The following is a 141,321-nucleotide window of genomic DNA, read 5'->3' as shown; positions in this document are numbered from 1 at the left end:
GTGTGCTCCTGCCTTTATGACTGACTTAGTGGCTCCATGTTTGGTTTTCTTTCAGCCAGTGTTTCACCTTTCTATTAAATGTTTTCAGTTCGGTTTGTGTTTTTATTTCAGTTGGTAAATGATTCCATAAATGGGTCCCTATCACTGAAAAACATGATTGGTCGGAAGTGTTTTTGCGCACCTCTACTATGCAGTTGCCACCCACTGCCCCCCTAGTGGCCACTCTTCTTGTATTTGTTTTTGTCACAAAAGGACAGAGTACGGCTGGAGCTAAATTATTGGAACATTTAAAGTCAGTTTAAGAAAAGCGAACTTCATAAAACTATCAAAATTAAAAAGCTTGTATTTCTGCAAGCTTTTTAATTTTCTTAAAGGTTCTTAGAGTGTATTGGGCTAAATATCACAGGTATGTTTATCGCCCACACCTGGTTATCTGTGGAAAAGTAAAATCTGAAATGCCTCAGTTTTTTTTTATTGAATCTGTTGTGATAATGCATGAAAGATTGTTATTGCTCACTCTGCCTGGAGCCGGGCAAATCGCTTGCGTGGTGCATTGTGGGTAGCGACTAAAGAATATATTGTGCTTATAAAAGTTCTGTCTTATGATCTGAGAAGTGTGCTCAGGCTTGGGCATGGTATCTCGCACAGGGTGTGGGAAGCAGGCCGTTCTTTGTGTCTCTATCTCTTCATTTTCAGAAACAACCTTGAAACCGGCACCCGAGCAGGTGGGACGCGTAGGCAAGAACAACTCCCTGATGCACGAGAGAACAAGCTCAACCCTCTTTTCATCTTTCTGTTTTAATTGCACTGTATAAATATATGCTGGGGAGGGACAGATAGCCAGTTGGACTTCGTGAACCAACCCAAACTCTGTTGCGGGTAGGGAAACGTAGACAACCCCAAAGCTCTGGACGTGTTGATTTCTAACTGCTGCATTAAAGCTGATATTATGGGACCTCTGTGACTCCAGACCACTCTTTCTCGAACACAGACTTGTGTCATTGAATACCATCATTACATATTGGAATAGACACAAAGAATTAAGTTCTTTAAATGGTGACCCCGACGCTGAAAAGAGGGAGTCCAGAGGGTTCCGGCCCGACCGACAGATCGGGAGAGAGACCCATACACCGGTACGAGGAGGCAGACGTAATCGTCGGGCGCGCCTCAATATAAAAAAGGTAAGCAGACACCTGTTTAAAAAGTACTGCTATTTGGAACTGAGAACCAAATTTAGACGATTACTATGTTTCATCGTACCTAGTCAAATCAACAGTAGTGGGAAATCAAACGTTTTTATGATTCAAAATAGTTAAAGTCCCTGAGGTTAAGTGTCCTCAAAGAGGTTAAGTGTCCTCAAAAGGGTTAAAGTCCCTGAGGTTAAGTGTCCTCAAAATAGTTAGTCCCTAAACAAGTAACATTTGTGTGGAGTCAGATTGTGTTGAATAAAAATAGAGAGGAGTGTGGTGTCTTTTCTTTTCTTTGTCCTCTCCGGTACAAGAGGGTTACAGTCCCTGAACGAGTCATATTTGTGTGGAGTCAGATTGTGTTTAATAAAAATAGAGAGGAGTGTGTTGTGGTTTTTTTCTTTGACCAAGAAGTTGGGAGTCAGGTGGCTGAGCGGTTAGGGAGTCGGGCTAGTAATCTGAAGGTTGCCAGTTTGATTCCCGGCCATGCAAAATGAAGTTGTGTCCTTGGGCAAGGCACTTCACCCTACTTGCCTCGGGGAGAATGTCCCTGTACTTACTGTAAGTCGCTCTGGATAAGAGCGTCTGCTAAATGACTAAATGTAAATGTAAGTTACAGAAATCCCGAGGAGAGATGGAGAAAGGTGGGGGCTAAAACAGTCACGTTACGTTGAGATCTTACAAAGGTTATCCCAGAGGGTATACTATATAAATTATATTATATATTTATAAATTGGTTCTAATACAATTGGAAGAGTTATACTAGAGCAAAATTAAGTGAATAGACGGTAAACGCTAACCAGCTGTGTTGGTCAAAGAATGGTTTGAGGAAATGTATGTGAAAAATTAGGATGCGATTAGAAAGTTACATAAAAGATTGGTTTAGAGAGGATCATGGAAGGTTATGAAATGAAACAAGAGAACGTTTTGTGGATGTGAAGAGGTGATTGGTTTAAACACTGATGTTTTGAAGAGGAAACTATGAATGTACTTTGAAAGTACATGGGATAACATTTTAAGTCAAAATAGTAAAATCTACAGTTTTTAAGAGTTTTGATAAAGGTATTAGATGTAATTTGGCTAAAAATGAGCAAGAGAAAAAACTACATGTATTTTTATTTGGAGTTTAATTGTAATTTGGTTTTAAGTTTTATTTGAGAGTTTTATCAGAGCCTGGCATACTGTTTGGGATAAACAGTTAGGCTGTGATAATGTTGTATTAATAAATGGTATTAGTGCATGAAGAGGGTTATTATAACATTCAGTTCTGAAATAATTTGGGAAGACTCATCAAGTCTGATAAATTGTGGTTATGGTGGTTTGAGCTAATTGGCTCATTTTGAACTGCAGCAAAACGAGTTATGAAGTTCTACCTATCTGACCTTTATAGAAAATATATTTGGGAAAAATGTTTGGTTAATAGCTACATTAAGAACATTATTTGGTCTATATTTCAGTTATGAAGCATACGGATTCTGGTTTGTCATAATGAAAATTGCTTTTATCATATCTTTGATAAAAAGACGTGTGATTTAGTAAAATAGAGAATCTAAAACAATATAGGTCTTAAACTTAACTGTTTTAAAAGACAGAAAAGGTTTTTTGGAGTGAAAGAAATTAGACTAACAGTTGATTTTCTAAAGAAGGGAACAAAGAAACAGATTGTCATTTCTAGGCATGACTAATAGGAGCTGAATATCAAATTATGATGTATTGTCTTATTAGATGCTGTTACATGTGTTTGCTCAACAATAAGAAAACTGAAGGATCAATACTGCCTGGTAACTATAGATATGTTTACAGTGGATTGAAGTCTTTCCCAGTCCTGTACCAGATGCAGTAACAACATTTTAATTGAATTATGGAAGATCATAATTCCACAACTTAAACCTAATGCTCACTAGAAAAGAGGTGTCTTCTGCTAAATTCTGTTCCAGGTGAAGCAGTAAACCAAAGAGTGGAGGAGTCAAACGAGGAGATTGGGTATTGATTAAAGTTATCAATGAAAGGAGGGATCTTATGACAACTTTAAAATATCCTGTCTAATTTCTGGTTTTTCTATTTGTTTCGAATTTATTTTATTTTATTACAATTCTAAAAGCTTGGCTAAAGTTGTATGTAAGTGGTGAAGGGGGCCTGTGAGCATGTCCAGGTCTGCCGTGGATACATGGATGTCGAATGTCCACTCTGTGGAGTGACGGTGGGTTTTCCCCTATAACATCATTAGGGTTTTCCCACTGTGTCCAGTGTGTCCTCACCACTAGGCCATAACGCTGCATAGTCTCATCATTATTGTTGATTTGTATGTCAACATTGTGTAATCAGTAATGGGATATTTTTTAATTTGTGTTTGTTGTCACACCCTAAAAGGGTGTGAAAGGAGGGATTTATTTGAACTTTAAAAATATCCACTTTAAATCCTCAAATGGGTTCTTGATTTCAATATCTGTGTTTAATCATTGGTGTTCGACTGTTCGCATCTCATTTGACTCAGTTACTGCTTGATCATGGATCATGGGAGATAAGGTGATGCTGGGACTGTAACTCTTTTCTGCTTCAGGACGAGTCAGACCGGCGGGTCTGACTACCTTTGGATATACAACCCCTGTTCTAAGGCCCCATTCCCCTGGAGACCCTGTCCCCCCCCTTTCTCACTGGATGATCTACCCTTTCCCCTTGGAGACCCTGCCCCACCTGCCCCAATACATCATCAGATGTTCGGGGAAGCCTGTTGTACATTTATGGATAGGACCATTCAAGGTAATCGAGATAACCTTGCATGCCCTAAGGGTGCTGGAGAAAGGAAGTACGTGGTACCACTGGAGCATGAGTTGTGCTGCTCCAGAATCCAGTCATACGTTGAAGAAGTTGGTGGAGAAGGGCCAGGAGGGCCAGTGAACCGTTTGCTATTGCTACGAATGTGAGAGTCCAGAAAAGAGGGTTACGACTAGGTCAAGAGTGATACTGCTTGACCACACTAGAATTGTACTGGACATTACATATTGGAATAGACACAAAGAATTTAAGTCCTTCACTTTGTTAGATGATGCAGTTCATCTAACAGCTTCCACATTGCCTCTTTTGTGTGACTCACAAATTTTTGAAATTCATTTCAGTTTTCAGTTTGGGGGTATTTTCTCATTTCTATAGCCTATTTTCAGCAATTTAAAAACGAATAATTCATCTTTCAGCATTCCAACGCATTTTCTGCAGGAAATGCATGTTCTAGTTTGAAAAAGTTAAGCACATTTTGTTGTAACGAGACTAACAGCTAGCCTACTCAACCAGCACAAGCTCAAGTGTCACTTGAAGTGCCTCCCCCTCTGTCTTAACCTGAAGATTCACCTCAAAACGCATCGAAAATGCAAACACAAGCTTTTTGTGGAACTTGGGGAATAAAGACTAACAAGATATAACAACTTTGAACACTACACAAACAGTAATTTATTTTTTCATTTCGGCAAATCATTTTCCATAGTGACAAAGGTGCCGTATCCAATAAAAAAGGTTCCGGAATAGCACGTTGAGGACAGTAGCCTACTGCGATTCGTGCTTTCATGTCAGTCTCTGAAACACCAGCAAGTCCCCAACAACATAAAAGTCGAGGAGGGTTTGGAAAGATCGCCAGATATAGCGATAAAAGGCGCTAAATTGGCAACAAGTTCGGTTGTGTAAAAAAAAAAAAAAGGTTTTCCGTAGATCCGAAAAAACTCGGCTTACATGTAAAACTGAACGGTTCGGGTTTTGCACCCCTACGGTCTACGCTTAACAACCGACTCTGTCCGAATCCAGATACATATATATGTCCAGTCCAGACACTTGACACTATGTGTAGGAGCCAAATTATAGGAAAATTCTTTATTAATATTTTGCATTCTTGCGCCTCATTCTTTTGGTCAATGTCTCTGTACAAATAGAGACTTATCATACAGGACTGGATATGCAGCCACACAAGCGATTAGTTTCTCCTCCATCTTGAAACTGAAAGCTCGAAATGTTTACCATGGTCGCTACATTACGAGAAACAAGAAAACAATCCGATTGGCCATCGCTAGTGAAAATCGCTCCTCATTTGCATAAAGTTTAGAAAATCTCAACTCGAATACCCACAATGCACCACGCAAGCGATTCGCCTGGCTCCATTGAAAATGAATAGAAAACATGTTGTCGCTCGCATTGCGTTGCTGCAGTGGACACGCACCGTTATGTGCCACATGATCCAATGTGTCAGCAGCCTCTGAACACTCAAAGCTGCTGGTAACAATAGCATGTACAGTACCTGCAGAGCCGGAGAGCCCGGAGAGCCGGAGAGCTGCAGTTTCAGGACCGCAGTTCTAGGACCCTCGCTTCATCTGACAGCGCCACCTAAAGAATTGGATTACCATGGACCACAACAAGATAATCAATATTTTCCTGCAGTAGCCTAGTAAATGTAGGTTACGGCTCAACATTAAATTATAACAAGAAGAAGAAGTGATGTAGCTTGTTTCATAAAAAGATGGACGAGAATCAGAGTGTAAGTAGCTAATTTGAATCACGTGTGGTTATTTATAAAACAATTCTGGTGTCTTGAATTGGACAATAAAGTTAACGTTAGCAAGCAAACTTCAACTTTGCTGTCAAAATCATTTCACGACACTGGAGTGGTTTTAACCACACGTGATTCACATTAGCTACTTTTACCTATGAGCTACACTGCCAAACATACAACTATGGAGTTAGATAAGTTTCATAATTCAAACAAACAAACGTAACACGATTCACACATGTATTTCATGATTCACAAATAAATGTAACGCGATTCACAAATAAATGACCCCATTACATTTGTTTGCAACCTGACGAACACGAGTTACAAATCGGAGAACACGAGTTACAAATCGGAGAACACGAGTTACAAATCCCTGCATTTGTATGTGTGGATTTTTGGAACTTTCCTGACGCGCTTAAATTCACAAATGCATTTTTTCTAAAAGATAAATATGGCTGATAGGATCTGCAGCCTATCAGATGTCTCCAATTTTAGCCAATCACATGTGGACTACAACAACCTTACCCGCCATAGTAACAGACTTGAGATCACGAACAATGGTGTCTGGTGGTAGCCGCCCACCAAATGTAAGTGAAATATAGCTTGTTAATCTTATTAAACCGATTATCATACGTGATTGAATATTCTTGAGAATGGCAGGATCCATGTTTAGTCATTTTAAGTGTTTCTTAGGCTAACGTTTAGCAAGTTAGCTAGTCAATGTCTAACTTGGCCTTGCTAGCTAACGTCATGGATACAGTACGCTTGCTGCATTTGTTTGTGGTCTAGCCAGGTAACATCTTACATGGGACTTTAGTGAACAGATCCTTTTTCATCAAATAGTGCTACATTATATAGTGTAGCATTTTCATGTCATTGTTAGAAAGGTAAACTTTGTTGATGAAGTCATAAGCAAGTTAAGACAGATCCTGAGCATTAAAGGTAGAATATAGTAGTCAAACACATCAATATAATAAATTGTTAAGTTAGAAATTGGTTATTAGAAAGTCATGCTGATTAACTGCAACTTCCATGAAGACATAATAACATAAAACACCCTGTAGACTGTGATCAAGAACATTTGCTGGCCAAAACCGAAATCTGACAGTGATGAGGATGAGGAAGACTTTGTCCCATTTGAGACAGTTACTCTCATAACTGAGTTTTTACAAAAATTCATTGTGGAAGGTAATACTAATTTCCTCTATTGGATTTTGAAGCAGTTGCTCCCTGCTAATAAAGGGATAAAGTCTAGTGGAACTACGTATGTTATGATAACATTGAGGAAATTCTGCAGTATATCACGCAAATCACATTAGGTGTGCATATAAAGGGATTATCCTACACTGTGTGATGCTGTGCTAACTGAGTAGTAGTAAACCACACTAATACAGAGTTTGAGCCACACCAGGTCATCATCAGAGGCTAACGCATTAATTGATATGGATATGGGGTGGATACCTGAAGAAAACTATGAGCCATGTAATCTGAAAACCAGTCTAAAACTAAATGTGTAATCATTCTAACAATGTACTAATATGTCTTCACCCAGATTGTTCTGAAGATGGCAGGAGAAATGTTTGAGGTGGAACTACCTGATGGTCATGAGATTCAGTTCCCCAACCATGAGAGCCTGGATATCTGCTACGTTCGGATCAAAGGGGACTTTCAGCCCAAGTCCTGCCAGATCTGCTAGGAGAAGCTACAGAGCTCTGCTATGGAATACAACCATTTGTTTGTGTTGATCCAGTAAGGTAGAATGAGACTACATTGTTAGAACTGGATCAGATCAGTGCAAGTGCCATTTTTGGTTATTATAATGTTCCTATTGTCATAAATAAAAAAAAATTATTTATTGGGTTCAAAGAAGAATGAGTTTATTCAAATAGTTCAGGGTTTCTAACAATTTCGTCAAGACGAACCACATCATGAATCAATTCACATGAAATATTTAGAGACATGTTATTTTAACAATTTCAATAAAACAAAAGTCAATAACAACCGATTTTCATTGCAATGTTGTATTTTCCCCTAGATATTAACAAAGGTAAAAATTCACATATATTATCCACATAACCTTCCTTTCATTCTGGACTTTATTACCCAATGATGCAGGTGAGGACTCTCATTGCAACACAAACAGGACCAAAAGAGGAAATTACATAACATTCTTTATGTAAATATAAATAGTATTTCTACTTTTCAGAACAGAAGTTCAGATATATCAGCGGTGATGCTCCACTCAGCATACGTTGGAGTTCCTTGGTTTCCAAGGAACACTCATTTGTCAATTTTGAAAAGATTAGCCTTATCATAAATCAATTCACATGAAATATTTAGATCATTGCTCACCACGTTTAAAGAATAATGTTACATTGCTTATTTGATCATACAGTCACTCTATATTACACAATGGGGAGTCAGCATTGGACCAGCAGTTCTATAGTCTTTCCATGGAATACTTCATAAACAAATTCACATAAAATATTTAGAAACATGCTATTGCAGACATTTCTATTAAACAAATGGTATAACAACATATATTGCATTGTAATGGTATTTTTTCACCAAACATCCATACTGTTTATATACATTTTTACTTAATGGATTTTGTTACCCTGCAGTCTGTGACTTGTGTATGCAACACAAAAAAAATGTAAAGAGAGAAAATATATATATAATTTGTATTTAAATAGAAAGGGAGTTTCTATGTGGAGTGGGGGAGTCAGTTGGCTGAGCGGTGAGGGAGTCGGGCTAGTAATCCGAAGGTTGCCGGTTCGATTCCCGGTCATTCAAACTGACGTTGTGTCCTTGGGCAAGGCACTTCACCCTACTTGCCTCGGGGGAATGTCCCTGTACTTACTGTAAGTCGCTCTGGATAAGAGCGTCTGCTAAATGACTAAATGTAAATGTATCATCCCTGATTAAGTTGGTTGTTCATATTAACATTGAGTTTTTCTTTAATACATGTTGGGGTGTCAGTCTCAACACAGTTTAAATATGTGTTTAGATTTTCTTCAAGCTTTCAATAGCTTGGGCTTTAGTGTACGTCCTCCATTCACTAGGAATTTGACCTCTTCCCTGAAATTTTTTCCCATAGTAGTTTTCCAGGTCTTTTTTAAATCGACACACAAACCACTTCCAGTATGGCAGTTCAGAGAGGTCAGGGGTGATGCTCCAGTCAGCGTACTCTGGACCACCAGTTCTATACTGTTTCCAAGGAATTGACTTATCTGAGTCATGGTTTGGTAGAAAATGACCATCACTTGCAACTGAAGATGTGCAGAAACTGGTACAAAGTTGTACTGTGCCTTTGAAGTGCCATCCAGTGAGTCCATAGGGCCGATGGAAAGAGACACTGTGATCTACCCCCCGATGCTCACTCATGGTGTTGGTGCAGATGGCCTTGCAGAAGGGACACTGTACCCTGCAGCAGTCACAGAAGTGCTTGATCAGAATATCATCTGGCCTCACCCGGAAGTTATCCATTTTGAGTAGAGACACGTCACTGAGGCTTTCGATTATCTCCTTGACTTTGGTTTTAAGACCTTGCCTTACCACCTCTTCAAGAAATTCAAATGTAGTAATGGCACCAATATTTTTATATCTGTTGTTCTCAAATTTCAGCTCGTCTTTCAGGTAATTGGAAAATAATTTCAGCCACATTATGGTGTCACCTTGATTAGTTTTGACAGTTTCAGTTGCTCTGTGCAGAGCATGGCTTACACACTGTTCTTTGCATTTTATATTACCTTTGATAATGCTGAGAGTTTTGACATCATTTTCTGAGAATATGTATTTGTTTACAGTCTCTCTTATAAAGGACTCAAAGTGTGTCTTTGGCCTCTTAGCGTAGGTGATGTAACTGTCAAAGTTTTCTTTCTCCGCTAGCGACTTCAGGATGTGTTTCTCTAAGTTAGACCTGTTCCCACTGAATGGTGAGTAACTGCTTTGCATCTCGTCAGCCAAATCAATTGCTGTTTTGTCATAGATGGCTTGAATCATGGACACTTTCAATTGATTGCAAATCACTTCACCAAGGACAGTCACAGATGATGCACCTTCATAAAATCTTTTGAAAATCATGTAGTACTGTGGTTTTTGTCTGTCCAAGTAAGTAAGTGCATCATTATTGTTTTTGAATTCCCTGTAGGACTTTGACAGAAAATGTTCTGCATGTTCGCATGCATGGAGTGACAGATCCACAATGAATGTCTTTTTGAGAGCATAGTTATTTTTTGTTGATTCAAAATCCTTCACTCTGGTTTGGACATGAACAGCTATGTTCTGCAAATAACTGTCATTGTAGCCTCTCGTGGCTGTGGGCGCCTCCTTGATCATGTTTTTTGTTTCTTTGACAACGCTATTGATAAAGGTGTCTAGCTGCTGTTCTTCTGAATATGTCAGATGGTTCACAAAGTCATCATTTTTCACTGTCTTATTTCCTGAAAAATCAATTCCCAGGAATTGTTTGAAAGTACCCCAAAGACTGGTTTTGTGGGATAGCCTGTGTTCATCTTGTGTATTCATTTCATCTTGAAGGCATTTATTTAAATCTGAGTGCTTACTTAAGATTGTGTATTGAGAATAATTTCCCAAATTACATATGTTTGAGTACAATTTGCTTGTTCTACACTCATGTACAAGAGCAGGTTCATTACCAATCTCTACAAGAACATGAATTATTCTTTCAGCTATGTCAATGTCCTTGATGGCAGGGGTGTCATTAGTTAATTCAACCACCCACTCTTCCCAAACACTGCTGAACTCCTTATGAAGTTGATCTTCATCCATTGCCTTGTCTTTCAGTTTCAATGCAACCTCTTTGCTCTTTTGAAAGAGCTTGTCTTCATACAGTTTATTTTTTTCATCCAGCTTGTGGCGGGCCTCCCTCTGTTGAATAACCTCCTCCAACTTCTTTTTGGACCCCCTCACAAGTTCTTCATGAAGCTCACCTATTTTGCATTCAAATCTACCTTTCCACTGAACCAGTATGTCTTTATCTCTCTCCTCCTCAAAGTGCTTTTTCATGGCTTCTTGCACTTTGTCACAAGTCTTCCTCATTTCTGCTACAAGGTAAGATTGGTCAACTTTGTGGAGTTTTTCATTTTCAATTCTGTTGTAAAGTTGGTTTTCAATGGTTAGCATTGCACTCCTCAATGTCCAAGTCCATTTTCCATACTGAACCTCAAGTTTTCGGTACACTGCGATTTCAAGTGTGTTTTTGAAACTAAAAACAAAATTTTCATTCAGCAGTGCATTCCAAAGATCTTCAACTCGGGTTTGGAATGCTGATAGCTTCATGGCAGTTGACTTTGAAGTTTTGGACAGAATCATGTTCTTCAACTCCTGTACATTTTCACTGTAACGTGGATTGGGTGGAGCCATCGGTGGGCTGCCCTCCCATAGCTGAGAAAAGTATTTTACATCTTCTTTTATGTCAAAGGAAATGACATCACTGAAGCACTCTGCTTCACACCCCTCCTCTTTGGCTGCCAGCTGAGTCATCTCATCCAGTTTCTCCTGTAGGCGCCTTTTGCCCTCCATGTTTTTCTCTCCAGCAGTGATGTCTCCAACGTTCTGATGCACAAACACACAGCTTGGAGAGAGTCTGACCTTCTTCATCCTCATGAAGGCCTGGACAGCAATCTGAAGGATGTCCTGCATCTCTGCTGGGTTCTCTCCAAAGATGTTAATCAAGGTCATGTTTCCAAGGCCAATCACAAATGTTGCCAGCTCGTTGTCATGGTGAATGGTTGCCTTTCCTGCAAGTTCTAGAGCCCTGAGTCCCTCAGTGTCAATAACAAGAACATAATCAAATGGAAAGTCTTTTTTCATCTCTTTTGTTAACCTCACAAGCTGCATGAAAGCACCTCTGGTGCACCTTCCAGCACTAACGGCAAATTGCAGTCCGAACATGGCATTCAGCATTGTCGATTTCCCAGTGCTTTGGATTCCTAAGATAGACAGAACAAAGACTCTGGGATCATTTAATTTCTTGATGACCTCATCCAAAACACTCTTGATCCATGTCAAAGGCACATGACCTGCATCACCATCCATCAGCTCCATTGGATGTCCAGATATCATAAGATCTGCAGCCATCTCAGGAAGGTAAGATAAGTTTATCTCAGCTATTCGCCCTCTTGGAACAGACACATGTGCTTCGTAAATTTGTCCCACTTCCCGCCAGATATGCTCACAGCCAACTGTTGCTGATTGCAGCTTCTCGGATATTTCTTCCAATTCCAATTGCTTTTTTTTGAGTTGTACTGATTTGTCATGTTTCTTTTTTAAGGCCAATACCCCGGACCACTTTTCATCATATTTATGATGAAGCTCTGAGACCTCGTTCGTGGAGAGATCGTCCAACAAGATCACTATCCATTTGAGGAAATACTTTCTCTCTTCTGATCCCAGAGAGCGCAAGCTTGTGAGAAACAACTTAATCAGTTCACTGAAAGATACGTCTTGTTGTTGGTATCGAATTTTCTTCAGTTCATGCTGTTTTTTGCTTTTTTCCATCTCAACGTTTCCCTGAAGACGATAAAGGTCTTTGTTCTTTCGACACCAGTCATGCCACAATTTACCTTGACATGGAAGGAATGTGTCTTTAATTTCAGAGAGTGCCTTAACCTTAAGCAGATCCTTAATCTCCAAAGCTGCATTTTTTCCTGTTTGGCAAACTTTATCATTTTCATCTAGCCTAAATCCTGACTGTTTTGCCACCTTTTCAAGATTGAAGGATAAACACTGTGGGGACAGCATCTTGCGGATAATATCCGTCAGTTCTTTAGATACCTCTGACTGATTTCTGTCTCTCAAACCAATTCTGTACTTCCCAGGTTTGAACTCAGAAGCAACAAAGTCATCATCAGTGAGGAGACAGATGAGAGGTTTAGGAGACATGACAAGATCTTGCACAATGGCTACCCTTTTGTCATCTTTACCAAGACTTGGTAAAAGAACAACATTGACTGAGGAGAATTCAGTCAAAAAGTCCCGTTGCTTTTCATGGACAACAGCATTGCCACGGAGATTACAGAATGCAACACAGTCAGTGAACGCATCATCGGTCTTTCCAGCAGGACAGTACCAACCGATTTCTGCCACACCGTCCATTAGAATGCGGGTTTTGGTGCTGCCGGGGCAGTCTCTATGGAAGAATGTGCTGTGACGCTGGTTTATCAAGTTGTTCATCAGCTGAGACTTTGATGAAGACACAGATCCAAATCGAAAGAATGCGATCATTGGGGTCTGTGCTTTATAAATGGGCATACTTTTGCTAGTGATCCCATTTAATTTGCTTGTTGATTTCCAGCTTTTTCCAATCTGCCTGAATGTCCAAAGGGGAAACTCAATCTCCTGTGTGAATAGGTCAGGAACAAGCAAAGGCAAGGCATACTGACATGCTGAGAGTTTAGTGACCATGTATTGTCTAAGGAAACTGTCAGAACAGTGAAATACAGCCATCTGAACATCCATTGGGTGAACATGGGAGTGTTTGTCTGTAGAGTCACTTTGTTCTCTCTCACTGAAAAGAGCATCATAAACATTTTTATCTCTATCAGCAGTTAAAGTATGATTTATGGACTTCATCTCACTTTTGTCTTTTTTAACAGGAATGTATCTGGCTCTGTAGTCTAACAGAAACAACTTCTGCAGGAAGGTATGCGCTAACTCCTTCTCTGACCTGGGCTCATGTTGGTGTTTTGAGGATGGTCCAATGTTGAGGAAGTCAGCTGTTGTCAACTTATATTCATGTTTGTGTTGTAGTTGAAGTCTGTCCATCAGCATCTCTATGTTGGCCAGTAGTTTTGAGTCGACCATGTCACCTGAAGTGTCCTCCATTTGTGGTGTTTCTTTTCCCTTGGAATACAATAAAATACATGTTCACATTTAAGTCATAATATTACAGAAATGTCACTGGAAATACATACTGTATATGGAGAAAAAAAACTATTGCCATAACTTTATTTTACCAAGTTATTTTTTCCTTTTTTTTTACCTTGTCACTGATGTCAACAGCCTCTTTATTCATGTCACCTGATAGATTTGACAAGGGACAGAGACAAGAGTGGAAAAAGATGATTGAATGTAGATTCAATGTAACAGCTTATTTAACTACAACAATATGGTTTAAATTGATTATGAAGGCATACCGGATTCATCTCTCTCTTCTTGTTCCGTTGTCGGCCTGCTCACTTCATCAAACATTTCTCCACTGTAGCAGCCGGGGGGGGTTTCAGAGACCATAAGGTTTATTTTGTCTAGCAATGACAACATCTCTAAGGGATCATCCATGCCCCGTTTGCAGGTGTGATATCTATCTCTGCATGTGTCTATCAGATGCTTTAGGTCACTGTGGGCTCTCAATTCACGTAACACATTACTGTAGTCTTGCTGATTATCACAGGTAAAAACAGGAATGACAAAGGCAAGAGATTTTTCTCCCAGCTTTCTTTGGAGCCACTGTGCTTCTCTCCTGAGAGAATCAATATGCTGACCCAGCGTTGAGAGTAAAAGGAAGGCGTGGATTCCCTGCTCATGAGCGACCTGACCAAGGTAATGCTCTAATGACACCTGGTCAACCTGTTCTGTGGTCTGTAAGCCCAGCATATTGATAATAGAGACATGACGGCCACACAAATCATACAGTCGCAGTGCGATCTGTGAGCACCCAGCTGCTGCCATAAGAGATAACTGTCTGTCATGTGTGAGAAGTAGATTCTGAGAGTCCATCTCTACAGAGTCAGTGTCGCCAATTAATACAACTGTTAATTTAGGTGTCCCTGGAAAAAAAACACATTATATTTACTTATTCGTATGACTTAACTGTCTTATCTGTCTGTAAATTGTTTCATGATGAAAAGGATGAAGAGAACAAGTCATCATACCTGTTTGACTAGCTTGTGGGGAACAAAGATGTTGATAGTCACAGCCAATGACAGTCAATTCAGTGATTTCAATAGCCCCGTAATCAACCTGAAAAAAGAATAGACATGAATTTCATGCATGGTCTCATGTTTAGACGTAATGCTAAATTCAAGATTGTGTTACTTGTGTTATTTTACAACCCATTTGGCTTCTCTACATAGCATTCTTACCTCTTCTTTGCTGTCAGTGCCAACATCATCCATGGTTCCTTTTTCCTCAAAGATTTGAGGACGAGGGTCTGTGAGCTGTGGCTCCAGGAAATCATGCTCTTGTTGATTGATAGTGACACCAGGTGTCTTCGTTGAGCTCTCATGTTTTAAATCCTCCATGTTTCCTGGATCATCTTTGTGACAAAGAGAAACTGATAAAAACCATGTATATTTGGGATCTCTCTTATCTGTTTCCATTGGTGCTGTCAAACGATTAAAATATTTAATCGCAATTAATCACATTAATGTCATAGTTAACTCGCAATTAATCGCACAACAACTTTTTAAAAGTAAACTTTCCATTCAGAATCTTATTGGCATCCATTTCGGCGTCTCGCGCTCGCCATCCACTCAAAACGTAACGTCAGCCTACTACTCTTTAGCCGCTGAGCCACCTGACCTGGAGTATAAACCAGCATTCATCACTGAACTATTGATTTATGCAAAAAAAACTATCTAAATATCCACTAAATGAAACCCAAAAATTCATGCCATAAATGAGTATGGCATAAATGTTGGTCTAGCCAGCTACTTTAATAATTGAAAAACACAATTTTGTGCAAATTTTTTCACCATACATAACGCTAGCCGAAATGCAAATTTTCACTGTTAAACACTATTGATTTATGCTAACGCCGAAGTTCAACATAGTCTAAATTATTGATATCAATAGGCCTACAAGACCTCCTCCGACCAGCGGGGGCGATAACACCTGCGTGAGAGAGGCCTAAGGAGAGAGCTCTGGGGCTTGAGGAGAGAGGTCTGCAGTTGGACCGTATTGGACCGTGCTGCTATCAACTACCAAATGAACGTGAATACTGTTGATACAGTGAGGGACATTTTTTTTTATCCCCTGCTGATTTTGTATGATTGCCCACTGACAAAGAAATGATCAGTCTGTAATTTTTATGGTAGGTTTATTTGAACAGTGAGAGACAGAATAACAACAAAATAATCCAGAAAAACGCATGTCAAAATTTTTATAAATTGATTTGAATTTTAATTAGTGAAATAAGTATTTGACCTGCTCTCAATCAGAAAGATTTCTGGCTCCCAGGTGTCTTTTACACAGGTAATGAGCTGAGATTAGGAGCACAATCTTAAAGGGAGTGCTCCTAATCTCAGTTTCTACCTGTATAAAAAACACCTGTCCACAGAAGCAATCAATCAATCAGATTCCAAACTCTCCACTATGGCCAAGACCAAAGAGCTGTCCAAGGATGTCAGGGACAAGATTGCAGACCTACACAAGGCTGGAATGGTCTGTCAATCTCCCTCGGTCTGGGGCTCCATGCAAGATCTCACCTTGTGGAGTTGCAATAATCAAGAGAACGGTGAGGAATCAGCCCAGAACTACACGGGATGGTCTTGTCAATGATCTCAAGGCAGCTGGGACCATGGTCACCAAGAAAACAATTGGTAAAACACTACGCCGTGAAGGACTGAAAACCTGCAGCGCTTGCAAGGTCCCCCTGCTCAAGAAAGCACATGTACAGGCCCATCGGAAGTTTGCCAATGAATGACAACTTCACCGCATCAAAGGGACGATGGACGGGGCCATGTACCGTAAAATCTTGGGTGAGAACCTCCTTCCCTCAGCCAGGGCATTGGGTATTCCAGCATGACAATGACCCAAAACCCACAGCCAAGGCAACAAAGGAATGGCTCAAGAAGAAGCACATTAAGGATGGAGGAATGAAGGAGGGAGCTGAAGGTTTGAGTTGCCAAACGTCAGCCTCGAAACCTTAACGACTTACCCTGCGAGTCCACTACAGAGACGCAATGCGAGCAATACGCGATGCCTTCCATTAATTTTCAATGGAGCCAGGCAAATCGCTTCCGTGGGGCCAGCGATTCGAGTTGAGATTTTCTCAACTTTATGCAAATGAGGAGCTATTTTCGCTAGCGATGGCCAATCGGATTGTTTCTTGTTTCTCGTAACGTAGCAACCATGGTAAATATTTCTAGTTTTCAGTTTCAAGATGGAGAACAAACTAATCGTCTGTATGGCTGCATACCCAGTCCTGTTCGATACGTCTCTGTATTTGTACAGGGATGCTAACAAAACAAATTATGCATGTTGCAGGGTCGCCGACGTTGTTGGTGCTTTCAGTTAGGGGTCGACCGATATGAAATTATTATTATTTTAAATCCTGAGAATACAGAAATGTGAAAATACCTGCAAGCTGAAAGCTGAAATGAATTTTAAAAATGTGTGAGTCACACAAGAGAGGCAGTGTGGAAACTGAACTGCATCATCTAACAAAGCTAAGAGCTTAAATACAATGTGGGAGAAGCTGAAAGCTGAACTGTTAAACTGTAGAAGTAGTATATTAGTTTTAGTAGCTGAAATTATAGTTGGGATAGTAATAGCAGTAGCAGACACAGTAGTATTAGTGGTGTAGTAGAATAAAATAGTTCCATTAGCAATAGTAGTAAATGAGGTATTAGCAGCATCTGCAGAATTAGAAGTTGTAGTGGCATAAAATATAGCAGCAGGTCATGGGCGGATCTACAGGGGGGCAAGCGGGGGCAGCTGCCCCCCCACTCTAGAGCCTTGCCCCCCCAGCTGCCCCCCTAACTTTGGTGATCCAAAAACTGTACTTGTAAAAAAAAAACGCCACTATGTCCACAAGCTTCTCAAAACATTGAACTGAACAATACATTTACCGAAAGTGAACAATATTTTATTTTATTTTTTATGTATTCTTAGCCCCCTGCCCCTCAAATAGCTACGTCCTTGCATCAAACGTGCAGAGCGACGTTCACACAGTCTGGCTCGCACACAGCGAGTCTGCTGCGGTGCGGTGGCACTGCATCCCGGCAAAGACTGGAGCGACTGAGCTGCCCCTCCGAGCCTCTGAAGGTGAAGTCAGTTTCCCCAAGTGAAGTTTAAATGCACATGTTTAACTTAAAGTTACATTGGTAATGAATGTAATGTATGCTAAAGACGATTCAGTATCAGCAAAAACAGCGAGTCTATTACGTTAGCCAGTCAAATCGCTTCATTTGTAACAGCACTTTGATTAGTTTTGATTTTAGTAAAGACAAGAACAGCTTAATATATAATATAAACTCTTGTTTGTATCCATAACGTTTACTGATGGTCGCTGTTTCGCCGACCTTACGTTACAACACACAATAATACAGTGCCAGTTAGGGCTGGGCGGTATGACGGTATATATATAAGGTAGTCAGGTGGCTGAGCGGTTAGGAAGTTGGGCTAGTAATCTGAAGGTTACCGGTTCGATTCCCAGCTCTGCAAAATGACGTTGTGTGTCCTTGGGCAAGGCACTTCACCCTACTTGCCTCGGGGGGAATGTCCCTGTACTTACTGTAAGTCGCTCTGGATAAGAGCGTCTGCTAAATGTAAATACCGTGCAACGGTAGAAATGTGTATACCGGGAGAGATTTGGCTATACCGTTTCAACCGCGGTATACTTTTATACTATATTTTTGTATTACACATGTCAATTAAATGTCTGGTTCTTGTATTGTATATTAGCCATCATATAAATCCCATTCTTGCGATATTTAGAATTGTAGTTTAACTTTTATTTGATTTGCTATTTTCGTTTGACCTTGAAGCACATTTGCGTTGGTCTGACGGAACGGAGTGTATTTTGTCGAAGCGGACCACATTCATGCCGATGCTAATTAATTATATATTTAATGACCCATTCTGCAGGTAACCAATTCGATTTGTTGTTCAAGTTTTATGTCTCGTGCTGTAAAATTATTGTTGTAAAATTACACTGGTGGCGTTGCTAGCATTCTTGATCTAGGATGACTAGTGAAGGCTAACTACTTACTAACTAAGAGTGAGGTCATGTCGGGAAATATCAAACTGAGGCTTTAACATATCGACCGAGCTTTAACGAGGTTGATATGCCAAAACCGAAGTTAGATATGGATAGTAAAACTCAGACTGATTGCTTTCGCTCATTTTTAAATTTTCGTCGGAGGGCATTACGGATCCGTATTGAGCTGTGAGTAGGTCACCACGCGGATGGCATGACTGCGCATCAGCCAATCGGAACGCTCGTACTCGTAACTTTTTGGAGTCTTTTGTTTTTAACTCAAGTGTTGTCTCATGTGAGGCAGTTGTATTTGTTTGTAATAAATAATCGAGTGTGATGATGAAGTATGGTATGGTTATTTTGTACCATTTCTTAATTGAATTTACAGAACAATTACTATACCGTGATATATACCGTAACCGTGATATAAAATGACTCATACCGTGATAGAAGATTTTGGCCATATCGCCCACCCCTAGTGCCAGTTGGGAGATCGATCATTTATATGATTAGCTAAGCAGTCCTATAAAATCCACTTACTCTCACATATTTTTTGTGAAATGTTAGCTGCAAAGCACAACAACCGTCGCCTTAAGCTTTCCTAAAAAAGATGGGTGATCATGGGTCATTAGTGGACTGTAATGATAAGTTTTTAATTATAATAAGTACTTGAGTATTGTCTGCTGTAGTCCACTGCATCTTGGACACAAATATTGTACTTTGAATTTTCATTTAGCTTTTTAGACTTTTTAAAAGATGCACAGTTTAGTTTAGTTTGAACACTGGGCTCAGGCCCGGAGTGGCCATTGGGAGAATCGGGGGAATTCCCGGTGGGCCGCTCTGCCCGCTCATAAATTGGACCAGCAGATCGCCTGCTTTCTCTTAGTTTTTTCACACACCGAATAAAACAATGTGTGTTAAGTTACTATGTGACTGATAAGTAAGCTAATAGGCTACACTAGGTTTTAATTAAACGCATGATCAGACTGTGCATTAAAAAGTGCAGTTTTCGGTTGTCGCGCATGCTCTCTTTCTCAAACAAACCTTGGTGCATGTACCAAGGTTGTTGCCATGGAGACAACCCTAAACCCTCATTTATTGTGTTAGCAAGATTAAGCTGATGCGAAAAGAATAAAATGGATGGGAAAAAATGTCAGGAGGAACTGAAAAAGCCAGGTAAAAAGAAAGGTCTGTCACTTCATAAATCTAGGTTCCTGCAAGGGTGGGAAAAATATGTTTCCTCAAAAGTCCTGAATCTTTCAGGTAAAAGTTTGGGTTGTAATTTCCGGAAATATAACAATATAAGTCCAACATAATGTTCATATTACATAAAGCTAAAAAAAACGTTTGCCCTGAAATTAATGCAAAAAAATTCTACTGCGCCCTCGCATTAATGTGACGTTCCAAATTCAAATTACATCAAAACCTTGCCTAGGTCCTAGGTTCGGGTTAAGCCCCGAATGTTCAACGTATGACACGGCCCCTGGTGGGGATGGGCTGGTTTGGACAATCGAACTGGCAACCTTCGGATTACCAGCCCGATTCCCTCACCGCTCAGCCACCTGACTCCCACGGGACTTTGACAGGAGCAGCACTGCAACTGTACACAATTGTACACTGTACACAACTGTACACAATAGAGTCAGTCTGTTAACAGGCTTATTATATGGAAATTAGTTTGTTGAATTGATTGTCATTATTGAATATAGTTTACTGATTATTGTTCTTTTGCAACATCAAATAGCAAATGCAGAAACAGAGACAAGTATGTTTCAATGTCCCGGGCTGTTTTTTGGTCCCAGTCCGACCCTGCATCCCATGATGATCCTTCGCAAACCGAAACTTAAGGAATATAAACTCTGTATGCACACAAGGGTGACGTGTAACCTACCAGTAAGCGGTTTGATAATTTGACACTGTATGAACGTTTGTCTACAGTAGGCTTCTTAACGCACACAAAAAAAGTGCGAGACACTTTTTTTTTATCTATTAAAATTGTGTTAGATAATTGGAAATGTTACTTCTAGTTAATTGCATCACAAAGTGCGAGACACTTTTTTTTATATCTAAGCCTAAACTATGATTAATTTAGATTTCAACTCTTGTTATTGTCAGACAAAACATTAGCATGCATTTCAAACCATTTTATAATGATGCTGATACTCATGCTGATAACTTTATTTTCACTTTCTCTATATAAAAAAAAATTCAGACGCGAGTCAAGAGCTAGACGATTTATTTACGCTACTTTATACAAATGTCATGGATAGCTAAAGGCTACTTACATTCTGAAGTGCGTCCTCGTCCTTTTTCTTTCATACAACGCTGGACGACTGAGTTGAGTTAGCCTTTTCTCTGGTTAAGTATCCTACTGAGGACATCCCGTGGTGATCCTTCGCAAACCGAAACTTAAAGAATAGAAACTCTGCATGCACACAAGGGTGACGCGTAACCTACTAGTAAGCGGTTTGATAATTTGACACTATGAACGTTTGTCTACAGTAGGCTACTTGCACACAAAATAGGCTGCTTTTCTTCCAAAAAAAAAGTGCCTAAAATTGTGTTAGATAATTGGAAATGTCTTAGGCTACTTCTAGTTAATTGCATCACAAAGTGCGAGACCCCTTTTTTTTTATCTAAGCCTAAACTATGCTTAATTTAGATTTCAACTCTTGTTATTGTCAGACAAAACATTAGCATGCTTTTCAAAACATTTTATAATGATGCTGACACTCAATGTTACAAAAATAACTTATTGCAACTACTTGCAAATGCTCCAAATTATGTATGGTGTGATAGAAATATTATTGATAGAATGTTTTGAATAATGATGTTCAACATCACTGTGGAAATGGGAACACCGAAGTAGACTGTTTTCCTTTGCTCATGTCTTGTACAAATGTGCTTGGGCCATCTGCTGAGAGGTTAAAGGCTGTTATTGGGTAAGATATGGCCTGACTGTTGGAAACCTATTGATGAAAACTAAGTTTCATGTCATGTTAGTCCAAGGCCACCAAAGGTGCAAACACATATCCTCCCCTATAAGAGTCACGGAAGAGTGCTCAAAACTTAGTTAGCCAGTCTCTCTGCTTGCAAGCATAATGAAGACATATGTTGTGATTATAATTTTTTGACTCCTGGTTCACCTTTGTTTGAATTCAATAGGTGGAGAAAAACTTCCATGGCACTGTGTAGCAGTGGGATGTTGTTCCCCTAAATCAGTGGTTCTCAACCCTGGTCCTCAGGGACCCCCTGCCCTGCATGTTCTAGATGTTTCCTTGCTCCAACACACCTGATTCAAATGTATGGGTAGGAAAACATCAAAAACATAGAGGACATGGGGTCCCTGAGGACCAGGGTTGACAACCACTGCCCTAGATTATTCACGAAACTGCACATCAGTTCAAATAGGACAGGTCAAAAGGTGACGTTGATATTTTGGCAATAAAAACACAAATTCAGTGTGTGCTTTGTATTTAATGACAGCTGCCTAGCTAATGTTTTTGGTGTGCAAAAACTTCATTGTAAAAGTTTTGTTTATTTTGGTTTGTTCCATCTGTGTTACTCTACCTTCCTATTGTTCTCTCTTGCCTGCCCCTCCGGTGTTAGCAAGGTATGTTGTCCTTCTGTGGTTATGATAATACAAACTGTGGAAATGTAAAACCGTGCTGTTATGTCTGCAAAAGATTAGTAAAATATTGGTGTTGCAAATATACTGTATTGTAGCCTATGCTAAACATGTTACCCTGTGCTCATGCAGTCTGACACGTGTTATTGTGCATCTCAGACTCGTGCAGGTAGCCTCCTATTTGATTTTGTAATAATTATGTTGGTTATTATTTTACTTGTACTGTACAGTTGTGTGCTGTTATGCACTGAATGTGTGTACACAGCATCTTTTATGTCTTTTTGGGTTCTCTCCTGCCTGCCCCTCCATTAACGAGGTAGACCTACCTGGGAGCTGTGGCTGTGCAACGCTCTGAAGGTTACCACAAATATCACATAACTTTGGAATATGATAAATGTTTGCAATAGTGGACGTATTTGGGGAATTGTCTATTAAATGTTTAACACAGCACCCCCCCCTGGTTACCTCATCAGGTTAGTCTCTGTAATTTAAGCAAAGAATCAGACACAAAGAACCCCTCAATTAGTTTCTCCTCTTTCTAGGCCTGAACCAAGTCTGCTAAATAATGGGAAATCTATGATTTAAATTGTATTGTCATTCATAACAAATACATTCTTATGAAAACATTATTTAATTAAATGGGTATGCTATGTTGGGAATACAACTGCTATTATGTGTAAATGCTCCACATACAGTATTCACATGTGTACGTTACATATACATCAGGTCAGTATACTTGTGGTCCTATATGTTTAAAAACATTAATATACAATGATTTGATTTCCTTCAACAGTCCTATGATACATTCAAACTTTACAAAACAATGTCTGCTTCCACATAGAATATATACATAGACCTACTCAATCCACATAACATACAAATGGACATAGTAACACTGAAAAATATATATAGCCTATGCTTGAGGCCATCCCTATCAGAATTATACCTATACAACTATGGATGGGTATACAGAGGTTAATGTACTGTACAGGTTTATTATGGTTCAGGGTAAACCTTACCATCTTTCCCTATGTACGGTATGTTTTTTTGTTGAGAAGACGAAGCTGTATGAACTGTTGACCTTGGATGTTGTGGTCCAGGAACTCAAAATGAAAAATCACAAGTGTACTGTCAGGTCTACTTAAATTAAAATCTAAAGAACAGCTACTACATCATTCTATGTTGTCTTTTGACGTTTTTACAATTTTGATTCAGATACATTGACTTCCCTTTTAATTCCTTGTCGAAGAGATAGGGATTTTTTTCACATTTAGATAACAATATTCTTCCTTCACATACTTCATGCACAATATTCTTCCTTCAACTTTATTCTTCATATGAGAGTCTGCAATGTTGGTAAAAAAATATTAAAAAAATTCAGATTATTAATGGGGTTAGTTTATTGTCATTTTACAATACATTTATATAGATTTTGTCAATTTTGTGTCATGTTGGTCTGGGCTAGCCCACTTTGCGTGGTTCTTAGTTTAGAAACACTTCTCAAAATGTTATTCTTGTGCAACAAGGTTTTCCACATCCATTAGGATTTGAGGATTCAAGGTCAGCCTGTTTTTTGATGGTATTTGGGGTAATAAAACAGTTATGCAGATCACAAAAAAAAAATAATCATAATTAATAATAAAAAAGTAGACTTCTTCACGATTGTTATAAAATGTGTCAAGGTTCAACAGTCTTCTTGTAGTGTGAATACAAAAGTGAAAGGTTTCCTTACTGCTGTTAAACATATAACATTGACATTTATACTTTAATCTCCTCCTCCTCATCAGGGAAGGCGTACGGAGCCTTGTGGCCGTGCAGTGAAGACGCAGAGGACGTTGAATCAGACCCGCAGCCCTCCTCACTGGGACTCCTCCCCCTGGAGAAGGACCCGCCCCCATAGTGACGCGCCAGCACGTCCGCCGCCCTCTGGAACCTCTCTGCCTCCATGGTGGGCTCCGCCCGTACCGGCGACCCCATGGACGCGTCTGGCGTCTTGAGAGACCCGTCGTCCTCCTCGTGCTCCGTCCACTCCGAGCTGCATGAGTGCCCCCTGTGGTTGGGGTGCGCCCTGACCGGCGTGCTCCCCATGGAGGGGTTGGGGGAACTCAGTGTGGGGCTCTCCACCGCCAGCTCAAACACCGAGCTCCGCTCCTCCTCCTCTTCTTCCTCCTCTTTGTCCTCCTGCAGCCAACTGTTACTGGTCATCTGCAGGCCGCTGGGACTGTCAATCAAGCCCAGCACCTCGCTCATGAGGGAGGGGCCCAGGTCGACGGTGAAGGAGGTGAAGGAGGTGAAGGAGTCAGAGCGCGTCATCAAGAAGTCCCCGTTTTCCGTGAGGGAGCCACGGTGGTTGTCTCCGTCGTCCAGCTGTCTGTCCAGGCGGGAGAGACGGGGGAGCGTGACGAAACCAGACTGCAGACCTGCAGGAGAGACAAGGAGAGAGGGAGGGGGCATAGACCAGGGAGGGGGGCATGTTCATCATTGTGATTACTCTGATAAAAGTCTACCTCATGAAACAAGGTTGATAATGTGTACAATACATTTAAAAGCCACTGAATTCCCAGCGATAAAAACAATCTAAGAGCAGACCAATCATGCCCTCCTTGCAGTTTGGTGCCTTGGCCAGAAGGTGGCAGTACACAACCAAGCAGCCTCACTGAAGGTGTTCGGTAGTTGGGGCCCCAGCCCAACCCACACACATTCCACAGTGCCATGACTTCACTGTCTCTGAATGCTCCCTGGAGGGGGGGGGGGGGGCTCAGTTTTTTGCCGAGTGAGCAGTTAAGGGCCACTGCTAGCTAGAGAGCCATAGAAGAGAGAATGACTGGAAGTGGAGATGGGAGAGAGTCATGGAGATATCAATGTGAAATAAAGAGCGGATAATGACTGGAGAAACAGGAAAATGTAACATGATTATAAATATGAACTATGAATCTGCTATGTCAGGTAGATGAAGATCATGTTGAACAGTACACGGACTGACTCTATGTAACTTTTCTTGGTGCTTTGTGCTTGGATAAATTCCTTGTATGTTGGGTAACGTTGCCGGAGACTGGGGAAATTCCAGACGTCCCACATGCTGTACTGTGCTATGGACCTCCTCTTCTAACACACACGCACAGTTTTTGTATAAGCAGTGATTGGAGAGGGTATAATGAATGGGGTGTTTATGTGGTGCAGCCAAGCAGCACATACACCAGGGATGACAGGAAATGCCCTCTCGGTTTCTCTCCGCCCACCAGCTGTGTGTGTTTGTGTTTAGCTTTAACTTTCCACAGGTGTCACCTAGGTGATTCCAGATGACTCACGAAAAGATAGTCTGTCAGATGTCTTAAAGGGATGAGGTAAAAGGTTTGTGGACTGTGTGGATTAATGGTGGGCTGGGGAGCGGGGTTCAGGCAGTCACAATTCAGATTTAAATTAAAGATAAATAATGGTGATCAAGGAAGCTTAATCTCTGAATGTACATGATCCAATGGTTTCCATACTGTAGCTGAAACAAAAGCATTATCTATCATCACTGACTGGTGTAAATGACTGATATGTTATCAGTTTAGAACAACATTGAACGACTAGTGAACCAGGAGGTCTGCATATCTACATGTTGAGTTAACATGGGTAGGTACACACAGCTTCTTAGTTGGTTTTGGAGCGTGGTTCTTTTACACATGAACGCACAGTGTTTCCTCTATGTTGATTTTGCGGCCCGCCACGGCTAAATTTTTGCCGCCACTGTATCATAAATAGGGCTGTACAAAATTGTAGGCCGTCTATCAGCAGTGATTGTTAGAGTGCATGTCGGAGAATGGACACGCGCTTCACACCGTGGTTGAGATTGCGTGTGTGCGTCCTTGAAAACTGTAAATCGTATAACTTATGTTGTCAGTTCATTTAAGCCTGTTATTGTATTAGTCTATAGTTCTTGCTAATTTAAATTAAGTTAACTGGTGATTTTCGTTGTTTGTATTCTTCCCCGGGCTAGCTAAATTGCACATGTCTGTTGATTCGATAGCGATTGCTGCCTTTGCTCACGTTTGTATTTTAAGTGCATTATTATGCTGAAGTAGTTTTAATCAATAAATAGTGGGTTTATTGTTATTATTTGCTACAGAATGCTTAGCCTATCAACCTCAAATGAAGCAGACAGTGTACCTGCTTTCGAGTACCTTAATCGATAGGCTACTGACCATTTACAATACGTTGTTACCAGTGCTCCATGGGCCGGTACTCACCGTTACGCAGTACCGGAACCTCTACAGTTTACTCTTAAGCGTACCGGCACCTTTTCTTGCGTACCGGCACCTTTTCTTGCGTGCCGGTACGCTAGATTCGAAAAAGTTATCTGGACAGCATCAGCTGATGCCTGAGTAAAACAGATTTTTCACTGCTGCTTTCAAACCTAGAAACTAAACGACGCTCGTTTGTAAGTAATTATGTTAGCCTGTCTTCAGAAAGGCATTCAAAGAACGCGTGTGCCAGAGCCAGACAAGTCAACAGAGGTCCACGTCCAACCAGAAACATCGGGTAGGCTACGATGAGCTTCAAACTTGTTTAAATAAATAAATACATTTATGTATGGCTGCGGGAACTAGTGCTGAGGGTGCTGCAGCACCCCCTGACAGCACAAGAATTTAAAATGATATGACTTAAAAATCCACCACCGCGGAATAGCCCCGCAGTAGCGGACAGGCCATCGGAAACACCGGGAGAAGAATAACGATGGAAAACCAGGATAAGAAACGTAAGGGTGGGGCTGAAAAATAAAGAGAAAAAAATACATAACTTTCACTAGACAAGGTTTTACCAATTAAAAAACTGCAATTTTTATGTTACACAAAGCTCAAAAAACTATTTTGCGCTCAAATAAAGGCCAAAAAAGTTGGCCTTTAAGTATCAAACTCCCGAACTAGCATCACATCAAACAGACTGCATGCATTACAGGCAGCTGGTGGCGTATACGGGGGCCGGTTCTGGTGGGCTGGTCTGGGGGGGGGGGGGGGGGGGGGGGGGGAATACTTTTTGTCACTTTTTGAAACCTTTTGATCTCTGCCGGCCTTTGATTCTGTCTCGATTGAGTCTTCTTGAAAGCTGCTTCACTAGTAGACACTTTGATTATGTTATATTCTATTATTTGTTTCAGTACGTTGACCCCTTGCGTGGCCCTGTTAGTCAGCATATCTTACCATAGCAGCAGGAGTCCCCCGGGGAGCTGGCGGAGCTGGGGAACAGCACCCTCTGCAGTCGGCCATTGGGAAAGTCCACATTCAGCTGGGGCAGCGAGATGGCGTTTTTGATGATAGGTGAGACGGGTGGTGGTGGGGGTGAAAGGTCACGGGAACCGCCTCTTGGACGTGGCGCTGGGGTCTTGCGAACGTGTCGCAAGGTGCGCGACAAGAAACGGGTGGTCTTGGAGCCGCTGGTGGGCGAATCGGGATCTCCCGTCTCCCCGTTGCCACCATGGTTGCTAAGGAAGGAGGTGTCTCCAAACACGTCTCCGCCGCGGCCCACATGCATGGTGTGACGGAAGTCGCCGAGAGGAGGGCTGATCATGTCGACTGAGAGGTCGCTCTTAAAGCGACGCTTCCCCTGAGAGCCAGAGACCAGGCCCTTGATTCCTGGCATTTTGCCCAGACTCATGTTGTCCTCAACAATAATAAGCCCAATTTCCCTTCAATTCAAATCAGGTTTGATTTCCAGTGAAAGGTCCACTGACAAAGCGTTGGGGGATAAAAAGTCACTTTAAAAGGGCTGGGATTCCTAGGACAGAGAATACAGATCTTGGATTGTTTTATGTGCTGAGAATGTGTGTAGAATCCATTCTCCACACGACAAGTGCCAACCATTCATACAGAGTTGGGCTGCAGTTCCCCTTCTGGATGTTCCACACGTTTTGGTGGTGAAGGATGGCAGTATGTAAAGTCAGTCAATATTCAAAATGGATTCCGCTCTCTCTCTCTCTCTCTCTTTCCAAGTTGTTTGTTTTTCTCCAGAATGACCACTCAACTTTACAAAGATTGTGTCCTCATTCACAACAGAGTGAGGAGAAAAAAGAGGAGATATGACACATTCCAAGGTCGGCACTGCTGACCGCGGGCTTCTGTGGTTCAAGAGCTGGGGATCCACTGAGCTGTTTTCAGATCTGGGTTTGTGAATGTTCAGAAATACACGTCCAGTTTTCAGCCTCAAACTATATACTTTTTAGCCCTACTCAGTGACCTAGAGAATACACCCAGTCTGTGTCAGAGACTGGAAAGACAGGAGAAAATATAAACATTCCGCAAGAAAAAGTCATTCAGCTTGATTTTATCTTCAAGGTTTGGATTGGAGCCTAGTCGTTAGCCTGTTTTGGCGTTCTGCTTGTGAGCAACAACAACACAATCATGCATTTCCCTGCTGGCAGGCTCTCCTACCTGTGAATAATTCCAGCTAAAACAATCTCAGTCCTAAAAAACATACCAAACTACCCCACTTAAATGTGTCCTGCCTCTTTAGTAACCTAAAGATAACTTAACCTTCCGGAATAACATTTTACGGAAAGCTTTTAGGCTTATTTCTTAGGCGTATTTCTTCCTTCTCAGAATCAACTCAAAGGCTGGGAAGAATGCAGGACACAAGGGGGTCTTTCTATGCAGACTGGAAGACCAGCTGTCTCACCAGGTAACCCCAGGATCTATACCAACCATCCAAGCTCATGTTTACAAACAGTTAACAGAGGTCCTACCAGTCTAGACGCTAATCACTTCTCCAGAGCGTTTACGAGATCCTCGTAAAACCAGAATAAATATTTCCGCTTTTTCCTAACCTAGTAAAAATTCCTGCAGGCCTTGGCAGAGTGTACTGTAGATATCAGTTGAGGTGAGTGATAGATATTGAGCGGGCTGTGTTTAAGCTATGTGCCTCCCTGTGACCTGCCTGTCTAACACACTTCCTGGGAGGTGTTTATAAATAACGAGAGTAATTGGATTAACTCGCTTTCAAAACACCTTTTATTCCCACCTGATTCTCTCCTAGTGCTTTCACTACTCACCACCAGGGTCAAGAAGCACACAGTCCTACAATCAGCAGCTGTATTCCTCCTGATGTGTGGGGTCTGCCTTTCAGAGCTATCTGTCTGGACATCAGCATCCAACCTTCAGTGCAGCACCGTAAAACAGAAAGACATACTCATTCTGAACTCCTTCTGAAGCACATGCATCGCCAAAGTCACCCCTCTGATCCTTCTGGTAATCAACCAAGGTTTCTGGTTCCAAAAAGTATTGACCTTTTAAATAAGTCCCTCAGGAAACTGCCTTGTAATCTTGCTGCTTTATCTCACCTCATGCGCCACTGTAATCTACTGTCCATCAGACAAACAACAAAGAAGGTATCTCCAACCTGCTGCTTGATCCGAGTTAGTCCTTCATATCAAGTATCACCCATACACAGAGTAGTGATATCCAAAAGAAAGGTCTGCACTTCTCTGTCTTTGTAGCAGGCTGTCGGGGCAGGGGGTCCACTCTAGGTTTTGTCGCCTCCTGCTAAAGACGTTTATCCGTGTGTGGGATGTCCTGCCGTTGCCCTCGCCTCTCCTCAGGCCTGCTGCTCTTGATCCTGGGCTACACAGCCCCTCCAAGGGACACCCGGCACCCAGAGACAGAGAAAACAAACACCGCCCCCCCCCCCAAAAAAGGCTTTTCTTAAGAAGACAATAAAGCAGAGTGGCGTAATCCAGGCGGCTGTTTTGTCTGCGCCTCACTAGGGCGCAAAAAGGCTCCTCTAGGATTGGCCGTACGCTGGATTAGCTGCTAATCCCTCCTTCTGTCTTCCCTCCTCCTTCATCCCTTGCTCTCTGCCGTCTTCAATCCACTTAGCGCCCGAACATCCAGGAAGATGGGTCCCCCGCTTTCCAGTCAGATCACGTCAGGGAGCTGGGAGAGGGGTGGACAGAGGGAGACACAGAGAGTTACACGCTCAGCTGCACACAAAGCACCAGTAACGATCAGGGTCACATAAATGTGTCAGGCTGCTAGACGTCAAGATTGACATATTTTGGGAATGTTCGCCTTTACACTTGGCTTGCTTTGGCTGAGAGGTCTGTTGCAACAGCCAACTGCTTTTGTTTGTGAGCTGAAGTCTGGTAACGCAATGAAAAATCACCACAAGTTACAGGGGGCCTTTCTTTGTCAGTGCCAGTCTTGTATGGATTTGCTCCATTCCAACAAGTTTTAACAGCCTGATTTGTCACACATCCCTTAACTGACGATGCGGACAAAACCTCCCTTCTCTCTTTGGTCGTTACTTCTCTCAGTTCACCATCAACAGCTTCTCACATCACTCGTTTCTCCAGTTACTGCTGGGGCAGGTTTATCGATGTCCTCGGCTGCCCGCCTCCCTCCCCGGTCTGCATAGGCAGTGAGCACCTGCAGCTAAGCCCAACATGGCCTGGCCTGGCTGCTGCTCAGTGTCAGTGCTCAGAAGATTAGTGTCACTGGCTGTCAGAGTGACTGGCCGGCCGAGTTACCCCCCCTTTCCTGTTGCATGGGGAGGCTTCCCGGTCACACACATTTTGCGTCTCCCCCCCACCACCCACACCCCCACCCTGCTCCTCTCCCCGCCCTGGTTCTGGGTAGCTGCCTCTTGTACCCTGTGCGCTCCACAGGATAATTATAATGAATCCCAATTTAGGCAAATGTCGCAAGGCCACATTGTTACCCCAACCCACATTACAGCAACAGGTTTGAGACAGAGGAATAAAGGGATGGGATGGAAGGACGGGACGCAGGGATGGGACAGGAAGTAAGGATGGTTAGTGAAACGAAGACAGAGGATGGCAGAATGTAATAGGATGGCATAGGGTGAAAAATGTGAAATAAGGGAGTTGAGGAAGTGTGGAGGGGAGGAGGAGGGATAGCAGAAGAGTGGGCTGAAGAAAAAGGTGGAACAGGAGGAGGGAGGACGGGAGGAAGGGAGGATGGAAGGAGGGAGAAGGGAGGAGGGGAGTGAGGAGGGAGGAGGGGAGGATGGAAGGAGGGAGGAAGGGTAGAGGGGAGGAAGGGAGGAAGGAAGTGAGGAGGGAGGAGGGGTTTTTGTTTGCTGTCCGGCGCCTGTGTGCTGATCCCTCAGCTCATTAACGATTAGCTGCAATTCAATTCAGAAGGCGATTAGGCAAGGGGGACAGTAGCGTGACAGTGTCCGTGTCGGAGATGAACTCCTGTAGGCTGGAACACTACTAACAAAAGGTTACTGGAACTACAGTTCATCTGAACTCACTGAGCCAACTGTCTTCCATCACAGCCATTAAACACGGAATGGAAACCCATTTCACCTGCCTTTCCAAAAACCTCTCTCTCCGTTTATATATTGATTCCCCCTTTTCTCCCAGTGTGCAACTCTTATTCCTTCATCTCAACAGGGTACATAACGGCGTGCCATGTATCACAGAGCAGGAATCCTCTCTCCGGGCTCTTTATACACTTTAACAGGCCTGCTTATGGACTCCCGCAGAGGCACGCGGCTCTGCTAAACATGGTCTTTATCTCTTAATAGTACCTGCTAACATCCGTAAACAGGCAGCTGGTGCTGTGAGGCAGGAGAGAGAGCAGCATGTCTGATTACATCTAAACAGCAGGAGGGGGCGTGGGGGAGGCACCGTGAGGGGACTGGAAGAGGAGGGAAGATTGAGAGTAGGAAAGTCAAAGGGGTGGTCAGCAGAGAGAGGGGAGACGGGGGTGGGAGGTGAGGAAGATTGGGTGGGAGATTATGGAGACTTTGGGGGAGACAAGGAGGCGGAAAGGGGGATGAAGGTGGAGACGGGGAGTGACAGGAAGGGCCAGAGTAAGAGGAAGGGGAACAGTGTGTCTAGAGGGGAGCAGCCAGTCGTCCTCCATTATTTACATTTATGCATTTAGCAGACGCTTTTATCCAAAGCGACTTCCAAGAGAGAACTTTACAAAAGAGCATAGGTCACTGATCATAACAATGAGATAGCCCCAAACATTGCGAGCAGCCAAAACATGAAGCATACATGGTGGAAAACCAAAAAAATGCCAAAGGGAAGAACCATAAGAGCATGCAGTTAAGTTACAATTGAACAACATGAAACTCCCCACAAGAGTCCAAGAGTGTACCTGTAGAAAAAACAATCAACAGTAAAAATGGACTGCATTATCACAGTCACATAAAGATTGTAAGTCTGATTGGAAAGACATTGTGTTTGGTTTTCTTCTTTCGCTCTCCACTCGGCTCTCTCTCCCCACTCAAGCCTCTCGTTCTCACCCACATGTTCGACAGCATATCTCATCTCCTTTCTCTTCCCTGGGTCTGGGAAGTAAGTGGCCTGCTAGTGAGTGAGTTCACTGTTCTCGTTGAACATCTGGTACCACAGAACCACTAATTGCAGAAGGTACCACAGAACCACTAATTGCAGAAGTGGGCTCGGTGCTGGGCCTGTCATGGACATGTGCTGCCACAGTGGGTCAGCCCTGAGGCTGGCCTCCGCTGGACCGGAGCACCATGGTCTTTTAACAGTACTGCACCACCAAGCTGTGGCCTGGTACAGTACACCCAAAGCATCGGGCCAAATACTACATCTAGCTAAACTCACAGGCAAGAAACTACTGCTGCAACGTGGCCGGCTGGAGAAGGTCCTGTCAGGTCCCTTGGTGTGGTGTGTGTGTCTGTTTGTGTGTGTGTGTGTGTGTGTGTGTGTGTGTGTGTGTGTGTGTGTCTGCGACTCATTCAGTGACCACTGTGTGATTCAGTCCTGTGAGTGATTCTGTCATTCTTAATGTGCGTCCCTCGTCCACCCTCTCTCCCATGGCCTCTCTCATTCTAGTCTCAAGATGGCTAATGAACCAAAGTGGACTAACATTCAAGATAAGAGGTGTAAACATTCAAGACAAGAGTTCATTTCTGCTTCGCCTGCTGTACCAGTTCAATGACTTTAGGCAAGGGGATTTTATTTTCAAGGAAAACATCTTGCAGCACAGCAAGTACTGTACCTACAATACTATCAATCTTCAGCATGTCTATTTATTTCTCAAGCACCCCCCCTCCCCTTACACACACACACACCTTCTCCCTCTCTCTTGCCCCTTTCCCCCGCCCTCATCTCCCTCTTACTCTCTGTGTCTCCCCTGGTCCTAGGTTTGGAACTGTTTGTGTTTAGTGTACTTCTGTCAACACACCCAAGGATCCATAAAGCTGAACAGCAGGAGAGCAAACAGAAGGTTTTAAACAGAACACCAGCTGACCCAAACAAAGACAGAAAGAGGGAAGAGTCAGTTCTCCAAACTGCCATCAAGCATACATCAATGGACAGCTACAACAGAATGCGCCATTTCAAACCCCGTCAAATTACTAAACTTCCCCCTACACTTCAAGACCACAAAAGACCAGTTTACAAATCATCTAACCACAGCGTTCCCTGAACTCCTTGTAACAGTAAGCATACCGTAAAGGTTAAATCAGGTTGTTGCTATATGTGATAGCGTTTTCCCTCCATACTACACTAAGATTACCATCAGTATAAACTGGCCTGCAGCAGACATGAATGAGCTCAAACATCTACTGACCGGAGACACTGGCTGGCCTCCAGAACAGTTGTGCTGCAGTTCTATTGGAAAACCACAGGAACCAATCCATTCCAAAGTTCCCATCAAGTTCTGGGTTTCATGGCTTCTCCTTTGGGATTGAGATCTGCTCATTTTGTGAGTCTGTTTTGTCATTTAAAGTGGCATTCTGAGTAAGTCGGATTCACGTTTTAGAAATGAATGTAAGGCGATTTAGAATCTTGCAATGCCTCACAATGAAAAAACCATGTCTGGTAGTCCTCTGGAATGGGATTCAGTCCCCATTGGCTACATATCACAAGTAGAAGGACATTCTTAATGACTGTTTATAATTCCAGAGCTGCATTCTGTTATCAGAGAGGACAGTGATTTCTAAATATGCTGGGGACTATCTGGTCAGCCCTCCCCTTGCATATATATCCCCAAGGAAGACACAAGCCCAAAGGACTCTTATCAGGGTTGAATATGTTCGTCTTATTGTGTAATTTAACACTGATTTTAAATTTAAATGTAATAAACATGAACATGCAGCCAGAGTATGTGGAGCGGTTTTAGGTTCTCTGAAGAATGCACCAGGGGATGCTGAGAATTTATGAAAGCAGAAAGCAAAATAGGGGGTAAAGAGAAAGAAAACATGAAGTCACAAGCCAAGCTGCAGTATAGATATTCTCCCGCGGAGATTGAATTTCATATTTCTGGCATTACTGTGTGCATGTTTCGGACACAGAATAGAAACACAGTCTGTCTCCCACTTTACTCTTTCAAACAAACGCACACACTACACATACACTCTATATTCGAATAACTCAATTGTTATTTTCAAACTCTTCTAATTAACAATAATATATTAACTACCCATGTTCCACGATCCTAGATACATTTATACTAATGACACATTTTACTTTGCATTTGAGGCCGTCATCTCCCCGAAAGGTTCTCCTTTTACGCACAGATCTATCCAATGCGCTATAGACGCACAGTGAACCATCAGACCGAAGGAACATATACTGTGCAAACATGGCTTCATTGAACTAGATTTAACATTCCAACAGAAAATAACTGTTAGGCACACGTTTCCATGCGTATTCAGTAAATCCACGTGGATATTTTCAAATTGATCAAACTCACCTCCGACGTTATACTTGCAAGAAGATGTGAAAAAGCTATTTCCATCTCCACCTCATGAGAGATGTTAAGATAGTTTCACATGAAATCCAAAGTGCAGCGGTACTGTGCTGCGCCTGCGAATTGTTTCGCGGGAAGATGGAGATTAGGGAGGTGCTGATGGGACGACGCCGCAGTAGGACGAACTAAGCGACAACTCAGCAAAGGGAAACGACGCCTTCAACAAATTTGCAGGATGTCAACGACGGGGCGGGGTAGAGACTTGGCATGAGGCAATGTGAAAACTCTGAAAATTCATTTGTCAGCAGAGTTATGAACCAAATGCTCCACACGTTTCGCGGTGCTTACCTTCAGCTCATTTACCCAGCTCAACTACTTAAGACACTGATTAAGCCACAACAGACGTAAAAGAACCTGCGTGCACGCAGGAAAGTTTTGTTTTGGGACAATTTGTATGTGGCAGGTGCAGAAATCATGTATTTGGATGTTACAGTTTGTTTAATAATAATATAATTTTGAAATCTTGAAATCTTTTTGAAATATGTGAAATAGGCCTAATGTGAAAATATGCCCATATTTGCTTGCCCATATGCAACCTATTGAAATTAATTTACATCAGAATACTGGCTAGACTAGAGAGTAAGAGGGGGGTGAAGCAGTGGTATGAGAGGGCTGCAGTGTTGTGGACTGACTGAACACTGACAGGATACAACCCCAGCAGGAATGCTCCACACTAACAGTCCTTCCTACAAAGCCTTGATGTGCCAGCAAATAGTTTCCAAATTCCAAAGTGGTTGGTGATTGGTCTAATCTGGTGAAACTCCTTGACCCCTGCTGACCCCTGCCTGCAGCCTGTCTTTAAGTCCAGAGAACAACCAGCCAATCAGCTGTGGGAAGGCCAGAGGGTCACTGTGAAGCATTTACAGATCTATAGACCGACTTAGAATACATTCCAAAGAGCCAAAGATAGGCAGATATATACTATACACTAAGCTTCTGCACTGAAATGAATAGATAAAGTGTGCAGAGAAACAGTCTTAAACTGGAAACAGGCATGCAGAAGATAGGAAGAAGAATTTGAACACTTTTAAAACGGAATGCAACAGGGACCAAGATCAAGGTGACTCACTCTCTCTCTCTCTCTCTCTCTCTCTCTCTCTCTCTCTCTCTCTCTCTCTCTCTCTCTCTCTCTCTCTCTCTCTCTCTCTCTCTCTCTCTCTCTCTCTCTCTCTCTCTTTCTCTTTCTCTCTCTCTCTCTCTCTCTCTCTCTCTCACACACACACGCTCTCTCTCTCTCTTACTATTCAGAGGCAGAGAGACTGATGCTCTGCAGCTGCTGACAACAGGAGCTGGCAGTTCTCATAGTGGGTGACTCACTGGCCCTGCCATCCGTCACATCCCTCCCCTGCACCCCCTGCCCCCCTCTCTCCTTCCTCGTCCACCTCTCCTAACCTCTCCCTCCTCTTCCCACCTCTCCTAACCTCTTCCTCCTCCTCCACTCTCCGAACCTCTCTTCCTACATCTGCTGTTCTCCTCCATGGGAGACTGTTCCACTGTGCACTGACATCCCAGCCAACTGTATTTAAGTCTCCCCCCTTCACCTCAGCTTCAACATTAGGTTTTCTGAATTTCTGTGTTCTTTCCATTCCACCCTCCCTATATCCATTCATCCATCCATCCATTTCGCCTCCCCTCCCTGCTCCTTCCATTTCTCCTTCTCCCCTGCAGCTGCCAGGCCTTCCTGGGGTGGGGGTAAGTGAAACCGCAGGCGCACCCTCTAACCTCAAACCCCTCCCAAAGTCCAGATGAATGTGTTGTCATGGTAATGTGATATTACACTCCAACATTGTTTTCACCGACCATCATGGTCTAGGCTTCTCTGTGCAGGATTATAGTGGAAGACTGTGGAAGACCCTACACAGGCTGACTGGAGTTCTCCAAGAGAAAGAAGGCGAGAGAGAGCGAGGAAGAGAGAAAAGAAAGAGAGAGAGGGGGGTGAGAGAGAGTGAAAGAGCGGGAGAGAGAGAGAGGAAGCGAGAGAGAAGGTAGGTCTTTTCTCTGAGACCTGTTGAACAGGTCGATCTTGGGTTCAAAACAATCTCAACAAACACAACCGAGAGCTTCTGGTAAGCTCTGTCTAGCCCTGTCTCGCAGCAGATTGGATTGCGAGTGAGGTGAGAGAGATCTTGTGCATCGTCTCCATGGTCTGCAGATCCTCCCTGATCCTCAGGCAAAATGGGCTCAGGGCTCCCATGATCCACTTCAGTCATAAAGCAGGCAGCAGACCAATCCAATCAACCACTTAAAGACCGCCACCAACGACCACAGGTCACTGCACACAACGCGAAACAACCGCCATTGGGACGAGAGTCTCGAGAGTCTCTCTGCTTGTTTCGTGTGATCGTCTGGTAGCCATTTTGATTTCAGTGCCATTGATGGAAAAATTACATTTCTAAGCCGGAGCAACAATAAAAGTCTCTCTCAGAGTCTCTCTCTTTCCCTCTCCTTGTTTAGTCATTTTCCACTCGTCTGTCTGCTCCTTCTGTTCGCTCTGATGTTGACACTTTGTGATGTTGAGGCCCATTGGTTTATCCTCAGAGCGTGGTGACTGGGTACTAATGAAGGGTGCTCTCCATGCTCAGTTGGCACACACACACGCACACACACTTGCATGTACATCCACACACAAAAGCTGTTTGGACTAGGATGCCATGCTCAATAAAGTGATAGGGATCAATGTGTCGTTTCCTGTGTAAGATGAAGAGGTGATTGAGGGAATGGGAGAATACTGATGGGTCCTTTGGGAGCACTTAAAAGATCACATGCTTTTAGACTCTTCTTTTTAAAGGGTTGGTTTACGACTTTGGGAATGAGCCTGGAAAGGAGAGAGGGAGTTTGTTAATGTGTGTCTGTATGTCTGTATATGTTTCTGTGTGCACATGGGCATGTGTCTGTTACTTACAGGACAATCTGTGGTGACGTGTTTTTAGAATGCATGAAACAAGACATTGTAACGAACAGGACTAAGAACCTGGCAACGGATGAAAAAATGTCTGTCACATTTCAGCTGTGAGCCTTCACATGTTTAAATGTGGATCCAGAAGGATGGGAAGAGATGGCGGGTGACAAATGAGCTAAGAGGGCTATCATCTGACACCCTGGTCCCGAGACAGCAGAGACAGCCTGGGAACCGCAGGCCCTCCTCACACCAGAAGCACCAGGGTTCAGAATGGGATCTGTCATCCACACGCTGGGAACCCTCTTCACACACACACACACACACACAGGCTGACAGGACACACAAACAGTAACAAACACTGAATGAAAGCATGCATGCTGTCACTCTTTTTTCTCTGTTTCACACACAAACACACACACTCGCACACACTCTGGCCTGGGAACAATCACAAGTGCTTATTATTGCAGGATTCTACTGCAAACCCAAACACCCACACACCCACAGATGGGAATGTACACAGGGCTAAGTATGTCTGTCCATCACAAAGAGGCTTTAATGACCCCAGTCTGATGTGGATGTTCTTCTGAGAAGATTGGCTCTCTCAGATGGGCCTGGAGGATACAAAACAGGGCCAGGTCAGTATTTGTGTGTTTATGCTGATGTGTGTGGAGGAGACGATACAGAAAGAGGGAGCCAAACAGTGAACCACACTGGACAGAGAGACAAGAAGGGGATTTCAAATCAAAGGAAAACTAGTAAGTATGCCACCTAGGTACCACCTGGACACAGAGGGGTACCAGTCGTGAAAAAATACCACATAGCCACAGATGAGAGATGAGATGGAAGAAAGCAAAAGATGACGGAGTCTCAAGAACGATGAAGAGACATCCATTAAAAGAATCCACTGAGGGATGGTGGGGAGCGGTAGATGAAAAGGGAAGGAGGGGGGTGTGCATGAGAGGAGGAGAAGAGTGGGAGGAGAAGAGGAAGGAGGGCTAGTAAAACAGGATGAGAAGTCTCTCATACAGAAAAAGAATTTCTCTTCAGGAAATGACTTTCACACAGTTTGTACAGTATGCCAAGAACCCTTTAACTCTTGCATGCTTTCCAACCCATACGATCGCCAAGGGCCAGAAAGATCCTTCAGTTAGTTTGGTTTCTCAGGTTATTTAACAGGGGCCATGCACAAGACAACTGCAGGCCAACTGAGCCATGTGTTAAGTGTTGTTTTAAAAATACTGAAACTTTGTCTGATATGGGTGGCAATTGAGTTCCATTTATCTGCTGCTCTGACTGCAAATTATGATTTTCCAAAAGCGGTTTTCCTAAATGTAGCTGAGCAGTCACTTCTGACTGACTCCCTGGTCACCCAAACATGTTGTGAGACTGTGACCAATGGACACTCAATCTCACTCAAGATTGGAAACGCACACACACAAAAGATAAAAACGTGAACACAAAGCTACTGCAATGTCATTACTCCATCTAACATCCATCAGGTCACAGCGCTGGATAATAGTGCTGAATCTAGGCTTTGTGAGAACCTATCAATCCTAAGGGCTGACCACTAGTCATGAATCTAAACCCCCACAACCACATCCCTCAGTCAGGATGAATCACTGTTGTGTGTTTGCCGCTATGAAAATAGCTTCTAGTGGCATTTGCATTGACCATGCCCTCAGCAAGCCAAACTAAATAACAGCAGGAATGTGCAGCAGAAGGCTGCATGAGCCAACACCAGCAGAGGGGCCGGGGCGCTGTGGGTGTCTGTTCACACTTTACGCACAGTACCCTTTCTCAATCTCTACAACCCTTTTCAAGGTCTTTTTAGTAGCAACAAAAGTAAGTTAACAGCAACAATTTACAGTCATTGTGAACCCCTGTGCAAGGTGGACATGGAAAAACTGCCGTTTGTAGGAAGCAAACAGTTGATTTATGTCTCTCCCCTCTTGCCATTCTCTGCGTGTCATTTTCCCCCATTAAAGTAAATATTTATGTAATTGTTGGTCTGGGGAGGCGGTGTGGTGTGTATCGTGGGGCGGGGGAGGCGGTGTGGTGTGTATCACGGGGCAGGGGAGGCGGTGTGGTGTGTATCACGGGGCAGGGGAGGCGGTGTGGTGTGTATCGTGGGGCGGGGGAGGCGGTGTGGTGTGTATCACGGGGCAGGGGAGGCGGTGTGGTGTGTATCACGGGGCGGGGGAGGCGGTGTGGCGTGTATCGCGGGGCAGGGGAGGCGGTGTGGCTTGTATCACGGGGCGGGTGTTAGCTTGCCAAGCATGCTGCCATTTGAAGTGCATTAGGAGAGCAGGGCTGGAGTCCATGGGTCTCATGAAATCCAGATGTGCTCCTGGAACGCAAGGGTAGGGACAGCCAGGATTGGTGTGTGTGTGTGCTTGTGTGATTCTGGGAGGCAGCCCGTGGTATGGCGGAGGCGGCAGTGTCTGATCAGATCCAGAGAGGGGGTTTCCCTGCCCTGTCAGCAGGGTCCTCAGGTCACAGTAAGCTGGGCTACCACTGCTGCAACGTTCACACACACCCTTCAACACACAAGTGACAACGTGTGGACAAATAGGGTGTAGAGTGGGGAGATGGTGAAGCAGAGACAGTTCATCGTTGGCACACGTTCGAAAACGTCTGACAGGAAGTCTTCCACAGACAAGTCTTCCACAGACATGTTCCTTTGTCCTCCAAGGGTTGGCATCCAAGTGCCTCATGCCAGGGAACGAGGCCCTTTTCAGGAGGGTTTGGTTCGACTCCTGGGGCGGTGGGGGTGTGCCTGCCTGTGTGTCTGTCTGTGGTGAGGAGGATGTGTGCGGAGGGGTCTTGTTAAGAGGTGCAGCGAGGAGCTCAGACACAGACCGTTGTTTTTGTTTGGACTGTACCCCTGGTTTCCGTGAATTCTGACCCGTCAGGAAGCTGGGATTGGCCCCGGAGACAATGGTCTATTGTTATGGCGACCCACAACCTCTTCTGGGTTACAGGAAGCTGTCTTTGAACAGACACACACAGAGACACTCGCATACACACACACACACACACGCACACATACAGACCCTCAAGCAGAGCCACACACTGAAACACTTAACACACACACACACTGGAACACTTACACAGTCTGTAGCACACTGTTTTTACGACAAAGTCTAAATATAGCCTGTGTTCCTCCGGGATCCCAGGTTCCAGAGAACATGAGTGATGAGCCTCGGCCATATCAGGCCCTCAAGGTATCCTGTGAAACCTTCCACTCCCATCATTTTCCGCTGGTTCTGCTGGACTCGTTTTGCAAGGAAATTTAGGCTTACTCCTGTCATAAATCATAAAATGATGGATGTCGTGATCATTTCTAGACCACCTGAACCTACACCCAGTTTCTGAACAGAATGTAATGTAAGGTCCCAGCATTTCCCCTGAACACTGTTCATTGGAATGGAGAAGGAGTTCATTGGAAGGAGTGTTCGCAGATGGGGTTAGGTGTGAGAAGTTTGATACCCATTCACAGAACAGATACTAGGGTTCAGTACCAACTAGCATGAGTCTAAGATGAGATGATAAGAGGAGAAACAGAGAGTTGATCAGGGTCAGGGAAACCACAGTGAACCATATGGTCATGATCATGCAGTAGAAGAGACTCTCAGTCGGTTTGAGTCATGAGTGAGTCAAGCTTTAATCCCCTGTTGCCCCTTTATGTCTGTGTGTTGGACAGCCAGACTTGCCTGACTGTTGTGTTGATAGACATACACATCACACACTCGCCAGAGACATTGTGCACTCTCGGAAACAGATCCTCGGTTGGTGAAGATAAACAAATAAATACTCGGGAAGTTTATTAGTATGTAAACGTTCATGTAAATTTGGAAACAGAGTACTCTGTTTCACTCGAATCGTCTTTGTTCATTCTTAGAAATGGTTCTGTCATTTGAATTACTGCTATATTTACACCCAATGAAAACATATCCTGTCATGACAATGCTGTCCTCTTCTCCATTGTTATCCTCCCCCCGAGAGACAGTACTTATGGGGAGACATGTGGAGCCATCAGAAGCTGTGAAAAATGCCCCGGTGTGACCTCTAACTGTTGACCTGTTACAGAGGGTCACGACCCTTGGGAGCCATCTCTATGTCTGGAATCTTAAATACACACACACACACACTCCCACACTCCCACACATACACAAAGATCACACATGCACACACACACACACACACACACTTATAAAGCATTTTTCGGGGTTAGCAACCCTCAAGTTTAATAGTACTCTGAGTGCATTTAACTACATGCATTCCTTAACAGGAAGTCGACACAATCAAAGAGTGAAAGCGTTTGCTCACGGTCTGTGGCTATCTTGGTCTTCACTCTCCATTTCTGTTTGTGTGCTTTACTTGAATATGTCTAAATACATCCAACACAACATTTAACATGTGGTTAAACAGGTCTTTTTTTTTTATAGCAAACCCTGCTTTGTAAGTCTGAATTAGTGGTGGTTAAGGAAGCTGTCTGTGCATGCAGTTCATATGTGTGGTAGGGCTCTCATTTAGATAGTTATGTCACACACCCTGTAATTCTCATGTCAGCTGGAACCATACTATTTTGGAAGAAAACGGAGCGAGAGAAGTGTGAGCGTAACATTGACAAGGGTGTTGCTAGGCTTGTTTGTGTGGGAGAGAAAGGGGTAGGCCAGAGGGGAGGGGTGGCGGGGCAGAGAGAGATAGAGCGCGGAATAGAGAAGAGAGAGAGGACAAGAAGGAGGGACAGAAAGCGTCTTCTGGGGAAGTGTTCCTGCCTTTAGAATCCATGACAGTGTAAGTCTTTAGACAGAAAGCCTCGAGCATTCCACAGACGTTCTTACCATGCCAACCAGACCGCTAATGCTAATATGCCGTTTTTACTGGGCCCTCCGTTAGTGTGCGCGTCCTGCGGTGGCCTCGACGGGGCCGGGTGGAAAACACAGCTCTGTGAATGCGGCTGGGCTGGGCTCCGTGGTGCCCGCGGCTCCGTGCCCAGATCCTTGTATAGTGTCCCGTGGTCGGGAGAGAAAGAGTGTTCTGGAATGTTCACTTGATCTACAAAACACCACAGACTCGTCTTGACTGGTACTGCTTGCTTTTTGAAAATGGCCCTCAACTGTAAGTCTCACTAGTGACCCTGCAAAGAGGTTACAGAACTGCTATCCCAAGTGTCAATATGGTTATGAAGCTGTTGCGGACAGTTGAGGACAATGATAAATGGTGCACAGCAGTGATTGGACACCACAGGGTCCAAGGGTATTATCTTCTCATTGATTCCTTTAACCACTGGTAGGCCAACATTGAGTTGCTGATTCGAAGCCAGGTCCATTGAGCAACTGGGAGCTTTTCAATGGTCTCAGACAGACAGACTCTTTTCGAAATGACTTTCCTGTCATTGAAAGATCCATGCCTCCTGACCCACAGCTTTTAAACACTCCCTACTGGGATTTCTTCTTGCTGCCCAGAAAGTGGAGTGAACACAGCATGATGTGTTACAGTGCTGACTGAGCATCTGTTGACAAAGTGAAGCAGAGCAGCAGTGACACCGTCACTCCGTCTGCAAACATCCTGTTTCCCCACAGCCTGGCTGGCCCGTCGTCTTTAAGACAAATGGACAAGAACGGAGTTGCACAACAAATAGGACTAAAGTTGAATATTGAACAATATCAGATTGTCGTTACCAGCGTCACCCAGGGAGCATGGGAATAGGACACGTTCACGAAAAGCAAATCCACAGGCCTTTGTTTATTCTTTACCTGCCCCTCATCTCACATTAGATCTAGAACTTCAGGAAACCTAGAGTGGGCAGTTTTGAGGAACACTTCTCCTCTTCCTGTTTTCTTTCCTGCTTCCTCACAGCGGAGGTGCGGTGGCGTGTCTTTCAGACCAGCAGCCTTTGAGGCTCCAGGATATCTGGAGCTTGGGGGGGGGGGACGACACAGTCAGAGGTCCACCTCCCATATATCCCATACTAACTCAACAGGTGATCTGAGTGCGTTCATTTGACTGAGCCGACCGACCAACACGAGAGACATCCGACCAAGGGGCCCTTTTCCTGATTCGCTTTGATCAGCTTCCACATATCAAATGTCTCTAAAATATATGACTATCTCTCTTACTGGTTTAAAACTACATATGACTCCAGTGGGTTCCATGGCCAGGGGTGCTGTGAAGGACTCCTGAATCCCTCGGAAGGGCCAGTGTGTGTGATCCTTTCAGAGCTGCATCTTATTTTTCACTCCCGCTTTGTTTTTCCTCCCTTTTTGTTTAAAACATGAACCTTCCTCCCCCTCACTCTGAGACCCTCTGCGTTCTTCCTGCTGTTGTTGCATCTTCAGCGTTGATCCCTATTCTGAAACACAAAATCGTATGATCTTAAATCCACAATATATTTGGAACACTCTCACGTTACAGTGTTGTTTCAGAGATAGAAATGACTGCAGATTTATTATGAGAGAGGGAACAGTACAGAGCTCCTATACTGTATAGCTTTTCATCAGAATTCTATGTCAACAAACACAAATGTGGATCAGCTCAAGCTTCAGAAAAGACCTTGAACCAGTGAACAACAAGTGTTGGACTTTTGGCCCATCATTAAAGCGCACTTGTAATGCAGTCTGCCGCATGCAAATGGTCAACAAATGAGGGAGAAGGTTTTAAATCTGTCTCATCGTCTCACACCCCTAATCCCTATTTCACAGTCCTTGTTTTCCTTTAAAAAAAAAGAGAAGAGAAAAGATACATTCTTCTCTGGGGACAAAGCGGTGATTCTCCTGGTCCAGTGAAGCTGCCCGGCCTGACCAAGAAATGGGGCTGAACATGTCAGCTGAGTGGAAATGGATGAGGGGACAGGGTTGTGTGATTTGTTGTGTAAGTATCATGCTTTGATTCTGTGTTGTGCTATTCTGTGCTATTCTGTGTTGTTGTGCTGTTGTGCTGTTCTGTGCTGTTCTGTGCTGTTCTGTGCTGTTCTTTGCTGTTCTGTGCTGTTCTGTGCTGTTCTGTACTGTGCTCTGTCATCCTATGGCGGTACTTTAATCTGTTGTGTTGGAATGACACATTCCTCAACAGCAGCGCTGCCTCGGGCCTGGAGCAGTTGTCAATGCCCTCTCTGTCTCCCTGTCTACCTCAGAAACGACAAGAACGAGGCCTGTTCCTCCAGGCCTGGACAGTGGTGTCGGAGGCGATTTTGCTGTGAAGGGAAACAGAGAAGAGGACACAGAAAAGAGAGACAGAGCTCGATACAATTAATACAACAGTTGTTTTTCATTACTATTTCTGTCTTGGACAGCCAGCTATATGTGCCGCTACACAGAACCACACATAGAGAGCTGACAAAATCAAAGATTTTTTTGAGGATGATATGAGTGTCTATTGTCCTGCGGCACCCTGAGCATTGAGGGAAGACATCGCCCTACTCCCTGCTCGGTCAGAAATGTTTTACTTTTGGACAAATGGTTGACTGTTGGACCTGGTTGGCGGGAGACTGGGGTACACTGTAGCTGTATCTGCTTCTGTGCAGCTAGACAGTTTGTTTATTCAGGGGAGGCCCGGGGTACCGGGGTAGTCGGACATTTCCTGTCGGTGTGCCGAGAGAACAGACACGTCGGCCTGCCGGGCACCCCATATTTCCTGTCTCACTTTGCACTGTAAATGAGAGACACATTCTCATGGTTTAAAAAACACAACTGTTTTTTTCTTCTGCCAGACTATACTTGCATACACAGTGAACATTTTCTCATAGTAAAAGGCTTTGTCTTTGGGGCATTATAATAGTGTGATCTGTCTGATAGTAGTTGCCATGACAATGTCTGTCTTGTAATTCATATAGTTGTCTGAATATATTACAACTATATATCAACTCAATATATTATATTTGTCAGAAATACCCCAAAGTCATTGCTAAAAGAAAGCAGGGCCACCAAGGAAATACAAAATAAATAATAAAGGAAACATTGTCCAATGGCCTTGTTGTAATTAGCTAATTCAAGAGAGAATGCGTTCTCATTGTGTAATGACGAAGCTGCCCTCCAACTGTTTTTATAGTGGGGTTTATGGTAACTTGCCTTGTATTCGCAGTGAGTCAGGGATTTAAGTGTAACATGGTGAGTCACACACACTGCAAGGGAGTGCTTCAACAATAAGCTGTAATTAAACAGATCAGACGAAACTCAACCTAAAAACGTTTCTTGTTCTTAGAACATCAGTTCGTGTTGGGATATCCCAACTGAAATTAAATTGGGAATTCATTAAAGTGGGCCGCTTTGTCAATGTGGGCCGGTGGGTGGATTGCCCCACCTTGTGGACGGCTGCAAGCCCAACATGAGAAGACACGGGAATCGGGCAAGAAATAGTCTGCGTGTAAAAGGGCGTATCTCATTGTAAACGCATCTAAAATATCAGTAGGCCTAGTCTCATAATGTTTTATCTATCTTAATTCCTTGCATGGCTGTTTAAGCACTTGTGAATGAGTAACGGATAACTGTGTTTAGAATAGTTCAGAATATACTAGCCTACTGTGTTGACGTCGGAATAGTGGCACCTGTAACAGTCATGTAGACTTTCTGTTAACGTGATTAATGTGTCTAACATGATGTGATCTATACATCTGGTTTCTTGTGAATAATTGCTGAAAGCTGATTGGTTGGGAAGGACATAACGCTTGGATGTTGAGTTGAGAAGGCGGGTGGTGTGACTCAGAGAAAAGTGCGACAAGTTGTCCCAGGTAACCCCCCGATTAACAGCAGAAAGGCAAACATCTTCTCACCGACTTGGACTTTGTACTTTAAAATGACCACGACAAGAGTTGCCCTGGTCTGAGGCGTCTATACATTGCAGTTCGTTTTGTCACTGAAAATGAGTGGTAAGTGGCCTAAAATATGCATTTTGTAAACTGTTAAGCATCTTTTTCTTGAATATATTTTAAAAATATTTTTATAAAAGGAACCAACTTTGCCACAGTGTGACTGGACTTTCAGTACTTTGTTATGTCTGTGATACAGTGGGCAAGGTAGAGCACATGAGTTTTAGTGTAACTAAGATAATTACTGTTGTCAACTCGATAACGTGTTTATTAGGGTAGACCTTATGTTTGATACGCATATGTGTCAATATGTTAGTCGACTGGGAGACAGAGATTCCTTAGCAGGTGAACCTGTCCTAACCTGCCTGTTAGCGTACCTTACCGAACAACACTGTCGGGTAAAGCAGATGGAGTTGCAGTGTCAATTTGCTCTCCCAAAAATTATCTAATGAAATCATATTTAGTTACAATTTTATTATAAAAATTGCGTATTATCATAATGGTAATGGAATGCTCAAACGTTTTACCCCTGTAAGACCCCTTGTTGTCAAATTAAAACGTCACCTTTAGCTCTTTAATTGCTCATTTTGTTTTTGTTGAAAGACCAAATGTATCCAATAGCATTGCAAGGCAAGACAATAGGTTATGTAAATGTCATCGTAAAAAATTTGCAAATGTGTTTTTTGGAGAGGTAAATGTGATTTTTAATCGGGTCTTACAGGGTGAAAGTACGTTTTAGATGAAACCGTAAACGAGCGAATTGGACAGGCAACAGAATATCTGCAGGTATTTGTACACCGTAATACCGAGAACAACAACCGACTGGTCGAGTTCTTTATAAGAGGTAGGCACACACATCTCTACTTAGGTGGGACTGGAAAGAGAGTTAAGAAGGAAATATAGCCGGACTAGACTGCAGTACAACTCAATTCAAAGCCGTTCCACTCCCTGATTCTTTATCAGTGCTGACCTCGAGTTCCTTCAAACGTAGGCCTAACCCTTTAAATTGTAAAGTTTGCTGGTGCGGAAATGTTTAACAAAGTCAGCACACCTGCTAATAAACAGGTCAAGTTAATTAGTAGTGCAAACTCAAAGTGGTAGCCTACCAAATTTCTTAGTTCCTTATCTCAGCAGTAAGTCTAAAGTATTTCTCACCCATTAGCTTTTATAATCTGGGTTTCCTGGTGCAGTATATTAATCTACTTCTACTTCAAGAGGCCCTTGGTATTCAGATGTTACCATGTTTTAGATATCAAACAAAATAATTGAAATATTAGATAATATCTCAAATATTATTTGGTATTACTAAACATTTGAAATATTTCAGTACAATCAAAATATTCTATTGTGCCCCCTAAGTTCTCACCAGTAGGTTTTTGTCTGGGCTCCCTGCGTGTTTAGGACTGTGAAATGATTCACACAAGTGTTTGCATTCTTGGGTCATGAGGTATAATGTGAGCGCTGTACTGGTGTCCTCCCCATTATGCTTTATGAGTGTTTGAGCTTAACCACCCCTCCACAGTCACCTCGTACCACTGAGAGCAAATGAATCAAAAAACTGTCGAGGCATCTCTGTCAGCAGGTCCTGTGTGGTGTACATAAGACATCTCTTGACCCACAGTCCATACATCACACCGCCTTATAGTGAGTGCTAACCCGAAGGCCTGGCATCTGTTCGTTCCTATCAGTATTCCCTGGAGCACAGCCAGTACAACTGACTCCCAACTATTTGCAGCAAACACTACACATTCAACCTTGTTTTCTACGTCATGCCTTTCAGCAGGTTCCGCGAATGTTGAAGCAAACGTCTTCCCATTTAACATGCTGACAGAGGTTAGGGTTGGGGTTAGGACAAGGGTTCGAAAATAGGAAGAAAAAAACGGATGTGACAAGATGAAATGAAACTGTGACATTGCGTTCAAGCTGTCTAGGTGAACATGTACCATGCTCACCACACGTCCACCGTCCTCCCCGGCCTGCTCCCCGAGGGTCGCATTCCTCGCTGCCCCTAGCAACAATGAAACCTAAAGCCGCGGCCCTCGCATGTCGCGGCAGAGTAGCCCATGGTCCCACGCCACTGCGTGGACCCGTGCGTCAACCGGCACTGACGGATGTGCCGTCCGCCCCCTCCCCAGGCATCCAGATCTGGGCGATGGACTACGATGCAGGCGAGGAGGAGGGTCGCCCCACGTCCCCCTGGTCGGAGGAGCGCTGCGAGGAGCTGTGGGACCGCGTGGAGGGCGTGAGGCACAAGCTCACCCGTCTCCTCAACCCGGCCAAGCTCACGCCCTACCTGCGCCAGTGCAAAGTGATGGACGAACAGGACGAGGACGAGGTCCTCAACTCCACCCAGTACCCCCTGCGCATCAGCAAGGCTGGTGAGAGGGGGGGGGGGGGGTTCGGGAAGGGGAGAGAGAGTGATGGAGGGGGGAGGGGGGGGGCAAAGATTGACAACAGGAAAGGATGAAACAGGTGGGTGTGTGAGAGAGTGAGACAGTGAGAGAGCGAGAGAGTGAGATAGTGAGAGAGTGAGAGAGTGAGATCAAAAGGAAGAGGAGCAAAGTAAAGGGGAGGCAGAAGCGAAAGGTGTTGGCAGACAGAAACTGAGGGGAAACCCACCAAGGAGAGGGAGATGATGCAATAGTAGACAGAATGAGGTCATACGTTCCAGGTGCTTTATCAGGCCTCGCCTACAGGATAGCAGTGCAGGTGTCGGTGCTCGTTCATCTCTCCACGATGTCTTTGTGTCTTTACTCAGCATGCACTCCCATCTCTCCTCAGGCCGCTTGATTGACATTCTGCGGGGGCGAGGCCAGCGGGGGCTACAGGCCTTCATGGAGTCTCTGGAGTTCTACCACCCAGACCAGTACACCCACCTGACTGGAGAGATGCCCACCCACCGCTGCTCCATCATGCTGGGTAGGCCCCAAGCCTCCACACCCCTCCTACCCCCTCCCTGAACCTTGGGTTCTCCCCTTCCTCCTCTATCTGATAGGACCCAACCTAATACATAACTCACAGAAATATCCCAGTAAAAACATGACCATCATCAACAGGCGCCTCAAACACAACTTCACAACACATACATACATGGCACATCACATGACGGGGGACACCGCGAACAACACAGGACGCGAAGGACACGCAGTAAGCCTCGGTCTGCACGCCTGTCGTCCATCTGGACGCCTCCAGCCACGGCGGAGGGAGCTTGACGTGTGTTTGTCCCCCAGACGAGGAGGGTCCGCAGGGCCTGACCCAGTTCCTGCTGCTGGAGGTCAACAAGCTGAGGGAGCAGCTGAGGGGGAGCCGCCTGTGCGAGCGCCGCCTGTCCCAGCGCTGCCGCATGGCCGAGGAGGAGCGCAGCCGGGCCGAGCGCAAGGCCCAGGAGCTCCGCCACGACCGCCTGCAGCTGGAGAGGTAACGGCAAAAACCTTCACATGCCGTGGGGTTTTCTTTTTTACGCACGTTGAGTATGAGGCAAAGACTTCAACCTTGTTTGTGTGTGGATTTCTGTATGGGTGTGTGTATGTGTGTGGGTATGTATGGGTGTGTGTGTGTGTGTGTGTATGGTTGTGCGTGTGTGTGTGATCTACCATACAGGCTGCGTCAGGACTGGGAGGCGGGGAGCAGGGAGCTAAGCAGGCTGAAGGACAGGCACCTGGAGCAGGCCATGAAGTACTCCCGCTCCCTGGAGGAGCAGGGCAAGGCCTCCGCACGCGAGAAGGAGCTGCTGGCTCAGGTAGAGGAGAGGAGAGGGAGACACTGGTGGGAGAGGGAGGCGGTGGGGTGGATGGAGGGGGTGGGGTGGATGGAGGGGGTGGGGGAGAGGGAGAAAGCCGCTGAGACAAGCAGGGAGAGGGGGAGGAGATGAAGGAGGAAGCGGGAGCCATTATCTTGGCAAACAGCTGCCAGAGGAATGTGTAGAGATGTGAAGAGATGCAATCGAAGGGTGAGGCTGTCGAAACTTGTCGTTCAGCCTTTTACACAAATATTCCCAAGAATACAAAACCTTATTCAACAGGTGCTATGTAGTACGGCTACGTAGGCTTAATTACTGTCTAACGATCTCTTTATGAGCGTGTAATTAGATGAGCCAGTATGATCCAGTCATGAGTCAACTTCTGGCCCATTACTGAACTGAAATTGGCTTTGCCACCCTGCTGTGAACTCCACCGTGTCGGGCTAACTGTATCCGAATGCTCAGGTGGAGCAGCTGAACAGCAGGCTGATGGAGGCGGAGAACCAGACGAGCAGTGACATGGTCTCCCCAGGGTCGGTCAAGAGGAACAGCAGGGTGGGCGACTGTGTGAGGAGCGCCCCCCCCGTCCCGGAGAAGCAGTTGCAGCTTAACACCACCCAGAAGGGGGGTCACACTCAAACACAGGTGAGTTCACCTCGCCCCCAGGACGAACAGTGCATCATGAAGTTAGCATGTAAGTGTCCATATAAGCCTTTCTACCCACGTCAATATTTTCACGAGGTAGAAATGATCTTCTCTGTATTGTTACTTAGTTCCTTCCCTGACGTTGATTGTTTTTCGCTCAGTTCCTCCAGATGTCTTTACAATGTGCTTCTGAAACTCCCCGAAATACCTCAGCTTCTGTCGCCGTAGGTCGGACTCAGTGACTGACTAGTACCAGACCGGGGACTCTAGTATGCCGAGCTAAAGCCAAAGACGGACCTGCAGTCTCAGGCCTCAGCACTTCTCCCTGAACCACCTCGGTTACCCTGCGTTTTGTTTCCGTGGGCCCAGGCTTTGATGGACATCGTGCACCAGGACCGCAGGGAGGCTGCCGAGCAGAGACACGAGCTGTGCGGTACCATCTCCAGACTGCAGGAGGAGCTGGAGGACGCGGAAGAACACAGGGACAAGGTGAGGAAACGGGTCCAGCGTTAGCCGCGAGCTAGCGTGAAAACGTTCCGTTATGTTCCAGTATTCTTCCGTTATGTGAGAGGGATTCTTTAGCTCCTTTCAGTCGTAGGCTAGTGACAAAACGCCATGAAATGGACTGACCCCAGGCCCATTGTGCTGTTGTTGACGGTTCTGTGAACATTTTGTTGTTTTTGCTGTTGTTGTGTAGCTGGAATCCCAGTGTGAGCAGCTGCAGCTAAAAGTGAGGACCCTCCAGCTGGACTGGGAGACGGAGCAGAAGAGGAGCGTGTCCTACTTCAACCAGATCATGGAGCTGGAGAAGGAGAGAGACCAGGTGTGGTGGAGTGGTCGGGGAGATCGACCGCAGTGATCGCAGAGGGGTCATGGGGTATGATTACAAAACGGCTGCCGAAGCTCATTCAGGACTGTGAATCGTCTCCATCCCCGTTAGGCACTACGCAGTCGAGACAGCCTGCAGCTGGAGTTTACTGACTGCCTATTGGACAAGAATCGCCTGTGTAAACGAATCGCTGAACTGGAGGCCAACTCGGAGCAGCAACAGAGAGAGCTGGAGAGAGAGAGGGAGAAGAGCAGGGAGCAGGGCGCCCCCTGTCTGAACTGTGTGAGTAGGAGGTGGACTGACAAACAACAAACTGTCAATCAGCCTCTCTTTCTCTCCCTGTCAATTCTTTAACCACGCATGAGTCTACCAGAAGTATGTCAGAACATGCTAACAGAAACTACACAATCTATTCAATCTGTGTACCTGTCTCATGTGAAGGCCTGTGTTGTCCTCTCTGATCCCTCCCTCCTCCCTCCCTCCTCCCTCCTTGCCCCCCTGCCTCCTCCCTCCATGCCCCCCTCCCTCCTTGCCCCCCTCCCTCCTCCCTCCATGCCCCCCTCCCCCTCCCTCCGTGCCCCCCTCCCTCCTCCCTCCATGCCCCCCTCCCTCCTCCCTCCTTGCCCCCTCCCTCCTCCATCCTTGCCCCCCTCCCTCGTCCATCCTTGCCCCCTCCCTCCTCCCTCCTTGCCCCCTTCCTCCTCCCTCCTTGCCCCCTTCCTCCTCCCTCCTTGCCCCCTTCCTCCTCCCTCCATGCCCTCCTCCCTCCTCCCTCCTTTCCCCCTCCCTCCTCCCTCCTTGCCCCCTCCCTCCTCCCTCCATTCCCTCCTCCCTCCTTGCCCCCCTCCCCCAGTCCCACCTGTCTCTCTGCAGTGAGGAGCAGTGCTATGGCCCCTGCTGCTCTCAGGGCCTGAACATGTGCTTCAGCCCTCAGCCCAACGGCAACCTGCTGCTCCGCAAGGTGTGGTTCCTCCCCTGTCATCATCGTCACGCTAAGCAGCGTGTTCCAACAACACCATGATGTGCTCATATGCTCCAACCAGAGCTGCCAAGTCTCACGCTCTGATACTGAGACTCACGCACTTGAACCAGTTCACACACCTCACCTCTTATTTCTCACACTGAGAATCCCCCCCCCAAAAAAGTTAAATCGCTTCTTTCTTTCTTTTTCGACGTATACATTTCCTCACTTGTCCTCACGCTCCGGGAGATGCTTTCTGCATGCACTTTATGTGAACGCTCGCGTGCAACATAGTTACAGACGGTGCAACATTTCTGCCTTGAGCAGGCTGGTTAAAAGGGGCTATTGTGAGCTGAATGCCGTGTTTGCCACGCACAGATTGCTCAAATTAAAGCCAGGATCGGTAAGTTTTGCAAACGTAGGAATTTTGGCTCGAGTTCAAAATAACTCAGTCCAAAATAAAACATCCCACCCCCTCCCTTCAAAACTACTCCCCCAAAACACATGAACACGTAGACAGACGAGACAAGTAGCCCTTCAAATCATTGCAATGCTGGTTGTGTTTATTTCAGTCAACAGATATCAGATGTTTTTTTATGTTACTGTCAAACCTTTAGATGTATTAGTTGCTATCAGGATGTGAAGTTTATATTAGCTTTAATGCCAAAAATGCTTTTTTATGCACGCTCGCTCGCATTACTAATGGATGTCCATATCAACGCTGAAATCAAACCTACGCCCTAACCCCCAGTATATCCCTGAATAATTTCAATATTCTTAGTAAGGAATTTGTGCCTTGTGCTTATTATAGACACACAATAAGCGTTTTTAAGTTCAACGTAATCTTTACAGCACAACTGTCCCCAGGATCTGCTCTTGAGAAAATGGCAATGTAACCCCCCCCCCCCCCCCCCCCCCCCAAAGTTGATACCAGATTTTCGTCCCTGCCGAAAACCACGAAAAATGCCCCTGAACTTTTGGTGACACTTGGCAGCCCTCCTCTAATGTACCAACATTTCACTGGATTCCCCCCCCCCCCCCCCCCCCAACTAAAGCCATTCTTCCGATGTTGCAATGAATTCTTATTGTTGTACAAGAACAACAATCCAGGTCATAATTAGCGTGGCTCTACATGCTCTGCTTGGAGTGAACAGAGTTTATCCCTGAGACTCACAGTGTTGACACAGAGAGATCCATCAGCATGTGGGTGCTTGTACTGGATCTCTCAATAAAAAGTGGGCCCTGATTGAATAGTCTAAAACTGCAACCCCTCCTCTGCCAATGAGATCACTTGATGGCTGGGTTTGTATCAGCTGTGTAGATAATACCATCCACAAGGGTTAGGCAGGAGATTCCCTCAAGGAGGAAAGGAGAGGCTAGCAAGACAATCAGTCCTTCATGTCTCTTTTCTCTTTTGACACAGACTCCCTCTAGAGGCCAAGAGAGTGAACATTCGGAAGGTGAGCTTTGCTACATTTCAAGGGCTTGGTTGGGTTATGCAAATAAAAAAAAAACTAAATAAAACACTAAGAACGAAGTGTGTTTGGTGTTAAATCCATGTCAAAATATGGATTTGGTCTGCATGCAGGTTCCCGCTCCAACTCAGATGAGAATCTGTTAACACCTGTAAGTCCTCCAGCTTTACTCTACATTTAACGTCCATGAATAAAATCAAAGCTGATCTCCCTTTGATATACATGCTTCAGTTCTCTGGCCATGGCGCAGACTCACTCTGTGCTCTTGGAACAATGTGTGGCTCTGGAAAATGGGATGCTAAATAATTCACCAGTCTTGTGTTGTGCAGTATTTAGAAGGCAAACCATAACCCCCATTTCTAAGACAGGGTGCCTACCTGAACTTTCATATCCTTACACCATCCACATATTTATTCTCTACATACTGTACACTGTCCTCTTGTTATATTGCATACGGTATTTTGCGTCCTGCATTGTTTTCTTTCTCGCTGCATGTGTTGATAGACCGAGGACAGTGAGAAGGACATCAACCGACTCTCCACCTTCCCCTTCCCTCCCTGCGTGAACTCCATAAACAGACGATTCAACACTGAGTAAGTCAGTCATGTAAAGATGTGACACCACTATACTTCTTCCTACTGTAAGTACTTGAGGTGAACACAAGGCAACTCGATATGTGTAAATCTTCAAAAAACAGTTGTGTTTGACATATCTGTCATGATGTCATCCTCTGACAGGTTTGACCTGGACTCCTGGGGCAGTGATGAAAACGAGAACCTCACAGGTGTGGTGCAATCAGAACATGGATTACTGCCTTCTTTCCATCTAGAATGTTCCTTAAATAATGTTTTAGTGTGAAGGAGCTCATTCCAGTCCTGGAGCTATAGCGTTTGTAAATCCAATTTCTCCGAATTACGTACGGCCATTGATTGTATAATTTGTGCATGTGCATTGTGTTTTAAGGGTGGACGTGTGGACGTTGTGTCTCATTGTGTGTTGTGTTGTGTTCGCAGGAGACCAGAATGAGCCTTCCCTATGGGACTCCTGCAGCTCTCTGAACTCTCACCTCTTCCCCCCAGACCTGGTCAACCTGCCGCCTGTCGCCCCTCACAAACCCAGCCCCAACCAACTGGGGTACGCCTCCGCCCCCTCCCCTGCTGTTAAGAACTGTCCCAAAAGTATGAAATATTGTACAGTTTGCCTACAAGAAACATTATGATGTTTGCGTCCCCCCCCCCCCCCCCCTCTCAGAGTGGAGCTCCTTTCCCCAGCCCCTAGCCCCCCCACCTCGCCCAAACGGGGAAGATGCAGCCTGGCAGATGACGTCACCATCGTCGGGGGCAACCAGACGGGCATCTTCATCAGTAGCGTGAAGGCGGGCTCTACTGCTGAGACGTGTGGTCTGAAGGAGGGGACTGAGCTGCTGGAGGTGAGAGAGATGCACTGACGTCATGCAGAGGTGCATCAAGTAGTCAAGGCTGTGAATATACACTCATACAAGTGCTGTGGAACATAAAGACAAAGTTGAAAGTTGGAAATGAGAGGAGAGGGGGGGGGGCTGTCAACCTTTAATGACCAAAATGTAATGGCCCCACAGTGAGTCGCTTCAAGTTTGTTCAGAGACTCGCTGTAGCGATACCGTAAACCCGATTCATGTCTGACATGGTTACCTATTCCACCATTCGACTTGATCCACGACATGGCTGCTCTTCCAACCACGTGACGTCCATGAACTCGGGTGTTGGTGACTTTGTTGTCCCCAGCTGGAGCGGGTGCTGTTCGGTGGCGGCAGCGTGCTGCTGGCACAGTGCACAGGAGAGGTGGCCCACTTCTCCCTGCAGTGGTGGGCAGAGCCCTCCTCACTCAAACACCAGCTCAACACTGAAGGTAAAAGCCTCTTCTTCCTCCTGTATGTCCCAGTGCTGGGCTGGACTCCCAACCACCAAATGTCCAAGAAAGGAGATTGAAATGAAGTCGGAGTGTTGTCATTTCATTGTTTCAGAAAACAGCTTGAAGTCTGTAAGATGTAGCGCCTGTCCAGTTCTAAGGGAGTGGAAGTGAAAAGAGAATAGTCTATGAGACAACCTCCTCCTCTCCTTCCCTCCTCAGCATACTCCAAGCTGTGCACCCAGCTCTCCTCTCCCAACTTCCTGGGAGCTGACTCATTCTATGTACGCGTCAACATGGATCTGGGTTCCCATGGCGACTCCCCCTGCCTGAGGGTGCACTGTGATGACATCATCCATGTGACGGACACCCGCTACAACGGAAGGTACCAGTGGCGCTGCTCGCTGGTGGAGCCCCGGACGGGCAAAGCCCTGCAGGCGGGCGCCATGCCCAACTACAACAGGTACAGTAGACTAGCGGGGTGGACTGGAGGAGGGGAGGGGGGGTGCAAAACAAATGTATTATGTACAATGGAATTCTTAGAACTGTCAGTTAGGTTGACTGTTGTATGTGTGCCAGTGATGGCAATTCTCCTCATTTCCCTCCGTCTGTCTCAGAGCTCAACAGCTGTTACTGGTGAGGCTGCGCACCATGGCACTGCAGAAGGACTTCAAGAAGAAGGTAGTGGAGTCCTCTAAATACAATCTGTTTCCGTAGATGACCCTTCAAATGAACCGTGAGTGATAATACAAAGTAAATATAGAAAAAGAAACAACTTGTTTTTCGCCATTCCTCTGTGTAGTTATACAAGAAGTCCTCCGAGCGCGTGCGATTGGTCAAGGCTGTATCCCCTAGCTGTCGTGGGATTGGTTCAACCCCCCAAGTTCTCTACACCCTTAGCCACCGTAAGGCCCTCAGACAATCGTGAACAAATCACTATCATTATCTAATCTGTATCTGTGGATGTCTGTTAAATACTGTATATTGGGCTAGGAATTGATATGTTAACATGTGTGTTCCTGTATGTGTTTGTGTGTGTGTGTGTCCGTGTCCTCTCAGGTCATGAGGACCACCTGATCCCCTACAGTATGGTCCAGCCTGTGCAGGTCAAAACCAAAAGACCTGTCATCTTCTCTCCTTCTCTGCTCTCCCACGCCCTTATAGAGAGACTGCTGCAGCCCGCAGATTCTGGGCTGGACTTCAACACCTGTCAACCAGGTACACACACACACACGCACGTGTTTTCTGACCTTATGTAAGTCATGTCAGATACAGCGAATGTCTTGTTTTCATCTTCCTGTCGTACTCTGGTTGTGAATCCTCTCTGGTATCTCCGGTCCCCTGGTTGTTGTAGAACCCATCCCGGCCTTAGACAGGCGGGACAGGAAGGTCTTCCTGTTGGACTCTTCCAGCCCAGAGCAGGCTCTGGGCATACGGCTGCAGTCTATTCAAGATGTCATCAGCCAGGTAAAGCTCGGGCACGAAACACACGCAAATAAAGACGTAGGTACAGTACCAGTAAAAGGTTTGGACACATTCTCCCGAATATTCTTCTGTCTCGGTTGTGACGTCTGGTTTCTGTGTGAATGCCAGGACAAGCACTGTCTGTTGGAGCTGGGTCTGGGCAGCGTGGAGCGTCTACTGAGACAGGGGGTCTACCCCATCGTCATTCACATCCGACCCAAAAACAAAAAACACAAGAAGCTGAGGTAGGGGTTCCATTTATACATCTGTGATCCATCTGGAGGTTGTGAGACCTGGTCCACATTTCCTGTTTGTAATCCACTGTCCTCTTCCTCAGTCTGAAGAAATAGAACATGTCTTCCCTTCTCAAAGCACTCCTTCGTGATGGAGGGGCTCGTCATCCAAGACGTGCCATTTTGATTACAAGACAAAAGCTATAACCCATCAAATGTTTTCCACCCTCGGCAGGAAGTTGTTGTCGGGTCATAGGGAGGAGGGTGTGATGGAACAGGTGTGCCAGGCGGAGGAGCTGCAGCTGGAGAACCTCCCCTTGCTGTACCACACCCTGGAGCCCAGCACCTGGAGCTGCACCGAGGAGCTGCTGGCAGCCTTACGCAACGCCATCCACAGCCAGCAGAGAGCGCTGGTCTGGGTCGAGCTGGACAAGATGCAATAAATGGCATCTGGTTGCATTTATCAACGTTTTTACAATATTTTTTATAGTTATGGTCATATATTCTTTCAGGAAAAATACATTTCATTTGGTTCCTACTACGGTAGTAAGAGTGTTCTGTAAATGTTAATTTTACTCAGGGAGATGTTTCCTTTTTCTGCTTTACATATAGTTTTACATGCAGTTTGAGTTTGAGACTCAAGTGATGTGCAGGGAGAGCTTGAAAAGGTAAAGTAGATGAAGATACAGGTTAGATAAGTAGTCGAGTGACGACCAGAGACGGTTCATGTAAATTGGAGAGAAGGCATCATCCATGGATCTTATCGATGGACCAATGTGATGATGACAGGAATGGTCATATAAAACAACTTCCAGGCTGCTGTGTTTTTTCGACTGAATTTTTACATTAAAATGATCAAGATCGCTTCCGAAGTCGGACTTGTTATTTACATTACCCATATGTAAATAAATGGAATATATCATCTATAACCCTCATTTTCATGAAATGGTTTCAATACAATAGTGTTTTACTATCTAACAGCTCCTTTACATACAACTTGTGATGTTTTTAACCGTGATCAAAGTTGAAAGTACAAAATGTATTAATTACGTCATGGTTTGGTGTGGTAGCGCCCCCTTCTGCAGAGAGATCAGATCGCATCTCCCTTCCTCCTCCCCCCTCTGATCAACAACACAGGCGCTTGCACAGAGAAGCAAAATGGCCGATAGTAAACTAACCGATCTCACATCGCTCGACAGTCATCAAGAGGTTATGCATGTTTTGTTTAAAGCTTAAAGACTACATAAAAACTAGAGGATATTTACATGTCCAGCTCTTTTCTATAATTAACATTTTACCTTTTGGTGAATTTCCTTTATTCTTCTATTTAGCCTTGAACGCCTCGAAGAACTAGCTCGCTCGCTAGCTTAGCAAGCCAGTCAGCTACAGTACCTTAGGTCTGCAAGAATTTTGCACAGAAGCACTTTATGTAGTTTGTGATTCCTGAGGTGAGTAGCTAGCCTGATACATTCTTGTTTTGCATGTTGTATTCCGTGATGTTCATAATAACAAGTTATAAAAATGATGTACTGTAGACGAAGTCTTACTCTGTCTGTTTATGGAGAGCACTTGAACATTGTGAACGCTGGATAGCCACCGCTCTACCTTGCTAGCAAGCTACTCAGCAAACGTCACTGAAGAAGTTAATCGTCGCCTTTGGCCTTGTCAGCTCGCTAGCGAACCCTTGCACCGCAGCCCACTAGGTTACCTGACTAGAGCTTGCACAAGACTGGTCTGTCGCGATTAGGGGACCTTGCATGGAGAAACGAGTAGGGGCTTGACTGCAGCCGAACTCGCTGCTGGGAACAGGCCTCGCTTTCAGAACAATCTTCCATCGCAATGCAGACGATTTGCTAGCTAGCTAGCTAAAAGGAATGCAGCATCAATACACAGAAAGCCTAACTATCCATTAGCCGTTTTGGGAAAAGGTTGGTGTGACATTAGTGTTAAAATGGGTCAAATTGGACTTGCTGAACCTAGGTAACTTAAATAGCACAGAGTTTGACAAGCCGAGTAGCTTGTTTTTACACTATCGGATTAATGTCAGCTCGCTAGCTCTAGCTAGTTCTTTACAGCTTGCTAGCTAATTTTGAGCGGCTTAGCTGAACCGTGCCGTGCTTAAATTGTATTTGCAGCTTACTTCCCGGCTAGTTTGTAGGCCCCGGTCAGAGTTGCAAAGTGGTTATTGTTCCCTGTTAGCGTTAGATAGTGCTTATTTTACCGTGAAACCGACCTCCCATGTCAGTGTTTCTTGTAATGGCAGACACACTTGCGCCACCCTCGCTTGCTATACTCTACAACTGTACTAGGTCTCATCTTCTCTGCCAATTTATTTATCTCATACACGAATGTACCAACAGCTGCCATTTTAAAATCAATTTCACATAATCTTGTATGTACTTGTATCTGGAATAGCCTGTAGGTTACATCTACAATCATTTGCTTTCCAATGAATAATGCAATGAGGTGGTGGCAATGGTTACCGTAGACTTCTGGCAAGCAAGTTGACTTGGTTAACATTACAGCCCTGCTTTGCTTGTAACATTAACTAATTGTGGAGAGTGTTAATGACAGTGAACCCAGACAGTCAAAATAGCTGGTTATGTCAAGGAAATGTCAAAATATCGCAGAGGGGTAATTTTATACACTTGAGATAATGTAGGCGATTGGAAAGGATGATCCCTGACAATTCTGACCATCTTCCAGACAGGAGGATCAGGAAAGGGAACAGCAGTTCATGGAAGACAAGAAAAAGAAGAAAGAGGATAAAAAGAAAAGGGAAGCCTCCCAGAAGGTACTGTCTGCCTCTGTACGTTAAAGGCATCGGAGACTTTAATGGTTTATTTTAACGTTTAACCATTTTGCATCGATTGCTCATAGTGTCCTCTCTAATTACAGGTGACTGAACAGAAAATCAAAGGTAAGCTCTTTGCCCTTTCCTGGCTATACAATCTGGGTGAATGTAGCTGACATTTCTAAACAAAGCACAGTGCATTCTTTCCAAACCGCACCACAAAGCTGACACAACGCCGCACTGATTGTTCTCGGTTGTGTTTTTGTCCCACTATTTCCACCGCTCCAGTGCCAGAATCAAGCAAGCCCCCCTCCACCCAGACGCCAGCCACCCCAGGCTCAGTGTCCCCTAGCCCTGGCCCTGCTCCTCCCTCGTCCCCCTGCCCAGCAGCCGGGGTCGCGGTCCCTCCGGCCGGGAACAATGCAAAGCGGGCTGCTGTGGCCAACGGACAGCCCCCCTCCTCTGGAACTCAACCCCCCCAGCAGCAGCGCTACATGCCCCGGGAGGTGCCCCCGCGATTTCGCTGCCAGCAGGACCAGAAAGTGCTACTGAAGAGGGGCCAGCCCCCGCTGTCCTCCATGCTGCTGGGAGGAGGCAGTGGGAGGGGAGCCACCCCCCCGCTGCATGGAGATGCAGCCGGAGCCACAGGTGAGTGATGGTCAAATCCAACAGGTGGTCGTGGTTCAGCTTTTTATGATAGCGTTTTTGCATGATCATGCTTCGGATAGAGGTCAGTTCGAGGTAGATAGGAACGCAGGGGGGAGGGGAATACGTGCAGCAAAAGGCCCGGGGACGGATTCGAACCCAAGGCCAATGTGGTGCGCTTCACCCGCGCGTTCACCTTTTTTAAAATTCAGGTTACTGGTAGTGTTTGATTGTATTCTTGTCTGACCACATATCCTCAAGTCCACTGTATTAGGATTCGACATCTTACGTTTCTTTTAAAAACGCTTTTGTTTTCTCTCGGTTCTGTTTCGACCAGATCCCAACCTGGCTTCATCCTCATCGTCACCCCCTCACTCGTCATCATCCTCATCTTCAGTTGCTGCTTCTTCTCCTACTACTACTACTACTTCAACTTATGCAAATTCCACATGGGGGGCGGGCTCTGGCAGCCAGCCCCCTTCTCAGGGCTGGGAGAAGGTGATTGTGGACGGGTCTGACCTGGAGGAGTGGCCTAGCATCGTGGCCGGGGCCAGAGTGAGCCCCGAGGGAGGGGAGGGAGCGGAGCTGGACGGCCCGAACAGCAGCAGTGCCTCGTGGAGTGAGAGAAGCGTCCAACAGCCGAAAGGAGGAGGAGGAGTATCTGGAACGGGATCCGGGAGCTCCGAGAGTCCCTCTCCGCCTCGCTCCTCTCCTCCGTCCGCCTCGTCTTCGCTCAATGAATGTGTGCCGTCCGGCGCCGCGTGGGGCGCCTCCCCGGCCCAGGCAGCCGGGGCCGGGGGGGTTGTTGAGGGTGGGCCGGCAGCAGCAACAGCTCTCTACAATTCCAAAGTCTCCCCTCTCCCTGGCTCTCAGGAGGGCCCCGGGGGGGTCAGCAGCGGTGGGGGCTTCGGTACCAACTTCCACCCCAACGCCAACCCCTCCGCCTGGCCCGCCCTGGTGCAGGATGGGACCCCGGCGGGGGTCGTCGGAGGTGCGACCGAGGGAGGGTCGCCGTCATCCTCATCCTCAATCACACCTTCATCTTTCTCTGCCAGCACCGCTCAACCTCTCCCCTCTGTGAATCCATCCGGCCACCGTCAGCAGCACCTGCTCCAGGACAGGCCTACCTCGGACGCGGAGCAGCACTGGGGAGGGGGACTGGGGCCGGAGATGGGAGTAGGTGGACCGGGACCAAAAACTGGAGGTGCAGATGGTATAATGGACTGTGGGGCAGGAGGAGGAGGAGGAGGAGGAGGAGGGAGTGGGAATCTCTCTGGCTCATCATCTTCTTCCTCTTCAACTTCCTCATCGTGGAGAGCGATGCCTCCGCCCTCCTCCTCCGACCTCAACACAGGTGCCTCTAAGACTGACGGGTGGGGAGGAGGAGGGGGAGGTGCTCAGGGGCAGGAGGGGAGTGTGTGGGGCTTCAGCAGCCATGGCGACAAGGCAGGGTCGGCGGGAGACAAAGGGTGGGGAAGAGGCAACGAGGGTAGCTCAAATACCCCAGCGGTATCTCAGGGAGCTTGGGACAGAGGCCCAGAGGGGGAGTATGGGTCGGCAGGTGTCGGAGGAGGTTCCGGTAACTTAGCAACGGGAAGTAGCGGAGGAGGTCGAGGCGGGAGCAGCAGCAACAGCAGCAGCAGCGGAGCTAGCGGTGGAGGAGGAGGAGTAGGAGGAGGAGGCGGGGTTTCCCAGGACTCTGCATCTCCGACGTTTGCGACTATGACAAGAGCTTGGGACAATCAGAAGCCAGTGGAAGCTGGGGAGGGAGGGGTAGAGGAGTGGGGAGGCCATGGAGGAGGAGGAGGGGTGGGGGGAGGCTCCAGGGCGGGGAGCGGTGACCCGAACAATCAGCAGGAGCACTCCAGCCACCGCCACCGCTCTCAACCGGGCCCCAACGCTGAAGTGGCCTTACAGAGCATGCTCAGTCGCACCGACCTGGACCCCAGGGTGTTGTCCAACACCGGGTGGGGGCAGACCCAGATCCGTCAGAATGTGGCCTGGGACCTGGAAGCGCGATCAGGAGGAGGAGGTGGAGGGGGAGGAGGGGGGAGAAGTGATGGAAGCAGTTCATCCTCGTCTACTTCCTCGTCATCCACAATGAACACCGGTCGTGGGCCGACTTACCCCCCGAACACAGGTTCAAAGACTACTGATCCATCTGCTGGGGCCCACATGGCCCACACAAACCAGGGTCCAGGCCCTGGTCCAGCCAGGGATGGCTGGGAGGGTGGAGGCGGTGCTCCGCAGCCAGGCCGTGCACCACCGCCTGGGGCCAACAGCATGCGGAAACCTGGATCCCTCGGAGAAGAACCAGAAGGCAAGAGTGCTGGAGGCTGGGGTGACGTTGGGCCGTCTGAGGGGCCAGGAAAAGGCTGGGGGAGCGAGGATCAAGAGTGGGCTGGTGACCGTAGAGGAGGTGGAGGTGGAGGAGGTGCAAGGGGTAACTGGAGAGAGTTTGGAGAACAGGGTAGTGGAGGAGGAGGTGGTGGAGGAAGTGGCTGGGGAGGAAATCAGGAGGAGAAAGGGACAGTGGGTTGGAAGGAGATGGGAAGAGGGGAAGGTGGAGGTTGGGGACAGAGAGGAGGAGGTGGGGGAGGAGGAGCAGGAGGAGGAGGAGACTGGGGGCAGAGAGATGCCAAGCCAGTAAGTGGTGGAGGATGGTCGGATGGGAGGGGCCGAGGTGGAAGCAACTCCGACGACAGTTCCTGGGGTAACATGGATGAGGGAGGCCCACAGAGAGGTTGGGGAGGTGGAGGAGACCGAGGTGGAGGAGACCGAGGTGGAGGAGACCGAGGTGGAGGAGACCGAGGGGGAGGAGACCGAGGGGGAGGAGACCGAGGGGGAGGAGACCGAGGGGGAGGAGACCGAGGGGGAGGAGACATGGGTGGAAAAGGCCACCAGGACTGGGGGGGCGGGAAGCCGCACACAGCACAGATACCAAACAGCCAAGCGGCATCACTTAAAGCCCCAAATCAACAGCAGCACCAATCACAGACCCAACAGCCACCACCAGGGTCCATGCAGGGGGGCTGGGGCCGCTCCGGAGGACCCCAACCCCAGAGCCAGAACCAAAGCCCGGGCTGGATCGCCGGCCCCATCCCCCAGATCCCTGGAGAAGCCCTGGAGCCCAGCGGCTGGGAGGAGCCCTCCCCTCAGTCCATCAGCCGCAAGATGGAGATTGACGACGGGACGTCTGCGTGGGGCGACCCCACTCGCTACAACAACAAGAATGTCAACCTGTGGGACAAGAACAGTGCCTCCCCTGGCCAGACGCAGCCACTGCAAGGCCAGGCCCAGCAGGCTCCGCCCCCTCAGCAGCAGCAGCAGCCGCCGCCCAGGAGACAGCAGGGGATCCCACCCAACAGGGACGCCAACCCCGCCACCGCTCCCGGCATGGGTGAGGAACACAGTCTGACTCCATACTGTCATTTGTCCGCAGGTATCATCCTAATAAATCAATAATAATACATATTTTAGGAGGGTTTTCATATTATTGATGTATTTCATGGGATTGTGTGTGTATTGGACAGGACTATGTATGCGTATGGGACTATTGAAAAGTTATTTTAACTCCCAATTCTGTCTCTTTTTCTCTCCTCTCCTTTTCTCTCTTTTTCATTTTCTCTTTTTTTTCTCTGTCTCTCTCTCTTTCAATCTCCCTCTCTCTCTCTCTGTCTGTCTCTCACCGTCTCCACCAGGCCCAGGTATGTGGGGAGGGAGCAGCAACATGGCAGGACAATCTGTAGACAACGGCACGGCTGCCTGGGGCCAGTCCACCGAGCCCGCGGGCTGGGGCGACCCTGAGGACCCCAGCAAGGCCGGCGGCTGGAGGAACCCCTCGCCCAACCCCGTCAAGTCTGGTACGGCTCCTCCACAAGCTCACTCCCTTTGTGAACTGGCTACTCTTATACTTGCGTACCATTCGTGGAGTTTTTCTTCCTCCGATTCAGTTTGATGACTCATTCATAGACAGATTTCCCGGAGAGGGACAGCTGAACAGAATGAATGTTTGTAGTGATGGATATGTCACGCTTAGCGTCTGATTCAAACCGTCTGTCCCCCAGTCTCCAAGTCGGTGGGGGAGGGCTGGGGCAAGGGGGAAGGCTCCGTGTCCGCCACCCGGAACCCCAGCTGGGAGGACGAGGACGACGGGGTCTGGAACAGCGCGGGCCCGCAGGGCAGTAACTCCTCCTACAACTCAGTCGGCTGGAACCAAGGCCACGGGGGCAAGAGAGGCAACATCAAGGTAGGTTGAGAGAACGGGCCTTTGATCACGCAAGTCAATCTGTCGTGTTTTTCGGGAATGTCTTTTGTATTTGATTTTTTTGGCATTGGTTTCAAAGGGGTTTGGCATTTTTATTAGTTCAAAGTTGAGTTTTTTAAAAGCATTTAAAAATATTTGTTTGCACTCTAAAGGGTGGAGGAGGAGAGAACTGGATGAATCCTATGAACCGCCAGTTCTCCAACATGGGCCTTCTGGTAAGTCCACATAATTAGATATACGTACTCATCAGAGTATTTCAGAAAGCCAATCCAATTGCCGGAGACAAATGCGTCTGTTATCCGTTTGATAGGGCGACGACCCGAGTGTGGACAAGAAGCTGGACGGCGATCGGAGGGGGATGAGCGACTACAACGGAGAGATGCGGCGAGGAGGGAGAGGGGGAGCAGGGGGCTACCGTATGACCAGTTCCAAAGAGCCTGGAGACATGGGGCCTTACGGTGACAAGGTACGGGAAAGAGGAAAGCACACAGGGATTAAACACAAAACTGCAGCATAAACTAGAGTTTTCCAGACCATGGAGCCTGAAAAATCATGTGAGGCCTCCCTTCTGTGAGGCGCATCGTGTTGCCTTCTGGCATGAAATGCGCTATATAAATAAAGTTTGATTTGATTTTGATTTATAAACGAGGTGCTGAGTTGAACCTCCAATGTAGTACGAATGTGTGTGGTAGATGTCTGCATCACCGCCTGTGCCACTTAACCCCCCCCCCCTCCCTAACCTGTCCCTGTGTGCCCCGTCCCCTCCCCGGCACCCTGCAGATGGCGGGTCACGGTGCGTACGGAGGCGGCAGCGGAGGGATGCCCCCGCCCCGGGGGATACCCCAGCCTGGCATGCACCCCATCAACCCCTCCCAGGGGCTCCGTGCCCAAGTGCCTCATCAGTTCCTGTCCCCTCAGGTGGGGGCCTCCTGCTGGTCACCCTGCACGTGTGGGGTCTCACGCACGTACAGCCATTCGTCCCTTGATATTCATTGTGCCTGATTCATTTACCGCAGTATTCATCTTGGAATAGGCCTGTGTGTCGGGTGATTTAGCACGTGTTGTTTAGCTCTGTACATCCTGACCCCTGAGAGAGCCGCATGGTGTTCATGGGCTCCTGGTCAAGGTCGTTGAGAGTGTTCTCAGTGTGTGCCTGTGTGCGTGCAGGTGCCAGGCCCCATGCTGAAGCAGATGCCGTCTCCGGGCAGCGGCGTGGGGGGGGTGGGAGGTGTGGGGGGCGTGGGGGCAGGGGTGTTCCCCCCTCAGCTGTCCCCCCAGCAGATAGCAGTGCTCAGTAACATCTACCCCCACGTTCAACAGTTCCACCTGGTGAGTAGATTTTCTTTGAACCACGGTTGGTGCTTTTCAGTCTGTTCACTTGCACTACTGTTCCCATTTTTGTGTCGACACACAGCTAACCTATGACACCATTCCCAATATAGCTACAGCTTGTCTACAGTTGACTTGAGTTACTTAGTCATTCATTTAAGACTTCTATTAAATACGTTTTAAATACACGTGTACTAAAGTGTCTTATATTATCCACTCCACTGTGAGGATTCCTTGCTGATCTCCATCTCTCCTCCACCTGCTCCCTCCCCCCGCGCCTCCTCCCCCTGCGCCTCCTCCCCCTCCTCCCTCAGGCTTGTCAGCTCCTGCTACAGCAACAACAACAACAGCAGCAGCAACAGCAGCAGCAGCAGCTCCTGCAGAACCAGAGGAAGTTCCCCCAGCCCCAGCCTCTCCGTCAGCAGGCAGACCCCCAGCAGGTAGCTCGGCCCTCATCCTGACCGCCGCTTGGAACCCAGAGAACCTTCCGGAATTACACCGTGCTCCTGAAATCCTCCAAACATGTTTCCCCTTCTCAGCTCCCATTCGTCTACTCCTCAACATATAAACCAGAGCCGAAGTGACATTTTTTCATGTCCATATTCTCCGTTTCCGATGTTGACGTCTTTGTGTTAACCCCCCCCAGCTGGCCAGGATCATGGCCATCCTGCAGCAGCAGAGACAGCAGCAGGGCGGCGTGGGAGGAGCGGGAGTCGGGAGCTCCAAACTGTCCCCGTCTCATCTGGGGGGGTCTCAGTCCAAGCAGCCCATGGGAGACTCCCTGCCGCACCCCGGCGTGGGGGGCCCCTTGTCAGACCTTCATGCCAAATCACAGGGGATGTACTCCGGTGAGTTGAATGGTCGGTCGGGTGGGGGGGGGGGGGGGGGGGGGGCGTTAAGTGGGCCGATGTGGCGGGTGGTATTGTGTTAACACGATTGGAGAGATAAGCACTTCAAAAGAAGTCATCTTTCTGTGTGGACGAAGTGTCACTGTAGCTCCCTGTATACTTCCCCTCTCTGTTTTTCCCTGGGTGTTTTTCTGTCGGTATCATGGTGGCTTACATCCATCAGTCACTCTTTGTTTACGCTCCTCTTCTCAGTATAAGGTCAGACCAGGCCATCAGCGAATCATATCCGTCTAATTTGTCAAAACAGCGGGTAGTGTGTCGGCGTTGCTCTGACGACGGTCCAGCATTTTAATCTCCCACAGCCTCCTTTCCTGGGAGTGGGATGTCAGTGGGATTACACAGACGGCAATCATTGCTGCCGTCGTGGTCTAAGACTATCACATTCCCATCAGGGTTTGCAACCCGAGCTCTCTCCCTGCGGTTTGCCGTCTTTAAATGGTTGTCTCATCTAATTCTTCCCTTCCCCTCTCCCCCCCCCCCCCCCTCTCCCCCCCCCCCCTCAGGTCTGGCCCCCGGGGGCGGCTTGTCAGGCCTGGAGCTGGGCTCCATGATGGGGGGGGTGGGGGGCATGAAGGACGGAGGGGGGCAGCAGTCCCGCTTCAAGTGGATGATGGAGGGCCACTCCCCTGCCCCCTCTCCTCCAGACATAGCCCATCACAAGAACGGTGAGGCTCTCCCCTGGTCTCCTGTGTAGATACAACACTGCTACAACATTCTGAAATCATGCAACAACATGGTTTCATGCTTCGGGGCGTCATCCTTTCCAGTCATCAACATAATCTGTAGTCATGCCACACCAAATATTGAACTGATGGGTAACTCGGGTCCACTGTAACTTTTCCGACTTCTGAGTTTCTCCTGTGGTCCCCCCCCCCCCCCCCCTCCCCCCCAGGTCCTCTGCCCAACCCCATCAAAGCCCGGGGTGGTTCCCCGTACTCCCAGTATGAGCTGCTGGGGGGCGAGGGCCTGGGGATGCCCCCCCAGTGCCCCTCAGACTGGCAGCGGACCCCAGGGAGCAAGATGAGCACCAAGACTGGCACCTCCAGTTGGCCTCCAGGTACAGTACAGACATGGATTAAGTTGACTTGGGTTTGCTATGCCTTTGGACATACAGGCTCCTGAATCGAACTTGCTTGAGTGGAGGTTTAGATTTAACTGAACGCCTTCGGTAATTGTTGTGCCACAAAACTGCGCGAAACCATGCATGAATCGAGGCGGAGATCATCCAAGGCAACGCCCTCATGATATCGGTCCATCAGGTTCTGACTCGAGCCCCGACATGCGGCTCATGCAAATAGCCTCATGGACTCGGGATCAAGTTCAGGACATGTATCCATGACAGTCCGAGGCTCCTGCCAATACAGAGGATCCCCTCCCATCTCCAAGCTCCTCACATGTCCTTGTGCTTGTCTTGACACAGAGTTCCAGCCAGGCGTGCCCTGGAAGGGGATCCCGAGCGCCGACCCGGAGTCTGACCCCTACATGACCCCCGGCAGTGTGCTGGGCTCCCCCGGACCGCCCAGCCTCAACGACTCAGACCACCAGTTACTGCGAGACAACACAGGTCAGACGACACACCGGCCTCGGGTCGTAGCTACCTCACAGCAATATGACCTGGTTTCAAACTGCTGTGTTTAAACGTATGGAGAAGAATCCTAGGGTTGGAGTAGTGCACGGTTGTGTTGCGGTTATAGAGGGGAGCTTCTTCCTCTCTCGGGAGCTCACTTCCTGTCTCGGGCTTGTTCTCGCTCCTCCAGGGCCGAACCCTTCCCTCAACACCTCGCTGCCTTTACCAGGTGCCTGGCCCTACAGTGCCTCAGACAGCCCCCTCGGCAACGCACATAGCACAGGTAAGCACCTGCACATGCTTGTGCTTACTCCCAATTCTGTCTATTTTTTTCTCTCTCTCTCTCTCTCTCTCTCTCTCTCTCTCTCTCTCTCTCTCTCTCTCTCTCTCTCTCTCTCTCTCCTCTCTCCTCTCTCTCTCCCCCCCCCCTCTCTCTCTCCCTCCAAGCTTCAGCCTGTATCTCCGTCTCTCTTCCCATGTCTCTGTCTGAGCAGGTGTACGGTATCACCAGCGCTGCAGTTTCTCCTATATATAGATAGTGCAGCATGTCTGAACAGAAGTCATCCTTTCCTTAGTTCCCTTCCTGGGGTCTGTCTTGTAAGCTGCACCTCTCTGGCTCTCTCGCCCTCGTTTCCAAAGCAGCAAAGTACTCCGACTACAAGCCCAGCTGGCCCCCTGAGCCCATTGGACACAACAAGCTGTGGAAGACCAATCGCAACAGCTCCCAGCTGCCACGCCCCCCTCCGGGCCTCACCAGTCAGAAGCAGGCCTCGCCCTCCCCATGGGGCAGTGGAGGCCCGCGATTGGCCAGCAGCTGGGGCGGAGGCAGGGGCAGTCAGGACTCTCAGTCCAGATTTGGGCCAGGTACGGGCTTAGGTATTCTTAACCATTACATCCCTGACACAGTCGTTGACTTTGCATATGTGCAGAGGTTGGTCTAGTCTTAGAAGAAACGCGTTGTCACTCTCTGCATGTTCTTACTTCCTGGTCCTGCTAACTGTACTCTTCTTTCCCTCCCTCCTATAGGCTCGGCGTGGAGTGATGGCACGGCCTCCAGGGGCAGCTGCTGGCTGCTGCTTAGCAACCTGACCCCTCAGGTACATATGGGGGGGGGGGGGGAAGCGACTAAAATAACAGGAGAAGGGAGGAAGGGAAATTAAAATGAGAGAGAAAAGGAATGGGACAGCCTGTAGAAAAATACCAACACGCTCATGACTGGATGACTTGCAGAAACAGAGCAGAAGGTTGATGGTGGAGGATGTGTGTGTGCGCGCGTGCAAGAGAGCAATTTCACAATTTGATGTTCTCCAACCAGCCCCTGAAGCGGAATTTATAACCGCTGTAAAACAAAATTGCCACCAGGGCTGGTGGGAGCGGGCATGAACGCGGAGCCATTAAGTCGTCATCGTCGTTCATCAGCATTCTCCTTCAGTGTATCTTATGCAAATGTGTCGGTATCATGCGTGACCCAGGCCTAATTGGATTGTGAAGTTGGATGATCCATTTAATCAATTAGGGATTGCATGAATGGCTATGGCATGAAAGCACTGCTCTGGGAGAAACATGGGATGGAAAATGTTTAATTATATAGCCAACCCCCTTTTTCTTTATAGTTTCACTCTTGGCCGCTACTCAGTGTGTGTATATACACCCACACACACACACACACACACACGCATTTCCCCTTTGATACCTTGGAACAGGACCATCCATCACCAGATGCACACACATTTCATGCACTCTTCACACCTCAGTGGCCGTATGTGGATGTATGAATGCCACTGGATATTCTGCCCCCACCTTTTAGACACCCACAGACCACCTACTTCGTCATGTTAACCTTTCCCTTCCCTCCAGATTGATGGCTCTACCTTGAGGACTATCTGCATGCAGCATGGCCCCCTGCTGACCTTTCACCTCGGCCTGACCCAGGGCAGCGCTCTGATTCGCTACAGCACCAGACAGGAAGCAGCCAAGGCCCAGGGTGCACTGCACATGTAGGTGGTCCGTCTGCATGCACACTACCACAACGCCGTTCAAAAGGGCACTGTTCATACGGGCTTCCATCCCTGAGAACTCTCAACACTCACTTGAGTATGGATGGGAATGAAATGTATTGTGGTGGCACCGGAATCGCCATCGATCGATGTCATTTGAGTGACTTGTCAGTTTCGTCTTACTTTGACTGGACTAATTGGAGTACCTCTCGTTGTCTCCCCTAGGTGCGTCCTGGGCAACACCACAATCCTGGCGGAGTTTGTGAGCGAGGAGGACGTGGCTCGCTATTTTGCACATTCCCAGGCGGGAGGGGCAGAGGGGGCCGGCCCGGGGGTCACGGTAGGGTCGGGTCAGGGGTCATCGGGGCCGGGCGCGGCCGTGGCCAGCAGCGGAGGCAGCTCCCCGGGGAGTGAGCGAGGCGGAGGAACGACTACGGGTGGAAACGGAGGAGGAGGCGGAGGAGGAGTTCTAGGTAGTGTGGGCTCATCCAGCTCCGGCTGGCAAAGTCTGGATGGTACGATCAGCTCCCCGGAGGTGCCGGCGGCCCAAGGACCTGGTCTGGGCGTCTTCGCCCAGTGGAGCACCAACGGGGCTGGGGACGGGGGAGGGGGGCTGGGGGGAGGGGAGTCGAGCAGGGCAGGGCTCTGGGGTGGGGTGACGCCTGGGTACTCCGGCAGCAGTCTGTGGGGCACGCCCCAAATGGAGGACAGGCACCAAATGGGCAGCCCCGCCGCCCTGTTGCCTGGCGACCTTCTGGGTGGAGGGGCTGACTCCATCTGACACGCGCCCTTTATATAAGTATATGTTTAAGACACACTGACGCAACTTACACTGGGAATCACACACATCCAAGCACATACATATGTATACAAAGACACACATTCAGTACTCATTACATATGTACGTTTATACATACACACAACGTACAAGCAGAAATGTGAGACATGCTTACACACATTCTCATGGCCAGACTTAAGCTACTATATATACAAATGCAGGGACTGTTAGATGTGTATAAGGCCTTTTTCCACAGATGAAGATTTCAACTGCTAGACTTGAACCTGAAAAAATAAAAACACACAAAAAAAAAACACGTAAAGTCAGTCAGTCCGAGAGACTGGCTGGTTGTCGTTGTGCTTAGTAGGGGGACTTGAGACAGATTTACATACACATGCACACACCAAATACAGAGGAGCCTTCAGACAGACGGTCACTGTAGAACAGCATTACCTGTCTGCCGTCACGCAGGATCCACTGTGTGGCGCGGACTCAACAGGCAGTTCCCATTCACGTCCCTTAAATAGGAGACTGAATCCAAACACATGCAAACAACACTGCTCTGATTGACAACTGAACTGTATCTTACCGTGTATGTCCAGTTTGTTTTTCTGTTGTTTGTTTGTATGGTTGTTTTCATTTAATTTTTTTTCCGAACAGTGGATATACTGAAAAATGTCTTCTTTTTTTTTTCAAGATGCTGACCTCCTACTGTTGTTCTCTCAGCTCTCTTTCTCACTTCTTTCTCTCTCAATCACGTTTGTTACTGTTACTATGATAATTGTTGAATTCTTCTGGCAGTATGGGGCTGTGATGTGTTCTCCATGCGTGCGGGACACATACTAAGGAAGTCCACAGTACGCGAACAACGTTTCTATGAGTGAGAATGAGACCAAGTGAATAAAGCGTCGCTGCGTGTGTGAGTATGTGAGGATGGTGTACGTGAGCATGTTACTGCCTGTCTTGTTAAGAGTGAGCAAGGCTGCTTAAGAAGGTCTATACAAAAACAATGTTTTGAGTGCATTCGGTATACTGCTGACTGTATGTTCCAAGAAATATTGGCACTAATGCTTTGATTGTTTTTTTTGTTTTGTTTTTTCCTCATTTTAAGTTGTGCGTTTTTTAGCAGAAATTGTCTTTTTTATCGTCCGACCTGCAATAATAAAAAGAACATTTTAATGACAAAGAGCTGAAGGCATACGCATTGAGTAAAAGGACATGCCAAATCTTATCAAACTGTGTGGAGTGGGGGCGGGTGGGGAGGGACAGGGTTGTTTACAAATGCAGATAAAGAGTTACCGTACGTTTTTATGTTTTGTTGTTGTGTTTTAAATTAAGACAGGCTTTAACACTCCTGTTCAGTGTTTTCGTTTTGAGATTTTACAAAGGAAAAAATTTATTTAAACAAAAAGAGAACAAGATTAATAATAAAGATGAAAGTATTGGCTTCAGATTTGCCTTGTGTTGTAATTTAAAGATGGCTCGGTACCTTACACACTTGAAATTCCTGCATGTTCACTGACACACTGGCAACATTGTGTACACACACACACGCACTAATAAAAGCCTGTCCATCTGTCACTCATAACCTTGACCCCATTTGTAAACCCCAGTGTTATGACATACTTGACTCTGAATGCTATAGTTACTATGTTTTTACTGTAATACTGCTTTTAGTACAATTGTAAGGAATAGTTGTATTCATAGGTTTTCAACATGCTCCAGGGTCTGAAGAGTAAATAAATCAAGGGGTATAGTTGCATGGGTTTTACACAACTTTTAGGTTGGGAAGTCGAGTCATATCATCTGAAATTGATGGTAATCGTTACATGTTTTCATATTGTATTTTTATTTACCAAGGAGTGCGTCGTTTTTAATAGCCTATGTGGCTGATATGAGAAGAATTGGGGATGTTCTCACAAAATTAATGGATTTTATAATTGTTATTTATAACTCATGCCTTTTTTTTTTTTTTTGATAAGATTATGTGTACAGATCAGTGGTTCTGTATTTCTTTAAGACCATCCGGGTGCTTCTGACATCCTGTGAATTACATCATTGAGGTTGTCAATGGTGCGTTGGGTAGCGAGCAACGAGAGGGGGAGACAGAATCTGGTAGAGACGGGCATTTGTATTGAAGCTTCTCAGGGACTATCAACAGGGAGTATATCCGCGCAAGAGAAAAGAATTGGTATGAGAGCCGACAGAATCCGCTCCCATCCTTCGTTACCTAGGCTCCAGTGTGACTGACAACCAACGGATCAGCACCACCGCCGAACCAGCTATCGGATAAACCTAGTATCGGGTGAGTGGTAGACCGGGGAACCGAGGAAACCAAGGGGGAAAGAGAGCCTGATTCTGCCGAACCCGAGGCTCGTATCAGTTCGTCGGAGAGGGGGAGGGGGCCAAAAGAGAAGGCTTTCGACTCCAGTTAACATAGGGTATCCCAGTGCAAGGGTGCGGTTTAGAGAATAAAATTTAAGCAATGGTCTTAATGGATTATTCGTTAGCATAATAGCATTAGTCTTAAATATATTGTGAATGTTTCTACGCTGGTGAATCAGAAAGCTATTTCCAGGATACTATTGTGGAACTACAACCTACCTACTACAGTAGTCTACTGACAGCTGGTATTATTTACAATGTAGCAGCAACCTTGTCCACAATTTGTTTTAAGTGTTTTAAGTGTTCTTGCAACGTAACAAGTTCTCTTTTTTTAGTTTAGTAGGCAATGATGAATCGATCGGTGATCTTGCAGAATGTATTGGTAGTAACTAGTTGCCAGTGACAGCTTTGTAGACTATATAGTAACGTACTAACCAGAGCCAAAACCAGTGTTTGAAAAAACACTGAACATATTACAAATTGTGTACATTGCGTGGGTGTGCATGAATTTATGGGGTGCATTGGCTAACTAGGCATTGCAATAAAGCATTTTAGCAATCGTAAGCTACATGTAGTGTCGACATTGAGAATAGGAAGTCTGTCTTCAAGTAATTGTGAAATACTCCTAGCTTTGGCTGTATGGCAGAATTTGTCTCCAGAAAAACAGTGATTCTATGTAGGTTACAGACTCAGAGCTGGATGCACTTGACTGTGCGAGCTACCTAGTTCTTCACTTGGGAATAGTAGTAGTACTGTTGGTCATGATGCTGGTAGTGGATAGTAGTGTATTGCATTTACTCCATGTACTTTCATACACCAAACTTTTTGGAGCATTTTAGCTCCACTGCAATGTGATCAGTTGACTAATCAGTAATGTATTACAGTGCAGGCCATGTATTTACACAGCAGCGCTCTGCTACTTGCATTCTTACCTGGGCACTCTGACAGAGACTGTATCCCATAGCTGCCTGCCTTTTCCTCATGGAGACATGCCCGGAGCCTTTTCCTCATGGAGACATGCCCGGAGCGGAACAGTGTGTGAAATAAAACGATGTGTCACTATCCCACACCAAGTAATTAATCAATGGTGCTTAGTGTATAGCTGTTGATTAATGTAGGGCTCTAACGCAGTTCCCTGCACGTGAGACCCTCTGCTGTAATGAAGCCTAACCCCTTTGTTAACCCTAATCCATCTGCTGCTTCACATCTGTGTAGAGGCCTAACTGTCTGACAGCTAGTCAGCTGTTGCTTCCAAAAACAGTAGAATCCAACCCAGAATGTGGTTTGTAGTCAGTTCACTTTGTTGGGCAGAGCTACATTAAACAGTAGAGTACAGTCTTTCCAAGATGCCATGGTGCAAAATGTAGTTCACTTCCTGCTGGGACTTAAAACATGCTGTGCTTTTAGTTGGTTGGTAAAATATATAAATTGGTCTGAACTGTGGCTGTAAGCTGAAGTCGTGCCGGTAGTCATGCCAAATTGTGTATTCGTTTCATAAAATATTGTACATTTAGATTTCACTGTATCTATGTTATCTATCCATGCCTATAGGTTGTTTCAGCTTTGAAGCTGAGGTTTTTTGAGAAGCACAGTTTTTCATCCTGTGTCATAGTCACAAGACACTTGGATGTCAGACCATGGCAGGAGGTTATGGTCACATGAATTAGGCCTCTATTCACAATTCAAAGAGCCACAACAGAGCTTGGATATTATTTTGGTTTGTGTAGTATTACGGAAACATGAAGACTGATGATAAGAATGCAGGTTGGAGAAGTAGTTTTGGAGGTATGACAAGAGAAACGGTCATCACAACCGGTTTTGCCATATTTGTACGAGCATATTGACATGCTTTACTTAGGTTTCCCAAATCGGTGAGGTAGTATCTCCTCTATAAATGATGCCTGTTCTCATCATCCCCAGCCGCCGGGGTGCTCTCTGAAGTTCACCCATCACGGCGGTGTACTTCGTAGGCTCTGACACACATACAGCTAGCCGAGCCCCCGCTCCCGCGGAGTAGAGCGCTGCTTTGCCTTTGCAGCGGCTGCAGAACGTGGCGTGGTTGAAAGAGCGCTAAATAAATGATGATCCTTCTCTAGTGTGTCACGTGCAGTTTGGCTCAGTAGACCCACTCCTGCCCCTCGTGTCTGCCTGTCCCGTACTACCCAGCAGCCTCCAGGCCAGGCTAAAGCGCTGGCCTGTCTCTCTCTCTCTCTCTCTCTCTCTCTCTCTCTCTCTCTCTCTCTCTCTCTCTCTCTCTCTCTCTCTCTCTCTCTCTCTCTCTCTCTCTCTCTCTCTCTCTCTCTCTCTCTCGGTTCTCTATCTCTCTCTGTTCTCCTCCTAACTGTCTGTTATGCTCTCTCTTCTCCATCTTCTTTTTTTACTCTTTCTGTATTTAGTTGGTTCTATTCTCTGCTTCTGCTCCCCCCTCCCCTCCCCTCCCAGTGCAGAAGCTCTACAAATCTAATCGTGTAGTGCTGGAATCCCAGACAGCTGTCTGCTAATCAACCCGCTCACGCAACAAAACACATGCACTCTGACTGGACTCATTCTGTTGTTTTTATTTCATGTTTGTCATGAGAAATTCAGTGAAATGAAGTGGATTTTTAAAATGCTGGGTCACCATTGACTCAGAGGTGATCTTTGCACTTGCATAGTGTATGTTAACAGAGATACTTGGTGTTAATTCAAGTTGCTTTGTATCAAATGCTTGAATGTGTTTTTTTTGTCAACAGCGAACTCTGAAGGCCATGGAGCTGAGAGTGGGAAACAAGTACCGACTCGGAAGGAAAATAGGGAGTGGGTCCTTTGGAGACATCTACCTGGGTATGTGGCTGTCCCTTCTATCCCCCTTGTAGTTATTAGGCATTCCTCCTTCAGCATCTCCTACCCACCATTTTGTTCTGCACTAAACCATCTTGTACCTTACACGTCGACTGGACAACACATTGTATATCACCTCAGCGATTTACCCATGCCCTCCTTTCCTAAAGTCTTTCCTTTGTATCTGTTGGTAGAAGGTGATTGGCTTTTTGGATTTGCATTGTTTATGGGTTTAACACCTGTGTGTGTGTGTGTGTGTTTCCTCAGGTGCCAACATTGCCACGGGTGAAGAGGTGGCCATCAAGCTGGAATGCGTAAAGACCAAACATCCCCAGCTCCACATCGAGAGCAAGTTCTACAAGATGATGCAGGGAGGAGGTGAATGAAGCGAGGGGGCAGGGGGGGGGGGCTCTCAATAAGGATGCCGAAGAACAAACCATTTGACAAATTCTAGAAGGCCATTACATGTATTAAAGGGAATGTCTGGCTGGTACCTGGGACCTTGTTATTAGACATCATAAATCAGTCTCAAAACTGTATATAAATTGGTAAAGCTACTTTGGTCACACATCTTACTTAACCCGTGTGCGTCTTCGTGTGTATGTGACCAGTGGGGATACCATCGATAAAGTGGTGTGGAGCAGAAGGGGACTACAACGTGATGGTGATGGAGCTGCTGGGGCCCAGTCTGGAGGACCTCTTCAACTTCTGCTCCCGCAAGTTCAGCCTGAAGACCGTCCTGCTGCTGGCTGACCAGATGGTAGGGATATACCTGTGGGGAGACATTTGGTCTCATTTGTAACAGGCACTCACAACTACAGACTTATGTGCAGCCCTCACATGTATTTTGGCCAACACGTATTTTTATTGGAACAGGGCTTGCCCTGCAGGATTTTCAACTGTAGACCTTTTGATGTGGTTGTTCTTCCGACTTGTTTTTAACCTTGAAGTTTGATTGTGGGATGTCCTTTACCCTTGCTTTTTAGCTTGTCTATTGTACTTTGTCCTAGCTGCTGTGTTCTCCTGGATCCTTTATGGCCCTTAGTCTGTTGCACACTCTCTCTTTCTCTCTCTTTCTGAGTACACAGTGCAGCATACTTGGTACTGTGGGGTCTCCGGTTACATTTAGTCATTTAGCAGACGCTCTTATCCAGAGCGACTTACAGTAAGTACAGGGACATTCCCCCGAGGCAAGTAGGGTGAAGTGCCTTGCCCAAGGACACAACGTCATTTTTCAAGGCCGGGAATCGAACCGGTAACCTTCAGATTACAAGTCCGACTCCCTAACCGCTCAGCCACCTGACTCTCGGTTAAATCTCTCTTCATTGTCCCCTCTTCCAGATCAGCAGGATCGAGTACATCCACTCCAAGAACTTCATCCACCGTGACGTGAAGCCGGACAACTTCCTGATGGGGCTGGGCAAGAAGGGCAACCTGGTCTACATCATCGACTTTGGCCTGGCCAAGAAGTACCGCGACGCCCGCACACACCAGCACATCCCCTACCGGGAGAACAAGAACCTGACTGGCACTGCCCGCTACGCCTCCATCAACACACACCTGGGCATCGGTAAGGCATGATACACACACACACACACAATCATCCATGGTAGACTAAAGATGCCCTACATTATGAGCAGACGTTTGACCTGTTAGAACTGTGACTTTCCAGATTCTCCAACATACCAATCTGTTAAAGATCTAGGGCCTCATGTATAAAGGATTGCGCAGCTTTCATACCAGAAGATGGCGTACGGCCAAAATTCGAAAAGTACCTACGCACAGAAATATTCACATGTATAAAACCGGTCGTACGCCAGGCCCTGCACACCTTTCCTTTATAAATAACAATCAACGTGAGATTGACCGCACGTGAACGAGCCACTGACCCTGCCTTGCCTCCTCCCATAAATGAATATGCAGATGAACTATAAATGCGCTCCTGATGTAATTTCTTCGTCTGAATTACCGTATTTCTTTGAATAAACGCCACCCTCGAATAAACGCTGCACCAAAAAATGGGGAAAATGTGTCCTGTTTGGCAGCCTGTCATCAGGTATTAGCGACAAAAGAAAGTCGGCGGAGTGGAAAACTGTCACTATTTGTGCCCTTTCTTGTTTTTAACCTGTAGCACTTTGAGATTTAGATAAATGTAAAGTGCATTACAAATAAAATCATTATTATTATTATTATTATAGGGCCATAAATGCCGTGGGTTCAGAGAACCGGACCATGGCAGAAATGAAGAACAAATGGTCCGATGTAAAACTTTAAATGAAGAAGGCTATATAGAATTTCCCGTTTTGGGTTTTGGCATTTTGATGTGATCATCCACATTAATGATCAAACTTTTATTACCGTAGGTAGCCCAAATATGTTTTTTGAATAACTAACGTTATGCCTACGTATGACAGAAACTGTAGTGGAAACTTTATTTTGTAATGTTTGGTGAGTTTCCGCACTTTTCAGTTAGAATTCGCCATGTTACAGAGCCAGACAAGACTTTGCGGACGGTCCGCACATTCTCACGTCTGCTCAAACGTTTCCGTGACGGCCCGCACATTCTCACGTCAAGTAAATCTTTATACATCACACTGTGTGCGTGAAAACCAGCGTACGCAAGCTTTTTGTGCGTACGCAACGTTTATACATGAGGCCCCTAGGCTTGATTGAAGATCAGATAGGATTTGATCAGGATCACCAAGGATCCTCTGTGCTGCTAGATGTTCTGTCCTCAATTCTGCTCTCACACAATGATCGATCGCCCATTCATGATCCAGATTCACCTCCTCTACTCTGGCAGTGATCCACCTGCATCAGTGTGAACATGTGATTCTCACACACAAACACACACACAAGCTGTCACACAATTATCTCTCTTATGCCCCGCCGCCAGCAGGTGGGGACACGCTGCACCTGCTTTAGGTTAGCTAGATGCTAAATCTTCTCAGCACCCATCGCCAGAAGTAACATTTGTGCCTGAATATTTAAGTGTGAGGTGGAGGCTTGGGTCTCTATGGCTGGTCTTGGTGCTCAGCTGCCGTACTGCCTCCATGTTGTGTAACAGATTGGGGGCATTGGTTACACCTTCATAACCTTCTCTTCTTTATCTCTCTCGTGTCTCTGCTGCTCCTCCTCCCTTTCCTCTCCTGCTCTTGTTTCTGCCTGTGCTCCTCTTCCCCTTCCTCCCTCCCTCCTCTCCCCCTCCACAGAGCAGTCGAGGCGTGACGACCTGGAGTCTCTGGGCTACGTCCTCATGTACTTCAACCTGGGCTCTCTGCCCTGGCAGGGCCTCAAGGCCGCCACCAAGAGGCAGAAGTATGAACGCATCAGCGAGAAGAAGATGTCCACCCCCATCGAGGTGCTCTGCAAAGGCTACCCTTGTAAGTGATGGCTAGCCAGGCGGAATGGATGGATTTGTTTTATGAAGGATCTTAGAAGCACAACCAGTGAGGTTGCTTTAGGTTTGCTGCTGGCTGGAATGTTGACAGGATATGCATGCAGGCTCTGTTGAGGAACGCTAAGTGAAAACTGCTGAAAGTCACTCAACACTTTTGGACTGTTATTTAGCACAGCTGTTGCTCGTCTAACAGATGTCGGTCATGTTGTTGACTCCGCTTCTAATGTCCCTGCTCCAACAGCCGAGTTCTCCACGTACCTCAACTTCTGCCGCTCGCTGCGCTTCGATGACAAGCCCGACTACTCGTACCTGCGGCAGCTCTTCAGAAACCTGTTCCACAGGCAGGGCTTCTCCTACGACTACGTCTTCGACTGGAACATGCTCAAGTTTGTGAGTCAACACTGGAAACGTTTCTTCGTTAAAATTGACGTATTGACTTAGAGATTGAACACAACTTGTAGTGATATCACATATTGTACTCAACCTCTGTCTTTCATCTAACCAGAACCATAACTGTTGTGTAACATGCTACCTTCTTGTAGGGCGCCAGCCGGACAGCAGAGGACGGCGAGCGGGAAAGGAGGACGGGAGAGGAGAGAGACGAACGTATCGGAGGGGCTCCGCGAGGGTCCGCAGCACGGGGCCTCCCGCCGGGACCCAACCCCCCAGCAGCCAACAGAGTCAGGAACGGCCCTGAGCAGACCATCTCCAACCCCGCCTCGCGTGTACAGCAGTCTGGTAGGTTGGTTGTTGGAAGTAGGGCTCATATACAGCTCTGGAAACAATTGAGACCACTGCACCTTTTTCTTTCATAAAAAAAAACAAGTAACAAATGTAGTAGGTTGACTTTTGAGCATCCTCAGGTGCTATAAGTCAAATTTTACAGAAGGGTAAAACTTCTACGCTTTTGTTCCTCACTCAAACTTGTCCTTGTCAACTTTTTTTTTCTCATGAAAGTAAAAGGTGCAGTGATCTCTTAATTATTTCCAGAGCTGTATGGTCAAAACTAATAATAAGGCTATGCATTTCCTAGTATGGCATTGTAATGATAGTAAATATGGTAAACACTGTTGGGGCGTCTTGGGAAATACATGGTCTACTCTAGGTGGTGTGAAATACATGGAATGGACTAAGGGCGTGCAATACATGGAAACCTAGTGGACGTGTAGTATACTCATTAATTAATTAAAAAAAAATATTATTACAAATGTTGGTATAGTTATTGACATGTACCTTAAATGTCTACTTGGACTGGCATGATAGTCATGATGGCTGCTATATAGATAATCTTGAGATTATTGATGTGTTACTTTTATGTGTGTCTATATGTTCTGTGCTGTGCTACAAATTGCCTCTCTGAGGACGTCTAAGTTACAGACGGTAGTTTTGTGTATTTTAAGGCCGTTGTAGCCTGTTCTAATTTGCTGCTGTTTTTGTTTAGGGAACACTTCACCGCGGGCCATCTCTCGTGCCGAGCGGGAGAGGAAAGTGAGCATGAGGCTCCACAGAGGGGCTCCAGCCAACGTGTCCTCCTCTGACCTCACAGCCCGCCACGACCAGTCTCGAATCTCCACGTCGCAGGTACGCACGCGCTTCATTGATGCTTTATCAGTGCTCCTGATCTACATGCCTGGTTGATGCATCTGTTTGTATGTCATTAAGAGTGTTTAATATATTCATTCTTCCTCAGCTAGATAAATGTATTGTGAGTTCTCTAGTGCTTGCCGGTATATTTAATGTTCTAGAAGGTTTTATGGTGTCAGCTGCTTGACTTATTTGGAACATTGTGTGTTTTCTGTCAATGCAGCCCCCACTCTGTCGCCCTCTAATGCTCTTCTGAGTCACTTATCCTTTCATTTTTTTTCTTTTTCTGTCCCTCTCTCTTTCGGCCTCCCTTTACCTCTGTATCTCCTTTCAGGTTAGCGTGCCGTTTGAGCACCTGGGGAAGTGAATCTTCAAGCTCCACATGCACATGAACTGACAGGTGAGGCCTTGTCACGTGTTCACACGCACTTACTCACACAAGCTTTTGAAAATGACTCGTTATTTGATAAGTTTACTTTCAGCAAACAAGAGTTTCATTGTGTTATTCTGTGTTGCAGGGCTTCAAGAGATACCCTTCACTCCAGAGATTTAGGTTTCCTTTTTTGTGCTTATTTTTATTAAAAAAATGTTGCCAATGGGACAGAGAATGGATGTTTCAGGTATGGACAGTGAATCTCAAAACTTTGAGAGGAGACTCAAGACAGTTTGTGTCAGACTATGAGAATAAGTCCCCTCCATTCTCACTTTGGAAGCAAACCCCAAGGCTCTTGTCTACCACCACAGTATAAGAGAATGAAAGCACCCACCCTCCTCCACCTTTTGTCCATCCTCCACGTTGTTGTGTTGTGTGGCCTGAACAGCCCTGTAACCCCCCCCACCCCCTCTCATGCTGGTGACGTAGCCCTGGAAACAACAAGCATGCTTCAAATCAGGATAAATTAATCCCGGGCAAGCGGAGATTTAGCCGTTTCTGTTTACACTTCAAAGACCAAACCAAACACACAAATATACCCATGTACATGTTTTAATTGATGCATTTGTAGAATAGTAAGATACTGTACTCATAGTCATTATTGGTTCCTGATGAGTTCCAGGTTCATGTACAAGTCTTTTTGTTCTTTTTAATTTGTGTGGAAAAGTACAGCTAAAAGAAGAAGGATGGAGAGGTGCTGGTGGGGGAGACTGAGTGGTATAGGGAGTGGTGAAAAGAAAGGATGAGCAAGTGTTTTGTTTTAGCTGTAAAGCTGTGATGGAGAGTAGAACTAGTTGGGCTATCAGCTTAATATTTGTCTTACTGACTTGTTAATCATTAAGCCCAGTGTTAAGGCTATGTGAACCCCATGTGGAAATATTGACCACAGACTGATGCTAGACTCCCAGTATTTAATCACTCCTTTTCATCCACTTCATGCTGACATGCATTATTTCGTCCTCCATTTTTGCTCACTTTGACATCCCTTAGTTTTAGTTGTTCAAGTGATGTTTAGTAGACTGATGAAGGCAAAGTGACCTGGGTTTGTTAAGACATTGTCTGAGGGGACTTGGGAGGGAAAAGAACCTCAATAATTTCTTAAATGTGTTGATCAGAGACTGCGACAAACCATCCTGTCAGTGATGGGGGCTATGATTCTTATGATTGTTCTTAATGTCCACAATTGTTCCTTTTTTCCCCTCAATTTTGATTATTACTTGTATTAACTGAGGTCTAGTAGAAATGGGTGGGTTCTCTTATGGCTGGATTAAGGGGTGGGGCAGGAAGTAAATAACTTCTTTTTTTTTTTTTTTTTTTTTTTTTACTTAACTGTAAATATTTGTTTTTCTATTTCTGTGTATAGACAAAATGTGGTTGGTTGTTTCAAGGTGTAATGTAGAAAAATGCGTTAATCAGGATCTGGGTTAATTTTTGAACTAATTAAAAGTACTAAATTGGGAGTTGTTTTAGCCATTAAAGTTCCAGTACACTGCCAGCTGGGTCCTAGAACTGGGCCACTGCCATCATTGTTGTGTGTTGTATGTGGTTTGTTAGTTTACAGGGTGTGTAGAAATTATGCAAGGACCTTAAAAAATGCTTTCCCTGGTGAAACACCTGGACTGTCATTTTGTGAGATAATTTCTTGTGTATTTTCGTGTGTATTTGTTTTCTCACTTTCTAACAATTTTACAGATTTTTGGTTGGCAGAGTAGTAGTTTTTCCAATCATACTTTCTTTTTCAAGCTTGGATGACACTTTGTTCATGGGGCCTGCCTTCAAGGCTAAAGCAACATTTTATAGAATTGCCGACTTTCTTAATAAAAAAACAAAACGAAAAAAAACAATTAAGGGGTGAATGGCTGTGTTTATGCAGTGATCTATGTAGCAAAACACGAAGGATGCTAAAAGTCAACCCACTGCTCCATTTTGATGTCACTGATTTTAACTGATAAATGAATGCAGTTTTAATAATACACATTCTGGTATTCTGGAGTGTTGGCAATGCTCAGCTAGGCTAGGTCCAAAGCCCATTTGTGACCCAGCGGCAGTATGCGGAGGAATGGGGGGCGGGTGAAAGCTGGTCCAGGTTGTGGGAACTTCAGTTTATGTATTGTGTACTGATATCTTGTACAGTTCTTTAACACACTTTAACTTTATTTACAACAGTATTTGTGTATATTTTATGAAGTAATAAAAAATCGCTCCTCACACATAATTGGTATTGTATTCATTTAGTGTGCGTACCAACCCTTAAAAATAAATTAAACTAATTCGTTTGCAGAATGAACAACGAGGTGAGAAGCTCATGGTTAGACAAGGATCATTTGAGCAGTTTCGATGTAATGCAATCACTAGACTTTTGACCTTGCCCATATGTTGGTTAGGGTCCATCACAACAATGAACACATCCAAGTCCAGCTGGCCACATCATTATCCATGGGGAAAGGGTCCAGTTTCACCACTGCGCTTGCGTGAGATCCGGAACAGCAGCATTTTTCTCGTAATTTATGGATGATGTGAGGAAAATAACGGCAGCTAGCTAGCTAGTTGGGCTACAGATTTTAAAGAGATACATAACATTAATTCACAGTTGATAATGTTTAGTTTATCGGGATTCGTCTGACTTGCTTGAGTTTAAACTTTTGATTGCTTTTGAGAACGTCACCCAAACAGCTAGCTAAATAGCTAGAGCTACAGTACTGATACTGATAGAGTACAGCAGCTAGCTAGACTAGTACTAGCTTTACAAGCAGTCAGCTCGCAAACGAGATAAAACATGATTTTAAATTAGGCAGTCTAGTGGCATGATCAAGGAGGCACGAACACAACGGCACAGTGAAAGAGTTTGTTATAACTAGTTATATGTACGAATACAGACAGGCGATTCCAAATAATTTCAAGGAAAAGTTGATGCTGGATACGAATATCCGCAGCGTGAACAATTCCAACCGCAGCAGCTGAGGTAAGCAATCGCTGGCGAACCGGGAAGATGTTTAGTTTTTTGAATGATTTTGATTCAGATATTGACAAACAAGCTACTCAGCATCTTTAGGCGTGAACAATTGGGTTGATATGTTGCTTAAGAGCAGTATATTATTTGAGCGCAGTTGATTTTAATTAGTTGCAGTGATTGATTATTTTATTTCATTGAACGCAGTATAGCTGCATAATCAAACGGTATAAATCCAACATTTTCACAGTTACATGTTACCAACGTTTTCAAATCGGATACGTTGATTGTAGTGTTTTGCTGGTTGTATATTACTGAATTACTGGTGTTATAGATAGTTTTTATATGCAATGAGACATGTAAAATGGTGTCTCATCTTTCCTGACTTGTAGCTGGAAGGCATCAGACGTGAAAACATACTGAAAAATGTCAATAAGATTGAGGTCAGTGTACAATAGATGTTTTGAAACACACCCTTGGCTACTGTTTGAAGAGCCGAGGGACTCGCTGTGTCTCTATCTGACCAATAGAATTGGTCACCCACTACTTCTTTGCTATTCACCACGGTTGACATGACCACACACTGGCTATTCACTACATAATTTGGCACCAGATAGTTAGCTTCAAATTGTGTAGAATTCATCCAAGACTTATTCAAGATATGTTCCAATAATAGGCCACCCTTTGTTACCATTTGTTCACCAAGTCAACAGGACTCCATGACAAAATGATGATCTGCCAATTCATTTCACCATCATGTAAGCAATTGATGCATCCACTTATCTGTGTAATTAATTCCAATACCACCCTAATACCATAATCTAGGTAATGGGGCTTTTAATTGTCACTGCTAGGCATTCAAACTCCTCTGAATTCATTGAATAGGTTTCAAACTTCTATCTTTAAGCACTGTCTCTTTCTGAGATATGGCAGAAAAGGCCAGGTTTTGTTCTCTGTTGGTGAATGCCCCCGTAATGAGTGTCGTAAACCAGGGTGAGTCACCCAGGGCCACCGCCAGCCCAGCCTATATTTATCCACCATGCAGATGGCAGAATCTACAGAAACCATTTTTACTCATTAGATTACCGACTTTATTAAATCCTTGCAGACACATTTTAAGACCACATTTCCAGAGCTCCTCAGGCAACCGTTTGATTATTTTGTATTTTTTTCTGTCAATAGCCATGTGACAGACAGGCTTCAACACAAACAAAGACATCTGATTTATTTAGTGTAGTTCCTCATGACATTAAACACATCTGACTGTTGACCACCATCACATTGCAAAAAATGGACAACAAGCCTAATATGGCTCTATGTCCATCTTAAGGTTACTTATCATGTCTGTTAATCTAACCTAAGTTTTGTAGTGATTTGGCACATCTGGGGTTGTGGTTCACTCTGCTACTCTGTGAAGTGTCAGATGATGTTCCTAGCTATACTAGGCTAGACTCTAGGAAGCCTGCACGCGCTAACGATGTGTGGCAAGGTGTCCCCGAACTCTGGAGGGATTTGTTTCTGTGTATGCTATTTGCATCTCTCCTGCGCCTTTTCTCCTCCGAAAACGGCGAGGAAAATTTGGGTCAGCGGCCCTCCATGTCACACCGATTCTCCCGATCTGACTGATTCATTCTGTTCCTGTGTTCGCTCTCTGCCTCAATCCCTTCTCCCCCCCCACCACCACCACCCTTCTGCCTCCCTCTTTCTCTCCCGCACACACCCACCTTCCTCTCTTCCTCTCACTCCTTTTCAGACATATTTTTTTTCTTTCATAAATGAGGCTTCTTCCCTGAAGAGGGTAGTAGTTTGATTGGTATGGTTCACGTTTACAGTGTTTTTAATTTGCATATGGAAACCTAAAAATGTCTAGTGAAGACCACTGTTTATGTGTGTGTGAGAGCTGTGCACAAGTATGTTATTCAAATAGCAAAATCCCATAACCTTTTCCCTCACTCCCCCCCCCCCCCCCCTCTATCTCCCCCTCTCCCTTCTGCAGATGAGTCAGTTGTGGAGGCGAGGCATGTCCCTGTCAGAGAGGCTGGGGAGTGACAGCCCTGTGGGTCTGGCCCCAGGGCCCCCGGCCACAGCAGCCCCGCCCGGGTCCAACTCCACCTGGGGACCGGCGGCACCCCTGGTCACCCCCGAGGAGCCCATCTTCCTCATGACCTCCACGGCCCAGACGGTGTCTGGCTTCTTCGTGTGGACCGCCCTGCTGCTCACCTGTCACCAGGTAAGTCCCACCAGAGCTGACTCACGCCTTTACTGTCGCACTCGTCCTCCTGCTGCTACATCTCACCTTCAGTTCCTCCCTCGCTCTATCGCTCTCTTCCTCTCTCTACCTGTCACTCAGTTCCTCCCTCGCTCTATCGCTCTCTTCCTCTCTCTACCTGTCACTCAGTTCCTCCCTCGCTCTATCGCTCTCTTCCTCTCTCTACCTGTCACTCAGTTCACAGACAAACCCAAATTGACACAAAGGGGGATACTTTGGCAATCAGCTTTGACATTCAAACGTCAGCAAACGTTGACTTTAGTCTCAAGCTTATGTTTGGTCCTAGCTCATGTTTGACCCTAGCTCATGTTTGACCCTAGCTCATGTTTGGTCCTAGCTCATGTTTGGTCCTAGCTTATGATCTAAATGTTTCCAGTGTGTCTTGGTCCGTGCTCTAAGATGGCTTCTCTACACAAGTTGCTGACAGCCATGGTGGAGTCAGCTCACAGTGCAGATCCTGGGACATAGGCTTCCATATCAGGGCCTCCATGTCCTCCTCCTCAGGCCTGCAAGGCCCCGGGTTGATTAGCTAGCGAGGCTGCTGAGCGAAGCCAGCCAGCGTGGCTCACCTCGGGCTCGGGAGCCGTGGAGAAGCCCTGACGAGGCTTCAAAAGAAATCGCTGTGTGATGAAGAAGGCATCTCTGGCTGTGACACTGTACACCTTGCTGTAGGGTTAGAGATGAGCTTCCTGGCGTGCTGTGGGAGGGGGAGATGAGGAGGTCAGCTAACCCTAACCACCCCACACACACACACACGTTCACCTCCATTTCTGGACGTTCTAAAGCATAGAATCTTAGATTGGAGAATATTATGTAAGAATGTAAGAAGTTAGCTTCAAAAATAAAATGTTACCTCACTATAGGGTTGGATGAAAAAGTACCTGACACTGATTATGTAAACCATATGGCCTCTTCCTGTAATGTTATAGTCTGCTGTGAGTCTTACTGGAAGGCATTACGTAAGACGGCGTGCATTGTTACACTCCCAGGCTCAGGTCAGCGGCCCGTCCTCATTGGCCGTTCACTCGGGTTGAAGATGAAGCGTCGCTCGGACAACAGGTGCAGTCAGTGACATCATCACAGAGCGGAGGCTGTTGCCTAGCAACAGCACGGGGCTCTGCTCTCTCTCCCTCTTTCTCTCCCTCTTGCCATTCCTCTCTTCCTCCCCCTCCGTGCTCCAATCGTCCTCTGTTTGTTATTTTACCAGAGGTGTGTGTGCACCGGCCAGGAAAGGTGATAGGGAGGGTATTGTGGAAAGGCAAGGGGAGCGGAAGAAGCAACAAAAGGTGCTGATGACACAAGAGTCTGCTCATCTGAACAGGAACACAAATGACTGAAGCAAATTGTCAACAAACTCTCTCAGGGCTCAGTTAGCACTCACACAACACACACTCACACAACATTACACACACACTCACACGACATACGCACACACTCACTTTATTGACTGCTCTATCCAGGATGTGGGCTAGACCTCAGTCAGTGTCACAGCCCTGGTGAAAACATACATATTGATTTCCTGAGAAGCGGGTTTCGGCTAACCCACTTTGCAACAGGTCACGTTGACTGAGCTGTGGTCCCTGTCTAGGAGGAGACTTGATTCTAACTGTTTTTTTCTTCCTGTCAACAGACTAGATTACCGTTTGTTTGCCTGGGTTATGGATGGTTTATCCCGTACCATAGAACCTGTACTACAGTAACCTAGCACTCCTTTCAGATACAGACCCTCTCTTATTCACTAACCATCCCTCCCTCCCCCCCCCCCAGATCTACATGCACCTGCGTTACTACAGCTCCCCTAACGAGCAGCGACACATCGTCAGGATCCTCTTCATCGTGCCCATCTACGCCTTCGACTCCTGGCTCAGCCTCCTCTTCTTCACCAACGAGGAGTACTACGTGTACTTTGACACCGTGCGGGACTGCTACGAGGGTGAGGATAGACAAACACACACACGCTACACACATACACCAGATCCACCTCTCGCACCCTTAAAAGTGATTATCTGCGTGACACACACAGAACTGTAAGCAGAAGCCATTTGTGGAGCACGTAGGCTACACTCAAGTTGACTGAAGTTTTCCGGTGTGAACGCCCCCCTCCATTCCCCCGAGGATGGGGTGTGTGGGAATCTCTCCGATCCCCCAGTGACAGATGGCCTTTGCGGTCTGCCTTTATGAGGGCGGCCATCTTTGTTCTCCTGACGTTTTCAAGGCCTGCTGGGATTGCTGGGGAGGGGAAGCCTGTTTCCTAGCAACTGTATGCAAAACGACCAAAGCCTTGACAGGAGTCTGTAGAGAGCTCGCTCGTGGACAGATAAATGGTCCGGGCTGTATTGCGCCATCCAGCTGTGCATCTCAGCAGCACATTAGTTCAGAAATTGTTAGTGAGCCACTGACATCCCTTTATAATGTCATAATACTGTTAGAGGCCCTGGCTCTGTGAACTGTCACCATCATTCTGTCTGTGTGGCTGTCTGTCGGTGTGTACGTTTGTGTGTGTACATGTGCGTGATTGTGTGTGCGCGTGTGTGTGTGCGTGAGTGTGCATTGGGAGCACCGTGATGGAGGGCAGTGGAGCTGAGAGCGAGGCCGTGCACACGGGGTCTCCCCAGCCCTGCTCCAGCTGCTGCTGTGGCCCCGGGGGGGCTCCACACTCCTATATATAGAGATGGTACAACACGCCGCAGCCCCGTCAAACACACGCCAGAGTTGCGAACAAGCATGCATTCGTTAGCACCGCGAAGCACGTGTGGTTCTCTCACTCACACGGTGGCTATCTGAGGGAGCAGGCCTTGTTCAGGGTGCAGACGGGAGTCCCCTCTCTTCCCACATCCTGCACACCTGTGTGGAGTAAAACGACGTAACGAGGAGGTTAACGAGGTGTGTAGGGAGTGGGATTGAAAGGGGAGCGTGGAGGGAAAACAAGAATAAAGAGCCAAGCGGAACGGAGGAGAAACAGAGAGAGTAGGAGCCTGGACCAGCACACCTGGAGGAGGAGCAGCTGGAGCCACATTCCACCCAGAGACGAACACCCTTTACTGGGGACGGGACGAGGAAGGAGGGGGGTGGAGGTGGAGTCGACTCTGAAGTAGAATAGCTTTTTGTTGCGTGTTTACGCACGTGTGTGTGTGTGTGTGTTTGGGCTTGTACAAACAAGCCAGTGTTGATCCAAGCTGAATAGAGGGTGTTTTAGCTGGAGGCCATCCGACGACCCTGCCTCCCCGTCCCCTCTGGTGCTGTGTGAGGCAGCCAAGCCACAGCTCTGCTCTGAGGAACATGGCCTAAGACATATGACCCATGGCTGGGTTTGTAACCCAAAAGTGGTTGTTGTGTTCATTTAGATGTATTTTCCCCCTAGTGTGTTCCTCCCTGATGCATTCTCAATAGACGCAAAAAGCAACTGGGATTCACACAGCCAGAGTGTTTTGTGAACCGGCCATGTTTTACATTTACATTTTACATTTACATTACATTTAGTCATTTAGCAGACGCTCTTATCCAGAGCGACTTACAGTAAGTACAGGGACATTCCCCCCGAGGCAAGTAGGGTGAAGTGCCTTGCCCAAGGACACAACGTAATTTGGCACGGCCGGGAATCGAACTGGCAACCTTCAGATTACTGGATTCCCTCACCGCTCAGCCCTGTGTGTGTTACTTTAGATAAAAGCTCAATGACCTAACGTGTGTGTGCTCCTTTGCAGCGTTTGTGATCTACAACTTCCTCAGCCTGTGTTATGAGTACCTGGGAGGGGAGAGCGCCATCATGGCTGAGATCAGAGGAAAGCCCATCGAGTAAGTCTCCATCTTATCTCTCTACTTATCTCTCTCTTTCTCCCTCCTGCTGTCTACGTATCTTTTGCATTTACTCTCTCTCTGTACCTCTCTTTTCTCCTCTCTCGCCTCTTTCCTTTCTCTCCTCTCTCTCCTCTCTTTTTCTCTTTCCTCTCTGCCCCCCTTCCTCTCTCTCTCTCCCCCTCCCCTGCAGGTCCAGCTGTGTGTACGGGACCTGTTGTCTCTGGGGAAGGACCTACTCCATTGGCTTCCTCCGCTTCTGCAAACAGGTTCGAACCAAACGTCCCAGCTCTCTCGTTTCAGCTGTTTTACTGCCCCTCCGTAAACACATATCAGAGAAGGCGGGGGTTGGAATTTAGTTGTGTACTTGAACTCTACTTTCCCTATTAAACTCCTTCCTCCCCCCCTTCCCTCCCTCCCTCCCCCCCTCCCTCCCTCAGGCCACCCTCCAGTTCTGTGTGGTCAAGCCCCTGATGGCCATGATCACAGTCATCCTGCAGGCCTTTGGGAAGTACAGAGACGGAGACTTCAAGTGAGTGGAGCTGTGCCCCTCCCTCTAGTGGTCCACCTCAGACACGACTCAATACGCTTTTGTTAGGAAAGTGTGCTTATTGAGGAGAAGCAGGGTTATGCGTTTATTTCTTTTACGGTACGGTCCAAAAGTCTGAGGCCACATTGAACATTTAATGGGGCAATTAGAGACTGAGAAAGCCAAGCATTCCGTGACATCACCAGAAGCTCTTTGGAACATGTCATATCACACTGGGATCATCAGGTTTTTGCACAAACTTGTAGAGGCCAGAGTGCACACTGTCATTAAAGCAACGGTGGGGGGGGGGATTGTTAAGCTGATATGATCTTTTGTAATGAAAACATTTTCTATTACATGTAGAAACAAACGCAAAATGGATGTATCTTGACTAGTGGTTTCAGACTTTTGGACCTTACTGTGTGTGGGTGGGTGGATGGGTGTGCGTGTAAAGATATCAATATATTATTATATGTCACCACAGCAAATCAGTTCCTGATTATATAGCTGATAATCTGATATTATCTGCTTCAGAATAATCAGACTAATTTAGCACACTGCCTGAACCAATTTAGAAATAATTAAATGGGAAATGAGACATGATTTTTTACAGAACCTGTACCTGATGCTAATGTCGTCGTCCCCCCCAGTGTGGCAGGTGGTTACCTGTACGTGACCATCATCTACAACGTCTCGGTCAGCCTGTCCCTCTACGCTCTCTTCCTCTTCTACTTCGCTACCCGCGACCTGCTCGTCCCCTACAGCCCCATGCTCAAGTTCTTCATGGTCAAGTCGGTCATCTTCCTCTCCTTCTGGCAGGGTGAGCAATTCTCTCCTTATATGTCTTTTTATCACTGCCCACGCGCAATACAGACAATATGTCCAAATGCAAACCAGGCAGATTAACACACGTTCAGAATCATGGGTATCAGGGTATGAGCCAAATGCTGATTTTTCTCAACAATTCTTTTTATACTCATTGTTTAAGAGTCAAAATGTGAATCCTTACATCTCCCTCTGCTTTTGCTCGCTTGCTCCTTCCCCCTGTTCTTCCTGCTCTCCCCTCCTCCCTCTGTCCCTCCCCCCTCCCTCCCTCCTCCCTCCCCAGGCATGCTCCTGGCCATCCTGGAGAAGTGTGGTGCCATCCCTCAGATCAACTCTGCCGAGGTGTCGGTGGGCGAGGGCACGGTTGCCGCTGGTTACCAGAACTTCATCATCTGCATCGAGATGTTCTTTGCAGCTGTGGCCCTTCGCTACGCCTTCACTTACAAGGTCTACATGGACAAGAGGCTGGACTCCAACGGTGAGGCAGACACACACACACATACATACATATACACACACGCACATACCGTATTTTTTGGAAATAAAGCCGCGGCTTGTACCCTGATTCTACAGTTCTTGTGGTTGTACGGCTTATATTTCGAAGCTGTTTATAGCCCGGTTTTAGAACAAAAAAGTGGCTTCGTCCCAAGATCTCTTCAGACTATGCAGCTAATTTAATGCTCAACACTTGAACGGGGGCTTATTACTTGAAAGAGGAATTATTTACTGTGTCGTCTCAGTTACACTATCAGGGCTTGGTGACTTGCTAAAGTAGGAAAATGGCTAGTAGAACATTACATTTCATAATAATTTCAGTAAAACAAACAGCTGCAAGACCCAGTGAAATGTTATATACAGCTAGCAAACTAACATTAGCTAGCATCGCTAACGACATTGGCTAATTCAACTTCGGTAGGCTATCCTCAGGATTTGCAAGCTAGCTAAATTTATACTACATCTAAAATAATTTTGTATACATAACAATGGATTTTGCCACTAAATGAGTGACTTGACTTTATTTCTGGACATACTATCCACAACCGAAGTGTGTTACACAGTGCTGTAAGATCGCCTGTACTTGTGCATTGCTTGGTATTATTGTTCCCGTATCAAGTGCGGCATATATTCCAGTGCGGTTTATACTCGGATTTACAAACACAAAGCTCCTATTCTGGTGGGGTGCGGTTTATAGAAAATAGTCTTATTTTCCGAAAAATACGGTATACACACATTCATATATACACACACACACACACATATACACACACACACACAAACTCAATTGCTCACTCCTCATCAGCAGCCTTCTGGAGGATGGCTGCATCTCCAAGCCCCTCTCTTTTGCATGTGTTTGAGGAAGTTGTATACTCATTCACTGAAGTGAATTGTAAGATTTGCTGAAGTCATAATCTTGGTGTTCTGGTCTAAATGTTCTATTCTTTTATTCAAACTTTTCAGTGACATTTTTTCCACTGACCTGTTCTCTTTCTCTCTCTTTTCTTCCGCCTCTTATTTCTCTTCCCCGTTTTCTCTCGTCTCCTTGGAACCTTTTTATGTTAAACCCTTCTCCATCTTTAAAATCAACTGTATACGCTTTGATATTCCCTCTTTTGTTAAACCATCATCCTTATTTCAACCTCCTACCTACCCCATCCCTTTCTCTCATCCCCTCCCTCCCTCCTCTCCGCTGCACTAAAAGGCCCGTTTCCTATCTATGGACAGTACGGTAGGTCTATCCCTAGCTGTGTCAGGTCTGGCCCGGACACAGCTTGTGACATTCTGTGTCTGTGATGCCGGTCATACAGTGTTGTGTTATTAAGTTGTAACTCTCATTCATTATGCATGTGTGTCGTCTTCTACAGTGTTAGAACGTTACATTTGTGTTGCATCAGTGTCTGTTTCATGTTGATGGGGTTCACTGGCAGTGTGCTGTATGTGGCAGTCCTGCACATTCTGTTCATTGTGTTCACTCCACTCTGCTCCTCCTGATATCTCTCTCTCTTATCCATCTTTCATCCTCTCCACGGGCTCTACTCACACCTCTCCCTCCTTCCCTCACTCCCTGTCCTCCCTGCCTCCCTCCCTTGCTACAACACCCCCCCTTCCATCACACCCCTCTCCCTCTCCCCCACACGTCTCCCTCCCTCCGTCCCCCCCAGGTCGCTGCGCCCCCATGAAGAGCATCTCCAGCAGCCTGAAGGAGACCATGAACCCGGGGGACATGGTCCAGGACGCCATCCATAACTTCTCTCCGGCCTACCAGCAGTACACCCAGCAGTCCACCCTGGAGCAGCGCGGCGGCCCGGCGCTCTCCCGCAGCCACAGCACCCTCAGCACGCGCGGAGACACCGAGAAGACCCTGCTGCTCAGCTCTGACGACGAGTTCTAGAGGGACACTCGTACACACTCTACCTACACTCACACACACAGTGGTTGACCCCTGGGGGTGAAAGGAGAAAGAGAGGATTAAATAGTTTTACAGAGAGGAGTGTGTATGTGAGACGGGGGTAGGGGTCTAAACTGTGGCAGAGCTTAAAGAGTGAGATGTATTGTATCGACTCAACACTGCTGTTTTTAAATTGTTATAAATGTGTTCTTTGGCTGTTCCATTTCATTGCATACATGTCTGGCTGTGTACAATACATTCAAATGCTCATGAAAGGAGTTATTTACAGTGGAAGTGATCTGCTACAAAGTAAGGTCACATTTTATTGAAATGAAAACACATACCTCTGCCAATATGGATCTAAAAACCTGAACACACACGTACACTCATGTCCCCTCAAGTTATGCTTAAACACAACGTATGACTTGTTTTGATGTACACACAGACACATGCACACATCTACATGAGTGCCATGTTCAGTATCATTTACTCTGGTTCATAGAGAAACCTCCATTTTGTTTTTATTGGTTGTGGTCATGCATCCTCCTGCCAAGTCTGCCTCTTACTGAAGTGTTGCCAAATACATGGAGGTCCCACCTGGGATGGCGGGACACTTTCTGACTGAAAGATTTTGAAGTGACTGAAACTAGCAACTCAAAAGGATCCTTCTTTAGCTGGACCTTCTCTTATGATCGGTATTGTTGTTTTCTTTTAAATGATTTATGCTTGCTTTGATGTTTGATGACATGATGGTACACCCTTAGACTGGTCTAATTATTCTGTTTGGATAAGAATATTTGAGGAATATTATATCTGTACATATGTTTGAGTGTGTGTCAATGTGTGTGTTGTTGGGATTTGTTTAACAATAGTTGTGGGGTCACTCAGGGTGCCTCCTGAAAGTTATTTTTGTTGACACTGGCGGAGGGAACCGCTGTGGGAAAGATGCTGGGGTTGGCTAAAGCGACAGGCAGTGCCCACATAGATTACAGATAAGTGATGAACAGGATTTATCAGCAGGGCTGGACAATTTGCAGGCACCAGGATTATAATCCAGTAATTGGGGCATTGTGTGTTCAAGGCAGTACAGACGATGTCTTGAACTAGAGAATATGCTACATGGCTATGTAGTCACCCACCAGAACAATAGTTTTAACTTTTCCCATGGAATTAAACTGGTACTGTAGAATTCGGCAGAATGGTGTTTACCCCCTAATTGTATCAATATTATTATAAAATAATGTCATAGACTATGTTCTATCCACTCACTTCTCCACACTGGAATTAATCCCCTCAATAAAACAGTTATGGTGACCAATTGGAATGCAGAATGTCTGTAGTGGAATGACCAGCAGAGGGCGCCCGTGTATAATGACAACTTTGAATCTAAAACAAAGTTTATGGAATGGAGAATATTTGAAAACTGAGTTGCCAAAAATGTGAGCAGCAGTGTTGAAATAAACCATATCTTGTATATACAGTTTAAAGATTGAGCAGTTTGATTTGTGAAGTGATGAGGATAGGGTGTGCTGGTATCCCTGCTGAGAAGGGCCTTGTATTTTCTCCCCTGTGTTCTCTCTAGCCTACATAGTTATGGTATGGGTACGAGGTTGACTAATGTATTTTGTCATTGTGGTTTTTCACAAACAAAGAAATAAAATCATGGATGAATGAACCCAAGCAGAAGCCTGTTGTGTTGTAAATGAGAGTGTGGCTGTTGGAAGCACTGATGGGTCTAACCTGCTGCTGTTACAAGTGGACTTTTTAAGACGCCCCAGCTGTGTGGACTACTGACCTATATGAGGTTTTGTATAATAGTAGGCAAGAAATTATATGAGATATTAGAAAATAGCTTTTAGGGAAAAAATACCCTCCACTAGACTAAAATATTGTCAAGGAATCCTGGTCAGATGTGTACACACCTCTACCGGTTCTCAAAATATTTGTAACATTTGTAAGACAAAATGTACAAAATAGCTGTTAATGACAACTTAAATATCCTAATTCCTCAATCATTCATCCTCTAAACTGAATTGACTATCACACACTGTTCTCTCATAGCCTACTCAGGGTTTTACATCCATGTGTTGAATTCACTCACATCTTCGTAAAGGGGGGTGGGGCTCAGGGATTAATTTGAAATGATAGTGTATAGCCTAATTGAAACCAATCCTTCAATTCCAAATATGTAAACATTGCCTGACTATTATATGAATAACTGAGATAATAGATATTGCCTAAATGTTATGTGACTTTTGAATAGATTACTAGAGATCCTTGGTAGCGTTGTTAAAACTGTAAAGTATACCTTACCAGATGAACCCGACAACTTCAGTTATTAATGCATGTATTTACGTGGTATAAATGGTGTGTAGGCAACTAATACCTGCTAAAGGAATGCCTAGTGTCGCTGTGCCTTTGTGCTGTTTGTATTTATAATACAGGGCTCTCAAGTGATCACGCATTGGCCGTGAGATTCATGCATTTCAACACTTTCTTGAATAAGTTTACTTTCACTTTCACCTCGTTGATACCTGCTGAATGGCGGAGCTTACAAAACCACTCGGTGAGCAATCTAAACAATAGGCCCACTATTTTAAATCTGAGAAATATTTTGTAAACTGGCACGTTTATAAACTAGCTAGGCTACTGTTTTGACCATAATAATCATTCCCGATTAAAACAAATGAGTTTTAAGGATTTTGTGTTTAGAAGTTATCTACACATAACCGACGTTCTTCTCTTCTATTCACGTAACAAAAAATTACGATGTGAGACAGTTGGTAATCCTTCACTTTTTGGGGGGAGGGGGGGGAGGCATTGAACTCGGGGAGACCGGGGTTGGATGTCAAAGGGGTTGGTTGTCACAGAGCTCATTACAGCCACGTAGGGGGCGCTGTGTAAAATGGGTCTCATCAAGTGTGTGTGCCCTCTTTGTCTGAGCTCATTCATGTTGTCAGTTTGGAAATAGAGCTAGCATTCGTGGCACAAATTTCAATGGGTAACAGAAGAGGAGCCCGTCTACATGTAGTACATGTAGATTCAACACAATGTTATGGGTGAGCGAGTTGACTGTCGCAAGATGGCCGCCACGTGCGGACGTTCTAGACTCCGCCGTAAGACATCTAGTGTTTATATATATATCTATGCTTCTCTCTATATTAGACCTCCATTCATTACATTAGTCTTTTACATAAAAAAAAGCCTTAATATTTCTATGCCTGCCTCTTTCTGTGGATAAATAAACATCCAATTAAACACAATAGGATTTAAACACATATTGCAGAAACTGTATAGATTAACACATTACATATTGTGTTAAGAACATCTGTAATAGTTTGGTATCTAGTTTAAGAAAAAAAGTATTTCTTGTTGCACATCGCATTGGCATTGACAGTGACAAACAACCCCACCTCCTGTGACAACCAACCCTTTACTTTCTCAGAGTGTATTTTGTGGCTTATGATGACTTCATGTTAAAACGTGTTATGCTGATAAAAGTGACCTTAAGCTTTGGACCAATAATGACATTTGTCTTATTAGAGAGACGAGTGCACAGTACCCCGTGATAAAAATTGGTGGCACACGCAAAGATTCCTGGAATTATAGATAGGTGCCCCACAATGATGTCGGTGACACACACACAGATTTCTGGAATTATAGATAGATAGTGCAGTGCCTGTGATGCAACTGGAACAAGTTCTTCAGAGATGACAGAGAATTTCAATTGTGATCTGAGAAATATAGGTACCACAGACACTGAGAAGAACTGTTACGAGTTGCATCACAGGCACTGCACTATCTATCTATTATTATTATTATTATTCTAAAAATGTGTGTGTGTCACTGACATCATCGCAGGCACTGTGCCCTATCTATAATTCCAGGAATCTGTGTGTGTGTGCCACCAACTTTATCACCGCCACTGTGCACTGTCTATAGTTGAACTAACCAGCATTTGTGTGTTTCACTGACATCTTAATCACCGACTGCATCACTGGCACTGTGCACTAGTTACATAAATGCTTCAACTTTGATCCATCTCCAACAGTATTGGTTTAACCCATATCTCTCATTGAAGTGACGTTTGGATGTTTGTGGACTTTCTCAGCAAATAAATTATATCATAATCAATTACATATCAAAATAAGAAATCTATAAAATGTGTGTCAATGGCACGATGCATTTCAAAAACAACATGGATCTAATGTGTTTTTATATCTTCAATCAAACAAGCGAGTCTCCTGCTTCCGTCTGTCTAACTGTGAAGATTGAGATCTATGGATACACCCTTACAGTTCACAGGAGGGCCTCTTCCTGATCTGAGGTGAGGATATTAAAACCCTAATTCTAATATCAATAGTCAGGATAGGTTTCACCATGAGTGGACCAGTATGATATGATTCCGAAGATTTCTTTCTTATGTGTATCAAAGGCATCATGCATTTCAAATACAAGATGTAATGGATGTAATATCTTGCTATTTCTTAGAGTGAAACAAGAGAGAATGGAGTCTCCGGCTCCCAGCTGTCTGTCTGTGAAGAGTGAGATGTCTATGGATACACCCTTACAGTTCACAGGAGGAACTCTTCCTGATCTGAGGTGAAGTAGCCCGTCCAACCATCACATTCAGTCTGAATGCCGTCCAATCATTTGTGATGGCCCAACCTTAACCCTTGTGCTGCCTTCGGGTCACATGACCCAAAGGTTCATAACGAACCATCGTTGTGTTTACCCAATTTTACCCAATACAAAAACAAATAAAAATAATTTTCTTTTAACCATTCCAATGTGGGGGGTCTGAGACAGCCCGACAGTTAAAAGAAAATGCTTCACTTTGTTTTTGTATGAGGTAAATTTGTCGCAATACGACGGTGGGTCACAATGACTGATGGGTCAGAATGACCCGAAGATAACACAAGGGTTAATGTTTGGCCGTGTTTATTACAGTCCTGCAATGCCCACAGATATCGGATTGATTTCATTTTACCGTCAACCCATTAAATTTATTGTTTGTTATCAGGGTGTGAAGTTTATTTCAGCAAATATGACAAAAGTGCTTCTAAACAACATTCACTATCCTGCCCTGCCTTTATACAGCTCACACAGGCTGAGGTTTAGGAACCACAGACCTCAACCAGCTGGTTGTGTTCCACACGGACAGAGCTGTGCTTTAAGCACACCCTGCAATGCCCTGGTCATTGGCCACCGGCTCGTCTAGCTGGAATCATGGTTGCGCCCATAGAATCATACATGCTGTAACAGTACATTAACTACTTTATTTCTCAGGGTCCTAAAGAGGAGAATGGAGTCTCCTGCTCCCAGCTGTCTGTCTGTGAAGAGTGAGATGTCTATGGATCCACCCTTACAGTTCACAGGAGGGCCTCTTCCTGATCTGAGGTGAGGATATTAAAACCCTAATATCAATAGTCAGGATAGGTTTCACCATGAGTGGACCAGTATGATATGATTCCGAAGATTTCTTTCGTATGTGTATCAAAGGCATCATGCATTTCAAATACAAGATGTAATGGATGTAATATCTTGCTATTTCTTAGAGTGAAACAAGAGAGAATGGAGTCTCCTGCTCCCAGCTGTCTGTCTGTGAAGAGTGAGATGTCTATGGATACACCCTTACAGTTCACAGGAGGAACTCTTCCTGATCTGAGGTGAAGTAGCCCGTCCAACCATCACATTCAGTCTGAATGCCGTCCAATCATTTGTGATGGCCCAACCTTAACCCTTGTGCTGCCTTCGGGTCACATGACCCAAAGGTTCATAACGAACCATCGTTGTGTTTACCCAATTTTACCCAATACAAAAACAAATAAAAATAATTTTCTTTTAACCATTCCAATGTGGGGGGTCTGAGACAGCCCGACAGTTAAAAGAAAATGCTTCACTTTGTTTTTGTATGAGGTAAATTTGTCGCAATACGACGGTGGGTCACAATGACTGATGGGTCAGAATGACCCGAAGATAACACAAGGGTTAATGTTTGGCCGTGTTTATTACAGTCCTGCAATGCCCACAGATATCGGATTGATTTCATTTTACCGTCAACCCATTAAATTTATTGTTTGTTATCAGGGTGTGAAGTTTATTTCAGCAAATATGACAAAAGTGCTTCTAAACAACATTCACTATCCTGCCCTGCCTTTATACAGCTCACACAGGCTGAGGTTTAGGAACCACAGACCTCAACCAGCTGGTTGTGTTCCACACGGACAGAGCTGTGCTTTAAGCACACCCTGCAATGCCCTGGTCATTGGCCACCGGCTCGTCTAGCTGGAATCATGGTTGCGCCCATAGAATCATACATGCTGTAACAGTACATTAACTACTTTATTTCTCAGGGTCCTAAAGAGGAGAATGGAGTCTCCTGCTCCCAGCTGTCTGTCTGTGAAGAGTGAGATGTCTATGGATCCACCCTTACAGTTCACAGGAGGGCCTCTTCCTGATCTGAGGTGAGGATATTAAAACCCTAATATCAATAGTCAGGATAGGTTTCACCATGAGTGGACCAGTATGATATGATTCCGAAGATTTCTTTCTTATGTGTATGAAAGGCATTATGCATTTCAAATACAAGATGTAATGGATGTAATATCTTGCTATTTCTTAGAGTGAAACAAGAGAGAATGGAGCCTCCTGCTCCCAGCTGTCTGTCTGTGAAGAGTGAGATGTCTATGGATACACCCTTAAAGTTCAGAGATGGCTCACTGTATGATATCAGGTAAGAACATTTAGACAAATTATGAATCATTAGGAAATGTTTCAACATCATCAGTGGAGACTGTGATACAATTCCCAAGAAATCTAAATCCAAACATTATTATTGCAAAAATTAGTAAACAGTTTTTATTTTTTTATTTAGAAAATGCATGAGAGGTCTTTCTATTGTAATAGCACCTTAACTAGGATTATGGATTATTATTTTATCAATCCTTTTTCTTTGGTTATCAGAACCAGGACGGATGTTATACTCTTAACAGACCATAGCCAGCCATATTTCTCTGTCATATATGTACAGTATATATATATATATATATATTTATAATTTTCCCACCCTTAAAACTCAGTAAATGTTTGCATTACAAAGACAGTTGGTGTCTTTGTAATGACACTTTGTCGGTGTCAAAATGTTCGTCTTGGTCCCGATTGCGTTGCTTGTATCCACGCAAATGTTACTGTTTAGGCATAATTTACGTTTTTGTGACAAAAAGTGAAGCTAACGGTAGCTAACTAGCTAGCCAAAGTCAGAAATGTCAGGACATCAGGGCATCTCACGACGCATGCGTTCAAAACAAGGCCTGTACAATCAATAGCATGAACCACTGTGAAGCATGAACCACACAAATGAGGTGTCACATTAAAGAGTTTTCTTAACCTCTTGCTTGTGCGGTTTGTTGCTCTTCCTCTAGGGAAGACCTCTCTCTTATCCTACCTTCCTCTTATCAACCAAAGTAGGAAAATAACTTAAGGTAGACTACCTCAGACTTGTTTTACACCTACCAGTCTAACATTAAATATCTCGAACGTAGGCTAAACCAAACAGCTCAGTAAACAGCTCAGTAAACAACAGAAGACTATGAGCAGCTCGGGCAGCCGCAAGCACACCTCACAATTTCCCTCAATTGTACCCTCTTTAGTATACTGTATAATCTGTCTACACACCGTTTTCTTTCTCCTCCTGATTTAAGTGCCAGTCTGCTGACTGAGGACCAGTTCCGATGTTCCGTGTGTTCTGAGGCTCTGAGGGAGCCGGTCTCCATCCCCTGTGGCCACAGTTACTGCAGACAGTGCATCAGTACCTACTGGGCCCAGCCCAGCCTAGAGGGATACTATGTGTGCCCTGAGTGCAGTAAGAGATTCTGCACCCTGCCTGAGCTCTCCATTAACACAGCCTTGGCCAGGGTGCTCCAGGCTTTCCAGCAGTCAGGTTACAGCCCTGCCCTCCCTGCCCAGACCTACGCAAGGGCGGGGGATGTACCCTGTGATCTCTGCCCTGGGCCCAAGCACAGAGCCGTCAAGTCCTGCCTGACCTGTAGCGCCTCCTACTGTGAGGGTCACGTCAGACAGCACTACACGGTCCCAGCACTGCAGAGACACCTCCTGGCAGAGGTCAGGGGAGACCAGACACACACAGACCAGCCGGACAGAACCATGAAGATGGAGGACCTCAAAGAGGTAATTAACTTAAGATATTGCATTCAATGTAATAAGGGAAGAATATTTCAATTTTACATACGCTATATAGTGTGTATGGATACATGCTTCATGAACTTCTCGTTCCAAAATCATGGAAATCATCATACCAAAAATGTTTGTTGAGTTTTGTGTGGAAGAACTTGACTGGCCTGCACATAGCCCTGACTTCAACCCTACCAAGCAACATTAATATGAATTATTCTGCCTTCTGCGAGCCAAGCGTAATGGCTAAACATCTATGCCCAAGCTCACTAAGGCTTTTGTCGCTGAATGTAAGCAAGTTGTTCAGCTATTGGAAATCCTTCCCAGAAGAGTGGAGGACTGGGGCGTCGTTAGACCCTTTTTACTAGGGCACGTGCCCCAGTATAAATCTGCTGTGCCCCAGTAAAATCAAAAGTTAGAGTTTTAACAATTTACTTTATTAGTCAGTGCATTCATTTAGATTGATAATCCCAGAAAAATAAACTCAGTATCCCCATCAACGCTTGTAAAATCAAAGCAGTTTAATCGAAAGCACAAACCGATGACCGCAGAAATCCATGTCAGCGCTCTCTTCTGAGCTTGCCAAATAGCCAATGCAGCACGTACACAGGAGTCCAGGTGTCGGACTCGGCACACAAGTCAGAATAGAGGTAGGCTAAGAAAACATTACAAAACTAAAGAAAGTTTCTAAATGAAAGGCCTACCGATCATCTTATTTTGACTTAAACATCAAAACAATATAACATTAAGCTCAAAAAACAGTATTTGCCCTCAAATAAATGCGAAAAAAATGTGCATGCTCACATTAACTATTGATGTACCTGCCAAAGCTGATATCAAACATTTGTCCCGGAATTGTTGTATAGTGGGTTAAGCAAGGGGAGTTTCTATAGCCTAGTAGTGCATTGTGCGCAGCAAGCTTGGAAGAAAAAAAGGGACATGAATAGTAGAGCTTTATGTCTAACAACGCCCCTGGTGGAGGCAGTTAATTGCCTACGATTAACAACCTTGATTTTGCAATGAGATGTCCGATGAACAGGTTTATTAATACTGAGCAGATGTCCACATACTTTTGCCCATATAGTCTAATTATTGTGTCCAACTAACTGTTGTGTGTAATCATTGTAAAGGAGGAGACTATGGAAGTAGAGACTGAAGAGGAAACAGAGAAGGTTAGTAAAAAGAGGAAGAGTGATATTAAAGAGAGGGGGGGAGGCAATTAGAGCGTAGACAGTGTTTACTGTACATTAACATTACATTTGCAATTACCTGACTAACTGCATTACACAGACAGTTGTATCTGCATCAATCTTCCCAATGGTAGTAATAATTACTTGTGTGTGGTACTTTGGTTGAATCTTGATGTTTCCTTATATTATTTTAACAGGCCAAAAGCTTTTCAACATGTACCCAACTTTGGAAAATTGAGTCAGAGAGAGAATGTAGCAGGTGAGTCTGAGTGAAACAGAGCCAGATAGAGAACTAAACAACTAGTAAGACTATAAGACTAAGTACCTATATCTTGAAAAATAAAAGTGAGGCTACATATGTCCTCCTCCCAGTTGTCTGTCTGCAGTAAGATAACGTGTTACACTTAGTTTGACTTTGTGTGTAAAAGTGTGAAAAACAACAAAAACATCATTTTATTTTGTGAAATAAGCCACTTTATTAGGTACCCATTTTCAGTACTCTTTCCATCACTGGTATTAACAGTAACCTAATAAGGCCATACCAATGGAATTACAGTTATTTGAGTCTATGGGTTAAATCAAAGCAAGAATGGTCAAAGTAAGGTTAAAATGAAATAGATATTTAATAACATTGCAAATGAATGAAATCAATTACAAGGCAAACATGTTACAAAGTGAAGGTTTTAACTCTTACCTACTCTACCATGATTATTGTAAATCAGAGAGAGAGAGAGAGAGAGAGAGAGAGAGAGTTAGAGGTAAGCAAGGAGAAGGAGTAGGACAAGTCAGAGAGCCATCCAGTAGAGACTTCGTCCAGCAACTCCTGATTTTAGCTTATGAGAGGTGGGGGCAGGTTTACACCCAGCCTTACATTGAAGAGGATGATCCTCCTCTTCCTCCCCTGAGGAGCCTCCACTGGTGCATATCTTTCACTTCCCATTCATTTTCAATGGATATCACGTGACAGGCCCCGCAAGGCATTTGAGATAGCTGTCAACGCAGGTCAGGCAAACAGGTCAACTAGCGAGAGAAGCAAATCCTATTCTGTGTTTATTAACATTTACATTTAGTCATTTAGCAGACGCTCTTATACAGAGCGACTTACAGTAAGTACAGGGACATTGCCCAGGACTTGGGCAAGTGCCTTGCCCAAGGACACAACGTCATTTGGCACGGCTGGGAATCGAACTGGTAACCTTCAGATTACTAGCCTGACTCCCTCACCACTCAGCCATCTGACTCCCCCTGACTCTGACTCCTTATTAAGGCATTTGTGGATGAGCATCATCAGTATGTTGCCATTCAAAACTAAACTAGCAAGCATAACACAGCTAGCACCACAAGGCAGGTCTGAAGGGGGGACAGAGAGAAGAGAGCAGGATTAGAGAATGCAAACGATCAACTAACAAGAACATCTCGCCAGTGTCTTGTGCCAATGCCGCAAGTGTCACGGAACATCTCCCCATCTCCTGTTGTAGTGAGACGTTAAAAGTAGCCTATGGGTTGCATTCTGTTTATGTTTTTTAAAGAAAAGTTCATAGCCTGTTTTCATTGTAAAACGGCAGTTATGTGACAGTCAACAAAAATGCAGCAAGACGCCCCATGCAACTGCCAACACTGCTGCAAATGCGGACGTGTGGTAAAGGCCTATTGGATGATTGGTAGCGTTCTGATTTGCTAGTCAATAATCATTGTTCTGATAAGCTAACATTTTGGCCCTGTTTTGATAAGTTTCGCACCATAGACTGTTAGTAAAGATGGACGACGTGTCAGCTTCCCAAAAGTGAAGCCAAAACATCTCAATCTCCCCTAGTTGGCTGGCTGCAGTAAAGGTCATAAGTCCCGCCCCCTTCATGTTAGGGGATGGGACCAGAGCCATATAAAATATTTTATATGTTATATTTATATTTATATGGCTCTGGATGGGACATAAGCCAAACAAAAAAATCTAAGTGCACGTCACATTTTTTTTCTCCCAAAGATGGTTTCTGTCATTTACGGTAGTTTTTTATCATGCTGATATCTGTTCTTTAATTTGTTATTTGACTATATAAAAAGGGGGTGAGACATCATGATTGACAGCTGTGATTGACAGCTGCTCTGCTTGGAGTTTGTGTGTACAAAATATTTTTGACTGCCGCTTTTTTACAGATGCAAAACCTTTTTACGGATGCAAAAGTTTTCTACAGATGCAAGACGTTTTTACAGATGTAAAATATTATTGTCCCAAATTTGACTCAAAATCTTTGCCCACAGAACTGCCACTCACTGGATATTTTCTCTTTTTCGGACCATTCTCTGTAAACCCTAATGATGGTTGTGCGTGAAAATCCCAGTAGATCAGCAGTTTCTGAAATACTCAGACCAGCCCCCGTCTGGCACCAACAACAATGCCACGTTCGCAGTCACTTAAATCCCCTTTCTTCCCCATTCTGATGCTCAGTTTGAACTTCAGCAGATAATCTTGACCATCTCTAAATGCATTGAGTTGCTGCAGTTGCTGATTTGATATTTACCTTAACGAGCAGTTCAACAGCTATACCTAATAAGGTGGCTGGTGAGTGTATTGATATACTATAGTAAGTTAAACGGTGCTATGTTGTGGTTAGGTGTACTACGGTATATATATATATATTTTTTGGTGCTATAGTCCATATGATGCATCCTGAGTTTTGTAAATCATTGAATGCAAGTTATCATTGTTTCAATCCAACCTTTGATGTTTACGTTAATTAATTCAAGGTAATAGGTTACATATGGCACACAGGTCTATACTATTAGATAAATACTTCAATTGTGATCCATCTCCAACTGTTTTTGTTTAACCTATATCTGTCATTGAAGTGGTAAATTCTTAGCAAAGAAATTATATTACAATAAATTATCAAAATATGAAATATATAAACAATTAAGATGTATTTATTATGTTTGTCAAAGGCACAATGCATTTCAAATGCAAGATGTAATGGATGTAATATCTTGCTATTTCTTAGAGTGAAACAAGAGAGAATGGACTCTCCTGCTCCCAGCTGTCTGTCTGTGAAGAGTGAGATGTCTATGGATACACCCTTACAGTTCACAGGAGGAACTCTTCCTGATCTGAGGTGAAGTAGCCCGTCCAACCATCACATTCAGTCTGAATGCCGTCCATTCATTTGTGATGGCCCGACCTTAATGATTGGCCGTGTTTATTACAGTCCTGCAATGCCCACAGATATCGGGATTGATTTCATTTTACCGTCAACCCATTAGATGTATTGTTTGTTATCAGGATGTGAAGTTTATTTCAGCAAATATGACAAAAGTGCTCAACAACATTCACTATCCTGCCCTGCCTTTATACAGCTCACACATGCTGAGGTTTAGGAACCACAGACCTCAACCAGCTGGTTGTGTTCCACACGGACAGAGCTGTGCTTTAAGCACACCATGCAATGCCCTGGTCATTGGCCACCGGCTCGTCTAGCTGGAATCATGGTTGCACCCATAGAATCATACATGCTGTAACAGTACATGTAACAGAACAGTACAACTACTTTATTTCTCAGGGTCCTAAAGAGGAGAATGGAGTCTCCTGCTCCCAGCTGTCTGTCTGTGAAGAGTGAGATGTCTATGGATACACCCTTACAGTTCACAGGAGGGCCTCTTCCTGATCTGAGGTGAGGATATTAAAACCCTAATTCCAATATCAATAGTCAGGATAGGTTTCACCATGAGTGGACCAGTATGATATGATTCTGAAGATTTCTTTCTTATGTGTATCAAAGGCATCATGCATTTCAAATACAAGATGTAATGGATGTAATATCTTGCTATTTCTTAGAGTGAAACAAGAGAGAATGGAGTCTCCTGCTCCCAGCTGTCTGTCTGTGAAGAGTGAGATGTCTATGGATCCACCCTTACAGTTCAGAGATGGCTCACTGTATGATATCAGGTGAGAACATTGAGACAGATTCCTACCGAGCGGGAATCGGGCTAGTAATCAGAAGGTTGCTGGTTCGATTCCCAGCCGTGCAAAAATGACGTTGTGTCCTTGGGCAAGGCACTTCACCCTACTTGCCTCGGGGGAATGTCCCTGTACTTACTGTAAGTCGCTCTGGATAAGAGCGTCTGCTAAATGACTAAATGTAAATGTAGATTATGAATATTGAATCACTGTGATACAATTCCCAAGAAATCAAAATCCAAACTTAATCATTTGCAAATAGAGTATACTCTCAATTTTTTTTTTTTTAGGAAATGCAGGAGATGTCTTACTAATGTAAAAGCACCTTAACAGACCATAGCATGGCATATGATACTGTATAATCTATCTACACACCATTTTCTTTCTCCTCCTGATTTAAGTGCCAGTTTGCTGACTGAGGACCAGTTCCGATGTTCCGTGTGTTCTGAGGCTCTGATGGAGCCGGTCTCCATCCCCTGTGGCCACAGTTACTGCAGACAGTGCATCAGTACCTACTGGGCCCAGCCCAGCCTAGAGGGATACTATGTGTGCCCTGAGTGCAGTAAGAGATTCTGCACCCTGCCTGAGCTCTCCATTAACACAGCCTTGGCCAGGGTGCTCCAGGCTTTCCAGCAGGCAGGTTACAGCCCTGCCCTCCCTGCCCAGACCTACGCAGGGGCGGGGGATGTACCCTGTGATCTCTGCCCTGGGCCCAAGCACAGAGCCGTCAAGTCCTGCCTGACCTGTAGCGCCTCCTACTGTGAGGGTCACGTCAGACAGCACTACACGGTCCCAGCACTGCAGAGACACCTCCTGGCAGAGGTCAGGGGAGACCAGACACACACAGACCAGCCGGATAGAACCATGAAGATGGAGGACCTCAAAGAGGTAATGGTTTTACCTACTGCACATCTTAAACTGTATAGACATGTATCGTCATTATTATCATTGTTGTTACAACACCTGTGAAGTATATTGTGCTTCATGAACCTCTCATTCCAAAATTATGTAAACCATCATCATGAAGAAGTCTAGTTTTTTAAAGATATATTTTAGCCTTTTATGGCGGTATTGGACAGAGACAGGAAAAATATAGGGGAGAGTGAGACATGCAGAAATATCCTGAGCTGGAATCGAACTTGGGCTACTGGCTGTGGGCCTCAGCCCATATGGTACATGCCCTACCCAGTGAGCTACCAGGGCGCCCCACACAGAAGAAGTTGAGGGAGTTTGGTGTGGAAGAACCTCACCATGAACCTTTATATTCTAACGCCACCTGCGAGCCAAGCTTCATTGCCCAACATCAGTGCCAGACTTCACTGATGCTGAATGTAAGCTGATCATGCATCACTGTTCCAATATCTATTGGAAAGCGTTCGTAGAAGAGTGGAGGCAGTTGTAGCAGCAACAGGGGCACCAACTCCATGTTAAAGCCCATGGTTATGAATGACATGTTTGAAGAGCAGAGGCACATATACAGAGCAGGTGTCTCATACTTTTGAGCATAGAGTGTATTTGTGTCCAACTAACAGGTTGACATAACATTGTTGGATAGTTATATTTATATGGTTTCAGATTTGATCTGTGTCCAGTAATATACATAAATACTAACCCCCCTCCTTCCCTGTGTGGCACCTTTTACAACACAAAGGGCCATGAGCACAAGATGGAGGAGGGTCTGGACGACGAGAGCAACAGCCAGGCCGCCGCTGCCACCCAGAGCCCTGGAGACTCGCGCCGCCTCAGCATCCAGCGCTGCATCCAGTCCCTGGTCCACGCCTGCCAGTGCCGCAACGCCAACTGCTCGCTGCCGTCCTGCCAGAAGATGAAGCGCGTGGTGCAGCACACCAAGGGCTGCAAGCGCAAGACCAGCGGAGGCTGCCCCATCTGCAAGCAGCTGATCGCCCTGTGCTGCTACCACGCCAAGCACTGCCAGGAGAACAAGTGCCCTGTGCCCTTCTGCCTCAACATCAAGCACAAGCTGAGGCAGCAGCAGCTGCAGCACCGCCTCCAGCAGGCCCAGATGCTGAGGAGGAGGATTGCCAGCATGCAGAGGGTAGGCCAGCCGGCCGGGGGAGGAGGCCCCGTGGGAGGGCTGCCCTCCCCGGGGAACAACGGTACCACAGCCCCCAGCACCCCCACCTCGGTGGGGACCCAGCCCCCGACGCCCCAGACCCCTACACAGCCCAGCAGTCTACCTCCAGGCCCACAGCCAGGGATGGGCCCCAGCCCCGGGGCCGGGCCCCAACAAGGACAGCTCCAGCAGGGGCAGCAAGGTGGAGGCATGCCCCCCCAGCACCACATGCACCACCAGTTCCAGCAGCAGATGCAACAGGGCGGAGGAGGTATGATGAGCTCTCCACAGCAGCAGCAACAGCAGCAGATGATGCCCCAGGTCCAACAGCAGCAAAACCAGAACCAGGCCCCCAACCCTCAGCAGCTGCAGCACCCCAACAGCCTGCCCCCCTACGCCAACAGACCCCCAGGGTCCTCTCCTCTCCACCCCCAGTCCCAGGGCAAGCCTGGGCTGGGCCCAGCCACCCCTCCGCAGCAGCAGCCCCAGGCCACCCAGCAGCAGCCCACCCCAGGCCAGGTCTCCATGCCTGGGCAGCAACAGCAGCCCCAGTCCGGCCCACCTCCGGCAGCCGTGGAAATCGCCATGAAGATCCAACAGGTGGCAGACGCCCAGAGGAAGATGGCACTGCAGAGGCAGGCGGCCCAGGCTGCGGGTATGATGGTTCTACAATTTATTTGATGTTTTAACTTCATCAGGTATGTGTACCTGGCCATTCATTTGTCTATTTTGTCTGTGCTCCATGCCCACGGCAACGCCTCCCTCAGCAGCGGGCATGAGGAAGTCCTGGCATGAGGACATCAGCCAGGACCTGCGCAACCACCTCGTCCATAAGCTGTGAGTCCGCCCTCACTGCACCAGACACGCATCGTTTCTGAATGAAAAAACACACGCGCACAGTCTGCACAAACATGAACGGTGAACATGTCAATGCAATTCCATAACAGTGTTGACCTACAGCAGTTCTGTCTCGCGCGTTGCCTCACAGACAGAATACTAAGTAAAGGCGTTGTCTACAAGATAACTGTTATTGTCAGACTGACAAGACACCCCCCCATGCACCACTGCAGTGATTAACCTATGTGTCTCTCTGTGTTTGTGCGTGTGTTGGGTGAGCAGTGTGCAGGCCATCTTCCCCACCCCGGACCCGGCTGCGCTGAAGGACCGGCGCATGGAGAACCTGGCGGCCTACGCCAGGAAGGTGGAGAGAAACATGTACGAGTCAGCCAACAGCACGGTAGGAGCACCTGCGCGCACACACACCCACAGGCACACTCAATCACTGAATGAGTCTGCCAACAGCAGGTTAGCATTAGACACACACAGGTAGAGTGATAACATTGAATTTGAGTTGAAGATCCTCCCTAATGCATATCTCCTCTCTCTGTCTACGGAGTACTACCACCTGTTAGCCGAGAAGATCTATAAGATCCAGAAGGAGCTGGAGGAGAAGAGGAGGACGCGGCTGCAGAAGCAGGACATGAGTTGATCAGACCCAGCTTGGATGTTTGATCATTTCCTGATGATTATCTGTTTGAGTGTTACCGTTATTCTGCACAAAACGGATCATTCATTTGAACACTTTTCTCAGCCCTTATATTGTTCATGACACATCATGGACATGCTCTCAGTTTGGAACAAGTTCTTTATGTTGCACTTAGTTTTCCCATTTGTCAATGGGAGTTTTTTTACATAACATCGGTGACACTGAGCATATTTCCAAGGCAACCGTCTGTCGTGCTGTCAGAAATGTGACTCTTGCACTGAAACATTTTCTTCACCACAGTTTTGTGGTGTTTCCAAGTCACAAGACACATCAAAGAAGAATTCCATAGAAGATTCCACAGTTGCCAGTATAAGCAATAATTAATCCAATTTGTATGAAGATTTAAGACTTCTAATAAGTACATTTGATATATTTTAGGATTTCCAGGTGTAATTGGCTGCATAGATGGCACTTAAATTCCTATCACAGCTCCATCAGTAAATGAAGGAGATTATATGAATAGGAAGTGTTGGGATGATGTCGTCACGATGGCCGGAAAGATGGACGACATTTTAAAAGGGTTGACTTGGTTTATTAGAGTGAGCTCGGATCAAACCAGTCCAGGAAAAGTGGTCACATGAGGGAGGCCATGAGTTACAGAAAGCCTTATATACAATAGAGTACACTAGTTCAAATATAGTTTCCATGGAATATGTCCTCACTGCGCACAGCATGTGGTCAGCATATGAGTATTCTTGAAAGGTCATACCTGACAGAACTCATCAGTGTGTTGCCCAATACTCTCTACTCTCTGGCTCCTGCCTGTCTCTAGCAAGAGGCCCGGACCAGTAAATGTAGCACCTAAATAGTAGCATTAGCTTTCCAAATTAAAGACACTTCACAATACAGCAACTGCAGCTAATTATTGTTCTGCACTGTGAAGATCATATGTGATGCAGCCCACATTATCAGCAACATGGAAGTGTCCTGTCTGTGCATGATGCGTGAATATTTTGTAAGTGTACATTGAAAACTAGAATTGCCTGTGGTGAGTTTGTACATCTATATCCTATTATAATGAGGGGTGGGGGCAGGGGGACACCCAGCCTTACACTACAGTCAGTCAATTCTTATTAACGGTGAACACGTCAGCCAACAGCACCCAAAGAGCTTTTGAATCAAAGTGCGCAATTCCATAGCAGTGTTGACCTACAGCGCTGCTGTCTGCGAGTTGCCTCACTTGTGAGTGTACACTGACCGCTAGATTTGCTCTTGGTGAATTTCTATATATATATCCTATTATAATGTATATTTTGTTTCCTCCTATTGCAACTGTATCCTCGTATTATCATGGGAGATTTTGATGGTTACCTGCTTGGTGACAGAGGGTACTGTGGAGGATTTCCTGTGTACTTACGTTATTCACCAATCAATAGAACTTTCCCTAATCAATAGAACTAGTCATTGGATACTAGTTAATATGTTTGCTACTAACAAGTGTAGATTGTGTCTATGTGTCAGGTTGAATAGATGTTCGGCGTCAGGAGAAAGTACTGGGTAAACATCCCTTGTGATGACTACAAGGAGAGCTCCAACTATGATCCCTCTCTGCCCTGAGAGTGGTCAATAGCGGGAGCTGTGAATTTCTTTCTCTTTGATTGTTGTAACACCCTTACTGCCTAACTGTCACTATCTATGTTTACATTCTTGTGCCCTATAAAAGATGGTCCTCCAGCCTTCAGAGCTGAGAGAGATATGATTGAGACCTAAGCCTGGTGATGTGTTGTCATTTATTGTCAGATTTATAGTTTTCTCTCCCAATATGCATATTGACAGTACTTATAAAAATCCAGAACTCAGCTGAATTTAGTCACTCCGTTAATGAAGGACAAAACACTTCAGTGCTCCAGTCAACTGCAGAGCATGAGCCAGGCATGATAATTGGGATGTTCATGGCCCGATTCCAGTGTCTTTGTAGGCTCAAGGTCACCCCTGAAAGGCCATGTGACATATACCAATAGAATTACAGACTATACGGGTTAAATCAGAGCAAGAACGGTCAAAAGTAATGTTAAATTAAATAACATTGCAAATGAATGAAATCAATTACAAGGCAAACATGTTACAAAATTAAGGTTAACTCTCGATTAGGACAAGCCAGAGCTGAGGAGAAGGTCTCAGGAGATGAAGAATACAGAGAATAATGCTTCACAATTCTCTTTATACCCAAGAACAATCAATCACACCACATATTGACCCTTACTTATCAACATATGACTAGCAATGCTACAGTAAGTTACACAATGTGAGAGCCATCAAGTAGAAACTCTGTCCAGCAGCTCCAGATTTTAGCATATGAATGGTGGGGGCAAGGTGACACCCAGCCTTACACTACAGTCAGTCAATTATTATGTCTTCACCTTACAGAGTGTAATACTATCATAAACAACTTTCAGTGAAAAGGTGTTACATTGTCTAAGCTATGTCAGTACATAAAAGTTGCAAACTTGTTCGTTGCAAACTTATCCTGCAGTCTGACTTGGCATGACACTGACAGTGCACATGGGTTAGATGTAGTTTATCTCACAGTGAAGGGTCGTTGGTTCCTAATCCATTTCACAAGTAGATTGATTGAATCCTATTTTACAACAATACAATGTACAATATTTGTCTAAGTTTAACAGTCTAACAGAATCTGCCTAAATCAACTGTGCATGTATGCTAGTCAGAATCTTTGGCTAGTACAATTTGATCCAGATAAACAGTAATAAACTGGTGTGTGCAAAATTGTACCGTTGCATCAAGTCAAAATAGTATGAGTTGTGTTCAGTTTTCAGTAAAGGTATGCTGCTGGCTGCACCAAACCCTGCGGTTGGCAGGTTACATTCCTGAGTGTGTGACACCATAGGACCTGCTCTACTGGTTTAGGGAAGATCTGTAGGATCTAAAACAGACTTTCTACAAAAAGTCATGTCAAGTAAGTCATTAGGCACTATTTCAGAAACACAGACAAAACAAAAAACCTCTGGAGACTTCCAAAGGTGACGAAAGTCCAGGTGAGATTATATACATTGTAGCATAATCCAAAACATAGACAATGACTTTTCCACAATCTTAACATAGTCACTACTGTTACTGTACACAGTATGTATTGTTACAAAAATGACTAGTGTGATAGTACTGAACATGGTGATTATTGGATATTGAGTTTCAACTAGAAGTGTGCTCAGAGCCTAAAAAAGAAAACCATGTTTTGAAATATTTAAACGTACCCATTCATAGCTAGGTTAGAACAATTAGACACAGCGGCACAAACAAATGGAGTATTGACAGTTGAACTGTTCCCACAAATTGCTTTTATGAACAAAAGCCCTAATAGTACATATATATTGTATATTTCAGATTCTAAACATGCTTTCAGAAAGAGCTTTCTTTAAAAATAACTTGCTCAAAACTTCATTTTGAAGAACAGATGTATTGGTTCCACGTTTCTATCATGGTATTCAATGTATAGTACCGTACCCATGGTTTCACTTATTCTGGCACAAATTCAGTATACTGATGGCTGCTGACAGAAATCCAGTGTTAAAATATCTAATTGCTTCAGAGCATGGAATTAGTCTATGCTTGAAGATTGTTTTGGGGTGACTAATGTATTTTGTCATTGGGGTTTTCCACAAACAAATAAATAAAAGATCATAGATGAATGCACCCAAACAGAACCCTGTTTTATTGTTCATGAGAGTGTGTACCTGTTGGGAGCACTGATATTTATTGGGTCTAACCTGCTACTGTTACAAGCAGACTTTTTAAGACGCACCAGCTGTGTGGACTACTGACCTATATGAGGTTTTGTATCCTAATAGTAGGCAAGAGAATGAGATGAGAAACTAGAAATGAGATGAGAAACTAGCTTTTAAGAAAAGAAACTCGTGGTTAGACTGAAATTGCCAGGGAATCCTGGTGAGGGGACACCTCTACCAGTTCTTAAAATATTTGTAAAATTGATGAAGCTCTAATTTAGATTGACAGACTACAAAGTATTGTGCAAAGTAGTGTACAGTACAAAATGTGTGTAGTGTACAAAGTAGCTGTTAATGATAACTTCCTCAGAAATACCCTCATCCCTCAATCATTCATCCTCTAAACTGAATTGACTATCATACACTGTTCTCTTATATAGCCTACTCTCAGGTTCTACATCCATCTGTTGAATTCACTCAAAGACTATAAGAGGGGGTAGGACTCAGGGATTAACTTGAAATGAGAGTGTATATTTGAAACTGCTTTAGTTACAAATTTGTTACCGTAAAACAGTGTCTGATTATTGTATGCAAAACTAAGAGAATACATATTGCCTCAATGTTATCTGGGACTTTTGAAGAGATATTAAAGAGAACCGTGGCAGCGTTATTAAAACTATAAAGTATATCTTACCAGCAGAAACAGACAACTTCAGTTGTAAATACATGTGATTAAGTGGTATGAATGTTAAAGAATCCCTAGTGTCACCTTCCCTTTGTGCTGTTTTTAATTTTTGAGTACTGGTGTGCTTTCTGGTGTTTTTCTGTGTTATTAAAGAACCACACCGGGGAGATCAAAGATCATGCATGGACGGATGCACATGATAGATGCTTTCCTGCTTGCAACAAAAACTGCATGCATTAGCCTGCTACCTTGACAGGAATGGGTTAACTGAATGAGTTTAAACCTTCACTTTCACTTCCTTGTTATCTGCTGACATAAAATGGCGGAGTCTCCCAAACCTCTTGGTGAGTAATCTAAACAATACAATTGTAAATCTGAGAAATATTTGTAAACTGGCATGTTTATAGACTACTGTTTTTATTAAAACTTTCATTCCCAATCACACACCCATAACTTATTGATGACACAGAGTTTACCTTTATTTGGTAACATGTTCTTTGAATCTCGTTCATTCAAAAGAATTTAGCATTTAGTTATCATGCCACACAATTACACTGCACTGAACTGTAAGTAAAGTTACAAAGAAGTTGCAAAAATGACCCAAAAAACTAAACATGTAATCAATCAAATCAATCAAGCTATAACATTATAAGAACAGATGAAGAACAAGTGAATAGAAGGAAGTTGTATGTTCCTTCGTATGCTATGTTCATTTGAAGACCAAACACATTTGATAGTCTAATCTTCCACCCCTGGCAGAAAGATGAGGTAACAGAAACAATAATTATGTCAGAAAGGTGGAGTGATATGACTTGGGCAGCCAGGGCAGTTTTGTTAGGCTAGTGATATGTAAGCTAGTACACTAGACATTTTGAAAAGGAACGACGTGATCTTAAATCCAGAGCGATGTAAAGAGACACAACCCCAACTATCTACATGACTCACCATTTACCATGATTCTTAGTAGTCATCCGGTTGCTGGTTATGATTTCCACATTATCAATTGTTTACAGATATAGATGTTTACATTTAATCAGTCATTATATATAATTCTATCATATTTTGATGTAAATGTTTACAGATTTGATTAATTTCACCCTCCCCACTACAATATAGGGCTTCTGTTGATGTCACGTTGGGAAGACGATCTGAAAGCTCTCCAGTGTCATTTCACATGGGGCATAGACAAGTCTGACATTAAAAGAACAAAAGCCATCTCTGAAGAACTCTTTAATCATTTAGAGCTCTGCCACACCACATACCATGGCACATACTTTAACATTCTGGCATACTTGAGCCACTTGGAAGGAGACCGCAGTACCGCGTTACGATGTCTTCGCAAGGCAAAAACTGCACTGAAGGGACAGGAGGATGACCTCAATTTGCTGGTGACATATGGGAACTATGCCTGGATTGCCTACCACGCTGGGAATGTGGATCAAGTGGAACGCTATCTACAAAAGCTGCGTGCCATCCTAAAAGCTCATCCCAAGAGGCCCTGCAAACTTCCCACCATCTGTGGAGAAAGGGGTTGGACTTTTCTTAGGTTGGGGCTCTCCATCTTCTTAGCCAACGAGAGTTTTGAGAAGGCCCTTAAGAGGGAACCACAGAGCGTGTCTTTCAATGTGGGCTATGCTGTGGTGCTGTACAGACTAGATGGTAGGTTAAAGGGCAAGGTACAGGGAGAAGAGGAGACCAGCAAGGTAACCAGCCAGCTAAAGAAGGCCCTGGTCCTGGAGCCTGAAAATGTGGAGGTTATGGCCCTCTTAGCCCTAAAGCTGCAAAGCCAGGACAAGGACAGACAGGAAGCCATGGCACTTGTCAAGCAGGTCCTGAGCCTGTCCCCAGATTCTCTTCTGGTTACCAACCATTTAACCAAGTTCTTTAAAATGGAGGGATCCATTAAGGAGTCTTTGGATGTTCTAAGGAAGGCTCTGGAGGTCACTCCCGCATCCTTCTTTCTGCACTACCAGACAGGCCTGTGCCACCAGTGGCTGCTGTTCCAGATGCTGGAGGAGAGGAGGCAGCGTGCGAGGATGGAGCAGGTTGCATCGGAAAGCATGCTGGACAACGAAACTGCAGAGAGCATACATCACTTCTCAAGAGCTGTGGAGCTACAGCCTTCCAACATCTCGGCTCGTGTGAAGCTGGCAAAGGCCTACGGTCAAAACCTGCAGATGGAAGAGGCTACTAAGATATTCATCTCCCTGGAGAAGGACCAGAGCCTGGGGGAGTTTGAGCGGCAGCATGTGCTATGCTCCTATGGGTGTTTCTTGATGTATGAAATCAGGAGCCTGAGCGCAGCTGTCACACAGTTGAAAGCAGCCTATCAAATTCCAGTTCATACAGGTGAAAAACATAAGGCAGAAAAAAAGTTGAGGCTGATAGCTGAATGGTGGAGCACACAGAATTCCAAGGAAGCCAATGAGATACTGACCTTTCTGCATGACCAGGACAAACAGGAGCAGGAGAGACAAAGAGAGAAGGAGAACGAGGAGAAATCAAGGGTGGAGCAGAGGAGTGTGAAGGAGAGCAGGAGGCAGAAGAGGGAGCTACAGAAAGAGAAGAAGAAAGAGAGGAAAAAGGAGAAGGTGGCGATGAATAAAGAGAAAGAGAATCAAAGGAAGGAGAACAAGCAAATGCTACAGGAGAAAATGAGAGATGACCTGTCAACCACTTTTGAGTTTTAGATTGAACATTTGCCCATGCTGTTTGCCAATCTGAGATGGAAATAATTTGTAACTTTACCTCTAAAACATTTTTAACTGAATGTGACTAGTTGATTTTCAAAGACAAACATACAATACTTGCATAACTAGAGAGAGTACAATTTCAGGGAAATTGTGAGGTGTGCTTGCCACGCTGGGGGCGTTTTAATTTTTTTTAAATTTTACTATATCACTTCCAAACCTATTGTTTAAACTAATATCAAACATCCAAACATTTGGAGAATTTTCATTGGTGTACTTACATTTTACAACTGATATTTCTGTATATTATGGCAGTTACATTGGGGCCAGAGGTTCTGTTAGAGGGGCCAGTTACATTAAACATTATTGTTGTCATATAGTCTTCACTGCAGTGCAGGCATTAACAGGCAAAAGCAGTGGCGCCCCCAGAAATGTTTCATAGGAGTGGCCAGATGGGGCAACTGACAATCTTGGGGTGGCACTCCAAAATCAATAACTGAATTTCAGGGATCGTATAATGCTGTTGTAGTATATAGATTATTTAGGTAGTTGAGGTGGGGGGAGGGTTACTTTGACGGGTGTGATTGTCTTTTTCAACTGATACCTTATTGCACTTTTGGCCTTGTTTGAACACACACTGGAGCCCCGCCTTGTAATGTTTCTAATATATATTAAACTTCGGTTCATCAAAGATCATTGTTTATTAACTTAGTAGCAACTAGCAAACTCGGTCAACATGTGCATCCAGTTTGGTGTGTGTGTCTTCTACTAAATAACCTGCTGCTGTGTCGTCAAGATAGTAGGCCTACAGATCACAGGTTAAAAAAAAAGATAGTCGTTGCTGCCATCTGGTGTTTGGAAATAATAACACCTCCGATCATTGCACATCTCTACCCCACTCTCTCCTTTTCACGAGTGCCAGTATGCATAATACGGCCAATCAAACAAACGAGTAAATGACTCTTAATACCATTTGTGTTATATGGTTATTCCGTTATTCCAAAATAAAATAAAACAATCCAAGCATTTCCCCATAATCGAGTTCTGACATCCGAAATGGACAAAATGATATTACAAGCCTATTTTTCATTTGTTTGCAGATATCAGCAAAAAGGATATGGAATAATCAAAACAATTATTATTTCACCCCCCCCCCCCCAAAAAAAAAAAAGAAAACACAAAACAAAACAAGCTGTTATACTTAAATGTGTTACTAAATGTGAGTTACTAAAGTGACAAAACAATATTACGGCCCTATTTTGCGTTTGTCAACACGGGTTGCAAAATAGAAAAAACAATGGCCACCGCAGGTACACGGTCCAAAACCACTCGGTGAGCAATCTAAACAATAGGCCCACAATTTGAAATCTGAGAAATATTTTGTAAACTGGCACCTTTGTAGACTACTGTTTTGAACATAAGAAGAAGGAAGTGTTGGGATGATGTCGTCACGATGGCCGGAAAGATGGACGACATTTTAAAAGGGTTGACTTGGTTTATTAGAGTGAGCTCGGATCAAACCAGTCCAGGAAAAGTGGTCACATGAGTGAGGCCATGAGTTACAGAAAGCCTTATATACAATGGAGTACACTAGTTCAAATATAGTTTCCATGGAATATGTCCTCACTGCGCACAGAATGTGGTCAGCATATGAGTATTCTTGAAAGGTCATACCTGACAGAACTCATCAGTGTGTTGCCCAATACTCTCTACTCTCTGGCTCCTGCCTGTCTCTAGCAAGAGGCCCGGACCAGTAAATGTAGCACCTAAATAGTAGCATTAGCTTTCCAAATTAAAGACACTTCACAATACAGCAACTGCAGCTAATTATTGTTCTGCACTGTGAAGATCATATGTGATGCAGCCCACATTATCAGCAACATGGAAGTGTCCTGTCTGTGCATGATGCGTGAATATTTTGTAAGTGTACATTGAAAACTAGAATTGCCTGTGGTGAGTTTGTACATCTATATCCTATTATAATGAGGGGTGGGGGCAGGGGGACACCCAGCCTTACACTACAGTCAGTCAATTCTTATGTCTTCACCTTACAGTGTAATGCTGCCATAAACAGCCTTCAGTGAAAAGGTGTTACATTGTCTAGGCTATGTCATTACATAATAGGGTTGACTACCAGCAGAGGGTGTATTCATGTGATAGTCTACTACTGCATCAAATCAGTTCCAAACTTGTCCTGCAGTCTGACCTGGACCATGACACTGACAGTGCACATGGGTTAGATGTAGTTTATCTCACAGTGAAGGGTCGTTGGTTCCAAATCCATTTCACTAGTAGATTGATTGAATCCTATTTTACAACAATATAATGTACAATATTTGGCTACCTTTTAAAACAGAATCTGCTTGAATCAACTGTGCATTTATGGCTAGTCAGAATCTTTCGCTACTACAATTTGATCCAGAAAAGCAGTAATAAACTGGTGTGTGCAAAACAATTGTACCATCGCATCAAGTCAAAATAGTATGAGTTGTGTTCAGTTTTCAGTAAAGGTATGCTGCTGGCTGCACCAAACCCTGCGGTTGACAGGTTACATTCCTTAGTGTGTGACACCATAGGACCTGCTCTACTGGTTTAGGGAAGATCTGTAGGATCTAAAACAGACTTTCTACAAAAAGTAATGTCAAGTTAGTCATTAGGCACTATTTCAGAAACACAGACAAAACGAAAATCCTATGGAGACTTCCAAAGGAGCCAAAAGTCCAGGTGAGATTATTTACATTGTAGCAGAATCCAAAACATAGACAATGACTTTTCCACAATCTTAACATAGTCACTAATACTGTATACAGTATGTATTGTTACTAAAGTTACAAGTGTGATAGTACTGAACATGGTGATTATTGGATATTGCTTTTGTGTTTCAACTAGAAGTGTGTTCAGAGCCTAAAAAAGAAAACCATGTTTTGAAATATTTAAATGTACCCATTCATAGCTAGGTTAGAACAATAGACACAGTGGCACAAACTATTCCCCCAAATTGCTTTTATGAACAAAAGCCCTAATAGTACCTATATATTGTATATTTCAGATTCTAAGCACAATTTTTTTCAGAAAGAGCTTTCTTTAAAAAGAAGAACTTGCTCAAAACTTAATTTTGAAGCACATATGTATTGGTTACACGTTTCTATCATGGTATTCAATGTATAGCACCATACCCATGGTTTCACTTATTCTGGCACAAATTCAGTATACTGATGGCTGCTGACAGAAATCCAGTGTTAACATTTCTAATTGCTTCAGAGCATGGAAATAGTCTATGCTTGAAGATTGTTTTGTTGAAACAATAGAAAAGCATAAAGATGGCATGGAAAGAGTATTTTTCTGCTAGTATCATTCCTTACATTCCTTAATTACAGTGTATGGAGGAGGGTTCCATAAGTGTATGGAGGAGGGTTCCATAAGTGTATAGAGGAGGGTTCCATACACTGTAATGAGGTTGATCCAGTTTATCTGGAAGAAGACAGAGCAGATTTCCTGTTGACGTTCTAACTGACCTGAAGGTGTAGAGGCTGCATGCTTGTGGCTAATGACAAAATTGTAACTATAAAGCTTTGAGTTGGTTGCAAGTGATGTAATTAGAGAGTAATGTAAATCAAATGTAGTTGTGCAGCGCCCCTCAATGGGAGTTTTTTTACATAACATCGGTGACACTGAGCATATTTCCAAGGCAACTGTCTGTCGTGCTGTCAGAAATGTGACTCTTGCACTGAAACATTTTCTGTACAGTTTTGTGGTGTTTCCAAGTCACAAGACACATCAAAGAAGAATTCCATAGAAGATTCCACAGTTGCCAGTCTAAGCAATAATTAATCAAATTTGTATGAAGATTTAAGACTTCTAATAAGTACATTTGATATATTTTAGGATTTCCAGGTGTAATTGGCTGCATAGATGGCACTTAAATTCCTATCACAGCTCCATCAGTAAATGAAGGAGATTATATGAATAGGAAATGTTGGGATGATGTCGTCACGATGGCCGGAAAGATGGACGACATTTTAAAAGGGTTGACTTGGTTTATTAGAGTGAGCTCGGATCAAACCAGTCCAGGAAAAGTGGTCACATGAGTGAGGCCATGAGTTACAGAAAGCCTTATATACAATGGAGTACACTAGTTCAAATATAGTTTCCATGGAATATGTCCTCACTGCGCACAGCATGTGGTCAGCATATGAGTATTCTTGAAAGGTCATACCTGACAGAACTCATCAGTGTGTTGCCCAATACTCTCTACTCTCTGGCTCCTGCCTGTCTCTAGCAAGAGGCCCGGACCAGTAAATGTAGCACCTAAATAGTAGCATTAGCTTTCCAAATTAAAGACACTTCACAATACAGCAACTGCAGCTAATTATTGTTCTGCACTGTGAAGATCATATGTGATGCAGCCCACATTATCAGCAACATGGAAGTGTCCTGTCTGTGCATGATGCGTGAATATTTTGTAAGTGTACATTGAAAACTAGAATTGCCTGTGGTGAGTTTGTACATCTATATCCTATTATAATGAGGGGTGGGGGCAGGGGGACACCCAGCCTTACACTACAGTCAGTCAATTCTTATGTCTTCACCTTACAGTGTAATGCTGCCATAAACAGCCTTCAGTGAAAAGGTGTTACATTGTCTAGGCTATGTCATTACATAATAGGGTTGACTACCAGCAGAGGGTGTATTCATGTGATAGTCTACTACTGCATCAAATCAGTTCCAAACTTGTCCTGCAGTCTGACCTGGACCATGACACTGACAGTGCACATGGGTTAGATGTAGTTTATCTCACAGTGAAGGGTCGTTGGTTCCAAATCCATTTCACTAGTAGATTGATTGAATCCTATTTTACAACAATATAATGTACAATATTTGGCTACCTTTTAAAACAGAATCTGCTTGAATCAACTGTGCATTTATGGCTAGTCAGAATCTTTCGCTACTACAATTTGATCCAGAAAAGCAGTAATAAACTGGTGTGTGCAAAACAATTGTACCATCGCATCAAGTCAAAATAGTATGAGTTGTGTTCAGTTTTCAGTAAAGGTATGCTGCTGGCTGCACCAAACCCTGCGGTTGGCAGGTTACATTCCTTAGTGTGTGACACCATAGGACCTGCTCTACTGGTTTAGGGAAGATCTGTAGGATCTAAAACAGACTTTCTACAAAAAGTCATGTCAAGTTAGTCATTAGGCACTATTTCAGAAACACAGACAAAACGAAAATCCTATGGAGACTTCCAAAGGAGCCAAAAGTCCAGGTGAGATTATTTACATTGTAGCAGAATCCAAAACATAGACAATGACTTTTCCACAATCTTAACATAGTCACTAATACTGTATACAGTATGTATTGTTACTAAAGTTACAAGTGTGATAGTACTGAACATGGTGATTATTGGATATTGCTTTTGTGTTTCAACTAGAAGTGTGTTCAGAGCCTAAAAAAGAAAACCATGTTTTGAAATATTTAAATGTACCCATTCATAGCTAGGTTAGAACAATAGACACAGTGGCACAAACTATTCCCCCAAATTGCTTTTATGAACAAAAGCCCTAATAGTACCTATATATTGTATATTTCAGATTCTAAGCACAATTTTTTTCAGAAAGAGCTTTCTTTAAAAAGAAGAACTTGCTCAAAACTTAATTTTGAAGCACATATGTATTGGTTACACGTTTCTATCATGGTATTCAATGTATAGCACCATACCCATGGTTTCACTTATTCTGGCACAAATTCAGTATACTGATGGCTGCTGACAGAAATCCAGTGTTAACATTTCTAATTGCTTCAGAGCATGGAAATAGTCTATGCTTGAAGATTGTTTTGTTGAAACAATAGAAAAGCATAAAGATGGCATGGAAAGAGTATTTTTCTGCTAGTATCATTCCTTACATTCCTTAATTACAGTGTATGGAGGAGGGTTCCATAAGTGTATGGAGGAGGGTTCCATAAGTGTATAGAGGAGGGTTCCATACACTGTAATGAGGTTGATCCAGTTTATCTGGAAGAAGACAGAGCAGATTTCCTGTTGACGTTCTAACTGACCTGAAGGTGTAGAGGCTGCATGCTTGTGGCTAATGACAAAATTGTAACTATAAAGCTTTGAGTTGGTTGCAAGTGATGTAATTAGAGAGTAATGTAAAACAAATGTAGTTGTGCAGCGCCCCTCAATGGGAGTTTTTTTACATAACATCGGTGACACTGAGCATATTTCCAAGGCAACTGTCTGTCGTGCTGTCAGAAATGTGACTCTTGCACTGAAACATTTTCTGTACAGTTTTGTGGTGTTTCCAAGTCACAAGACACATCAAAGAAGAATTCCATAGAAGATTCCACAGTTGCCAGTCTAAGCAATAATTAATCAAATTTGTATGAAGATTTAAGACTTCTAATAAGTACATTTGATATATTTTAGGATTTCCAGGTGTAATTGGCTGCATAGATGGCACTTAAATTCCTATCACAGCTCCATCAGTAAATGAAGGAGATTATATGAATAGGAAATGTTGGGATGATGTCGTCACGATGGCCGGAAAGATGGACGACATTTTAAAAGGGTTGACTTGGTTTATTAGAGTGAGCTCGGATCAAACCAGTCCAGGAAAAGTGGTCACATGAGTGAGGCCATGAGTTACAGAAAGCCTTATATACAATGGAGTACACTAGTTCAAATATAGTTTCCATGGAATATGTCCTCACTGCGCACAGCATGTGGTCAGCATATGAGTATTCTTGAAAGGTCATACCTGACAGAACTCATCAGTGTGTTGCCCAATACTCTCTACTCTCTGGCTCCTGCCTGTCTCTAGCAAGAGGCCCGGACCAGTAAATGTAGCACCTAAATAGTAGCATTAGCTTTCCAAATTAAAGACACTTCACAATACAGCAACTGCAGCTAATTATTGTTCTGCACTGTGAAGATCATATGTGATGCAGCCCACATTATCAGCAACATGGAAGTGTCCTGTCTGTGCATGATGCGTGAATATTTTGTAAGTGTACATTGAAAACTAGAATTGCCTGTGGTGAGTTTGTACATCTATATCCTATTATAATGAGGGGTGGGGGCAGGGGGACACCCAGCCTTACACTACAGTCAGTCAATTCTTATGTCTTCACCTTACAGTGTAATGCTGCCATAAACAGCCTTCAGTGAAAAGGTGTTACATTGTCTAGGCTATGTCATTACATAATAGGGTTGACTACCAGCAGAGGGTGTATTCATGTGATAGTCTACTACTGCATCAAATCAGTTCCAAACTTGTCCTGCAGTCTGACCTGGACCATGACACTGACAGTGCACATGGGTTAGATGTAGTTTATCTCACAGTGAAGGGTCGTTGGTTCCAAATCCATTTCACTAGTAGATTGATTGAATCCTATTTTACAACAATATAATGTACAATATTTGGCTACCTTTTAAAACAGAATCTGCTTGAATCAACTGTGCATTTATGGCTAGTCAGAATCTTTCGCTACTACAATTTGATCCAGAAAAGCAGTAATAAACTGGTGTGTGCAAAACAATTGTACCATCGCATCAAGTCAAAATAGTATGAGTTGTGTTCAGTTTTCAGTAAAGGTATGCTGCTGGCTGCACCAAACCCTGCGGTTGGCAGGTTACATTCCTTAGTGTGTGACACCATAGGACCTGCTCTACTGGTTTAGGGAAGATCTGTAGGATCTAAAACAGACTTTCTACAAAAAGTCATGTCAAGTTAGTCATTAGGCACTATTTCAGAAACACAGACAAAACGAAAATCCTATGGAGACTTCCAAAGGAGCCAAAAGTCCAGGTGAGATTATTTACATTGTAGCAGAATCCAAAACATAGACAATGACTTTTCCACAATCTTAACATAGTCACTAATACTGTATACAGTATGTATTGTTACTAAAGTTACAAGTGTGATAGTACTGAACATGGTGATTATTGGATATTGCTTTTGTGTTTCAACTAGAAGTGTGTTCAGAGCCTAAAAAAGAAAACCATGTTTTGAAATATTTAAATGTACCCATTCATAGCTAGGTTAGAACAATAGACACAGTGGCACAAACTATTCCCCCAAATTGCTTTTATGAACAAAAGCCCTAATAGTACCTATATATTGTATATTTCAGATTCTAAGCACAATTTTTTTCAGAAAGAGCTTTCTTTAAAAAGAAGAACTTGCTCAAAACTTAATTTTGAAGCACATATGTATTGGTTACACGTTTCTATCATGGTATTCAATGTATAGCACCATACCCATGGTTTCACTTATTCTGGCACAAATTCAGTATACTGATGGCTGCTGACAGAAATCCAGTGTTAACATTTCTAATTGCTTCAGAGCATGGAAATAGTCTATGCTTGAAGATTGTTTTGTTGAAACAATAGAAAAGCATAAAGATGGCATGGAAAGAGTATTTTTCTGCTAGTATCATTCCTTACATTCCTTAATTACAGTGTATGGAGGAGGGTTCCATAAGTGTATGGAGGAGGGTTCCATAAGTGTATAGAGGAGGGTTCCATACACTGTAATGAGGTTGATCCAGTTTATCTGGAAGAAGACAGAGCAGATTTCCTGTTGACGTTCTAACTGACCTGAAGGTGTAGAGGCTGCATGCTTGTGGCTAATGACAAAATTGTAACTATAAAGCTTTGAGTTGGTTGCAAGTGATGTAATTAGAGAGTAATGTAAAACAAATGTAGTTGTGCAGCGCCCCTCAATGGGAGTTTTTTTACATAACATCGGTGACACTGAGCATATTTCCAAGGCAACTGTCTGTCGTGCTGTCAGAAATGTGACTCTTGCACTGAAACATTTTCTGTACAGTTTTGTGGTGTTTCCAAGTCACAAGACACATCAAAGAAGAATTCCATAGAAGATTCCACAGTTGCCAGTCTAAGCAATAATTAATCAAATTTGTATGAAGATTTAAGACTTCTAATAAGTACATTTGATATATTTTAGGATTTCCAGGTGTAATTGGCTGCATAGATGGCACTTAAATTCCTATCACAGCTCCATCAGTAAATGAAGGAGATTATATGAATAGGAAATGTTGGGATGATGTCGTCACGATGGCCGGAAAGATGGACGACATTTTAAAAGGGTTGACTTGGTTTATTAGAGTGAGCTCGGATCAAACCAGTCCAGGAAAAGTGGTCACATGAGTGAGGCCATGAGTTACAGAAAGCCTTATATACAATGGAGTACACTAGTTCAAATATAGTTTCCATGGAATATGTCCTCACTGCGCACAGCATGTGGTCAGCATATGAGTATTCTTGAAAGGTCATACCTGACAGAACTCATCAGTGTGTTGCCCAATACTCTCTACTCTCTGGCTCCTGCCTGTCTCTAGCAAGAGGCCCGGACCAGTAAATGTAGCACCTAAATAGTAGCATTAGCTTTCCAAATTAAAGACACTTCACAATACAGCAACTGCAGCTAATTATTGTTCTGCACTGTGAAGATCATATGTGATGCAGCCCACATTATCAGCAACATGGAAGTGTCCTGTCTGTGCATGATGCGTGAATATTTTGTAAGTGTACATTGAAAACTAGAATTGCCTGTGGTGAGTTTGTACATCTATATCCTATTATAATGAGGGGTGGGGGCAGGGGGACACCCAGCCTTACACTACAGTCAGTCAATTCTTATGTCTTCACCTTACAGTGTAATGCTGCCATAAACAGCCTTCAGTGAAAAGGTGTTACATTGTCTAGGCTATGTCATTACATAATAGGGTTGACTACCAGCAGAGGGTGTATTCATGTGATAGTCTACTACTGCATCAAATCAGTTCCAAACTTGTCCTGCAGTCTGACCTGGACCATGACACTGACAGTGCACATGGGTTAGATGTAGTTTATCTCACAGTGAAGGGTCGTTGGTTCCAAATCCATTTCACTAGTAGATTGATTGAATCCTATTTTACAACAATATAATGTACAATATTTGGCTACCTTTTAAAACAGAATCTGCTTGAATCAACTGTGCATTTATGGCTAGTCAGAATCTTTCGCTACTACAATTTGATCCAGAAAAGCAGTAATAAACTGGTGTGTGCAAAACAATTGTACCATCGCATCAAGTCAAAATAGTATGAGTTGTGTTCAGTTTTCAGTAAAGGTATGCTGCTGGCTGCACCAAACCCTGCGGTTGGCAGGTTACATTCCTTAGTGTGTGACACCATAGGACCTGCTCTACTGGTTTAGGGAAGATCTGTAGGATCTAAAACAGACTTTCTACAAAAAGTCATGTCAAGTTAGCCATTAGGCACTATTTCAGAAACACAGACAAAACGAAAATCCTATGGAGACTTCCAAAGGAGCCAAAAGTCCAGGTGAGATTATTTACATTGTAGCAGAATCCAAAACATAGACAATGACTTTTCCACAATCTTAACATAGTCACTAATACTGTATACAGTATGTATTGTTACTAAAGTTACAAGTGTGATAGTACTGAACATGGTGATTATTGGATATTGCTTTTGTGTTTCAACTAGAAGTGTGTTCAGAGCCTAAAAAAGAAAACCATGTTTTGAAATATTTAAATGTACCCATTCATAGCTAGGTTAGAACAATAGACACAGTGGCACAAACTATTCCCCCAAATTGCTTTTATGAACAAAAGCCCTAATAGTACCTATATATTGTATATTTCAGATTCTAAGCACAATTTTTTTCAGAAAGAGCTTTCTTTAAAAAGAAGAACTTGCTCAAAACTTAATTTTGAAGCACATATGTATTGGTTACACGTTTCTATCATGGTATTCAATGTATAGCACCATACCCATGGTTTCACTTATTCTGGCACAAATTCAGTATACTGATGGCTGCTGACAGAAATCCAGTGTTAACATTTCTAATTGCTTCAGAGCATGGAAATAGTCTATGCTTGAAGATTGTTTTGTTGAAACAATAGAAAAGCATAAAGATGGCATGGAAAGAGTATTTTTCTGCTAGTATCATTCCTTACATTCCTTAATTACAGTGTATGGAGGAGGGTTCCATAAGTGTATGGAGGAGGGTTCCATAAGTGTATAGAGGAGGGTTCCATACACTGTAATGAGGTTGATCCAGTTTATCTGGAAGAAGACAGAGCAGATTTCCTGTTGACGTTCTAACTGACCTGAAGGTGTAGAGGCTGCATGCTTGTGGCTAATGACAAAATTGTAACTATAAAGCTTTGAGTTGGTTGCAAGTGATGTAATTAGAGAGTAATGTAAATCAAATGTAGTTGTGCAGCGCCCCTCAATGGGAGTTTTTTTACATAACATCGGTGACACTGAGCATATTTCCAAGGCAACTGTCTGTCGTGCTGTCAGAAATGTGACTCTTGCACTGAAACATTTTCTGTACAGTTTTGTGGTGTTTCCAAGTCACAAGACACATCAAAGAAGAATTCCATAGAAGATTCCACAGTTGCCAGTCTAAGCAATAATTAATCAAATTTGTATGAAGATTTAAGACTTCTAATAAGTACATTTGATATATTTTAGGATTTCCAGGTGTAATTGGCTGCATAGATGGCACTTAAATTCCTATCACAGCTCCATCAGTAAATGAAGGAGATTATATGAATAGGAAATGTTGGGATGATGTCGTCACGATGGCCGGAAAGATGGACGACATTTTAAAAGGGTTGACTTGGTTTATTAGAGTGAGCTCGGATCAAACCAGTCCAGGAAAAGTGGTCACATGAGTGAGGCCATGAGTTACAGAAAGCCTTATATACAATGGAGTACACTAGTTCAAATATAGTTTCCATGGAATATGTCCTCACTGCGCACAGCATGTGGTCAGCATATGAGTATTCTTGAAAGGTCATACCTGACAGAACTCATCAGTGTGTTGCCCAATACTCTCTACTCTCTGGCTCCTGCCTGTCTCTAGCAAGAGGCCCGGACCAGTAAATGTAGCACCTAAATAGTAGCATTAGCTTTCCAAATTAAAGACACTTCACAATACAGCAACTGCAGCTAATTATTGTTCTGCACTGTGAAGATCATATGTGATGCAGCCCACATTATCAGCAACATGGAAGTGTCCTGTCTGTGCATGATGCGTGAATATTTTGTAAGTGTACATTGAAAACTAGAATTGCCTGTGGTGAGTTTGTACATCTATATCCTATTATAATGAGGGGTGGGGGCAGGGGGACACCCAGCCTTACACTACAGTCAGTCAATTCTTATGTCTTCACCTTACAGTGTAATGCTGCCATAAACAGCCTTCAGTGAAAAGGTGTTACATTGTCTAGGCTATGTCATTACATAATAGGGTTGACTACCAGCAGAGGGTGTATTCATGTGATAGTCTACTACTGCATCAAATCAGTTCCAAACTTGTCCTGCAGTCTGACCTGGACCATGACACTGACAGTGCACATGGGTTAGATGTAGTTTATCTCACAGTGAAGGGTCGTTGGTTCCAAATCCATTTCACTAGTAGATTGATTGAATCCTATTTTACAACAATATAATGTACAATATTTGGCTACCTTTTAAAACAGAATCTGCTTGAATCAACTGTGCATTTATGGCTAGTCAGAATCTTTCGCTACTACAATTTGATCCAGAAAAGCAGTAATAAACTGGTGTGTGCAAAACAATTGTACCATCGCATCAAGTCAAAATAGTATGAGTTGTGTTCAGTTTTCAGTAAAGGTATGCTGCTGGCTGCACCAAACCCTGCGGTTGGCAGGTTACATTCCTTAGTGTGTGACACCATAGGACCTGCTCTACTGGTTTAGGGAAGATCTGTAGGATCTAAAACAGACTTTCTACAAAAAGTCATGTCAAGTTAGCCATTAGGCACTATTTCAGAAACACAGACAAAACGAAAATCCTATGGAGACTTCCAAAGGAGCCAAAAGTCCAGGTGAGATTATTTACATTGTAGCAGAATCCAAAACATAGACAATGACTTTTCCACAATCTTAACATAGTCACTAATACTGTATACAGTATGTATTGTTACTAAAGTTACAAGTGTGATAGTACTGAACATGGTGATTATTGGATATTGCTTTTGTGTTTCAACTAGAAGTGTGTTCAGAGCCTAAAAAAGAAAACCATGTTTTGAAATATTTAAATGTACCCATTCATAGCTAGGTTAGAACAATAGACACAGTGGCACAAACTATTCCCCCAAATTGCTTTTATGAACAAAAGCCCTAATAGTACCTATATATTGTATATTTCAGATTCTAAGCACAATTTTTTTCAGAAAGAGCTTTCTTTAAAAAGAAGAACTTGCTCAAAACTTAATTTTGAAGCACATATGTATTGGTTACACGTTTCTATCATGGTATTCAATGTATAGCACCATACCCATGGTTTCACTTATTCTGGCACAAATTCAGTATACTGATGGCTGCTGACAGAAATCCAGTGTTAACATTTCTAATTGCTTCAGAGCATGGAAATAGTCTATGCTTGAAGATTGTTTTGTTGAAACAATAGAAAAGCATAAAGATGGCATGGAAAGAGTATTTTTCTGCTAGTATCATTCCTTACATTCCTTAATTACAGTGTATGGAGGAGGGTTCCATAAGTGTATGGAGGAGGGTTCCATAAGTGTATAGAGGAGGGTTCCATACACTGTAATGAGGTTGATCCAGTTTATCTGGAAGAAGACAGAGCAGATTTCCTGTTGACGTTCTAACTGACCTGAAGGTGTAGAGGCTGCATGCTTGTGGCTAATGACAAAATTGTAACTATAAAGCTTTGAGTTGGTTGCAAGGGATGTAATTAGAGAGTAATGTAAATCAAATGTAGTTGTGCAGCGCCCCTCAATGGGAGTTTTTTTACATAACATCGGTGACACTGAGCATATTTCCAAGGCAACTGTCTGTCGTGCTGTCAGAAATGTGACTCTTGCACTGAAACATTTTCTGTACAGTTTTGTGGTGTTTCCAAGTCACAAGACACATCAAAGAAGAATTCCATAGAAGATTCCACAGTTGCCAGTCTAAGCAATAATTAATCAAATTTGTATGAAGATTTAAGACTTCTAATAAGTACATTTGATATATTTTAGGATTTCCAGGTGTAATTGGCTGCATAGATGGCACTTAAATTCCTATCACAGCTCCATCAGTAAATGAAGGAGATTATATGAATAGGAAATGTTGGGATGATGTCGTCACGATGGCCGGAAAGATGGACGACATTTTAAAAGGGTTGACTTGGTTTATTAGAGTGAGCTCGGATCAAACCAGTCCAGGAAAAGTGGTCACATGAGTGAGGCCATGAGTTACAGAAAGCCTTATATACAATGGAGTACACTAGTTCAAATATAGTTTCCATGGAATATGTCCTCACTGCGCACAGCATGTGGTCAGCATATGAGTATTCTTGAAAGGTCATACCTGACAGAACTCATCAGTGTGTTGCCCAATACTCTCTACTCTCTGGCTCCTGCCTGTCTCTAGCAAGAGGCCCGGACCAGTAAATGTAGCACCTAAATAGTAGCATTAGCTTTCCAAATTAAAGACACTTCACAATACAGCAACTGCAGCTAATTATTGTTCTGCACTGTGAAGATCATATGTGATGCAGCCCACATTATCAGCAACATGGAAGTGTCCTGTCTGTGCATGATGCGTGAATATTTTGTAAGTGTACATTGAAAACTAGAATTGCCTGTGGTGAGTTTGTACATCTATATCCTATTATAATGAGGGGTGGGGGCAGGGGGACACCCAGCCTTACACTACAGTCAGTCAATTCTTATGTCTTCACCTTACAGTGTAATGCTGCCATAAACAGCCTTCAGTGAAAAGGTGTTACATTGTCTAGGCTATGTCATTACATAATAGGGTTGACTACCAGCAGAGGGTGTATTCATGTGATAGTCTACTACTGCATCAAATCAGTTCCAAACTTGTCCTGCAGTCTGACCTGGACCATGACACTGACAGTGCACATGGGTTAGATGTAGTTTATCTCACAGTGAAGGGTCGTTGGTTCCAAATCCATTTCACTAGTAGATTGATTGAATCCTATTTTACAACAATATAATGTACAATATTTGGCTACCTTTTAAAACAGAATCTGCTTGAATCAACTGTGCATTTATGGCTAGTCAGAATCTTTCGCTACTACAATTTGATCCAGAAAAGCAGTAATAAACTGGTGTGTGCAAAACAATTGTACCATCGCATCAAGTCAAAATAGTATGAGTTGTGTTCAGTTTTCAGTAAAGGTATGCTGCTGGCTGCACCAAACCCTGCGGTTGGCAGGTTACATTCCTTAGTGTGTGACACCATAGGACCTGCTCTACTGGTTTAGGGAAGATCTGTAGGATCTAAAACAGACTTTCTACAAAAAGTCATGTCAAGTTAGTCATTAGGCACTATTTCAGAAACACAGACAAAACGAAAATCCTATGGAGACTTCCAAAGGAGCCAAAAGTCCAGGTGAGATTATTTACATTGTAGCAGAATCCAAAACATAGACAATGACTTTTCCACAATCTTAACATAGTCACTAATACTGTATACAGTATGTATTGTTACTAAAGTTACAAGTGTGATAGTACTGAACATGGTGATTATTGGATATTGCTTTTGTGTTTCAACTAGAAGTGTGTTCAGAGCCTAAAAAAGAAAACCATGTTTTGAAATATTTAAATGTACCCATTCATAGCTAGGTTAGAACAATAGACACAGTGGCACAAACTATTCCCCCAAATTGCTTTTATGAACAAAAGCCCTAATAGTACCTATATATTGTATATTTCAGATTCTAAGCACAATTTTTTTCAGAAAGAGCTTTCTTTAAAAAGAAGAACTTGCTCAAAACTTAATTTTGAAGCACATATGTATTGGTTACACGTTTCTATCATGGTATTCAATGTATAGCACCATACCCATGGTTTCACTTATTCTGGCACAAATTCAGTATACTGATGGCTGCTGACAGAAATCCAGTGTTAACATTTCTAATTGCTTCAGAGCATGGAAATAGTCTATGCTTGAAGATTGTTTTGTTGAAACAATAGAAAAGCATAAAGATGGCATGGAAAGAGTATTTTTCTGCTAGTATCATTCCTTACATTCCTTAATTACAGTGTATGGAGGAGGGTTCCATAAGTGTATGGAGGAGGGTTCCATAAGTGTATAGAGGAGGGTTCCATACACTGTAATGAGGTTGATCCAGTTTATCTGGAAGAAGACAGAGCAGATTTCCTGTTGACGTTCTAACTGACCTGAAGGTGTAGAGGCTGCATGCTTGTGGCTAATGACAAAATTGTAACTATAAAGCTTTGAGTTGGTTGCAAGGGATGTAATTAGAGAGTAATGTAAATCAAATGTAGTTGTGCAGCGCCCCTCAATGGGAGTTTTTTTACATAACATCGGTGACACTGAGCATATTTCCAAGGCAACTGTCTGTCGTGCTGTCAGAAATGTGACTCTTGCACTGAAACATTTTCTGTACAGTTTTGTGGTGTTTCCAAGTCACAAGACACATCAAAGAAGAATTCCATAGAAGATTCCACAGTTGCCAGTCTAAGCAATAATTAATCAAATTTGTATGAAGATTTAAGACTTCTAATAAGTACATTTGATATATTTTAGGATTTCCAGGTGTAATTGGCTGCATAGATGGCACTTAAATTCCTATCACAGCTCCATCAGTAAATGAAGGAGATTATATGAATAGGAAATGTTGGGATGATGTCGTCACGATGGCCGGAAAGATGGACGACATTTTAAAAGGGTTGACTTGGTTTATTAGAGTGAGCTCGGATCAAACCAGTCCAGGAAAAGTGGTCACATGAGTGAGGCCATGAGTTACAGAAAGCCTTATATACAATGGAGTACACTAGTTCAAATATAGTTTCCATGGAATATGTCCTCACTGCGCACAGCATGTGGTCAGCATATGAGTATTCTTGAAAGGTCATACCTGACAGAACTCATCAGTGTGTTGCCCAATACTCTCTACTCTCTGGCTCCTGCCTGTCTCTAGCAAGAGGCCCGGACCAGTAAATGTAGCACCTAAATAGTAGCATTAGCTTTCCAAATTAAAGACACTTCACAATACAGCAACTGCAGCTAATTATTGTTCTGCACTGTGAAGATCATATGTGATGCAGCCCACATTATCAGCAACATGGAAGTGTCCTGTCTGTGCATGATGCGTGAATATTTTGTAAGTGTACATTGAAAACTAGAATTGCCTGTGGTGAGTTTGTACATCTATATCCTATTATAATGAGGGGTGGGGGCAGGGGGACACCCAGCCTTACACTACAGTCAGTCAATTCTTATGTCTTCACCTTACAGTGTAATGCTGCCATAAACAGCCTTCAGTGAAAAGGTGTTACATTGTCTAGGCTATGTCATTACATAATAGGGTTGACTACCAGCAGAGGGTGTATTCATGTGATAGTCTACTACTGCATCAAATCAGTTCCAAACTTGTCCTGCAGTCTGACCTGGACCATGACACTGACAGTGCACATGGGTTAGATGTAGTTTATCTCACAGTGAAGGGTCGTTGGTTCCAAATCCATTTCACTAGTAGATTGATTGAATCCTATTTTACAACAATATAATGTACAATATTTGGCTACCTTTTAAAACAGAATCTGCTTGAATCAACTGTGCATTTATGGCTAGTCAGAATCTTTCGCTACTACAATTTGATCCAGAAAAGCAGTAATAAACTGGTGTGTGCAAAACAATTGTACCATCGCATCAAGTCAAAATAGTATGAGTTGTGTTCAGTTTTCAGTAAAGGTATGCTGCTGGCTGCACCAAACCCTGCGGTTGGCAGGTTACATTCCTTAGTGTGTGACACCATAGGACCTGCTCTACTGGTTTAGGGAAGATCTGTAGGATCTAAAACAGACTTTCTACAAAAAGTCATGTCAAGTTAGTCATTAGGCACTATTTCAGAAACACAGACAAAACGAAAATCCTATGGAGACTTCCAAAGGAGCCAAAAGTCCAGGTGAGATTATTTACATTGTAGCAGAATCCAAAACATAGACAATGACTTTTCCACAATCTTAACATAGTCACTAATACTGTATACAGTATGTATTGTTACTAAAGTTACAAGTGTGATAGTACTGAACATGGTGATTATTGGATATTGCTTTTGTGTTTCAACTAGAAGTGTGTTCAGAGCCTAAAAAAGAAAACCATGTTTTGAAATATTTAAATGTACCCATTCATAGCTAGGTTAGAACAATAGACACAGTGGCACAAACTATTCCCCCAAATTGCTTTTATGAACAAAAGCCCTAATAGTACCTATATATTGTATATTTCAGATTCTAAGCACAATTTTTTTCAGAAAGAGCTTTCTTTAAAAAGAAGAACTTGCTCAAAACTTAATTTTGAAGCACATATGTATTGGTTACACGTTTCTATCATGGTATTCAATGTATAGCACCATACCCATGGTTTCACTTATTCTGGCACAAATTCAGTATACTGATGGCTGCTGACAGAAATCCAGTGTTAACATTTCTAATTGCTTCAGAGCATGGAAATAGTCTATGCTTGAAGATTGTTTTGTTGAAACAATAGAAAAGCATAAAGATGGCATGGAAAGAGTATTTTTCTGCTAGTATCATTCCTTACATTCCTTAATTACAGTGTATGGAGGAGGGTTCCATAAGTGTATGGAGGAGGGTTCCATAAGTGTATAGAGGAGGGTTCCATACACTGTAATGAGGTTGATCCAGTTTATCTGGAAGAAGACAGAGCAGATTTCCTGTTGACGTTCTAACTGACCTGAAGGTGTAGAGGCTGCATGCTTGTGGCTAATGACAAAATTGTAACTATAAAGCTTTGAGTTGGTTGCAAGTGATGTAATTAGAGAGTAATGTAAATCAAATGTAGTTGTGCAGCGCCCCTCAATGGGAGTTTTTTTTACATAACATCGGTGACACTGAGCATATTTCCAAGGCAACTGTCTGTCGTGCTGTCAGAAATGTGACTCTTGCACTGAAACATTTTCTGTACAGTTTTGTGGTGTTTCCAAGTCACAAGACACATCAAAGAAGAATTCCATAGAAGATTCCACAGTTGCCAGTCTAAGCAATAATTAATCACATTTGTATGAAGATTTAAGACTTCTAATAAGTACATTTGATATATTTTAGGATTTCCAGGTGTAATTGGCTGCATAGATGGCACTTAAATTCCTATCACAGCTCCATCAGTAAATGAAGGAGATTATATGAATAGGAAATGTTGGGATGATGTCGTCACGATGGCCGGAAAGATGGACGACATTTTAAAAGGGTTGACTTGGTTTATTAGAGTGAGCTCGGATCAAACCAGTCCAGGAAAAGTGGTCACATGAGTGAGGCCATGAGTTACAGAAAGCCTTATATACAATGGAGTACACTAGTTCAAATATAGTTTCCATGGAATATGTCCTCACTGCGCACAGCATGTGGTCAGCATATGAGTATTCTTGAAAGGTCATACCTGACAGAACTCATCAGTGTGTTGCCCAATACTCTCTACTCTCTGGCTCCTGCCTGTCTCTAGCAAGAGGCCCGGACCAGTAAATGTAGCACCTAAATAGTAGCATTAGCTTTCCAAATTAAAGACACTTCACAATACAGCAACTGCAGCTAATTATTGTTCTGCACTGTGAAGATCATATGTGATGCAGCCCACATTATCAGCAACATGGAAGTGTCCTGTCTGTGCATGATGCGTGAATATTTTGTAAGTGTACATTGAAAACTAGAATTGCCTGTGGTGAGTTTGTACATCTATATCCTATTATAATGAGGGGTGGGGGCAGGGGGACACCCAGCCTTACACTACAGTCAGTCAATTCTTATGTCTTCACCTTACAGTGTAATGCTGCCATAAACAGCCTTCAGTGAAAAGGTGTTACATTGTCTAGGCTATGTCATTACATAATAGGGTTGACTACCAGCAGAGGGTGTATTCATGTGATAGTCTACTACTGCATCAAATCAGTTCCAAACTTGTCCTGCAGTCTGACCTGGACCATGACACTGACAGTGCACATGGGTTAGATGTAGTTTATCTCACAGTGAAGGGTCGTTGGTTCCAAATCCATTTCACTAGTAGATTGATTGAATCCTATTTTACAACAATATAATGTACAATATTTGGCTACCTTTTAAAACAGAATCTGCTTGAATCAACTGTGCATTTATGGCTAGTCAGAATCTTTCGCTACTACAATTTGATCCAGAAAAGCAGTAATAAACTGGTGTGTGCAAAACAATTGTACCATCGCATCAAGTCAAAATAGTATGAGTTGTGTTCAGTTTTCAGTAAAGGTATGCTGCTGGCTGCACCAAACCCTGCGGTTGGCAGGTTACATTCCTGAGTGTGTGACACCATAGGACCTGCTCTACTGGTTTAGGGAAGATCTGTAGGATCTAAAACAGACTTTCTACAAAAAGTCATGTCAAGTTAGTCATTAGGCACTATTTCAGAAACACAGACAAAACGAAAATCCTATGGATACTTCCAAAGGAGCCAAAAGTCCAGGTGAGATTATTTACATTGTAGCAGAATCCAAAACATAGACAATGACTTTTCCACAATCTTAACATAGTCACTAATACTGTATACAGTATGTATTGTTACTAAAGTTACAAGTGTGATAGTACTGAACATGGTGATTATTGGATATTGCTTTTGTGTTTCAACTAGAAGTGTGTTCAGAGCCTAAAAAAGAAAACCATGTTTTGAAATATTTAAATGTACCCATTCATAGCTAGGTTAGAACAATAGACACAGTGGCACAAACTATTCCCCCAAATTGCTTTTATGAACAAAAGCCCTAATAGTACCTATATATTGTATATTTCAGATTCTAAGCACAATTTTTTTCAGAAAGAGCTTTCTTTAAAAAGAAGAACTTGCTCAAAACTTAATTTTGAAGCACATATGTATTGGTTACACGTTTCTATCATGGTATTCAATGTATAGCACCATACCCATGGTTTCACTTATTCTGGCACAAATTCAGTATACTGATGGCTGCTGACAGAAATCCAGTGTTAACATTTCTAATTGCTTCAGAGCATGGAAATAGTCTATGCTTGAAGATTGTTTTGTTGAAACAATAGAAAAGCATAAAGATGGCATGGAAAGAGTATTTTTCTGCTAGTATCATTCCTTACATTCCTTAATTACAGTGTATGGAGGAGGGTTCCATAAGTGTATGGAGGAGGGTTCCATAAGTGTATAGAGGAGGGTTCCATACACTGTAATGAGGTTGATCCAGTTTATCTGGAAGAAGACATAGCAGATTTCCTGTTGACGTTCTAACTGACCTGAAGGTGTAGAGGCTGCATGCTTGTGGCTAATGACAAAATTGTAACTATAAAGCTTTGAGTTGGTTGCAAGTGATGTAATTAGAGAGTAATGTAAATCAAATGTATTTGTGCAGCGCCCCTCATGCCTCATGGTTATGGGCATGACACTCTTTTTGGGGGGTTCAACATATCTAGATACATATCGTATAGTGAACCCAGTATGGTGATTCATTTTGAATCGTGTGCTGAGTGTATCGTTAAATCCCTAGTATTAATGGATGTTCAAGGGGGGATGTCTTGAACTAGAGAATGTGCTGCTTCAGGGATATTGTAGCCACCCACCAGAACGATAGTTTAAACATGGAATTAAACTGTGCTACTGTAGTATTAGAAT

The 141,321-nt window shown here is 44.4% G+C and overlaps 10 protein-coding genes across 14 annotated transcripts in view; 8 read left to right on the top strand and 2 right to left on the bottom strand.

The window, feature by feature from the left end:
• Positions 1-5,348: 5,348 nt before the first annotated feature.
• Positions 5,349-21,002, bottom strand: LOC136940946 (interferon-induced very large GTPase 1-like). Of its 2 annotated transcripts, XM_067233290.1 has the most exons (7): positions 20,950-21,002; positions 14,826-14,998; positions 14,616-14,703; positions 13,881-14,510; positions 13,727-13,764; positions 13,412-13,587; positions 5,349-5,552 (listed from the first exon to the last, which is right to left on the bottom strand). In XM_067233290.1, exons 1-7 carry the CDS (start codon positions 20,981-20,983, stop codon positions 5,522-5,524), a joined length of 1,170 nt encoding a protein of 389 aa, XP_067089391.1. In that variant the 5' UTR covers positions 20,984-21,002; the 3' UTR covers positions 5,349-5,521. The 2 variants fall into 2 exon arrangements, with proteins under 2 accessions (XP_067089391.1, XP_067089390.1); XM_067233289.1 differs by lacking the exon at positions 5,349-5,552 and having other exon boundaries at positions 8,634-13,587.
• A 1,902-nt stretch (positions 21,003-22,904) lies between these two features.
• On the bottom strand, positions 22,905-29,885 carry cdc42ep1b (CDC42 effector protein (Rho GTPase binding) 1b). Its single transcript, XM_067233304.1, has 2 exons — positions 27,476-29,885; positions 22,905-24,712 (listed from the first exon to the last, which is right to left on the bottom strand). The coding sequence occupies exons 1-2, from the start codon at positions 27,927-27,929 to the stop codon at positions 24,051-24,053; spliced, it is 1,116 nt and encodes a 371-aa protein (XP_067089405.1). The 5' UTR covers positions 27,930-29,885; the 3' UTR covers positions 22,905-24,050.
• Positions 29,886-46,603: 16,718 nt separating this feature from the next.
• Positions 46,604-58,896, top strand: zmp:0000000896 (caspase recruitment domain-containing protein 11). 2 transcript variants are annotated; one of them, XM_067233292.1, is made up of 24 exons: positions 46,604-46,794; positions 48,870-49,112; positions 49,516-49,653; positions 49,965-50,151; positions 50,335-50,473; positions 50,939-51,118; positions 51,488-51,607; positions 51,816-51,941; positions 52,059-52,229; positions 52,801-52,908; positions 54,332-54,368; positions 54,497-54,534; positions 54,888-54,976; positions 55,121-55,167; positions 55,397-55,517; positions 55,635-55,812; positions 56,147-56,270; positions 56,493-56,733; positions 56,888-56,951; positions 57,073-57,175; positions 57,330-57,488; positions 57,625-57,737; positions 57,864-57,979; positions 58,203-58,896. In XM_067233292.1, the coding sequence occupies exons 1-24, from the start codon at positions 46,788-46,790 to the stop codon at positions 58,408-58,410; spliced, it is 3,057 nt and encodes a 1,018-aa protein (XP_067089393.1). In that variant the 5' UTR covers positions 46,604-46,787; the 3' UTR covers positions 58,411-58,896. The 2 variants fall into 2 exon arrangements, with proteins under 2 accessions (XP_067089393.1, XP_067089395.1); XM_067233294.1 differs by lacking the exon at positions 46,604-46,794 and adding an exon at positions 47,494-47,578.
• Positions 58,897-59,135: 239 nt separating this feature from the next.
• Positions 59,136-73,703, top strand: LOC136940945 (trinucleotide repeat-containing gene 6B protein-like). Its single transcript, XM_067233288.1, has 21 exons — positions 59,136-59,415; positions 60,674-60,776; positions 60,866-60,887; positions 61,050-61,409; positions 61,744-64,806; positions 65,108-65,269; positions 65,474-65,655; positions 65,826-65,888; positions 65,984-66,139; positions 66,454-66,591; positions 66,841-67,002; positions 67,317-67,442; positions 67,649-67,850; positions 68,414-68,575; positions 68,803-68,967; positions 69,331-69,474; positions 69,668-69,760; positions 70,117-70,341; positions 70,504-70,574; positions 71,335-71,474; positions 71,700-73,703. The coding sequence occupies exons 2-21, from the start codon at positions 60,705-60,707 to the stop codon at positions 72,253-72,255; spliced, it is 6,264 nt and encodes a 2,087-aa protein (XP_067089389.1). The 5' UTR covers positions 59,136-59,415; positions 60,674-60,704; the 3' UTR covers positions 72,256-73,703.
• Positions 73,704-74,365: 662 nt separating this feature from the next.
• LOC136940959 (casein kinase I) lies at positions 74,366-85,078 on the top strand. The gene is made up of 11 exons (XM_067233303.1): positions 74,366-74,557; positions 77,370-77,460; positions 77,725-77,835; positions 78,069-78,217; positions 78,799-79,027; positions 80,670-80,840; positions 81,099-81,247; positions 81,400-81,595; positions 82,299-82,438; positions 82,776-82,841; positions 82,960-85,078. Exons 2-10 carry the CDS (start codon positions 77,385-77,387, stop codon positions 82,806-82,808), a joined length of 1,254 nt encoding a protein of 417 aa, XP_067089404.1. The 5' UTR covers positions 74,366-74,557; positions 77,370-77,384; the 3' UTR covers positions 82,809-82,841; positions 82,960-85,078.
• A 293-nt stretch (positions 85,079-85,371) lies between these two features.
• LOC136940958 (transmembrane protein 184B-like) lies at positions 85,372-97,299 on the top strand. Of its 2 annotated transcripts, XM_067233301.1 has the most exons (10): positions 85,372-85,836; positions 87,821-88,054; positions 89,861-90,026; positions 91,798-91,888; positions 92,082-92,157; positions 92,329-92,420; positions 93,068-93,237; positions 93,526-93,720; positions 94,942-94,968; positions 95,402-97,299. In XM_067233301.1, exons 2-10 carry the CDS (start codon positions 87,821-87,823, stop codon positions 95,629-95,631), a joined length of 1,281 nt encoding a protein of 426 aa, XP_067089402.1. In that variant the 5' UTR covers positions 85,372-85,836; the 3' UTR covers positions 95,632-97,299. The 2 variants fall into 2 exon arrangements, with proteins under 2 accessions (XP_067089402.1, XP_067089403.1); XM_067233302.1 differs by lacking the exon at positions 94,942-94,968.
• An 857-nt stretch (positions 97,300-98,156) lies between these two features.
• LOC136938560 (uncharacterized) lies at positions 98,157-111,712 on the top strand. The gene is made up of 15 exons (XM_067231712.1): positions 98,157-98,194; positions 99,865-99,955; positions 100,120-100,230; positions 100,918-101,028; positions 101,187-101,297; positions 101,985-102,095; positions 102,254-102,364; positions 103,332-103,818; positions 104,952-104,993; positions 105,209-105,270; positions 108,005-108,115; positions 108,560-108,670; positions 108,835-108,945; positions 109,359-109,845; positions 110,609-111,712. Exons 2-15 carry the CDS (start codon positions 99,909-99,911, stop codon positions 111,710-111,712), a joined length of 3,117 nt encoding a protein of 1,038 aa, XP_067087813.1. The 5' UTR covers positions 98,157-98,194; positions 99,865-99,908.
• A 22-nt stretch (positions 111,713-111,734) lies between these two features.
• LOC136940963 (histone acetyltransferase p300-like) lies at positions 111,735-114,287 on the top strand. 2 transcript variants are annotated; one of them, XM_067233310.1, is made up of 3 exons: positions 111,735-111,868; positions 112,151-112,268; positions 112,444-114,287. In XM_067233310.1, exons 1-3 carry the CDS (start codon positions 111,774-111,776, stop codon positions 112,513-112,515), a joined length of 285 nt encoding a protein of 94 aa, XP_067089411.1. In that variant the 5' UTR covers positions 111,735-111,773; the 3' UTR covers positions 112,516-114,287. The 2 variants fall into 2 exon arrangements, with proteins under 2 accessions (XP_067089411.1, XP_067089410.1); XM_067233309.1 differs by having other exon boundaries at positions 112,151-114,287.
• Positions 114,288-118,072: 3,785 nt separating this feature from the next.
• Positions 118,073-120,313, top strand: LOC136940957 (interferon-induced protein with tetratricopeptide repeats 5-like). The gene has a single exon (XM_067233300.1). It carries the CDS (start codon positions 118,073-118,075, stop codon positions 119,633-119,635), a length of 1,563 nt encoding a protein of 520 aa, XP_067089401.1. The 3' UTR covers positions 119,636-120,313.
• Positions 120,314-140,060: 19,747 nt separating this feature from the next.
• Positions 140,061-141,321, top strand: part of LOC136938547 (GTPase IMAP family member 8-like) — a 17,542-nt gene continuing 16,281 nt past the window's right edge. Inside the window, exon 1 of the mRNA XM_067231710.1 lies at positions 140,061-140,154. The gene's annotated coding sequence lies outside the window, so the exon portion shown is untranslated. The remainder of the gene's footprint in view (positions 140,155-141,321) is intronic.

Source organism: Osmerus mordax, chromosome 3 (genome assembly GCF_038355195.1).
Source record: "Osmerus mordax isolate fOsmMor3 chromosome 3, fOsmMor3.pri, whole genome shotgun sequence".
Classification (NCBI taxonomy): domain Eukaryota; kingdom Metazoa; phylum Chordata; class Actinopteri; order Osmeriformes; family Osmeridae; genus Osmerus; species Osmerus mordax.
Note: the sequence above shows the minus strand (reverse complement) of the source record. Positions and strands in the feature narration are given on the sequence as shown.

What these genes read in the sequence shown, in the direction of transcription:
- LOC136940946 (XM_067233289.1), bottom strand. Translation starts at nt 20,983, where the DNA reads ATGAAAGAAAAAGGACGAGGACGCACTTCAGAAT. An exon ending in ACGAGGACGCACTTCAGAAT is followed by an intron (nt 14,999 to 20,949) that starts GTAAGTAGCCTT and finishes TTTGTCACAAAG; the next exon opens with ATGATCCAGGAAACATGGAG. An exon ending in CCCACAAGCTAGTCAAACAG is followed by an intron (nt 14,511 to 14,615) that starts GTATGATGACTT and finishes TTTTTTTTCCAG; the next exon opens with GGACACCTAAATTAACAGTT.
- cdc42ep1b (XM_067233304.1), bottom strand. Translation starts at nt 27,929, where the DNA reads ATGAGTCTGGGCAAAATGCCAGGAATCAAGGGCCTGGTCTCTGGCTCT. An exon ending in GGGGGACTCCTGCTGCTATG is followed by an intron (nt 24,713 to 27,475) that starts GTAAGATATGCT and finishes TCTCTCCTGCAG; the next exon opens with GTCTGCAGTCTGGTTTCGTC.
- zmp:0000000896 (XM_067233292.1), top strand. An exon ending in TGGAGAAGGAGAGAGACCAG is followed by an intron (nt 51,942 to 52,058) that starts GTGTGGTGGAGT and finishes CATCCCCGTTAG; the next exon opens with GCACTACGCAGTCGAGACAG. An exon ending in AGGGGACTGAGCTGCTGGAG is followed by an intron (nt 55,813 to 56,146) that starts GTGAGAGAGATG and finishes TGTTGTCCCCAG; the next exon opens with CTGGAGCGGGTGCTGTTCGG.
- LOC136940945 (XM_067233288.1), top strand. Translation starts at nt 60,705, where the DNA reads ATGGAAGACAAGAAAAAGAAGAAAGAGGATAAAAAGAAAAGGGAAGCC. An exon ending in CGCCACCGCTCCCGGCATGG is followed by an intron (nt 64,807 to 65,107) that starts GTGAGGAACACA and finishes CGTCTCCACCAG; the next exon opens with GCCCAGGTATGTGGGGAGGG. An exon ending in CACCTCCAGTTGGCCTCCAG is followed by an intron (nt 68,968 to 69,330) that starts GTACAGTACAGA and finishes GTCTTGACACAG; the next exon opens with AGTTCCAGCCAGGCGTGCCC.
- LOC136940959 (XM_067233303.1), top strand. Translation starts at nt 77,385, where the DNA reads ATGGAGCTGAGAGTGGGAAACAAGTACCGACTCGGAAGGAAAATAGGG. An exon ending in CTTTGGAGACATCTACCTGG is followed by an intron (nt 77,461 to 77,724) that starts GTATGTGGCTGT and finishes GTGTTTCCTCAG; the next exon opens with GTGCCAACATTGCCACGGGT. An exon ending in CAACACACACCTGGGCATCG is followed by an intron (nt 79,028 to 80,669) that starts GTAAGGCATGAT and finishes CCCCCTCCACAG; the next exon opens with AGCAGTCGAGGCGTGACGAC.
- LOC136940958 (XM_067233301.1), top strand. Translation starts at nt 87,821, where the DNA reads ATGAGTCAGTTGTGGAGGCGAGGCATGTCCCTGTCAGAGAGGCTGGGG. An exon ending in TCCTCCGCTTCTGCAAACAG is followed by an intron (nt 92,158 to 92,328) that starts GTTCGAACCAAA and finishes TCCCTCCCTCAG; the next exon opens with GCCACCCTCCAGTTCTGTGT. An exon ending in CTTCCTCTCCTTCTGGCAGG is followed by an intron (nt 93,238 to 93,525) that starts GTGAGCAATTCT and finishes CTCCCTCCCCAG; the next exon opens with GCATGCTCCTGGCCATCCTG.
- LOC136938560 (XM_067231712.1), top strand. Translation starts at nt 99,909, where the DNA reads ATGGATACACCCTTACAGTTCACAGGAGGGCCTCTTCCTGATCTGAG. An exon ending in GGGCCTCTTCCTGATCTGAG is followed by an intron (nt 99,956 to 100,119) that starts GTGAGGATATTA and finishes GCTATTTCTTAG; the next exon opens with AGTGAAACAAGAGAGAATGG. An exon ending in GGGCCTCTTCCTGATCTGAG is followed by an intron (nt 102,096 to 102,253) that starts GTGAGGATATTA and finishes GCTATTTCTTAG; the next exon opens with AGTGAAACAAGAGAGAATGG.
- LOC136940963 (XM_067233309.1), top strand. Translation starts at nt 111,774, where the DNA reads ATGCCCACGGCAACGCCTCCCTCAGCAGCGGGCATGAGGAAGTCCTGG. An exon ending in AACCACCTCGTCCATAAGCT is followed by an intron (nt 111,869 to 112,150) that starts GTGAGTCCGCCC and finishes TTGGGTGAGCAG; the next exon opens with TGTGCAGGCCATCTTCCCCA.
- LOC136940957 (XM_067233300.1), top strand. Translation starts at nt 118,073, where the DNA reads ATGTCACGTTGGGAAGACGATCTGAAAGCTCTCCAGTGTCATTTCACA.